Raw genomic sequence first — 105,500 nt, forward strand, 5'->3', positions numbered from 1 at the left:
CAGCTCAGCACCCACACACCGTTTTGCCTCGCTCTTGGGAGTCGTAGATGGCGGCCCAGATCGACCCCCCACCTGCCCGGTAACTGTGAATCACCATGATGTGGAGGCCTTACTGGATTCTGGTAGCCGGGCCACCCTGGTGCGTAAGGATTTGGTGGGCCCAACGTGTCTGACCCCGGGGAAAGTCCTCCCAGTTTCCTGTGTCCATGGGGACACCAGAGAATACCCCATTACTGAACTTACAATGACCAGCACACGGGGAACCATACACACGACGGCGGGGGTGGTTGATTCCCTCCCCGTCCCTGTCCTAATTGGACGAGACTGCCCAGCCTTTTACCCACTCTGGAGAGAGTCTCAGGAGAGGATAACCCGAGTACCTCGGAAACGGAGAGGCAAGACTCATGCTGGGAAGGCTCCGGTGCAATCCTCCGAATTACTCACTCCCGCCCGGGCTCTGATAGGGATGGCAGGTGCCCAGACCGACACAGAGACGGAGCTACAGAATCTGGACAAAGAACTGTCTGGTCTGAAGGGGACCGCTGAGAGGTATCGTTTGTTAAAGCAACAGTTAGACATGAAGACAGAAGAGTTAGATATCCTCCAGGCTAAACTCCAACAGAGCTCCTTCCATAAGCAACAGGAGGAGCTGGAGAGGCTGCGCAGGACCATCGAGGAGTGTGAGGAGACCCTGCGCAGTAGTAAGGAGGTCCAGAAGAAGGCAGAGGAGAAGTACAAGGTGTTGGAGAACAAGATGAAGAATGCGGAGGCAGAGAGAGAGAAGGAACTGAAAGCTGCTCAACAGAAGCTAAACTCTGCTAAAACCAAGGCTGATGCGTTCAGTAAGAAACTCAAGGAGAGACAACAGGAGGCTGAGTCCCTGGTCCTAGAGGTGGAGGAGTTGAAGAGAGAGCAGGCTGGCAAGCACCACGGCAATGCGGACGCCCTCTCCCGGCGTGATGCCTTCTTCGCTGCCTTTACCCGAACGAGGACGTCGGTCCCGAGGAGGGGGATGTGTGATGTCACGAGAGGCTGTGTCCTGGAGGGACGTTACATCCCCCTGAGGTGGCTGCAAACCCAGACAGCTATGGCTCCATCTGCTGGTATGGTCGGGGAACTCCACCCCCTCTATGGCCAATCTTCCCACGCAGCTGAAACAAATGAGGAGCTGATGAGCTGAAGGTTTGGGAAGGGAAGAGACACTGAGGGAGTGTGTGGGGGGTGAAGAGACACAGTCTCCAACGTGGGCTCTCTGGAGGACAAGAGTGCTGCACGTCCACTTCCATGAGGAATATAAGGATTTGGAGATACTTACCTTTGGGAAATACTCACCTTTGGATATATGCACCTGTGGAAATACGTGAGAGACATTTGGAAGGACTTTTTGCTGGGTTGGCCACTAGCTGCAACGTGGACTACAGTAAGGCTGGGGAAAAGTTATCTGAGCGAGTGAGAATTATGATTTTGGATGTGGAAGAGACATCCCTGAACTGTTAACCCTTAAAGAGCCACAAGAGAACAGAATTTTGTTATATTTTCAGTTAATTTCCCAAGACCTATAATAAAATCCTTGTTTTGTTTGAACCTTGTCTCCTTGCACTACTTGAGCAATCCCGCTGAAAGCTGTGTAGCCTCTCGTGACGTCACAATATATATATATATATATATATATATATATATATATATATATATATATATATATATTATTTTTACACAGTACCAGTCATATATACAGTGGGGAGAACAAGTATTTGATACACTGCCGATTTTGCAGGTTTTCCTACTTACAAAGCATGTAGAGGTCTGTAAATGTTATCATAGGTACACTTCAACTGTGAGAGACTGAATCTATAACAAAAATCCAGAAAATCACATTGTATGATTTTTAAGTAATTAATTTACATTTTATTGCATGACATAAGTATTTGATCACCTACCAACCAGTAAGAATTCCGGCTCTCACAGACCTGTTAGTTTTTCTTTAAGAAGCCCTCCTGTTTTCCACTCATTACCTGTATTAACTGCACCTGTTTGAACTTGATACCTGTATAAAACACACCTGTCCACACACTCAATCAAACAGACTCCAACCTCTCCACAATGGCCACGACCAGAGAGCTGTGTAAGGAAATCAGGGATAAAATTGTAGACCTGCACAAGGCTGGGATGGGCTACAGGACAATAGGCAAGCAGCTTGGTGAGAAGGCAACAACTGTTGATGCAATTATTAGAAAATGGAAGAAGTTCAAGATGACGGTCAATCACCCTTGGTCTGGGGCTCCATGCAAGATCTCACCTCGTGGGGCATCAATGATCATGAGGAAGGTGAGGGATCAGCCCAGAACTACACGGCAGGACCTGGTCAATAACCTGAAGAGAGCTGGGACCACAGTCTCAAAGAAAACCATTAGTAACACACTACGCCGTCATGGATTAAAATCCTGCAGCGCACGCAAGGTCCCCCTGCTCAAGCCAGCGCATGTCCTGGCCCGTCTGAAGTTTGCCAATGACCATCTGGATGATCCAGAGGAGGAATGGGAGAAGGTCATGTGGTCTGATGAGACAAAAATATAGCTTTTTGGTCTAAACTCCACTCGCCGTGCTTGGAGGAAGAAGAAGGATAAGTACAAACCCAAGAACACCATCCCAACCGTGAAGCATGGAGGTGGAAACATCATTATTTGGGGATGCTTTTCTGCAGCGGGGACAGGACGACTGCACCGTATTGAGGGGAGGATGGAATGGTCCATGTATCGCGAGATCTTGGCCAACAACCTCCTTCCCTCAGTAAGAGCATTGAAGATGGGTCGTGGCTGGGTCTTCCAGCATGACAACGACCCGAAACACACAGCCAGGGCAACTAAGGAGTGGCTCCGTAAGAAGCATCTCAAGGTCCTGGAGTGGCCTAGCCAGTCTCCAGACCTGAACCCAATAGAACATCTTTGGAGGGAGTTGAAAGTCTGTATTGCCAAGCGACAGCCCCTAAACCTGCAGGATCTGGAGAAGGTCTGTATGGAGGTGTGGGCCAAAATCCCTGCTGCAGTGTCTGCAAACCTGGTCAAGACCTACAGGAAACGTATGATCTCTGTAATTGCAAACAAAGGTTTCTGTACCAAATATTAAGTTCTGCTTTTCTAATGTATCAAATACTTATGTCATGCAATAAAATGCAAATTAATTACTTACTTAAAAATCATACAATGTGATTTTCTGGATTTTTGTTTTAGATTCCGTCTCTCACAGTTGAAGTGTACCTATGATAAAAATTACAGACCTCTACATGCTTTGTAAGTAGGAAAACCTGCAAAATCGGCAGTGTATCAAATACTTGTTCTCCCCACTGTATGTAAAGGAAGAGAAGCTTGGGCCTAACCCCAGAGCTATAGAGAGAGATAGAGATAAGCCAGTGGCAATCTACGACACCGACATGCATATCTTTATGTCAGGTGGCTACTGTGTCTGCTATACAGATATAGACGAACAGAAGGAGGCTAATTTGTTAATTTTCGATCCAAATATTTTGTATAAAGCTAAGCATTATATTGTTAGATTATAGGAGTAACTCTGGTAGGCCTGAAACGGACTTCCTCCCTCAAGTTCAACTGTCGGAGTCAGTTGGAGCACCAGGGCGCGCTGCCTTCATATCATAGGCCTGCCATAGGCCTGCAGTACCTAAAGCTTAATAATATCCACACCATACCAAACCTTCACAAACGTTTCTAAACTTTATTAGGGTAATATCAACAGTAAGTCAAGCCATTGTTTATAGGGAAAATACGAGCAGAAGAGTGAATGTAAACCAGGGGGAAAATGCACTACCCTCCCCTGTGCCCAATAAAAAACCACACAACCCACCCAAAGCAAAAAACAAAGTTTGACAACCCTCCCCTATTTTGGACCACCCCTGCCCCCCAGTAAATTTCGATCTGTCCCTTACTAACATCACTACTGCACAAGATCTACACAAAACCTACTGGTTTTACTACTTGATTGCTATAGAGATGTGTAGTAAACCAATAGTGATTTATGTAGTAATTTAAGTAGTAATGAGTGGTCAATTGGGATGTTTCACTATTGGTGAATTACTATGTAATGCCTACACATTACTACTGTATGCCTACTCTATACCTATTGAATTACTACTGCCATTTGTCTGTGTAGTGTTGTGTCACTACTGTTCACTACTAAATTGCTCCTGATCCTTAATTTCATACATAAACCCTTTTGAATTACTATTGAAAACTGACACATTTACTACAGTTTGCCTAATTAAAATCACTATTGACATCTTCTTGTTTCACTACTGTGTCACTACTACAGTAGTGCACATTTTATTTCCTCAAGATTCTTAACTGTAGTTATATCATCAAACAATATATATTTTTTTATTTTATTCATTAAATTACATATTTTCACTTTTGTTAATCCTTTTGAGACCTCAGCTTAATATTGCAGATAGATTGTAACTTCATCAATGTAATTGTCTGCATCACTTCCAATCCCCCATGTTTTATATATATATATATATACATACATACATACATACATACATACATACATATATATACACTGCTCAAAAAAATTAAGGGAACACTTAAACAATACATCCTAGATCTGAATGAATGAAATAATCTTATTAAATACTTTTTTCTTTACATAGTTGAATGTGCTGACAACAAAATCACAAAAAAAGTATCAATGGAAATCAAATTTATCAACCCATGGAGGTCTGGATTTGGAGTCACCCTCAAAATTAAAGTGGAAAACCATACTACAGGCTGATCCAACTTTGATGTAATGTCCTTAAAACAAGTCAAAATGAGGCTCAGTAGTGTGTGTGGCCTCCACGTGCCTGTATGACCTCCCTACAACGCCTGGGCATGCTCCTGATTAGGTGGCGGATGGTCTCCTGAGGGATCTCCTCCCAGACCTGGACTAAAGCATCCGCCAACTCCTGCACAGTCTGTGGTGCAACGTGGCGTTGGTGGATGGAGCGAGACATGATGTCCCAGATGTGCTCAATTGGATTCAGGTCTGGGGAACGGGCGGGCCAGTCCATAGCATCAATGCCTTCCTCTTGCAGGAACTGCTGACACACTCCAGCCACATGAGGTCTAGCATTGTCTTGCATTAGGAGGAACCCAGGGCCAACCGCACCAGCATATGGTCTCACAAGGGGTCTGAGGATCTCATCTCGGTACCTAATGGCAGTCAGGCTACCTCTGGCGAGCACATGGAGGGCTGTGCGGCCCCCCAAAGAAATGCCACCCCAAACCATGATTGACCCACCGCCAAACCGGTCATGCTGGAGGATGTTGCAGGCAGCAGAACGTTCTCCACGGCGTCTCCAGACTCTGTCACGTCTGCCACATGTGCTCAGTGTGAACCTGCTTTCATCTGTGAAGAGCACAGGGCGCCAGTGGCGAATTTGCCAATCTTGGTGTTCTCTGGCAAATGCCAAACGTCCTCATACCACCCTCATGGAGTCTGTTTCTGACCATTTGAGCAGACACATGCACATTTGTGGCCTGCTGGAGGTCATTTTGCAGGGCTCTGGCAGTGCTCCTCCTTGCACAAAGGCGGAGGTAGCGGTCCTGCTGCTGGGTTGTTGCCATCCTACGGCCTCCTCCACGTCTCCTGATGTACTGGCCTGTCTCCTGGTAGCGCCTCCATACTCTGGACACTACGCTGACAGACACAGCAAACCTTCTTGCCACAGCTCGCATTGATGTGCCATCCTGGATGAGCTGCATTACCTGAGCCACTTGTGTGGGTTGTAGACTCCGTCTCATGCTACCACTAGAGTGAAAGCACCGCCAGCATTCAAAAGTGACCAAAACATCAGCCAGGAAGCATAGGAACTGAGAAGTGGTCTGTGGTCACCACCTGCAGAACCACTTCTTTATTGGGGGTGTCTTGCTAATTGCCTATAATTTCCACCTGTTGTCTATTCCATTTGCACAACAGCATGTGAAATGTATTGTCAATCAGTGTTGCTTCCTAAGTGGACAGTTTGATTTCACAGAAGTGTGATTGACTTGGAGTTACATTGTGTTGTTTAAGTGTTCCCTTTATTTTTTTGAGCATTGTATATACATATACAGTGGGGGAAAAAAGTATTTAGTCAGCCACCAATTGTGCAAGTTCTCCCACTTAAAAAGATGAGAGAGGCCTGTAATTTTCATCATAGGTACACGTCAACTATGACAGACAAATTGAGAATTTTTTTCTCCAGAAAATCACATTGTAGGATTTTTAATGAATTTATTTGCAAATTATGGTGGAAAATAAGTATTTGGTCACCTACAAACAAGCAAGATTTCTGGCTCTCACAGACCTGTAACTTCTTCTTTAAGAGGCTCCTCTGTCCTCCACTCGTTACCTGTATTAATGGCACCTGTTTGAACTTGTTATCAGTATAAAAGACACCTGTCCACAACCTCAAACAGTCACACTCCAAACTCCACTATGGCCAAGACCAAAGAGCTGTCATAGGACACCAGAAACAAAATTGTAGACCTGCACCAGGCTGGGAAGACTGAATCTGCAATAGGTAAGCAGCTTGGTTTGAAGAAATCAACTGTGGGAGCAATTATTAGGAAATGGAAGACATACAAGACTACTGATAATCTCCCTCGATCTGGGGCTCCACGCAAGATCTCACCCCGTGGGGTCAAAATGATCACAAGAACGGTGAGCAAAAATCCCAGAACCACACGGGGGACCTAGTGAATGACCTGCAGAGAGCTGGGACCAAAGTAACAAAGCCTACCATCAGTAACACACTACGCCGCCAGGGACTCAAATCCTGCAGTGCCAGACGTGTCCCCCTGCTTAAGCCAGTACATGTCCAGGCCCGTCTGAAGTTTGCTAGAGTGCATTTGGATGATCCAGAAGAGGATTGGGAGAATGTCATATGGTCAGATGAAACCAAAATATAACTTTTTGGTAAAAACTAAACTCGTCGTGTTTGGAGGACAAAGAATGCTGAGTTGCATCCAAAGAACACCATACCTACTGTGAAGCATGGGGGTGGAAACATCATGCTTTGGGGCTGTTTTTCTGCAAAGGGACCAGGACGACTGATCCGTGTAAAGGAAAGAATGAATGGGGCCATGTATCGTGAGATTTTGAGTGAAAACCTCCTTCCATCAGCAAGGGCATTGAAGATGAAACGTGGCTGGGTCTTTCAGCATGACAATGATCCCAAACACACCGCCCGGGCAACGAAGGAGTGGCTTCGTAAGAAGCATTTCAAGGTCCTGGAGTGGCCTAGCCAGTCTCCAGATCTCAACCCCATAGAAAATCTTTAGAGGGAGTTGAAAGTCTGTGTTGCCCAGCGACAGCCCCAAAACATCACTGCTCTAGAGGAGATCTGCATGGAGGAATGGGCCAAAATACCAGCAACAGTGTGTGAAAACCTTGTGAAGACTTACAGAAAACGTTTGACCTGTGTCATTGCCAACAAAGGGTATATAACAAAGTATTGAGAAACTTTTGTTGTTGACCAAATACTTATTTTCCACCAAAATTTGCAAATAAATTCATAAAAAATCCTACAATGTGATTTTCTGGAGAAAAAAAATATATTTTTGTCTGTCATAGTTGACGTGTACCTCTGATGAAAATTACAGGCCTCTCTCATCTTTTTAAGTGGGAGAACTTGCACAATTGGTGGCTGACTAAATACTTTTTTCCCCCACTGTATATATATACATACATACAGTGGGGAGAACAAGTATTTGATACACTGCCGATTTTTTTTAGGTTTTCCTACTTACAAAGCATGTAGAGGTCTGTAATTTTTATCATAGGTACACTTCAACTGTGAGAGACGGAATCTAAAACAAAAATCCAGAAAATCACATTGTATGATTTTTAAGTAATTAATTTGCATTTTATTTATGAAGTGAGATCATTTATTTCCTTTGGGATATGTATTCCGAGTATATCCACATCACCATCAGACCATTTTATTGGTAAACTACATGGCAATGTAAAAATTGTATTTTTTATTGATCCAATACGTAATATAGTACATTTGTCATAATTTGGTTGTAATCCAGAGAGGTTAGAAAATGTATCTAGATCCTCTATGAGGCTGTGGAGTGATTCTAGTTGTGGATTTAAAAGAAAACATGAATCATCAGCGTATAATGACACCTTTGTTTTTAAGCCCTGGATTTCTAATGCCTGTTCACCCCGCTATCATCCAGAAGGCGAGGTCAGTACAGGTGCATCAAAGCTGGGACCGAGAGAATGAAAAACAGCTTCTATCTCAAGGCCATCAGACTGTTAAATAGCCATCACTAGCACGTTAGAGGCTGCTGCTGCCTAATGAAATCACTGGCCACTTTAAGAAATGGAACACTAGTCACTTTAATAATGTTTACATATCTTGCACTACTCATCTCATATGTATACTGCATTCTATTCTATAATATTCTACTGTATCTTAGTCCATGCCGCTCTGTCATTGCTTGTCCATATATGTATATTTTCTTAAATTCCATTCCTTACTAGTTTTGTGTGTATTAGGTATATGTTGTGCAATTGTTAGATATTACTTGTTAGATATTACTGCACTGTCGGAGCTAGAAGCACAAGCATTTCGCTACACCCGCTATACCATCTGCTAAACACGTGTATGTGACAAATAAAATTTGATTTGATTTGATACTCGTGTACACACACAGTATGTACTTGCACGTGTCACTGTCTGACCCTCCTATAATCCTACCAGTTAGCCTGGGTACCAGTGACATGATGGCACAAACAAATCTTGAACCAGGCTACCTACCAGTGCTTCTGTGTCCGTTTTAGTCCTTGGTTGTGTGTTTGTTTTTAGGTAAAGACCAGGTGCAGACCAGGCGTCTGTGACAGCATAGAGCATCCTCCAGGTGGCGCAGTCGCATGTCGAGAAGATCAGACATTTCTCTCTGGAGGCAGAGAAGAAAATAAAAAACAGCCAAAGGATCACGCAACCTGCTGCCATGGAGGAGGAAGAAGACATCCCAGAGGCATATCTGCGAGAGGAATAACTTTACATCTATTCTCACACCTTTGAACCATTTACACTGTTGTCCACGTCATACTGTTCATAATGTGACTGTACTAGGCCACATGGATTGATGCTGCCTGTATGGAAGCCTAGTGTGAAACAGACCTCTAATGGGGATCTGGTTTTAGAGCGGAAGGGATTTCCTTGGTATGACCATGATCAGTTATTGATATAAAAAGTTGCTACTCAAAATCATTGTAACCAAATCGTAGCACATATACTGCTAATATAAATATTGCTGTCATGCACTTGTGTGCATTTAAGCAGAGAAGTTCAAGTCTGGCAACAGCTCTGGTGTACATTACTGCAGTCAAAACTTGAGACATCTGTGGCATTGTGTTGTGTGACATAACTGCACATTTTAGAGTGACCTTTTATTGTCTCCAGCACAAGGTGCACCTGTGCAATGATCATGCTGTTTAACCCCCTAGAGTCGATTGACGCACCGGTGTGTCAATCTAAGTAACATAATAAATAAAAAAGTCAGTTTAAGCTAAAGATCTGTTTTTTTGCATTGGATGCGTCTCAATCCACCACAACCGCCGATATCGCACTTCCGCATCTGTGGTGAAAAGTGGCAGAGCTAGAGCTGTGTTTTTCAGACCAGGAGACATCCCGAAAATCGGTCTTCTCATGAAAACATCTGTAGAGTACGTACGGTTTGATCTACAAACTCTCACGAACACGATGGTGTTCTCCGTTTTTTGCTCTACGACCCCCAAAAGTGTCACGGGACTTGTCTGAAGGTAACCGGTACCGGTTTTAAAAAATGAATGGAAGAATGAAGGTAGTTTTGTAAACAAATTTGTGCACAACATTTGAGAGAAATACGCTTTTTGTGCTTATGGAACATTTCTGGGATCTTTTATTTCAGCTCATGAAACATGGGACTAACACTTTACATGTTGCGTTTCTATTTTTGTTCAGTGTAAATAAAAAAAGGATTTCTGATTGAATGATTTCTGATGATTTAGTTACTAGTATGTAACATGCCAATAGAATAGCATAGGATTTGGTCTGGTGTGAAACATTTACATTTCTTATGCACTCAGGGCCTTGAGATAAAATGGGTGAATATTTCCTTTAAGTCAATAAATGTTGACTTAAGTCCATGTTAAGTCTTGTCTCAAGTCTGAATCAGGCCTCCAATGAAGAGCAGCATCCTAGGTGTGTTACCAGTGTCACAGCCTATGTGAATTCTCTATTATGGCCAACAGATGTCGATGTAGGTTCAAACAGGATCCTCGCTGTGCAGCTCTCGACTATGAATGCTCATGCATGATGAGGTGTAATCTTGGGAGGAATAAATCAGAAATCCAGTGGAAGACTAGACCCTAGTGAATGAATGCACAACTTTATATGACTGTAAGTCGCTTTGGATAAAAGCGTCTGCTAAATGGCATATTATTATTATTATTATTATTATTATTTATGGTGGTTTTATTAACATGCACTCACGTTAGAGATTGGTCTCTCCCTCACTCAGTCAGAATAGCTCTCTTTCAAATTATGCCTATCTTTCCCATTCATTGAAGCATACAACTTAATAGTCTGGGTGGGGTGTGAACTCATCTTGATATTAGAGTGCTGTTGAGGTTTGAAAACCTCTGACCCTTTGAATCTGGGGTAAACTAAATCCATGGTATTTTCCCTGACTGTGATTCTGTGAGGATTTAGCCACATTTAAAGTCCTAATTTAACACCTGATTTACATAACAAATGGCACATCTCAATAGGTGGTCCAGGTATGACATGACATGGCACACGTGGGGTCAAGGGGGGTGTAGCAGGGGGGGAGGCCAATGACATCACATCAGACCAACTCCTTGAATGCCCTGCCCCTTGAAGTTTGCAGTTGTGTCAAAAAAACACTATTTTGCTCAAAACCTATTATTTTACCCTTTAGTGTGTTTACTGTATTTATACTTGGGATATCGCTTTTATACTTGGGATATCGGGATATCACTTTTTCACTGGAGGACGTCTTTAAATTCTCTGGTTTAGCCTTCATGGAAAAAGCAGAGTGAAATGGTATAAAACTCCAAAAGTAACTCAGTCCGAACAGAGTACTGTACAGAGTATCATTGTCACTGGGAAAACATGCATCCATCCATCCATCCACTGACCCTGGCATGGGAAACTGGACGCTTGAGAGTATAGTTCCCTCTATTTCCATCATGACTTATTATGCTCCATAGTCCCAGACCTGCCCACGGCCCAGACAGACACTTGTGTATGAGACAGGACAGGAAAGAGAGAGAGAGATTTATTGGGGTAAACAGAGAGGGGAGGAGGAGACCCACAGAATAAAAGGATAAAGAATAGAGAAAGAGGGGGACTTGCACTTATTTGATCTTCACTTCGCCAGCAGCATTCGCCAGCAGCATTCACCAGCCCCTCTCTAATCCCCCCTGGCCCTCACTGAAGAGCACTTGAGGCTTACATAACATTCCTCAGAGAGACAAAGTGCTCTGTGAAAGAGAACAATGTGAACACGGAGAGATGTTTGTTATCCATGCCACAGGACAGCACAACACATTTTTAAACAGACTCCTCAAATCCTCCATCAAACATGTTGTCATCATGGTTCTTGTTCAAAGTGAAATTTTGTTACGCAGCTCCTTTTCCTCCTCTATTGCCTTCGGCTTCAATTAAGTGTTTCATTTAATTAATTATGTTTTATAACAGTTTGTTGTGGTCCCACAGGATAATTTGTGAAAAAAATGTGCCCTCTTGTCTGACAATGGTAGTGCTAATGGTTTTACTGCTCTACCTTTCATTAATTAATTATGCTGCCTCTCTCAAAACAAACCATTCATTTCCCTGCTAAAGATATGCATATGTGTTTTAACATGGAGCAGAGTGCAAAGCATTCATCTAAGATTAACAGGACAGGACCTTAACTGTGCAGGTTCTGTTGCCATTTGTGAGTGTGTGTATGTGTGCATGTGAGTGTGTGTGCATGCTGTATGACCTATTCAGGCTGTCCAGTGTAAAGTCTGTTGAGTGCGTGTGTGTGTGGTAATTAGGGGAAGCACTTGTGAAATGGGAAGATCAGGAGAAGAGGATTGCAGTCTGGTTCCAGATTATTCACAGGCCATAGATTTCTATGTCTCTATAATGATATAGAGGGGCACATGCAAACAGAAATATGATACCCTATTGATTTTCAGTCACACATAAACAAGTTCTACAGTGAGGGAAAACAGTATTTGATCCCCTGCTGATTTTGTACGTTTGCCCACTGACAAAGACATGATCAGTCTATAATTTTAATGGTAGGTTTATTTGAACAGTGAGAGTGTCACGACTTACGCCGAAGTTGGTGCCTCTCCTTGTTCGGGCGGCGTTCGGCGGTCATCATCACCGGCTTTCTAGCTGCCACCGATCCACGTTTCATTTTCCATTTGTTTGTCTTGATTGTACACACCTGGTTCCCATTACATTATATTATTTCCCTATTAAACCCTCTGGTTCCCACATGGTTTTGTGCGTGTTTGTTCTTTGTTTTGTGTCTAAGACTTATGTGAGCTGGTGTGTTTTCCCTGCGTGGAAATTAGTGTTGTTTATTTTTCGAGTAAAGTACGTTGTTTACTCAGTTCTGTGTCCTGCGCCTGACTCCGTCCTACCGCTGCACATTGACACTTGACAGAAACACGCACCACACATGGAGTCAGCAGGTGCATCCAGTCCTCCGGTACCAGTGGAGGAGCGCATCCAGCAGCACGTGACGATGCTCCAGAATCTTGGCATAGCCATGGATCGCGTGTTGCAGACCATGGAGCAATGGGAGAGACGGGGTTTTCCCACAACCCCATCAACTTCAGATCAACCCACACCGATGTCTACCCCTCCGTCACCTGGACCCAGTGGGATTCGGCTCTCACTCCCGAGGGCATATGATGGGACGGCTGCCGGGTGCCAGGGGTTCCTGCTCCAGGTGGAGCTCTACCTGGCGACCATCCACCCGGCTCCCTTGGGATACGAGAGCGTGTCCTCCCTCATCTCCTGTCTGTCAGGGAGAGCGCTTGAGTGGGCCAACACCGAATGGGGAGGAATAGACGCAGTGTTGGTTCGCTATGAGGATTTCACCCGCTGCTTCCGGGCGGTCTTCGATCATCCACCTGACGGGAGAGCGGCAGGGGAACGCTTGTTCCACCTCAGACAGGGGAAGAAGAGCGCACAGGACTTCGCACTGGACTTCAGGACCTTGGCTGCCAGTGCGGGATGGAATGAGAGGGCCCTGATCGACCATTACCGGTGTAGTCTACGTGAGGACGTTCGTCGGGAGCTGGCATGCAGGGACACCACCCTTACCCTCGACCAGCTGGTGGATTTATCTATACGGCTGGATAACCTGTTGGCCACCCGCAGACGTCCGGGTCAGGGTCCGTCCATTCCATCCCCCAGCACCTCCGACCCTACCCCTATGGAGCTCGGAGGTGCTGCTCTTAGGGTGACCGGAGGGGGGGCCGTTTCCTGCACCAACGGGGGCCGCAGAGGGCACACTGCTGGTCGGTGCTGGGGAGGTTCCCCAGGGAGTCGAGGCAGCAGGCAGGGTACTGGTGGATCATCCCAGGTGAGTAGGCACCCGGCTCACCCAGAGCTCCCTGTTGCGCACATGTGGGTATGCATAGAATTTCAGAGTTTTCCCCGCCTTCCCAGCATAAGGCGCTAGTAGATTCAGGCGCAGCTGGGAACTTTATTGACCGTTCATTTGCACGTAGATTAGGGATCCCTATTGTTCCTGTTGATGTGCCCTTCCCTGTACATGCCTTAGATAGTCGTCCTTTAGGGTCGGGCCTGATTAGGGAGATCACAGCTCCACTATGGATGAAAACACAGGAGGGTCATGAGGAGAGAATTAGTCTCTTCCTGATCGATTCTCCTGCGTTTCCTGTGGTGTTGGGGCTTCCCTGGTTGGCCGCTCATGACCCCACTATTTCGTGGCAACAGAGGGCTCTCAAGGGATGGTCACGTCAGTGCTGTGTAGATGTTTCCATAGGTGCAACTACGGTGGAGAGTTCAAACCAGGTCTCCACTATGCACATTCCCCCGAATATGCCGATTTGTCTCTCGCCTTCTGTAAAAAGAAGGCGACTCAACTACCACCCCATTGACAGGGGGATTGTGCGATAAATCTCCAGGTAGGCGCAGCACTTCCCAGGAGTCAAGTGTATCCTCTGTCTCAGGAGGAGACGGCGGCTATGGAAACATATGTCTCCGAATCTCTGGGACAGGGATACATTCGGCCTTCCACTTCACCTGCCTCCTCAAGTTTCTTTTTTGTGAAGAAGAAGGATGGAGGTTTACGCCTGTGCATTGACTATCGAGGTCTAAATCAGATCACTGTGAAGTATAGTTACCCACTGCCTCTCATAGCCAGTGTGACAGAGTCATTGCACGGGGCACGCTTCTTCACCAAATTGGATCTCAGGAGCTCTTACAACCTGGTGCGTATCCGGGAGGGGGATGAGTGGAAGACGGCATTTAGTACCACCTCTGGGCACTATGAGTACCTCGTCATGCCGTACGGGTTGATGAATGCTCCATCAGTCTTCCAATCCTTCGTAGACGCAGATTTTCAGGGACCTGCACGGGCAGGGTGTAGTGGTGTATATAGATGACATTCTAATATACTCCGCTACACGCGCCGAGCATGTGTCCCTGGTGCGCAAGGTGCTTGGTCGACTGTTGGAGCATGACCTGTACGTCAAGGCTGAGAAATGTCTGTTCTTCCAACAGTCCGTCTCCTTCCTAGGGTACCGCCTGTCCGCGTCAGGGGTGGAGATGGTGAATGACCGCATTTCAGCCGTGCGTAATTGGCCGACTCCAACCACGGTAAAGGAGGTGCAGCGGTTCTTAGGGTTTGCCAACTACTACCAGAGGTTTATCCAGGGCTTTGGTCAGGTAGCGGCTCCCATTACCTCCTTGCTGAAGGGGGGACCGGTGCGACTGCAGTGGTCAGCTGGGGCGGACAGGGCTTTTGGTCACCTGAAGGCTCTGTTTACCTCGGCTCCTGTGCTGGCTCATCCTGATCCCTCCTTGGCATTCATAGTAGAGGTGGATGCGTCCGAGGCTGGGATAGGAGCTGTGCTGTCTCAGCACTCGGGTACGCCACCAAAGCTCCGCCCCTGTGCTTTCTTTTCGAAGAAGCTCAGCCCGGCGGAGCGAAACTATGATGTGGGGGACCGGGAGCTGTTGTCAGGGCTCTGAAGGCATGGAGGCATTGGCTTGAGGGGGCTAAATACCCTTTCCTCATTTGGACTGACCACCGCAATCTGGCGTACATATGGGCGGCAAGGAGACTGAACCCTCGCCAGGCAAGGTGGGCCATGTTTTTCACCCGTTTTGTTTTCACCCTATCCTACAGACTAGGTTCCCAGAACGCTAAGGCAGACGCACTGTCCCGGATGTATGACACAGAGGAGCGGTCCACGGATCCCACTCCCATACTTCCGGCTTCTTGCCTGGTGGCACCGGTGGTATGGGAGGTTGACGCGGACATCGAGTGGGCGTTACGTACGGAGCCCACTCCCACCCAGTGTCCAGTTGGGCGTCTGTACATTCCGTCTGATGTCCGCGATCGATTGATCTGTTGGGCCCACACGTCACCCTTCTCTGGTCATCCTGGCATCGGTTGGACAGTGCGCTGTCTTAGTGGGAAGTACTGGTGGCCCACTTTAGCTAAGGACGTGAGGGTTTATATTTCCTCCTGCTCGGTGTGCGCCCAGTGCAAGGCACCTAGACACCTGCCCAGAGGAAAATTACAACCCCTACCCGTTCCACAACGGCCGTGGTCACACCTATCGGTGGACGGATCTTCCTCCGTCACAAGGTAACACCACGATCCTGATCATTGTGGATCGGTTTTCTAAGTCCTGCCATCTCTTTCCTTTGCCCGGTCTCCCTACGGCCCTACAGACCGCGGAGGCCCTGTTTACCCACGTCTTCCGGCACTACGGGGTGCCTGAGGATATAGTGTCTGATCGGGGTCCCCAGTTCACATCGAGGGTCTGGAGGGCGTTCATGGAACGTCTGGGGGTCTCGGTCAGCCTGACCTCAGGTCCCCCCCACCCCGAGAGTAATGGGCAGGTGGAGAGAGTTAACCAGGATGTGGGTAGGTTTCTGCGGTCCTATTGCCAGGACCGGCCGGGGGAGTGGGCAGCTTTCATCCCCTGGGCAGAGATGGCTCAAAACTCCCTCCGCCACTCCTTCTTTTGTGTTTCTTCCATTTGCGAATAATCACACCAACTGTTATCACCTTCTCACCAAGCTGCTTGGTGATGGTCTTGTAGCCCATTCAAGCCTTGTGTAGGTCTACAATCTTGTCCCTGACATCCTTGGAGAGCTCTTTGGTCTTGGCCATGGTGGAGAGTTTGGAATCTGATTGATTGATTGCTTCTGTGGACAGGTGTATTTTATACAGGTAACAAGCTGAGATTAGGAGCACTCCCTTTAAGAGTGTGCTCCTAATCTCAGCTCGTTACCTGTATAAAAGACACCTGGGAGCCAGAAATCTTTCTGATTGAGAGGGGGTCAAATACTTATTTCCCTCATTCAAATGCAAATCAATTTATAACATTTTTGACATGCGTTTTTCTGGATTTTTTTGTTGTTATTCTGTCTCTCACTGTTCAAATAAACCTACCTTTAAAATTATAGACTGATCATGTCTTTGTCAGTGGGCAAACGTACAAAATCAGCAGGGGATCAAATACTTTTTTCCCTCACTGTATAGACTTATAAATTGACTTAATGTGGTAGATCATCTGAGACTGAAAGTTACTGGCAAGTCCAGCTTCTCTTTGGATATTGTCAGTTGGTGATGCAATAAGCACACTGATCTGTAAACACACAATAATGAAATGCATTTTATTTGAGATATACTTGACTGCATTATGAAATCCTAATATCACATGTCATCACTGTGTGAAGGAAGATATTGCATCAGTGGGAAGGCTATGTAGGAAAGAGTGAAGACACCTGAGGGATGACAAAGTGAAAAAAGGAGAAAGACAGGGTTTAGACAGCTAAGAGCCAATTTATGCTTGATCCGAAAATGTGGTCGGAGGCGCCATATGGATGGTGTGACGCAATTGCGAAGCCTCCAGAGGCATGCAGAGGTCAAATTGAGCTCCGTACCAAATCGCTGTGTGCCTCTCAAATGTTTTAACAATGCAGAAGGCTCCGTATAGCTCCACATTTACATGATTGGTTGACGGTAGGTGAGGGCGGGAGGTCCTGTATAAACACAAACTCACTTCCTTGACAACTTCCTTCAAAACAGTTCTGCGCTGCTCAGTGAAGCGCAAGAAGTATGAATGCCCTGACTTCTGCAGAGGCCATATCACCGTAAATGCTGCACAGCCAATGCAGACGTCGGAATGACCATGCAGCGCCTTTAAAGGAGAAATAGAGTGAAATAGAACAAAGTGTCAAGTTTCAGGTCTCAGTTGATCTAAACATTGGCAGATGAGAAGGGCTTGTCCAGAGCTGAGTGAGTTCCCCTGCTCTCAGGCACATTGAGGCGAGGTGAGGGCTCCCAGGGCTCTGCTACTGGGGCCACTGACAGACAGGATGCTCCTGTAATGACAGCCACTCACTGCCCCGTGGTGAGGGGTTGTGGGAGAGTTTTGGGAAACTTTGAAGTATTGTATTTTGATGAGGCCATGAGTGTGGTGTAACCAATGATGTATATATAAATCATTGGCTGTAACCATATATCATACAAGGATCATAAAATGAAACAAATGAAGCACGTACAGTATTTGTTCCACTCTCTCTCACCATCAAAACGGTCCAACAGACTCGCTAACAATAAGACTCTGTACCATCTGTAAGCCTGCATCTGTGCAAGGTGTAATGACTCTGGCTTTGGCTGACTGGTATATAGCCAAGTAGCCTGTTGCTAGATCATTGCTTGTTGTGAATGATCACATGCTCTCTTTTTTCACATACTAGGATATCAGTGTCTGAGCACTTCGTAACCCTGTTATTAATGTAATTTCATCACTAATCTGACGAGTTATCTCTGAGAATCTAATACCAAGACATTGTGCTTTCTTAAAAAAGTATCCATCCTTTGTTGTGGTCAGAAAAGTATTCATAGCATACTTCACAATGGCTAGGGCACTCTTTAAGATATATTTCTTCCCCATCTCATCAATCAGATGGAAAGATGTGCAGCACACATTCCAACACACACACACACCCTGGGTTGCCTCAGACTGTGCCAGGGTGTGGATGAATAGGGTGGCAGGAGAGTAATTGTGTCCCTGGTGGCTCTTGAGAAGACATAATACGAGACTCAAATTAAAACACTGACCTGGTTAGCTTCCAGCCAACAGGAGGGGTGCCCCCCATAATTGCTGTTTGCAAGGATTAGCTAGTTAATTTGTGAACGCCCCAATTAGACTTGGGGTGGAGTGGTGGGGGTGCTCTAGTTGTTGAATAGCGGCAGGGGGTCGGATACACAGATTGGGTTTTTGGAGAGAGGATATGGTGGGGGATTACCAGCGGGGTACAGGGGGTTAAGGTTGATACTGGTCCTGTGTTAACTCGCCTTCAGAGAGAGGTGAAACATGCATAGAAGACAAATTAATTCGGACATGGGGAGCAGAGATAGGCCTACAGCAATGGATGATTGTGGACACAACCACACTGGCACATGTGCCACACTCATTGTGCTGCATTCTCCATGCTGTATATAGCAATGTGTCTGATTAAAACCTCCACTTGGTGAGAATATGTGTCAAGGCCAGAGTGTTACTCAACTCATGTCAATCATATTGATCTTCAGAAAAGCTTTATTCATTCTTCAGTGAATGAATTATAATCATGTGTTGTTTTTTAATTACCAGTTATCACGGGAAAATTAAACCCCGTTAAAAAAACAAAGGCACGCAGGCTTTATTTCATACTCAGCAGCCTAAATATGTCCTTCAACTGTAGCAACACAATTTAAATCATTATTTGCAATAAGGATGACGTAATCTATATTTTAGACAATTTCTTTCTGGGGTGGTGTGGTGGAAGATTGCCTCTCATTTGACTGTATCGCTGGAATCAGGTGAGCTCCCCTATCGCTGCTCTAGTGGTACAGTCCAATCGCAGTTTGGAGTTGTTGCTGAGGAGGTTTCATAGTCCGGCGGACAGACAAACGTGTTCGATGGAAGACGGATCTACTTTCAAAATGTTCATGCCTTGCCTCAGGAATTACCCGCTTCATAAGAGACAGAATGCTGTATTTATGTTTCTTCTGTACAGCTTGACAGGTATGCTATCCATTATGCCCGCCCGCTCGGTAACATTAGCTAATGTAAAATATGTTGAGAAGTTCTGAGTGCAGCCAGCGAGAGCGAGCCAGAAAGCCGAGTGTTTCGCGCGACTCTGAGTACTTGTATGGGGCTCGTCTACAGTCTGCAAACATTTGTTTTAGTAGTTCATTTTAAATTTGGATTGTATTGTTTCTATAACAAAGGTTGACTTTACCATTAAGGACTGTGCAAGGACAAAGCAGGCGTCCTTTTTGTTGAGAAGTTTAGTGTTGGAATGGTGCGGCTGCGGATGATTGTGTGAGCAGCGGCTACCATGGAAACATTATTCATGTGAGCATTATTCACATAGGAAACCACTGAGGAGCAACAGCGAGGTGGTCTTTAGTGGTGAGACAACTTTGAAGAGCAACATGGTCGCACAGCAATTGCACTCACCTTTACTAGCTAAACTGAAGACGTCTGATCCAAACAGCCAATACTTAGTTTTTATTTATTTAATTGAAGTTATGATTACATTTGTTTACACAGCTCCAAACTAGGCCTCTTTTGGAGACTGCAGACTCGTTTTGGAGAGTGGAATGTGCTAGCTGTGCCACTAGAGATCCTGGTTCGAATCCAGGCTCTGTCGTAGCCGGCCGCGACCCATGGGGCGCACAATTGGCCCAGCGTCGTCCAGGGTAGGGGAGGGAATGGCCGGCAGGGATGTAGCTCAGTTGGAAGAGCATGGCGTTTGCAACGCCAGGGTTGTGGGTTCGACTCCCACGGGGGGTATGAAAAATAAAAAATAATAATGTATGCACTAACTGTAAGTCGCTCTGGATAAGAGCGTCTGCTAAAATGACAAAAAAAAAAAAAAGCAAGGAGACCCCTGGCTGTTCCTACCATAAATTCCATAATAGGAGGTAGTCACTCACCTGTGATGTTAGGTGCTTTTATCAACAGGGGTGTGTTTATACTGAACAAAAATATAAACGCAACAATTTCATCAATTTTACTGAGATACATTTCATATAAGAAAATCTAGTTTTTTTTTTTTCAATTGCAGGAAATTGGCTTAAAAATGCTAATATTTCTCTACAGTGCCAAGATGGGGGCTTCTAAAACTTTGTCTAAAATGTAGCCGTGACGACGTCCGACCATGCTCATTGCCCCCTGCCATGCCTACCACCTAAGTCCCTTTTTGATCCAGAAAAACCCTGAAATATAATAACTGCTGCAAGTAGTCATGTATTAATCTAACAGTACATTTAATAGGGTGCAATGTAGCTTATGTTTTTGGTACCTCCACTTTGGTTCTGAAATCACCATCAGTGTTTGAGCTAGTAATGTATCGATATTTATCGTTTACAAATTAGCCAATGAATATATAGCACAACTTTGGATATCACCTCCATCTCAAAATCGAATGGTTTTAACTGTTTGGAAGTTTTTAGTGAGCTTATTTTCTCTTCCCGCTTTGGCCATGCAGTGTGCCTTGCAAAGTGATTGCTGTCCTCTATATATCTAAAAATGAGTGTATGCACTGATTGTTTAAAGCAAAACTATCAAACCTATTGCTGATGGTGAACCTGAACTATCAAAATAAAATTAATTGTAAGCGCTGTTCAGCAGGTAGCTTGTAGCCAAATTAGTTGTCTCCGGTAGCTTACTTTTATTCCAGTAAAACACAATTTTCAACAGCGCATAGTTAACAATAACCTAGCAAAATTACATAGGTTTGTCACTCAACTAATAAAGCCTAATATCGCGCAAGCCATTTTAGCATTTGAATGCTGAAGGTGCTGTGCAGATGTGCAAGATCAGGAGGAGGCCGCCTACCTCATGTTGGTCAGCGTGCGAAGCTGGGTACAGTGCGCAGTTTGACTAGGCTACTGATATTCCCTCTGGTTGTACAGCATGGAAAATGACTTGTAGATCAATGACTGTCAACACTGTTACATGCAGTTCGACACATCAGTTGTCACAAAAGATTAGGAATATTCAGAAGGTAGAAAGAAAGTAATATGATCAACAACAAAAAATGTGAATCGGCGATTCGTACCATTTGATTCGATTTTCTGACTGATGCATGCTACATTTGGATCGGTTTGGGGTCTGCGGACCGATGCAGTTGTATCTTAAACATTTGAATCAGGACCAATACGTATTGGTGAATCGTTACATCCCTAGTTGCTTCCAAAGCTACTGTATATATTTCCCACAATTGTGTTTTGAAATGTTATACAATCAGAAGCCTTTTTACTCTCTCCCAGAGCGCACATCAAGTGGCCTGCTCATCACAGCAGCAGGCCCCAGCGAAACAGCCACAGCCAGGTCAAAGGGTCGCAAAATGCAACTAAATGGTGGCATTCTGGAGCCCTGGAATACCTAGGTATTCCTCTTACATATGTAAGAATGCTGTTCATTGACTATAGCTCAGCATTCAACACCATAGTGCCCTCCAAGCTCATCATTAAGCTCGAGGCCCTGGGTCTGAACCCCGCCCTGTGCAACTGGGTCCAGGACTTCCTGATGGCACACCCCCAGGTGGTGAAGGTAGGAAACAACATCTCCACTTCGCTGATCCTCAACACTGGGGCCCCACAAGGGTGCATGCTCAGCCCTCTCCTGTACTCCCTGTTCACCCATGACTGCGTGGCCAAGCACGCCTCCAACTCAATCATCAAGTTTGCAGACGACACAACAGTAGTAGGCTTGATTACCAACAATGACGAGACCGCCTACAGGGAGGAGGTGAGGGCTTTGGGAGTGTGGTGCCAGGAAAATAACCTCTCACTCAACGTCAACAAAACAAAGGAGATGATCGTACACTTCAGGAAACAGCAGAGGGTGCACCCCCCTATCCACATCGACGGGACCGCAGTGGAGAAGGTGGAAAGCTTCAAGTTCCTTGGCGTACAAATCACTGACAAACCTCAGGAGGCTGAAGAAATTTGTCTTGGCACCTAAAACCCTCACAAACTTTTACAGATGCACAATTGAGAGCATCCTGTCGGGCTGTATCACCGCCTGGTACGGCTACTGCACCACCCGCAACCACAGGGCTCTCCAGAGGGTGGTGCGGTCTGCCGAACGCATTACCGGGGGCAAACTACCCGCCCTTCAAGACACCTACAGCACCCAATGTCACAGGAAGGCCAGAAAGATCATCAAGGACATCAACCACCCGAGCCACTGCCTGTTCACCCCGCTATCATCCAGAAGGCGAGGTCAGTACAGGTGCATCAAAGCTGGGACCGAGAGAATGAAAAACAGCTTCTATCTCAAGGCCATCAGACTGTTAAATAGCCATCACTAGCACATTAGAGGCTGCTGCTGCCTATTGAAGTCACTGGCCACTTTAAGAAATGGAACACTAGTCACTTTAATCATGTTTACATATCTTGCACTACTCATCTCATATGTATTCTATTCTATAATATTTGACTGTATCTTAGTCCATGTCGCTCTGTCATTGCTTGTCCATATATGTATTGTGACGTCACGAGAGGCTACACAGCTTTCAGCGGGATTGCTCAAGTAGTGCAAGGAGACAAGGTTCAAACAAAACAAGGATTTTATTATAGGTCTTGGGAAATTAACGAAAATATAACAAAATTCTGTTCTCTTGTGGCTCTTTAAGGGTTAACAGTTCAGGGATGTCTCTTCCACATCCAAAATCATAATTCTCACTCGCTCAGATAACTTTTCCCCAGCCTTACTGTAGTCCACGTTGCAGCTAGTGGCCAACCCAGCAAAAGTCCTTCCAAATGTCTCTCACGTATTTCCACAGGTGCATATATCCAAAGGTGAGTATTTCCCAAAGGTAAGTATCTCCAAATCCTTATATTCCTCATGGAAGTGGACGTGCAGCACTCTTGTCCTCCAGAGAGCCCAGGTTGGAGACTGTGTCTCTTCACCCCCCACACACTCCCTCAGTGTGTCTCTTCCCTTCCCAAACCTTCAGCTCATCAGCTCCTCATTTGTTTCAGCTGCGTGGGAAGATTGGCCATAGAGGGGTGGAGTTCCCGACCATACCAGCAGATGGAGCCATAGCTGTCTGGGTTTGCAGCCACCTCAGGGGGATGTAACGTCCCTCCAGGACACAGCCTCTCGTGACATCACACATCCCCTCCTCGGGACCGACGTCCTCGTCGGGTAAAGGCAGCGAAGAAGGCATCACGCCGGGAGAGGGCGTCCGCATTGCCGTGGTGCTTGCCAGCCTGCTCTCTCTTCAACTCCTCCACCTCTAGGACCAGGGACTCAGCCTCCTGTTGTCTCTCCTTGAGTTTCTTACTGAACGCATCCGCCTTGGTTTTAGCAGAGTTTAGCTTCTGTTGAGCAGCTTTCAGTTCCTTCTCTCTCTCTGCCTCCGCATTCTTCATCTTGTTCTCCAACACCTTGTACTTCTCCTCTGCCTTCTTCTGGACCTCCTTACTACTGCGCAGGGTCTCCTCACACTCCTCGATGGTCCTGCGCAGCCTCTCCAGCTCCTCCTGTTGCTTAGGAAGGAGCTCTGTTGGAGTTTAGCCTGGAGGATATCTAACTCTTCTGTCTTCATGTCTAACTGTTGCTTTAACAAACGATACCTCTCAGCGGTCCCCTTCAGACCAGACAGTTCTTTGTCCAGATTCTGTAGCTCCGTCTCTGTGTCGGTCTGGGCACCTGCCATCCCTATCAGAGCCCGGGGCGGGAGTGAGTAATTCGGAGGATTGCACCGGAGCCTTCCCAGGATGAGTCTTGCCTCTCCGTTTCCGAGGTACTCGGGTTATCCTCTCCTGAGACTCTCTCCAGAGTGGGTAAAAGGCTGGGCAGTCTCGTCCAATTAGGACAGGGACGGGGAGGGAATCAACCACCCCCGCCGTCGTGTGTATGGTTCCCCGTGTGCTGGTCATTGTAAGTTCAGTAATGGGGTATTCTCTGGTGTCCCCATGGACACAGGAAACTGGGAGGACTTTCCCGGGGGTCAGACACGTTGGGCCCACCAAATCCTTACGCACCAGGGTGGCCCGGCTACCAGAATCCAGTAAGGCCTCCACATCATGGTGATTCACAGTTACCGGGCAGGTGGGGGGTCGATCTGGGCCGCCATCTACGACTCCCAAGAGCGAGGCAAAACGGTGTGTGGGTGCTGAGCTGGAGGACTCCGCAGTGGGCATAGGTTCCTCGGCTGGTTTCCCACACTGCCAGGAGATATGTCCCATCTCCCCACACCGGTAACACTGTCGAGTTTCCCCCCTCCTGGTGTACTCTTCTTGGACCCGCCTGGTTTCTGGCTCCCCCTGGAGCCGGGATAAGTCCTGACGTGGCTGGGTTCGAGACCTTGGGGTCCTTTGGACGGGTTCTTCCCATTTGTGGTGGGGCCGCACTCCTGGGGTCTTTTTCGGGAAGCATTCAGCATCTCCGCTGTGGCCTGGTACTTTTCCACAGCTTCCACGGTCAGATCAGCCGTGGTCAAGGCCTGTTGACTGATGAACCGTTTTGCCTCATAAGGCAGGGCGCGTAGGTAACGATCCACCACAACGGCCTCCACCACCGCCGCTGCTGTATTCCTCTGCGGATCCAGCCATTTCCTTGCGATTCGGACAAGTTCATGCATCTGCGCCCGAGGAGGTTGGTCTGGTTGGAAGGTCCAGCTGTGAAAGCGCTGGGCCATACCAAACTTTGTGAGTCCATATCTGCTGAGGATCTCAGACTTCAGGGCATCATAGTCAGTAACCTGGTCAGGGCCCAGGTCCCGGACAGCATTCAGCGATTCCCCGGTTAGAAAGGGGGGCTAACAGACCAACCCACTGTTGCTTGGGCCAGGCTTCCCTAGTGGCCGTGGCGTCAAATGCATGCAGGTATGCCTCAATGTCATCGGTAGCTCCCATCTTAGATATAAAGTCACTTGCCTTTATTGGGCGGGTATTTTGGACCACCCTCTGTCTCTGCAACTGCAATTCCTCTGCCTTCAGAAGGTTGGCTTTCTTTTGCTCCTCCAAGAGAGCCACGTTTGCTTGCATCTGGGCTTGCTGGCCAGCAACAAGGGCTTTCAATATGTCCTCCATTTCAGTCGGCGGGGAGCCTACGGCCAACTTGGAAAACTGGGTGATCAAACCTTCGGTATCCTCCTCTGACATGCACTATTAACGCTTGAGCGTGCCCGTATTCTCCACCATCTGTGACGTCACGAGAGGCTACACAGCTTTCAGCGGGATTGCTCAAGTAGTGCAAGGAGACAAGGTTCAAACAAAACAAGGATTTTATTATAGGTCTTGGGAAATTAACGAAAATATAACAAAATTCTGTTCTCTTGTGGCTCTTTAAGGGTTAACAGTTCAGGGATGTCTCTTCCACATCCAAAATCATAATTCTCACTCGCTCAGATAACTTTTCCCCAGCCTTACTGTAGTCCACGTTGCAGCTAGTGGCCAACCCAGCAAAAGTCCTTCCAAATGTCTCTCACGTATTTCCACAGGTGCATATATCCAAAGGTGAGTATTTCCCAAAGGTAAGTATCTCCAAATCCTTATATTCCTCATGGAAGTGGACGTGCAGCACTCTTGTCCTCCAGAGAGCCCAGGTTGGAGACTGTGTCTCTTCACCCCCCACACACTCCCTCAGTGTGTCTCTTCCCTTCCCAAACCTTCAGCTCATCAGCTCCTCATTTGTTTCAGCTGCGTGGGAAGATTGGCCATAGAGGGGTGGAGTTCCCGACCATACCAGCAGATGGAGCCATAGCTGTCTGGGTTTGCAGCCACCTCAGGGGGATGTAACGTCCCTCCAGGACACAGCCTCTCGTGACATCACAGTATATATTCTTAAATTCCATTCCTTTTTAGATTTGTGTGTATTGGGTATACAGTGGGGGAAAAAAGTATTTAGTCAGCCACCAATTGTGCAAGTTCTCCCACTTAAAAAGATGAGAGAGGCCTGTAATTTTCATCATAGGTACACGTCAACTATGACAGACAAAATGAGATTTTTTCTCTCCAGAAAATCACATTGTAGGATTTTTAATGAATTTATTTGCAAATTATAGTGGAAAATAAGTATTTGGTCAATAACAAAAGTTTCTCAATACTTTGTTATATACCCTTTGTTGGCAATGACACAGGTCAAACGTTTTCTGTAAGTCTTCACAAGGTTTTCACACACTGTTGCTGGTATTTTGGCCCATTCCTCCATGCAGATCTCCTCTAGAGCAGTGATGTTTTGGGGCTGTCGCTGGGCAACACGGACTTTCAACTCCCTCCAAAGATTTTCTATGGGGTTGAGATCTGGAGACTGGCTAGGCCACTCCAGGACCTTGAAATGCTTCTTACGAAGCCACTCCTTCGTTGCCCGGCGGTGTGTTTGGGATCATTGTCATGCTGAAAGACCCAGCCACGTTTCATCTTCAATGCCCTTGCTGATGGAAGGAGGTTTTCACTCAAAATCTCACGATACATGGCCCCATTCATTCTTTCCTTTACACGGATCAGTCGTCCTGGTCCCTTTGCAGAAAAACAGCCCCAAAGCATGATGTTTCCACCCCCATGCTTCACAGTAGGTATGGTGTTCTTTGGATGCAACTCGGCATTCTTTGTCCTCCAAACACGACGAGTTGAGTTTTTACCAAAATGTTCTATTTTGGTTTCATCTGACCATATGACATTCTCCCAATCCTCTTCTGGATCATCCAAATGCACTCTAGCAAACTTCAGACGGGCCTGGACATGTACTGGCTTAAGCAGGGGGACACGTCTGGCACTGCAGGATTTGAGTCCCTGGCGGCGTAGTGTGTTACTGATGGTAGGCTTTGTTACTTTGGTCCCAGCTCTCTGCAGGTCATTCACTAGGTCCCCCCGTGTGGTTTTGGGATTTTTGCTCACCGTTCTTGTGAACATTTTGACCCCACGGGGTGAGATCTTGTGTGGAGCCCCAGATCGAGGGAGATTATCAGTGGTCTTGTATGTCTTCCATTTCCTAATAATTGCTCCCACAGTTGATTTCTTCAAACCAAGCTGCTTACCTATTGCAGATTCAGTCTTCCCAGCCTGGTGCAGGTCTACAATTTTGTTTCTGGTGTCCTTTGACAGCTCTTTGGTCTTGGCCATAGTTGAGTTTGGAGTGTGACTGTTTGAGGTTGTGGACAGGTGTCTTTTATACTGATATCAAGTTCAAACAGGTGCCATTAATACAGGTAACGAGTGGAGGACAGAGAAGCCTCTTAAAGAAGAAGTTACAGGTCTGTGAGAGCCAGAAATCTTGCTTGTTTGTAGGTGACCAAATACTTATTTTCCACAATAATTTGCAAATAAATTCATTAAAAATCCTACAATGTGATTTTCTGGATTTTCTTTTCTCAATTTGTCTGTCATAGTTGACGTGTACCTATGATGAAAATTACAGGCCTCTCATCTTTTTAAGTGGGAGAACTTGCACAATTGGTGGCTGACTAAATACTTTTTTTCCCCACTGTATATATATTGTGGTCCTCTGTAGCTCAACTGGTAGAGCACAGCGCTTGTAACGCCAGGGTAGTGGGTTCGATCCCCGGGACTACCCATACACAAAAATGTATGCACGCATGACTGTAAGTCGCTTTGGATAAAAGCGTCTGCTAAATGGCATATTATTATATTATATTATTATATGTTGTGAAATTGTTAGATATTTCTTGTTAGATATTACTGCATTGTCGGAGCTAGATGCACAAGCATTTCGCTACACCCGCAATAACATCTGCTAAACGTGTTTTTGACAAATAAAATGTGATTTGATTTGCCCCTTGACATACTGTAGCTACAGTTGAAGTCGGAAGTTTACATACCCCTTAGCCAAATACATTTAAACTCAGTTTTTCACAATTCCCGACATTTAATCCTAGTAAAAATTCCCTTTCTTAGGTCAGTTAGGATCACCACTTTATTTTAAGAATGTGAAATGTCAGAATAATAGTAGAGAGAATGATTTATTTCATCTTTTATTTCTTTCATCACATTCCCAGTGGGTCAGAAGTTTACATACACTCAATTAGTATTTGGTAGCATTGCCTTTAAATTGTTTAACTTGGGTCAAACGTTTCGGGTAGCCTTCCACAAGCTTCCCACAATAAGTTGGGTGAATATTGGCCCATTCCTCCTGACAGAGCTGTTGTAACTGAGTCAGGTTTGTAGGCCTCCTTGCTCGCACACGCCTTTTCAGTTCTGCCCACACATTTTCTATAGGATTGAGGTCAGGGCTTTGTGATGGCCACTCAAATACCTTGACTTTGTTGTCCTTAAGCCATTTTGCGACCAAGCTTTAACTTCCTGACTGATGTCTTGAGATGTTGCTTCAATATATCCACATAATTTTCCTTCCTCATGATGCCATCTATTTTGTGAAGTGCACCAGTCCCTCCTGCAGCATAGCACCCCCACAGCATGATGCTGCCACCCCCGTGCTTCACGGTTGGGATGGTGTTCTTCGGCTTGCAAGCATCCCCCTTTTTCCTCCAAACATAACGATGGTCATTATGGCCAAACAGTTCTATTCTTGTTTCATCAGACCAGAGGACATTTCTCCAAAAAGTACGATCTTTGTCCCCATGTGCAGTTGCAAACCATAGTCTGGCTTTTTTATGGCGGTTTTGGAGCAGTGGCTTCTTCCTTGCTGAGCGGCCTTTCAGGTTATGTCGATATAGGACTCGTTTTACTGTGGATATAGATACTTTTGTACCTGTTTCCTCCAGCATCTTCACAAGGTCCTTTGCTGTTGTTCTGGGATTGATTTGCACTTTTCGCACCAAAGTACGTTAATCTCTAGGAGACAGAACGTGTCTCCTTCCTGAGCGGTATGACAGCTGCGTGGTCCCATGGTGTTTATACTTGCGTACTATTGTTTGTACAGATGAACGTGGTACCTTCAGGCGTTTGGAAATTGCTCCCAAGGATGAACCAGACTTGTGGAGGTATACAATTTTCTTTCTGTGGTCTTGGCTGATTTCTTTTGATTTTCCCATGATGTCAAGCAAAGAGGCACTGAGTTTGAAAGTAGGCCTTGAAATACATCCACAGGTACACCTCCAATTGACTCAAATGATGTCAATTATCCTATCAGAAGCTTCTAAAGCCATGACATCATTTTCTGGAATTTTCCAAGCTGTTTAAAGGCACATGTAAACTTCTGACCCACTGGAATTGTGATACAGTGAATTATAAGTGAAATAATCTGTCTGTAAACAATTGTTGGAAAAATTACTTGTGTCATGCACAAAGTAGATGTCCTAACCGACTTGCCAAAACTATAGTTTGTTAACAAGGAATTTGTGGAGTGGTTGAAAAACAAGTTTTAATGACTCCAACCTAAGTGTATGTAAACTTCCGACTTCAACTGTATATTGTACTCAACGTTCTGTCATCCAATAACAGCATTGCAACATTGCAAAGAGAAAGCCTTACAATTCTGTTAATGTCATGCATGCTTTTGATTGGACTAAACAAATAATACTGAAAAGCTCTCAATCTCTCAAAACTCTTGTCCAGTCCACTTACTAGTCAGATTTGAGTCACGGAGATCATTTAGTTTCATCTCGGTTATCGTCAACCGAAGTGAAAAATCATTTTCGTTTAGTTATAGTTTTTTCTGGGTCTATTTAGTCAGTTATCGTCTCGTCAATTGCCACAGAAAAATTGGTGTTTGACAAATATTTTCGTTGACTGGGAATTATTTGATATATGTAGTAGGAGGTGGTAGAATTTGAAGACCAGTCCAGAAGCATCAACATGATGGTTACAGTCAATTGTGGGAAATACAGTGCTTGATATTGAGTTTGTTTGTGGACATCTGTCTCCATTTACTAGACTGACGACGATCAAACGATGGTCTAAAGGTGGTCTCGCTAGCCATGACAGAAGATGAAATAAACATATGGCCAATTGGTCCAATTGGTATGCCATAGGCAGCACCTGTCGCTGGCGTTGAAACGGTTGCTGTCAGGCAAGTGGACATTAGTTGATTGATTTGGGGTAGGTGTGTCTGTGCAGTTTAATCTGTTTCTCTTGTCCTGTTATGATTGAGATGCACTTTCTGTTGTGTCAGTTCTTTATTTTGGGGCATATTATTATGCTGTACAGCAAGTGCTATAAAGATGGCCGTCGACTTCCCAGTCTCTTTAGGGAGATCAACGATGCTCCAATATAGACACGATTGTCAGTAGGCTAGTTAAATTTTTTACATTTTAGTAATTTAGCAGACGCTCTTATCCAGAGCGACTTACAGTTAGTGAGTGCATACATTTTTCATACTGTGGTAATTTATCACACCTCTCATACATTAGAAATGGTGGGACATGTTGTTATAGTTGCCTGGTTTAGCAGGAGTTTTCATGAGCTAGAGACTAACTATTTCTGTTGTCTGTCTGCTTAATAGTAAATTATTTATTTAGTGATTATTTAAAAAATGCAGGCGATCCTGTTGTTTAGCGATCAATATTGCCTCTTTCTTTCTCACACACACACACACACACACACACACACACACAGAGCGTCTCCACCCAGTGTGTGACCTTGGGTCCGGTAAGGTGGAACACAGCCCCCCAGGTGGCCCATGCATGGCCATTAGCTGCTGTGTTCTAACTGTAAGTCGCTCTGGATAAGAGCGTCTGCTAAATGACTAAAATGTAAACGTAAAATGTGTTCTGACTGACTGATGGCAACAGGGGAAGAGGAGGAACAGTTAAAATACCACAGGGGAACGGGGGATTACTGCTGGTATTCCTCCTCTAACATCACTGGTGAATGCTGTGTCTCTGTTCCCTCTTCTACACTTTGAGAAAAAAGGAGCTATCCAGAACCTAACAAAAAATCCCACTGTCCCCATAGGATAACCCTTTGAAGAACCATTTTTGGTTCCAGGTAGAACCCTTTTTGGTTCCATGTAGGACCCTTTCCACAGAGGGTTCTGCATGGAACCCAAAAGGGTTCAATGTGGAACCAAAAAGGGTTATTTCTAAGAGTGTAGGAGGATCCTCTCCTCCTAATTTCCTCCTCTACCCTTCATTCTATAGTCAGCTTCTGTCTATGTCCTGTCTCCTTCGTCTTCTGTCAGTATGTCTTCCTGCTTGTTGCCTTGGATCGATGAAGGCACTGATGTGACTTGGGAATTGAAAGTAGCTCAATCCTTTTACTGAACCCACACACACCCTCTCATTGCATCACTGTTGTCTCTGTAAAGTATTTATGTCTTTGATAGCACTGTTGGTAAGCATTATAAGACAACAGACACAATGTTAGATTAAATTGTATTGTTTGACCTGTAAGGCTGTGACGATTATGGAATTTTGGGAAATGATTAATTGTCATGCAAATGGCCACGGTTATTGACATAATTGTCATTTTTGTTGGAAAATGTTTTGAGCTTGTAATGCATCTTTGAAATTAGCTACGACATAGGCCTAACTAATGAATACAAAACAGCTTTAGTGACACCCCTGTCTCAAAAACAAATGTTTTTTGACCGCTTGGAACTTTTGGAAATTTAGCTTTTCCTCCCGACCATGCCATTCTGCTCTTAAAATGATTATGTATTAAGACGATTTTGCAGATTACTCATTTTAGTTCACAGTTATTTTACATAATTGTCAGTTACATGATTATACGATTATTGTGCCAGCCCTATTGACCTGTAATAACGCAATGAGAGCATTGTGTTGATGTTGGGCTGTGCAGGGCAGGGCAGGCCAGGGGCTACCAGGGAGAAAGAAGGGATGCTGAATAAATCATGTTCTCTTCACATGGAGCCTGTCATCTTCTTACATGTCAACGTTCCCACAAGCATGCCGCCCACACACAACACACCACACACACTACACACACACTTTGCTTGCATGCACACACTTATAGTGTGATTGATTGTATTGTATTTTGGAACAGTCACATTAGTGTAGTTTGGTGTTGTTCTTTCAGCTGTCACTATCCCTGTTGTTGCTGGTTGGATTGTAATAGGAAGGTTGGTCCCACTCTGAGCCACATGCTGGCGTTGCTCCTTGACAGTGCTCTAATGGTTGGGCCATGGGATCAGGGTGGTCCTCATGAAGAGGGTGGGATTGTATCAATCCAAAACCCAGAGCCTCACTTTGATGTTCAGTTAAAGCCCCCCCACACACCCACTCTCCCACCACACTCCTCCAGTCTCCTAGTGCAGCTCTACTCCTGCTGCCTCTCTACATCAAAGCCATCAAACATGGGACTGTGGTCGACTCTGACTGAGAGAGAGAGAGGGAGACGCAGAGGCAGGCCTGCCTGTGTTAAACTCATTATACTCCACTTCTTACCTGTGTTAAACCTATCCAACTCCCACTGTTGTGCTGCTGCTGCTGCCTCCGCTGTGGTAAATCTGAACCTGACCAAGCTCAAATGGGACGATGCCAAATTCCCTCATTCAATAATGAGAAACTAGCAAGACATTCTGAGAGATTTCTGATTTGCGTCAGGCCTCACTTGTGCATTTGTTAGAATCTGCTGCTTTTGTGTTACCTGTTTGACACGCTATGTGTAGGCCTACTGTATGTGTCTGTGATTTCCTGCCTAATGTCAGATGTGTGTTCAGAAACAGCTCTTCTCGGGGGTTTATGTAAAGCACGTACACAAACACACACGGACACCTGGCTAACACATTTGTATTCTCTGGTGATCCCCAGGTCTTCGCTCAATGCCACTACAATGTCGTGTCAAGATTGACTAAAGTGTAAACTCAGCAAGCTCAGCAAGCCTGCTTCTCCTCATCCTCCTCTTCAGCCTCCCTCCCACACCTCTGCTTTTTACTCTGCGCTGTTGCATCTGACCCAACCTTCACTCTGACAGAGAGGGGGAGAGGGGCAGTGGGAGGGAGGGAGGGAGGGAGGGAGGGAGGGAGGGAGGCAGCTTAAGCATGCTCCTTCTCTCTCTGGGGAGGGCCGACTGTCATGACAGTTAAACACACACACACTCAACCTGGCTCAGTATAATAATATCTCTGGAGTGTGTGCGTGCGCTAAGCATTTTTAGCTGGTATATGAGTTTCCATTGTAGAAACATTCATGCAATGTTTCTAGTAGGCTATATTCCCAGAATCGGGAACATGAGGTACTTTCAGTATATTGATTGATAGTATTTGATTCAAAACATGTTGTTCTTAATAATCTGAAGGGACTCTTTGTGTTATGCTGAATAATTGTTGAATATGCTGAAAAGGTGTGTGTCAATGACTGAGTGTGGTTACATGCACACAATTAATGTGATTATTGCGGATAGTCTGATTAATATAATAGTTTGATTAAAACGTTTACATGCTTTGCAAGAAGAACGATTTCCCTAATAATCCTGTTTACATGGACACATCTGAAATTAGGCTACCTGAATCGCCTGTCAAAATAAACATCCTACCACAGCGAACATGTTCATTGTGGGAAGCATATTTGATTCTGAGTTCGGACATATAACGTTTGTATGTGAATTACTTCTAAGACGCATACATTCAGTCGTTACGAACTCACTTCACTCACACTAAAGAGTAGTGCTAGCACATGCGCACATCAAATACACTGCTGCTTTTTTTTCTCACCTTTATTTAACCAGGTAAGCCAGTTGAGAACAAGTTCTCATTTACAACTGCGACCTGGCCAAGATAAAGCAAAGCAGTGCAATAAAAACAACAACACAGAGTTACATATGGGGTAAAAAATACATAAAGTCAAAAAATACAACAGAAAATATATATACAGTGTGTGCAAATGTAGCAAGTTATGGAGATAAGGCAATAAATAGGCTATAGTGCAAAATAATTACAATTAGTATTAACACTGGAATGCTAGATGTGCAAGAGATTATGTGCAAATAGAGATACTGGGGTGCAAAAGAGCAAAATAAATAACAATATAGGGATGAGGTAGTTGGGTGGGCTAATTTCAGATGGGCTGTGTACAGGTGCAGTGATCGGTAAGGTGCTCTGACAACTGATGCTTAAAGTTAGTGAGGGAGATAAGAGTCTCCAGCTTCAGAGATTTTTGCAATTCGTTCCAGTCATTGGCAGCAGAGAACTGGAAGGAATGGCGGCCAAAGGAGGTGTTGGCTTTGGGAATGACCAGTGAGATATACCTGCTGGAGCGCAGACTACGGGTGGGTGCTGCTATGGTGACCAATGAGCTAAGATAAGGCGGGGATTTGCCTAGCAATGATTTATAGATGGCCTGGAGCCAGTGGGTTTGACGACGAACATGTAGTGAGGACCAGCCAACAAGAGCGTACAGGTCACAGTGGTGGGTAGTGTATGGGGCTTTGGAGGCAAAACGGATGGCACTGTGATAGACTACATCCAATTTGCTGAGTAGAGTGTTGGAGGCTATTTTGTAAATGACATCGCCGAAGTCAAGGATCGGTAGGATAGTCAGTTTTACGAGGGCATGTTTGGCAGCATGAGTGAAGGAGGCTTTGTTGCGAAATAGGAAGCCGATTCTAGATTTAACTTTGGATTGGAGATTCTTAATGTGAGTCTGGAGGAGAGTTTACAGTCTAACCAGACACCTAGGTATTTGTAGTTGTCCACATACTCTAGCTCAGACCCGCCGAGAGTAGTGATTCTAGTCGGGTGGGCGGGTGCAAGCAGCGTTCGATTGAAGAGCATGCATTTAGTTTTACTAGTGTTTAAGAGCAGTTGGAGGCTACTGAAGGAGTGTTGTATGGCATTGAAGCTCGTTTGGAGGTTTGTTAACACAGTGTCCAATGAAGGGCCAGATGTATACAAAATGGTGTCGTCTGCGTAGAGGTGGATCTGAGATTCACCAGCAGCAAGAGCGACATCATTGATAAACACGGAGAAAAGAGTCGGCCCGAGAATTGAACCCTGTGGCACCCCCATAGAGACTGCCATAGGTCCAGACAACAGGCCGTCCGATTTGACACATTGAACTCTATCTGAGAAGTAGTTGGTGAACCAGGCGAGGCAGTCATTTGAGAAACCAAGGCTATTTAGTCTGCCAATAAGAATGCGGTGGTTGACAGAGTCGAAAGCCTTGGCCAGGTCGATGAAGACGGCTGCACAGTACTGTCTATTATCGATCGCGGTTATAATATTGTTTAGGACCTTGAGCGTGGCTGAAGTGCACCCATGACCAGCTCGAAACCGGATTGCATAGCGGAGAAGGTACGGTGGGATTCGAAATGGTCGGTGATCTGTTTGTTAACTTGGCTTTCAAATACTTTCGAAAGGCAGGGCAGGATGGATATAGGTCTGTAACAGTTTGGATCTAGAGTGTCACCCCCTTTGAAGAGGGGGATGACCGCGGCAGCTTTCCAATCTCTGGGGATCTCAGACGTTACGAAAGAGAGGTTGAACAGGCTAGTAAGAGGGGTTGCGACAATTTCGGCGGCTAGTTTTAGAAAGAAAGGGTCCAGATTGTCTAGCCCAGCTGATTTGTAGGGGTCCAGATTTTGCAGCTCTTTCAGAACATCAGCTGTCTGAATTTGTGTGAGGGAGAAGCCGGGCGGGGGGGGCATGGGCAAGTTGCAGCGGAGGGTGCAGAGTTGGTGGCCGGGGTAGTGGTAGCCAGGTGGAAAGCATGGCCAGCCGTAGCAAAATGCTTGTTGAAATTCTCGATTATTGTAGATTTATCGGTGGTGATAGTGTTTCCTAGCCTCAGTGCGGTGGGCAGCTGGGAGGAAGTGCTCTTATTCTCCATGGACTTTAGTGTCCCAAAACTTTTTGGAGTTAGTGCTACAGGATGCACATTTCTGTTTGAAAAAGTTAGCCTTTGCTTTCCTGACTGCTTGTGTATATTGGTTCCTAACTTCCCTGAAAAGTTGCATATCTCGTGGGCTATTTGATGCTAATGCAGTACGCCATGCAGTAAGGTGTTTACATGTCCTAATAATAATTTGATGCTTACTTCGATTTTGACCTTACGCTGATTTAAGATAAGCAGAGTAAAGTGTTTACATGACTATTGCGTAATCTGCCTACTGTCATAATCATTTTAATATCCCATTATTATCATTGTATATGAATGCACAAAGCCATCGATCGAGTGATACCTTTCATTGCTATGTGAAGATTCAGGGCTCTATTTAATCTGCAGTGTGGAAGTTCATCTTTAGAGCGTGATTTACATTTAAAGGTGATGTTCCCGCTTCAGTGGAGACTGCATTCACGGTAAACGCTGCATATGTCGGCTCATTTGGAAATTACCTGTAAACGTATATTGCGGAATGTAATGCTTTACAGATTGAATAGAGAGCCCTATATAGCGCATTTGAAGCCAAGGAAGTCGGTTAAGATGGCTTCTTATGGAGACATAACATGCGCAGTTTGAGTTACTCCAGGAAGTGATACTCCAGGAAGTGATGTTGCAGGCTACCTCAGTGCTGCCCCCTCTCATTGAGTATCTCAAATTGAATTCCAACTGGGAAACTGCAGGCTGCCATTAGCAACTAAATTATCCTTATAACTTATTCTGTTTGCGATTGATAAAATAATCGGTTCAAGAGCATACATCTGGTGTTATAAAAGCAATTATTGGTACCATGATTGTCTTCTATTTTTATTTTTTTTGAGTTTTCTGAGAACAATGCCTGGGGTACTGCCGTGGTCGGCCTTGAACTTCTGTGGCTTCAATGAGAGGGGGCAGTCGTTCTTCCGTGGTGTGTGTGTGTCTGCGTGCGTGCGTACATTAGGGAGGGGGTGTGGGGGTTCACTGGGCAGGCTGTCTAATGCAGTGACCCGGAACAAGCTTTGGAGGATCTGTCTTTTGTTAGCTCTTTAGAGGATTAGATTCAAGCAATAACCGAAGGGCTAGGTTTAAATGCTTGTGTGTTGTAAGTGTTGTCCTCTGTGTTTGTAAGTGTTGTGACTCAATGAAGAGAATATGACAGAGGCCATGTTGATATCTGTTTTTGTTTGTGTAGATTTGATATCAGCCTATCTTTTTCTAATGTGTCTCCTCCCTCTCTTGAAAGGAGTTTAGTATAAGAGACAGACTACAGAGTACTACCAGATGCAGTTGTTTTTAACTGTTGTTTTAAACTCAAAAGGAAGAGACAAACTGAGAAATGTACCCCTCCCACTCTGTATTTGACCTTGATTGAATTAATTTGTTGCAGACTTTGTCTTTATGAGTTCCTATCTATGATACCCTTGTAATATCCTCCCTTCCCTTTCTGTTATACTCAGAACAGTCCACCTTTGCTGGTGTTAAAGTTGAGAGCAGGCTGGTTAAACATGTCTACAATGCATTATACAGTGCATTCAGAAAGTATTCAGACCACTTTACTTTTTCCACATTTTGTTGTTACAGCCTGAATTTAAAATGGGATTAAATTGAGATTTTGTGTCACTGTCCTAGATACAGTACCCCATAATGTGAAAGTGTAATTATGTTTTTAGACATTTTTACACATTTAATTAAAAATAAAATGTCTTGAGTCAGTAAATATTCAACCCCTTTGTTATGGCAAGCCTAAATAAGGTCTGGAGAAAAATGTGCTTAACATGTCACATAATAAGTTGCATGGACTCACTCTGTGCAATAATAGTGTTTAACATGATTTTTGAATGACTACCTCATCTCTGTACCCCACACATACAATTATCTGTAAGGTCCCTCAGTCGAGCAGTGAATTTCAAACACAGATTCAACCACAAAGACCAGGGAGGTTTTTCCAATGCCTCGCAAAGAAGGGCACCTATTGGTAGAAAAAAAGAAAAAAGATGAATATCCCTTTTGAGCATGGTGAAGTTATTAATTACACTTTGGATGGTGTATCAATACACCCAGACACTATAAAGATATAGTTGTCCATCCTCACTCAGTTTCCGTAGAGGAAGGACCAATGGTGACTTTAAAACAGCTACAGAGTTTAATGGCTGTGATAGGAGAAAACTGAGGATGGATCAACATTGTAGTTACTCCACAATACTAAACTAAATGACAGTGAAAAAAAGGAAGCCTGTACAGAATAAAATATTCCAAAACATGCATCCTGTTTGCAATAAGGCACTAAAGTAAAACTGCTAAAAATGAGGCAAAGTAATGAACTTTATGACCTGAATACAAAGCATTATATTTGGGGCAAATACAACACAACACATCACTGAGTACCGCTCTTCATATTTTCAAGCATGGTGGTGGCTGCATCATGTTATGGGTATGCTTGTCATCAGTAAATACTAGGGAGTTTTGTAGGATACAAATACATGGACTAGAGCTAAGCACAGGCAAAATCCTAGACGAAAACCTGATTCAGTCTGCTTTTCAACAGACACTGGGATACAAATTCACCTTTCAGCAGGACAATAACCTACAACACAAATATACGCTGGAGTTGCTTTCCAAGATGGCATTGAATGTTCCTGAGTGGCCTAGAAAATCGTCTTGAATCTATGGCAAGACTTGAAAATGGCTGTCTAGCAATGATCAACAACGAACTTGAAGAATTTGCAAATATTGTACAATCCAGGTATGCAAAGCTCTTAGAGACTTACCCAGAAAGACTCACAGCTGTAATCGCTGCCAAAGGTGCTTCTACAAATTATTGACTCGGGGTGTGAATACTTATGTAAATGAGATAGATATTTCTGTATTTTTGTTTTCAATACATTTGCAAAAACTTTTAAAAACTGGGGTATTGTGTGTAGATGGGTGAGAAAAAAATCAATATAATCTATTTAGAATTCAGGCTGTAACAACAAAATGTGGAATAAGTCAAGGGGTATGAATACTTTCTGAAGGCTCTTTATATGCTCTCATTTCCGCTCTTATGCTATTTTGTAGTTATGAAAACTGAGATTTGCCGTTGTGCTTTAAGAGGAAGAGCGAGAGAAAAGGCAGCATTTAAGTGGGCCTAGACTATTCTCATTGTTGATCACATCAACCCGCAAGGGCATTTTAATAGGAAAAGCAGCCTTGGAAAATGACATCGTTAACCTCAGCCAAAAAATGTGCAGCCAGTTGAGGAAATCTAGGACTGGGAGATGTTTTAATGCAAATGTAATTATACCATAAAACCAGTCCTGAGCGAAAGAGCTCACCCTTAGTCTCCTACCCCCTCATATTAGGCTCCTCTACTGACTCTTCTTCTGTCCATCTCTAATCCGTTCCCCTCCTCTCTTCCTCCCTCCTTTTCTTGTACATGACCTGCAATGCCGAAGGCAGATAGCAGCACTTGTCATCTGTTATTCATCATTTGTGGTTGGTTAAGTCTGATGATGCAGAGCTGGAGGTAGTGACTTCTTCACCCTGGTCTCCAGCCGCAGTCCTGCTGAGGAGGAGAGTTTACACTGAATGGTCTCTCCTCTTTATGCAACAATCTCATAGTCAGCACAGCAGGCCAGGAAGGAGGGTGGAAAAACCTGACATCTAACTTCATCTTCTTCTCCTTTTATTCCACCCACCTACTCTCTGTCGTTTCCTGAGAACTTATTTCATCCAGCTCACTGTAGACCTACATTAAATGATACTTTTTAGTTTAATTATTTATATTTCTGGAAACAGGAAAGGCATCTCTGGGGGTTAAAATACCACCAGCGTTTTCAGGTAGAGCTGGAGTAGACACTACTGTACTGTTCGTGGGTTTGTGGGCAGACTTGTGAATGACGTCTCCACATAATTCTCTAACTGGTGCTTCACTCTGGCTTGAGGTACAACAGGTTACTTTTTCAGATCCCCCTTGTCTATGTGTGGGCATGGATTGACGCTGCTAAGGAAATGTGTGGGGAAGGCAGGGAACTGGTAACCAGATGGTTGTGGAGTCCCTCTGGGGGATGTTGTAGGCCTATCCATTCTGCCCCAGAGCTGAAGCACTTAATCTCAGCCAGTGAGACTGTTTTAAAGTTGCTCTTACTAGAACTCCCACCCACACGCAGTGCAGAAAAGAGAGGGGCGCTATGAAAAAGTAGGGCACTGCTCGTTAATGTGTCCAAAGGGATGGGTGGGTTCATGCACAGCCTGTGTGCCTGTGGAGCCGTGTTTCCTCTTCCTCCCTGCAGTATGAACCTGTGAAGGTGTGTTTTATAAGATAGCCTATTTTTCAGTGCAACTAGAAGGCTAGAAGACATGTCGGATGACTAGTGTATTGCTGATGGGCTGAGCAGAGTGTGCTGATGTGTGTAGCCTAGCTTGTGCAGAGTGGTGAACACACTGTTCCATAACAGCAGCCCAGCAATTATGAATGCACAGCACTTGGTAACATGTGTTACCCTTTTACAGAGTGTTTTAATGCCATTACGACCCAGTGTATTCTCCCACTGCTCGGCTATTGTTTCCTGTTGGGGGACTCTAATTGGGTCTGCATGGGGCTCCTCTGTGATGCCATATCCTGCCCAGTGATAGTGGAGGTTGTTCCCTTCCAGTGTGGTTTCTCTGCAGTCAGTCAATGACTGAGTCTCTGACAGCGACCAACCACCAGGCCACTGTGTGGTGGGTCTATGGGGTTCACTGTCAGCCCTCACCCTGTCTTTGTTTCTGCCCATGGCTCTGGAAGGCTTTAATTAACTCTTGGTACCGGAGGACCAGCCGAAAGCCCAACGTTTATCTGTGTACACAGCATGTTTGTGTGTTTTACCACTTAGCCTGAACAGAGTTATAGACGGGTAGTCTGTCTCAAGTTAGTTAGTCTTTCTTTGCTAGAGGATTTGCAACCTCTACTTTGAGATGGCTGAGCGAGGGCATTCCAGGCCATATGAGTGTGAGCACCTTAGCCTACATTGAGGGCTTATTGCAGATCATGGGGTACGTTCTATGAGTTCCATATACACTTTAACACAAGGCCTGTTGGTTGCCAGAGAAGGAAGGCTTCTGGAGATACTGTATGACTCACAACAACCGGAGTAAACAACACTTTTATAACAACTCAGTCTGTAGGCTGCAAGAACAGGAACAGTCATACTGTGTTTGAGCCCTCTGTTTTGAAACTTCTCAAACAATAACTTTGTTCAGAGACCAAACTGAAACTTAGAATGAGGAGGGAAGATTTTCTTATTGGGTGGTATGTCTGAGGACTAACCACAGTTCAAAACAACTCATTTTCACAAAACCGAGATGCGCATCAGAGACAGTTAGGCTATTATTACTATTTCAAGTTTTTTGCTTTGCCAACATTGAATCACTCTTGTCTTGTCACTTTGTGGCATTGCCAACAAAGCTTGTTTTAGTTAGGGTTTGCTGTTAAGTAAAGGAGCCAGAAGAGCCAGAACGAGAGAGGGAGGATTGTGGAAGGGATAACCTCTCAATGACTCAGAATGCTGCCTGGTGTTGTGCCACATCCCGCCAAAATACATTTAGCTTTGGGACAGGATTCACTCTCTCCCTCTTCTGCTCTCTCTCTTTCTTTCAGACACACACACACACTTTCTCACACTCGTAATTACTGTGGCTCTCCTGGCGACAGGCGTCTGTCAGCTTCTCTAAAAACAAGATCGAACCACAGCCAATCAGACCAGCTCATTCACCCCCAGACCCACCAATCAACCACTCTCAAGGCCTAAGGGTCATACAACATTTTAGCAAACTATATTCCCTCATGCCTTGCTGTTGCAAAAACAAAACTTAAGAACAGGAAGCATAGAAATAGCGCACATAGAATATATCTACCGCTTCTTAGACTTGTTTTCAATGAGAATGAAAGATCTATAACTTACATTTCTATGTGAATTTGGTCAGGTCGCCCAAAAAGTTACATATTGCAGCTTTAAAATGCTACTCCTCTGGCACCGAATGACTGATCTGCATGAAACATGATATGTGGTATCTATAAACAAAGGTCTATCAACGCAATATTTTCCAAACTAGTACCTAAAACAACCGCTATTGACCAATAAAAATGTGCGTGGTCTGGCACATAAGTATATTTTTATTTTTATTTAACCTTTATTTATACAGGTTTTTCTCATTGAGATAAAATCTATTTTTCAAGAATGACCTGGTCGAACAGCAGCAGGGAGAACAAAGTTTCAGACAAATCAACTTACATACACTAACACAACATTGAACAAAACTATAAACACACATACAGTACAACAATGACATATTACGTAAAGAAACACAAATGTAATAACTAAAAAACAGCTGTCCTAAAGACAATTACACTCTTCTATGATATTTACATAGACCAAGTGTTTAAACTCCACCAACATGACTAGATCATCACATTTTGTAATGTTCAGGAGAGAATTCCAGGACCACGGAGCTGAGTAACTAACACCATTTCTACCATGACCTGTTCTAGTTCTTGGTACTGTTAAAAGCAAATGAGAATGGGACCGTAATTTATGTAAATCAGTCACAGATATTTGTATTGTAACAAAATTTGGCACACATGTTGCAAACATTGTCAAGACTCAACATATTCAAGAACATTCATATCAACCACACGGTCTAGTTTGAATTGTTGACACTAATTGACACTGCATAATTCGTGTGAGATAACATGTTTACTGTTGCCATGTTAAAATTTAGAGCGGCTTTGGATGGCATGAAATAGGTGTGAATCATTGTAAGTAATGCGTGTTTGTGTGTGTGTGTGGTATGTTTGTGTGAGCAGGGTGTGTTGGATGAAACATCTGAAAATCTAGAAGCGGAAGTGAATGGAAAGATGTAATTATCCACAAGGGGTGTCCAACCCCCCAGTGCCTACACCATACAGTCATTGGCCTACACACACACACACACACACACACGCAAAGCCTAGGCATTATGCAGCCCCTACTGCTGTTTGATGCAGGAATGAGATGCAGAAAAATATGTGAAATAGCCTTCTTCATTAGTGGAGCCCTTTGCCTGGGATTGAGTCATCATCAAGCCTCTGTTTTCTTCCCCTACGGATAGACAGAGCCTCAGCATCCCTCTGCTTTCTCACTCTTTAAACCAGGGCTGTTCAATTCCAGTCCTAGAGGGCCGAAACACTTCTGGTTTTTATTTCCACCTGGTAGTTAATTGCACTCACCTGGTGTCCCAGGCCTGAATTAGTCCATTATTAGAAGGAGTGGATTAAAACCCCAAAGTGTTTCGGCCCTCCAGGACCGACATTGAACAGCCCTGCTTTAAACTCTTTACTGAGCAAGCATATGTCTCTTATCTGAATATAATTTGGCGCTAGATCTTTCCACAGATAAGTTCAATGTTTGTGTCTTTGAGGGAGTTTATGGGAACTGGGAATGGTGTTTTGAAGGGGATTTCCCTCCATGCTAGACAGTTTTGTGTCCTTGGAGTCCATTGTCTAATATGAGCTTAGCATTGTGTGTTTTTAGGCATGCAGGCCGTGTTGGCTTGGCGTGGTCCTGACATTCCCTCAGTGAGAGGACTGTGTGAATTTATCACTGCTTCACACACACAGGGTGTGTTCCCTACCTCATTCGCATGGGACTGTTTATGTAGGCCTTTACACTATCCACAACTGCTTTCCTGGCTGTCCTAGTGCTCCAACCCACAGTCATTGGCTCCAACCCAGTAGTAGTGCCGGTCTGTCTCTGTAGCTATCCTGCTGATGCTCTATCAACACGGATCCGTCCTCCTGTCTGCCCTGTGGTTTAGGACCCTTGTATTCTCTCTCACTCCCCTGTCTGACGTCGAAGAGACACGGAATGTGATCAACATTAGGCCTATACTGAGTGACAGGAAACAACCTAATAGCAACAGCCTGCTCTTCAAGGTCCATTCAGGCTCTACCACATGTTTTTCATTCAATACAGAATAAGGGTCTGTGAATGCCATGGTGGTATGCTTATGTGAATGATGGAGGGAGTGAATTGAAAGGGAGGAAAGAGAGCGATACATACTCTTCTTTAGAGGGGTTGATTAGGCCACACTTCGATCTGTGGTTTATTGTGATGATGATAACTCCATGAGTCATTCTCCTGAAGCCACTCTCCCTCCGTATGACCAACCTTTATATAAACATTATGGAATGGTTTTCCCAGTGTTACCTCAACGTTATTACGGCATTAGAAAGGCATTATGACTCCATTAGCAGAGTGCTGGTTACCACAGCCTGAGCCTTAAGTTATCATGGCCATGGCATAACCTCAGCATTAGCAGGTCTGGTTTCTCCATCACCCAGCAGAGAGACAGACATACTCCATCTTTCATCGAATCAGATGGCTTATTCATCACAAAACCATTTGATGTTGCCAATTATTTTAATGATTACTTAATTGGCAAAGTGGGCAAACTTAGGCAGGAACTGCCAACAACGAACAGTGAGCCATCATGCATAAAAAAACAAATAATGAAAGAAAAGAATTGCAAGTTTTAATTTTGTAAAAGTTTAGTGTAGGAGAAGTGGGGAAATTATTGTTATCGATCAATAATGACAAACCTCCTGGCATTGACAACTTAGATGGAAAGCTACCGAGGATGGTAACTGACTCTATAGCCACTCCTATCTGTCATATATTTAATCTAAGCCTAGAGGAAAGTCTTTGTCCTCAGGCCTGGAGGGAAACCAAAGTCATTCCTCTAACCAAGAGTGGTAAAGCTGGTTCTAACAGCAGACTATAAGCTTGCTGCCAGCTCTTAGCAAACTGTTGGAAAAAATTGTTTGACCAAATACAATGTTGTTAATCTGTTTACAGAGAAATAGCAGACTTTCAGCATGCTTATAGAGAAGGGCACTCAACATGTACTGCACTGACACTGATGATTGGTTGAAAGCAATTGATAAGAAGATTGTGGGAGCTGTACTGTTAGATTTCAGTGCAGCCTTTGATATTATTGACCATAACCTGTTGTTGAAAAAAACGTATGTGTTATGGCTTTTCAACCTCCGCCATATCATGGATTCAGAGCTATCTATCTAATAGAACTCAGAGGGTTGTCTTTAATGGAAGCTTCTCTAATGTCAAATATGTGTGTTGTACTGCAGGGCAGCTCTCTAGGCCCTCTACTCTTTTCTATTTTTACCAATGACCTACCACTGGCATTAAACAAAGCATGTGTGTCCATGTATGCTGATGATTCAACCATATATCTATCAGCAGCCACTGCTTTTGCAGTCACTGAAACCCTTAACAAAGAGGGGTGGCCAGTAATAAACCAGCCCTGAACATCTCTAAAACTAAGAGCATTGTATTTGGTACAAATCATTCCTTAAGTTCTAGACCTCAGCTGAATCTGGTAATGAATGAGAAAAAGAAAAAAAGTGTATGCACTCACTAACTGTAAGTCGCTCTGGATAAGAGCGTCTGCTAAATGACAAATGTAAATGTAAAATGATACTCCCCTGTCTGGTACTGGAGGCCTGTGGGGGATGACCCCTTATCCTCCCCCTTGTCCTCAACCTCCCCCTCGCCCAGACACTGTTAACCACCTCTGGAGAGTTAAGGGTTCTGCATACTAGGTTCAGTTTGCTCCTAACATAACTCAGCTAGACGAAGTGAAAGTATGTGCCTCGCATACTCCCTTAAAAGACCTTTACTTGATAAACGGAGAAAAAAAAGTGTCAATAGTACTGTTTGTCCCTCTTGAGACGCCATAGCCAGTATACACTTCCTCAAAATAGTCTGAATTCATCTAAGACAACTGTAATTAATTTTGAGTTTTTTTCCGATGAGGTGTCAGTCACACAATTCTACATCTAACTAAGATGCTTGGTGCAGTATTTCTCAAGTGAAAAATGTGCATTAACATTTAGTCGTCAACAAACACTTCATTGAAGAATCCCTACTGTTGACCAATCATTGACGAAGGATGTAGACTTCGGCTACTGAACTTAAATTGCCTCAAGAAAAAAAACTATTGTGCATGAACAGCCCAAAAAAAATAAAATGCAGGAGACCAAAACATACAAAAACGTCACAAAATGTCGTCATAATATATGCACAAACTGTTTCAAACTGGAAAGCATGCGGACGCCTTAAGAGATCTCTGAAGCTGGGGCATTACATTTTTATTTTAAGTCCCCTGTGCATTCCAGTGCTCAGAATTCAGGCAGCTGAGAGGTGTGTGTGTGTGTGTGTGTGTGTGTGAATAGGGGAATTTGTGAAACCTGATGCCTCTGGAGCTGCTACTGTGCACAAAGTAATGAGCTAACCTCTGACCTTGTGTGTTTATTGTTTGTAGAAGTACACGTGCACACAAACTCCCGTACACAAACACAGTAATGACAAAACATTCTGTCCCTGTGTTCAATGCTCGTGTGTGTGTGTGTGTTTGACATGCACAGATGCAGTCAGTGTTAAAGCCCCAGTCTTTTCACTCTGTCTAGAACACCTGCTCTCTGCGCTAGCTGAAGTGGCTCTCCAACCATGTCACCCTTTAACTTCTAACTATACACCATGTGCATCACACACCACACAACATAGTAGTTATTTTTTGTTTTTTAAACAACATCGATTCAATTATTTGAATCCCATTTCGTTCATTTTTTTCTGTGAGGGCAACGCACAGTTTCTCTAGAGATAAATCAGATCAAGCCCGAACTGTGCGATGTAGTAGGGAGTTGTAGTTTCCAACAAGCAATATTCTACATAGTTTAGCGCAAAATACTTGGTAATTAACTACAATGACCATAATCCATTGTGCGCCTACTTGGCCGGTCTGTGTGGTGCAGACATGGAGACGGAGAGAAGAGACAGAAAAACGCACGATCGAGCGCGATAGAGAGCAGCAGTTTCGTGAGGTATCTCAACCTGAAAATACATAGTTGGTATTCAGCAGTCGTAAAAGTATTTACTTTGAAGAACTACTAAAATAGTGATTTTGTCAGACAGCATAGGCAGAGCCGTTGCCTATAGAGCTGCAAATAGGCCTTAAACAAATGTAATATTCACAACAACTGAAATATTTTATTAAAGTAAAGTAATGTGAATAAATGATGGCTAATAAGTGATAAGCAGTAATGGGCAGTCACTACCATCATGGGACTTGTATTAATTGTTTTTTTCTGTGTTACAGCATTCAACCCACATAATGCATAGTGCATTTAATGTCTAAAAAATAATAGAAATAGAAAACAGTGATTGTTTTTTAAATAATTTAACTGAAACCAAACCGACCTCAAAAAGCACTAATCGCTCAGCATTAACACAGACAGCCACTCTGCTCACTCGCCCAATTTATCCACGATGGAGTGGGAGTTGAGTTAAATGATAACACTTATTAACATTCATTTTATACCTGTACTAATGATTCTGTGCTTATGTTCATCAATATTCAAATAATATTTATTCGTCACATGCTTCGTAAACAACAGGTGTAGACTAAGAGTGAAATGCTTACTTATGGGCCCTTCCAAACAATGCAGAGAGAAAGAAAATAAAGAATATTGCATATTACAGTATTCTTAATCAAATGTGCCGAGTAGATGCCTGGCTCATGTATTCTCCTCCAAGAGACCTCTAGTGATGACTGAGTTCACCCAGGGTTTGTTGTAGTAACTCTGAGTCTCACCTCCTGTGCTGACACACATCGGACATCACAACCTAGAAGGACACCTAACAGTGAGTTGATGTCCTTAATATAATTGAAGTGAGAGGTAGGCATTGGTCAGAAGCCGAAAAAGAAAGGAAATTCACATGAGCACCACAATGCCTACCAATGTTTTCCAGCAACTACATTAGCAATGTTGGTCTATTGTACTTCAAACAATGTGTATGCAGGTTGCTTAACATTCAAACCTTCTCAAACAGCCTAATTCATACTCTTAGAGGAGGTTCTCCCACAATAATGTGATGTGTACTTTATACAAGTTAAAGTATTGGATTCTTCACACAGCACACTAATCCCATTCCACTACCATTCAAGCTTTTTTGTAAAATGCTTATAAGTCCCGTGCCATTATTTTATTTTATCTGATTTTATAGTAAGAAAATAATTTACCTTGGCTGAATGAAATAGAAAGGATATTTTTACCTTTACAGAGCGAGTGTGCATATGAAGTGGCTATGTTGAGCATAAAAGTTATCATTTGAAACAGGTCCTATATGCTAGATTTAGAGTTATTTGCCAACTTTAGTTGTGAATGATACAAACCTTAGAATGTCTTAAAACTCAAAACATATATGGGAAGCATGGTGTGACTATAGGCTGTTGATGATTTGAGAAAGTAGCAAAAAAAGCTTGCGCTCTGTTCCTTGCCTTAGGCTGCACAGCTGTTCTCTCATTAAGTGATCATTATTTCACCTGTCAGATTATTCTCAATTGAATCTTGTCTTTACTAATATGTAAAGTTAGTTTCGATTTAGAATGGCCCATTATCAAATGGGCAGGGGAAAATACATGTAATCTGTATGCACTCAAATAGCAAATGGAGGCCGCACGCTTTCCCACCGGTCTGTTTTGTAGGCTACTTCGGTTTTATAGCAGAGCATGTGCTTAATATGAGCAGCTGAGAAATAAATACAACAGTTAATTCACTCAACACATCAACCACCGTTTGAGGAGCATTCTCTCACTGACAGCTGATATTCTGCCCAAACTCTGTATGCCATGGGCTCTCAAACCTTGTTCCTGCAGCTACCCAGTGCTTAATTTGAGAAGTCTGTTTGAAATCTGTTCGAGAACATCAATAGTGACATGTTTCGCAACGAAATATTTCACTAAACTGTTGACAGCCCGTCTGCGCGCTCAAGAAAGGAATAAAGGAAAGAGAGGAGGAGATGGAAATGCATGGTGGTGAGATATTATGTATAGCTTAAAAATCACTAAATTAATTAAAAATCCCTATTACTGAGTGATATGACGTCTTTTCACAGTGTTGTATGGACAAAGTGAAATCTGTTAGATACAGTGAGGGGAAAAAAGTATTTAATCCCCTGCTGATTTTGTACGTTTGCCCACTGACAAATAAATGATCAGTCTATAATTTTAATGGTAGGTTTATTTGAACAGTGAGAGACAGGATAACAACAAAAAAATCCAGAAAAACACATGTCAAAAATGTTATAAATTGATTTGCATTTTAATGAGGGAAATAAGTATTTGACCCCTCTGCAAAACATGACTTAGTACTTGGTGACAATCACAGAGGTCAGACGTTTCTTGTAGTTGGCCACCAGGTTTGCACACATCTCAGGAGGGATTTTGTCCCACTCCTCTTTGCAGATCTTCTCCAAGTCATTAAGGTTTCGAGGCTGACGTTTGGCAACTCGAACCTTCAGCTCCCTTCACAGATTTTCTATGGGATTAAGGTCTGGAGACTGGCTAGGCCACTCCAGGACCTTAATGTGCTTCTTCTTGAGCCACTCCTTTGTTGCCTTGGCCGTGTGTTTTGGGTCATTGTCATGCTGGAATACCCATCCACGATCCATTTTCAATGCCCTGGCTGAGGGAAGGAGGTTCTCACCCAAGATTTGACGGTACATGGCCCCGTCCATCGTCCCTTTGATGCGGTGAAGTTGTCCTGTCCCCTTAGCAGAAAAACACCCACAAAGCATAATGTTTCCACCTCCATGTTTGACGGTGGGGATGGTGTTCTTGGGGTCATAGGCAGCATTCCTCCTCCTCCAAACACGGCGAGTTGAGTTGATGCCAAAGAGCTCCATTTTGGTCTCATCTGACCACAACACTTTCACCCAGTTCTCCTCTGAATCATTCAGATGTTCATTGGCAAACTTCAGACGGGCATGTATATGTGCTTTCTTGAGCAGGGGGACCTTGCGGGCGCTGCAGGATTTCTGTCCTTCACGGCGTAGTGTGTTACCAATTGTTTTCTTGGTGACTATGGTCCCAGCTGCTTTGAGATCATTGACAAGATCCTCCCGTGTAGTTCTGGGCTGATTCCTCACCGTTCTCATGATCATTGCAACTCCAAGAGGTGAGATCTTGCATGGAGCCCCAGGCCGAGGGAGATTGACAGTTCTTTTGTGTTTCTTCCATTTGCGAATAATCGCACCAACTGTTGTCACCTTCTCACCAAGCTGCTTGGCGATGGTCTTGTAGCCCATTCCAGCCTTGTGTAGGTCTACAATCTTGTCCCTGACATCCTTGGAGAGCTCTTTGGTCTTGGTCATGGTGGAGAGTTTGGAATCTGATTCATTGATTGCTTCTGTGGACAGGTGTCTTTTATACAGGTAACAAGCTGAGATTAGGAGCACTCCCTTTAAGAGTGTGCTCCTAATCTCAGCTCGTTACCTGTATAAAAGACACCTGGGAGCCAGAAATCTTTCTGATTGAGAGGGGGTCAAATACTTATTTCCCTCATTAAAATGCAAATCAATTTATAACATTTTTGACATGTGTTTTTCTGGATTTTTGTTGTTGTTATTCTGTCTCGCACTGTTCAAATAAACCTACCATTAAAATGATAGACTGATAATTTATTTGTCAGTGGGCAAACGTACAAAATCAGCAGGGGATCAAATACCTTTTCCCTCACTGTAGGTAACTCTTGGTGCCACAGATTCTGAATGCTAAGGATTCCAGTATGTCGAGGGAGCTTACTGGTGTTTATCTTAGAATGATTGATAGATGGAATATACAAATTCACCAATTTTAGGCTAACTGTAAGCCACTCTGCACAATCAATGAACCAACAGCATCGCCTAGGGCTATTCGTTCTCTCCCAGACTCATGGATATACATTTTGGAGCATAAGGTAACCAGTCCATCCAGTATAATACAGCCCACACTCAAAGGCGATTTACTCTAATTTATTTAATTTTGGAGTATAGGCTAGACCAATTATGTACCAAAGACATCTTAAATCAGTTTTGTTTTGTGTTTTCCTGCCATTCATAATATGAGGTAGGCTATGTATTGTATAACCGCACAATCGTAATTTGAATTCAGGTTTTTCTTTCGGGCTTGGGCTCATAAGTCTATGCATACGCTCTAATATGCATATGGGTGTTTTGAATTAGTCATCACCGTAGAAAGTGTTGTCTGTTTCATTGTTAGGCTTTGCCACAACAACCATGTGTTAGACTGTTTCAACCTGCTGTTGAAGTTCTTTCTTCAAATTGATCATCACAGTGAGGTGAGTTTAAAAAATATGATAGGCCTACTGTTTTGATGATAAGTGTTTGTGATTTTCGATTGCATTTGCATTGATGTCAGAGTGGTTAGAGGGACAATCGAGCCCGGAGTACCAGGCCATTAGGACCTGATGGTAGTTAGCAAGTTGGGTACTACCAAAGCATGTCCAGAGTGCATAAAAGGAGATTACCGTGACTCAACGGTCACGTGGAATTTCACTGCGTTCATGACTCATGACTGCCGGTGTGGCGGTAATAGGGTCACCGCAACAGCCCTAGGCGCAACTCAATATTAGGAAGGTATTCCTAATGTTTGGTATACTCCGTGTAGAGCTGTAACTACTGTAAGTACTGTAATTGCATTTTTTTGAGTAGCCTGCCCTACAATGTTTCAGAATTCGCGGGCAATCCATCATATTTAGGTTGGGGGAAAAGTCAATATAAAACATTGTTGAATTCAAACGTTCTGCTGACAGGTCCACGACAATTTGCCATTGTTTTCTCCTTCAGAAACGGACACAGTCCTTTTCCAGATATAGCATCAATTACTGTTAAAGATTAAAACATTCTGCCAACACAGTAAACAGACCAGTAGCTTCTCCATGCTTCACGGTTGGGATGGTGTTCTTGGGGTTGTACTCATCCTTCTTCTTCCTCCAAACACGGCAAGTGGAGTTTAGACCAAAAAGCTATATTTTTGTCTCATCAGACCACATGACCTTCTCCCATTCCTCCTCTGGATCATCCAGATGGTCATTGGCAAACTTCAGACGGGCCTGGACATGCGCTGGCTTGAGCAGGGGGACATTGCGTGCGCTGCAGGATTTTAATCCATGACGGCGTAGTGTGTTACTAATGGTTTTCTTTGAGACTGTGGTCCCAGCTCTCTTCAGGTCATTGACCAGGTCCTGCCGTGTAGTTCTGGGCTGATCCCTCACCTTCCTCATGATCATTGATGCCCTACAAGGTGAGATCTTGCATGTAGTCCCAGACCGAGGGTGATTGACCGTCATCTTGAACTTCTTCCATTTTCTAATAATTGCGCCAACAGTTGTTGCCTTCTCACCAAGCTGCTTGCCTATTGTCCTGTAGCCCATTCCAGCCTTGTGCAGGTCTACAATTTTATCCCTGATGTCCTTACACATCTCTCTGGTATTGGCCATTGTGGTGAGGTTTGAGTGTGTGGACAGGTGTCTTTTTATACAGGTAACGAGTTCAAACAGGTGCAGTTAATACAGGTAATGAGTGGAGAACAGGGGGGCTTCTTACAGAAAAACAAACAGGTCTGTGAGAGCTGGAATTCTTACTGGTTGGTAGGTGATCAAATACTTATGTCATGCAATAAAGTGCAGATTAATTACTTAAAAATCACACAGTGATTTTCTGGATTTTTGTTTTGGATTCCGTCTCTCACAGTTGAAGTGTACCTATGATGAAAATTGCAGACCTCTGCATGCTTTGTAAGTAGGAAAACCTGCAAAGTCGGCAGTGTATCAAATACTTGTTCTCCCCACTGTACACACACACACATGTGTGTGTGTGTGTATGTGTATATATATATACACACTGCTCAAAAAAATTAGGGGAACACTTAAACAACACAATGTAACTCCAAGTCAATCACACTTCTGTGAAATCAAACTGTCCACTTAGGACGCAACACTGATTGACAATAAATGTCACATGCTGTTGTGCAAATGGAATAGACAACAGGTGGAAATTATAGGCAATTAGCAAGACACCCCCAATAAAGGAGTGGTTCTGCAGGTGGTGACCACAGACCACTTCTCAGTTCCTATGCTTCCTGGCTGATGTGTTGGTCACTTTTGAATGCTGGCGGTGCTTTCACTCTAGTGGTAGCATGAGATGGAGTCTACAACCCACACAAGTGGCTCAGGTAGTGCAGCTCATCCAGGATGGCACATCAATGCGAGCTGTGGCAAGAAGGTTTGCTGTGTCTGTCAGCATAGTGTCCAGAGCATGGAGGCGCTACCAGGAGACAGGCCAGTACATCAGGAGACGTGGAGGAGGCCGTAGGAGGGCAACAACCCAGCAGCAGGACTGCTACCTCCGCCTTTGTGCAAGGAGGAGCAGGAGGAGCACTGCCAGAGCCCTGCAAAATGACCTCCAGCAGGCCACAAATGTGCATGTGTCTGCTCAAACGGTCAGAAACAGACTCCATGAGGGTGGTATGAGGGCCCGACGTCCACAGGTGGGGGTTGTGCTTACAGCCCAACACCGTGCAGGACGTTTGGCATTTGCCAGAGAACACCAAGATTGGCAAATTCGCCACTGGCGCCCTGTGCTCTTCACAGATGAAAGCAGGTTCACACTGAGCACATGTGACAGACGTGACAGAGTCTGGAGACGCCGTGGAGAATGTTCTGCTGCCTGCAACATCCTCCAGCATGACCGGTTTGGCGGTGGGTCAGTCATGGTGTGGGGTGGCATTTCTTTGGGGGGCCGCACAGCCCTCCATGTGCTCGCCAGAGGTAGCCTGACTGTCATTAGGTACCGAGATGAGATCCTCAGACCCCTTGTGAGACCATATGCTGGTGCGGTTGGCCCTGGGTTCCTCCTAATGCAAGACAATGCTAGACCTCATGTGGCTGGAGTGTGTCAGCAGTTCCTGCAAGAGGAAGGCATTGATGCTATGGACTGGCCCGCCCGTTCTCCCAGACCTGAATCCAATTGAGCACATCTGGGACATCATGTCTCGCTCCATCCACCAACGCCACGTTGCACCACAGACTGTCCAGGAGTTGGCGGATGCTTTAGTCCAGGTCTGGGAGGAGATCACTCAGGAGACCATCCGCCACCTCATCAGGAGCATGCCCGGGCGTTGTAGGGAGGTCATACAGGCACGTGGAGGCCACACACACTACTGAGCCTCATTTTGACTTGTTTTAAGGACATTACATCAAAGTTGGATCAGCCTGTAGTGTGGTTTTCCACTTTAATTTTGAGGGTGACTCCAAATCCAGACCTCCATGGGTTGATACATTTGATTTCCATTGATAATTTTTGTGTGATTTTGTTGTCAGCACATTCAACTATGTAAAGAAAAAAGTATTTAATAAGATTATTTCATTCATTCAGATCTAGGATGTGTTGTTTTGGTGTTCCCTTGATTTTTTTGAGCAGTGTATATTACATTTATATTTAAGAGAAAAACATATGGGGGATTGGAAGTAATGCAGACAATTACATTGATGGAAGTTGCAATCTATCTGCAATATTAAAGCTGATCTACCCCCTAAAAAAATACATTTAAAAAATGGAATTTTTACTAGGATTAAATGTCAGGAATTGTGAAAAACTGAGTTTAAATGTATTTGGCTAAGGTGTATGTAAACTTCCGACTTCAACTGTATATAGGCCTAAATAGTATCATTGACTATATATGACTTCTAAAGTATGGTTACATTTCATTTGCTCTGTTAAACCTACCCTTTGGACTTCGACACACACAATCCATAGCTCAATTGTCTCAGGCTTAAAAATCCTTCTTTAACCTATCTCCTCCCCTTCATCTACACTGATTTGAAGTGGATTTAACAAGTGACCATAGCTTTCACCTGGTCAGTCTGTCATGGAAAGAGCAGGTATTCTTAATGTTTTGTACACTCGGTGTATAATATTGAAGATCTGTTGTTTCAAAGGTACAAATTCAACATTTTATACAAGGTTTGTCTGTAGAAAATTGGTTACAATTTTGACTTAATCCTGTGGCTGAAATTTCACCCTCAAAACAAGTGAACTTTAGATTTAAAAAAATATATATTTTACACAAAGATTCCACGTCATACGTTGACAAATTACATTGAAACAGCGTTGATTCAACCAGTTTGTGCCCAGTGGGTTTGTTCTGCTTTTCTTTCTTTAGCTGTTGAGTTTAAATCCTACACAGTCTTGTGCATTGTCAGTAACGTGCTGAATTAAAATTCAGATTTTATGTAGCTCAGTTGATAGAGCATGGCGTTTGCAACGCCAGGGTTGTGGGTTTGATTCCCACGGGGGGCCAGTATTAAAAAAAATATGTATTCACTAACTGTAAGTCGCTCTGGATAAGAGCGTCTGCTAAATGACTAAAATGTAAATGTAAATGTTATGTAAAATATTTGACAGTATGGGTAGGCCACAGTATTGCTGTGTGATAAGAGTGTGACTTCATTGCCTACTTAATCTCAGAGCCTATACCAAGGCAGGACATATAAACCCAATAATCTATTGATAAACGAAATATTGAACAGCATTTTTACATTTTACATTTTTTGTCATTTAGCAGACGCTCTTATCCAGAGCGACTTACAGTTAGTGAGTGCATACATTTTTCATACTTGGCACCCCGTGGGAATCGAACCCACAACCCTGGCGTTGCAAGCGCCATGCTCTACCAACTGAGCTACAGGAGGGCCCAACAATTTGTATTTTTCATGCCTTGGCCTAATGCCAAGAGTTCTAAATTATACAGCAAATAAAAGGTGTTATTGTCACCATAAAAGGTGAATGGAGGCATTTTCCAGGCGGCGTTTTAATGCTTGTTCACGCGTGCACAGTTTGACGACAGGTCTGATTTATAACAGAAAACATGCGTATGTATAGCATGCGCCAAGTTTATAAATCTCAATATTTTTGTACGTGTGCAAACTTTTCAGAAATGGTGCACGCAGAAATGTAGTGAGAAATGTATGCAACGGTTATAAATGAGGCCCCTGGGCCTTCATGGCACAGGTGGTGTGCTTGCTTAACTGCAAGGGTTGCTGGTTTGAATGCTGGTCTGCTGGCATTTGCCCTCTAATAACTACAATCAGTTTTTAACTATTAGAATTTGTTTAGAATTTACCATGGATAGTCAAAAGTAGTTGTTTGCAGTTTTCAGAAGGTGAATAGCTCAACTGATTGCGACTGTCTTACATTGTAAAATATGACTCAATTCCCATTGAAAGCAAAGTAAAGGAAACGGTTTAAAGTCATTGACTTTTGAAGGTCGTATAACTCAGCCATAGAGACTAAATAAAGATATCCCCATGTACACTAGAGCCGCATCTTTTTCTTGTGCCTTTTACAGTTTTGTTTCAAGCCTAAAGCGTTGCAGAGTTATGCATCCTATACATTTATATAATCTGGGTTTGAGGGGGCAGTTGTTGTTGACAAATATCCAACACATGGGCTAGTCCAGCATCCAGATCGGAGCTGTAAATACAGTCAAGACAGTGGCGGAGTGCAGCACAGATTTGGATTCAAATGTCACGAAGACAGGAGAAGGAGCGTACTGGAATCTATTCTGGATGTTCGAAACTGGTGTTTTTCTGATGCTAGCAAGCATGCATTTGCACACTGCAGTGCACACCGCGCTGTTTACGTACATTTGTTTTCTCAGCTAAAGTTTTGAGTTGTGTCCTGACTGACAGTGAAATATGGCTAGCTCTTACCGTAGGTAGGACTTTGGCATAGATAGTGTTGCAAAATCCCATTGCATTGCATGCATTGTAAGGTAGGAGTGTGACAATTTGCCCAAAGTTTGGTGTTGGTTTTGAACTGATGTGGCTAGCAAGCCTTGTTTTGTGGAAAAATGTAGGATTGGCATTTGGATGTGAGCTAGCTATCTGTAGCTAACTTCTGTGTCGAGGTCTGCAGTTATTGTCTAGCTCGCTAATGGCTGAAGTTATTTGTGTAACAAACCTTCCATAAACAAATATAGCTAGCTACCTTTGCCTGTTCGTTAGCTAGCTATCTTTCAGCTGACTGGTGTTAGCTAGCTAGCTACAGAGGCTAGCTTCTGGACTTTGGACACGCAAGCTAACGTTAGCTAGCTTCAGTGTCGATGTCAACTGTTGTCTGGCTCTAGCTAGCTAGTAAATAATACATGTGTATCCCCCTTCACAAGCTTGATGTTGGGTGAGACCCCTTTCCTATGCAAAAAAACACAACTAGAGTTTTAATGCACTAGCATGCAATGCAATGCAATGAGATATACACTACCAGTCAAAAGTTTGGACACACCTACTCATTCAAGGGTTTTTTCTTTATTTTTACTATTTTTTATATTGTAGAATAATAGTGAAGACATCAAAACTATGAAATAACACATGGAATCATGTAGTAACAAAGTGTTAAACAAATCTAAATATTTTATATTTGAGATTCTTCAAATAGCCACCCTTTGCCTTGATGACAGCTTTGCACACTCTTGGCATTTTCTCAACCAGCTTCATGAGGTAGTCACCTGGAATGCATTTCAATTAAAAGGTGTGCCTTGTTAAAAGTTAATTTGTGGAATTTCTTTCTTTCCTTAATGCGTTTGAGCCAATCAGTTGTGTTGTGACAAGGTAGGGGGGGTATACAGAAGATAGCCCTATTTGGTAAAAGACCAAGTCCATATTATGGCAAGAACAGCTCAAATAAGCAAAGAGAAACGACAGTCCATCATTACTTTAAGACATGAAGGTCAGTCAATATTGAAAATGTCAAGAACTTTGAAAGTTTCCTCAAGTGCAGTTGCAAAAACCATCAAGCGCTATGATGAAACGGGCTCTCATGAGGACCTCCACAGGAATGGAAGACCCAGATTTACCTCTGCTGCAGAGGATAAGTTAATTAGAGTTACCAGCCTCAGAAATGGCAGCCCAAATAAATGCTTCACAGAGTTCAAGTCACAGACACATCTCAACATCAACTGTTCAGAGGGGACTGTGTGAATCAGTCATTCATGGTCAAATTGCTGCAAAGAAACCACTACTAAAGGACACCAATAAGAAGAAGAGACCTGCTTGGGCCAAGAAACACGAGCAATGGACATTAGACCGGTGGAAAGTTGTCCTTTGGTCTGGAGTCCAAATTGGAGATTTTTGGTTCCAACCGCTGTGTCTTTGTGAGACGTGGTGTGGGTGAACGGATGATCTCTGCATGTGTAGTTCCCACCGTAAAGCATGGAGGAGGAAGTGTTATGGTGTGGGGGTGCTTTGCTGGTGACACTATCTGTTATTTATTTAGAACTCGAGGCACACTTAACCAGCATGGCTACCACAGCATTCTGCAGCGATACGCCATCCCATCTGGTTTGGGCTTAGTCCCACTATCATTTGTTTTTCAACAGGACAATGACCCAACACACCTCCAGGCTGTGTAAGGGCTATTTTACCAAGAAGGAGAGTGATGGAGTGCTGCATCAGATGACCTGGCCTCCACAATCCTCCGACATCAACCCAAATTGAGATGGTTTGGGTTGAGTCGGACCGCAGAGTGAAGGAAAAGCAGCCAACAAGTGCTCAGCATATGTGGGAACTCCTTCAAGACTGTTGGAAAAGCATTCAAGGTGAAGCTGATTGAGAGAATGCCAAGAGTGTGCAAATCTGTCATCAAGGCAAAGGGTGGCTATTTGAAGAATCTCAAATATAAAATATATTTTGATTTGTTAAACACTTTTTTGGTTACTACATGATTCCATGTGTTATTTCATGGTTCTGAAGTCTTCACTATTATTCTACAATGTAGAAAATAGTACAAATAAAGAAAAACCCTTGAATGAGTAGGTGTGTCCAAATATTTGACTGGTACTGTACATTCAAGTTGATTTTGCGAGTTTTCATCTATATTCGTGTCGTATTGGCTTAAATATGTGATTTGAATTTAACATTGAGCTTCAACCAATCCCTTACTATAGTCGTGCCAACTGGCGCTGACGGAGGGAAAATGATCACCGGAGTCTCCTCTGGGAACGATGTGTCCTTGCTGCCAGGACAGCCAGACTTGGTGTGTGTGTGTGTGTGTGTGTGTGACAGAGGCGCTACAGTAGCTTCTTCTCTGTGATGGGTATGTATGCTTGTAGCTACTCTTCAAGGCTGATTCATTTTGATACAATAGAAGTAGTAGCTTTCACAACCATTTAAGCATTTGTTTGCCTTCCTCTTTCTCCTGGTGGTTAGGTGATTACATTGAAGATCATGGTGAAATAGGCCCTCTCTTTTCTTTCTGTATCCCTCTCTCTGCTTTTGAGGGGAGCCAAAAATAACAACAGATCTCTAGTAGTCTGGTTATTAATATCTACCAATCTATGGCAATTAAAAACCCTGCTTCCCATTTAAAAAAATCTCCACCTTAAAGTTCCAGTTCCAGTAGTGAGCACCCATACAGCCACTCTCTTGTCCTGGACAATAGGCTCATCAGAACCCACGTGCTGTAGATTGTTCTCTGTGGATTCAGCTCTGTATCTGCTGGGTTGCACTGTGGTCTTTCAAACATCACCTGTTTGGAGTGAGTGAATGCCCTATTGTGGAATTCCTGGCTGGGAATGCAGTCGCTGTGTGTAACTAGCGAACTACCTCCATCACTGTCAGCTCACTAACTAGCCTTATTGAGCCACCAGGTAGTGACACAGCTGCCACTGATATTTGACATGCCTAACGAGTCAACAGCTGTCTAACAGTAAACGCAATGCTGTGTTTCCACCCTGTAGACCTAGGAGCCAAGGTTGCAAAGTCAACTGTGGTCAATGCAGGGCACTTCAGCAATGGGAAAATTCACATACTTAGTCGTTGCGTTGCGTGCTAGTCAAACATCAGAGAATTCAGGGAGGGATTGCAAAGAGTTTCTGAGTGTTTCCCGTCCTCTATTTGTTTGAGATCCCACCCCTATAAAATGGCACAACTCAACTGTTAATCTCTAGGGCACGACAGGGCGGTCAGAACATGTATTTTTCAATAAAACCCTGTAGGGCTGTCTCAGACCCAAAAAAAAAAAAATTTGTCGATTGAGAGTCAGTTGTCTGTTCTTTCGACCAATTGATTGTTCGACATTTTCAAACGTATATTTTTCCATATAGACACACCCTATGTTTGAATAAAATCAACTATATGTAGGCTACTGAGCTTGTCTGATGCTTTAACCACTGCGATTAAAAATGAAGACACACAAATTTAAAAACAGACTTTGTTGATTTGCTGTTTGAGAAGCTCCACAGTGATGGTGAGTTAAGACAATCAGAAATAGTATCAGATCCCCAAATGGGCACACTTACTGTACAGTATAGGCCTACATTTGCACTCAGGCCAGGTAGACTAGTCCTACTTCTATATATGTAATTAGGTGTGTGTCCTTACTCAAGATTGACAGGAGCGCTCCAAATAAAAGACAATTAATAAATTGACATCTCATAAATGGAATGAAATAAACCAAAACTTGTGTAGCCTAGGTTGTGTGCTCTGCAAACAACGTGTCCAGTCTTACAATGACAATGGTAAGACTGTAATAATAATAATAATAATAATAATAATAATAATAATAATATATTGAATGCATTAACAGAAATTACCGTCACCAAACAAGCATTGTAGATTAGAAATGATGGGAATTAACAGTAAATGTAATACTGGTGTGTCTCCGCAATGGATTAGTCCACTCAGACAGGCGTGAATCAGACAGGTGTCTCGTGTGGCATAATAAAAAAATATATATATATTTGCCACTGCTCGACCAAAAAAATCTTTATCGACCAAACAATCGACAATTCGACTAAATGGGGTCAGCCCTAAAACCCTGTCCTTTAATGAATGGTCCACTTAATGATTTCCCCTCCTCCTCTCCCCCCCCTCTCCTCTCTCTGGCATTCTGTCATTTTCACCCTCTCTGTGCTCAGGTCTCAGGCCCCCAGGTTAGGAGGTTGGAGGGGTTGCTCTGGCACCCCAATGGTGGAACAAGCTCCCTCACGACGCCAGGACAGCGGAGTCACTCACCACCTTCCGGAGACATTTGAAACCCCACCTCTTTAAAGAATACCTGGGATAGGATAAAGTAATCCTTCCACCCCCCCTAAAAATAAATAAATAAATAAATAAAAAAAAGTGTCAAGTGGTTATCCCACTGGCTATAGGGTGAATGCACCAATTTGTAAGTCGCTCTGGATAAGAGCGTCTGTTAAATGACGTAAATGTGCCCTTGAGCAAGGCACTTAACCCTAATTGCTCCTGTAAGTCGCTCTGGATAAGAGCGTCTGCTAAATGACTAAAATGTAAAATGTTGTTGGGGGGACACTCAGAAAAACACTTCTGTTTTCTGTTGGTGGAGCTGAGAGATTGGGCTGGGTTTGTTGTTGGCACGACAACAACCGGCGGAATGTTTGGAGTCAGTTGCCAAGCAATGCGGCGGGTTTTGATTTACGATGACGTCTTCCCACTGGCAGCGTTTTGCAATTAGTGATGTCGTTGAGTGGGGTGGGGAGTGCAGCATGGTGGTATTATTATGACGTTTCGCATTTATTTATCTTTCTGGGACTCGTTCCTTCCACAGTTTCTCTCTCTCTGGACACCAGAATCTCTTAGTGATACATTTGTTTCCTCTCATCTGTTTCATTTGACCCTTTCCTTATTTTGTCTGTTTCTTCTCCCACTAGCACTTTCATCATATTGCCATATCTTCTCCTTGTCTTTCTTTCTCTTCCTCCCACCTTTCACTCTCCCTCTCCCCTTTCTCCCTCGCCCTTTCCCGTCCCTCTGTCTGTGTCTGTGGAGCACTGCAGTTTCTGTCTCTGTCTGCCTCTGTCTCCATCTCGCTCTCTCCCCCCTTTCTCTCTCTCTCTCCTCCTCTGTCTGTGTCTCTGGAGTACTGCTGATCTTAATGCCGTGAGTGTGGACAGGCCATGTTAATGACTAGAGGGGATGACAGAGCTTTAGGGAGTAGTTCTGATTGGATACAGGGACAGAATGAGTGGTTTGTTTCACAAAGGGCTGCTTTTAATTCCTGGATTCAGGTCAGGAGTAGGGCAGGCAGGCAGCTATTGTACAAGAATACACTGATCTTTGGAACAAACACACGCAAACACTGGCCTGTGTATTACGTTGATGGAAAACCAAATGCCGGTTGCTGTGGATTCATGATCAGATCAGTACAGATGTCTGTGAATGCTTAGTTTGATGGCACCGACTAAGCTTGTGTTTGGTTTGGGAATGTCTTAGCGGAGCTGACGTCAGTGCTCTTTCAAGTAAATTATGTTCACAAAACCGTCTCGCTCTCCCGACCACACACACACACACTATTACACCCGACATGATGAATGTTTATTGATAGTGCCTCACGAGAGGAGACTATGATCATCTTCAGATGACACACGCATGAAACGAAGAGATCTAGTTGATGAGGTCACCCTTGAACACTGGTTTGTGTCACAGGTTTATATATGGTTTGAGGACTTTATAAAAGGGAGTCCAACTGTCATGAATGGTGCTTGAGTTTCATCCATGATTATATGACTAGGTGTATGTGTGTCGGGTGTCGTGTGTCGTGTGTCGTGTGTGTGTGTGTGTGTGTGTGTGTGTAAGAGATACCGCAGCTGTTGTTGTTGTAATACTAGCAGGTTGTCCTCACATGTCCTCCTTACCTATTCACATACTTTTACATACACATGTTCACAAGCTCTGCATGTGTTTCATGGTTTTATGGTTATTACGGTAAATTATGTGAAACTGAGAGACCGATGGAGGGTGTAGTGTGGAGAGGGGGAGTCAGTAGGCTATTGCCACAGTCCTTTATTGCCATCATCAGTGGGCATATTGTACAGCCAAACACATTACACAAACCCACTTACTGGCTTATTTTTCACTGCCCAAGTACTTGACACATTCCCCAGTGCTTTTCTCTCAATGTTAATACTAACAGTAGTTCTTTAGAAATAATTTGAATTAACTGATAGTTCTTTGTTTCTCTCCCTTCCTCCAGGTGTGGGGGGCAGTCAGGTTCTGGTGCCCCAGAAAGTGAGTGCTGTATTGGGGAAGAACGTGACATTGGGCTGTAGCGTGAAGGTGGAGGCCAACCTGAGTCTTACCCAGAGTTCCTGGGAGCGCCGGCTGCCCACAGGCTCGGTGACGGTGGCGGTGTACAACCCTGTGTTCGGTATCTCCATCCCCCCGGACTACGTTCGCCGCCTGTCCTTCCGCTCCCCCTCCTCCCATGACGCCACCATCGTGTTGGAGGACGTGGGCTTCGCAGACATTGGAGTGTACACCTGCAAGGTGGCCACCTTCCCCCTGGGCAACACACAGGCTTCCACCACCGTCAGTGTGCTCGGTAAGAATGTACGTGTGCGTGTCTATGTCTCTGTGTACAACACACCTCTTGTAAGTGTAATGTGTGTGTTTGTCTGGCTAATAGTGTGCTTGTAAGATTCTGAAATGTAATTCTGTATCTTAGTAAAGTGCTTCTTGTAAATTGAATTAATAATGCATACCAATATTCTGGGGGAGAGACATCCTACTCACGTCACTGAGCTGGAAGGAGAGTGGTAAGACAAACTGGAAGAGGAAAAAAGAGGAGGAGGAGAGAGAGGAGGGAAGGAAGGTGGTGAGAACAAGAGATTGGAATAAGGGTTGGTCGATGAAGTGGCATTGCAGTGAGAAGAGTCATGGAGATTTGCTGTGGGGTAAACAGTATGACAGTTGGGTACAGTTGAGAGAGTGAGAGGAGGGGTGAAGGAATGGGAACGAGGGAGGGGTGTAGAGGAACAGGGTGCTATAATTAGAGCTAGATAAATGCGGTGGGCAATAAGGCATGCGGTGTGTGTGTGTGTGTGTATGTGTGTGTGTTGCACAGTTGAAACATCCCTCTATTTTAAGGGATCTCCTGGGAGGGGCTGGGGTTAGATAGATGGATAGATTTATCATTCCAGGCAAAGCCATGGCTTACACACACATACATATATACACACACACACACTTTTGGAAAGGTTACAGGAAGTCCCTGAGCTGCTACTGCATAGTAGGAAAGGGAGAAACTAGAGAGATGGAGAGAGTGGCAGAGGTGGAAAGAAAGAGTGGTAGAAAGAAAGAAACAAGAGCTTGGTGAATGACTGAAAGAGGGTGTGTGTTTGGAACCTCTCCCAGACTCAGGAACTCAACTCTACTTCCCTAGAGGGTATTGGAACTCTGACTAAACAGTACAGCTCTCTCTCTCTCTCTCTCTCTCTCTCCTCTCTCTCTCTCCTCTCTCTCTCCTCTCTCTCTCTCTCTCTCTCTCTCTCTTCTCTCTCTCCCTTCTCTCTCTCTCTTCTCTCTCTCTCTTTCTCTCCTCCTCTCTCTCTCTCTCTCTCTCTCTCTCTCTCTCTCTCTCTCTCTCTCTCTCTCTCTCTCTCTCTCTCTCTCTCTCTCTCTCTCTCTCTCTCTCTCTCAGTGGAGCCCAAGGTGTATGTGTCGGCTGGCTCGGTGGCTCTGATTGATGAGGGCAATGAGACGGTGGTGGCTACCTGCATCGCTGAGCGGGCCCGCCCCCCCGCCGAAGTATCCTGGGAGACGGACCTGTTTGGCCAATCAGAGGTGACGCTGCAGGACGAGGCCAACGGCACCACCAGCACCCAGGTGCACTACCTGTGGCATCCCACCCGCCACATCCAGGGTCAAGCCCTCACCTGTGTGGTGCGCCACCCCGCCCTGCACACAGACTTCAGGATCCCCTACCAGCTCAACGTGCAGTGTGAGTGTGTGTGTGTGCGTGATTACCCACAAGACGGCCTTTTTTGTTCACAATCATTCACAGATTAGTCATGTCTATGATGATGGAATTTCGACAGATTTGATTGAAAGATTCATGGAATTTCACACCGTTTGTTGGGGGGGTGGGTGAGTTTTATGCTTTTCCAGATGCTATACATGTTAATCCTTCTGTGTCGTGTCTCTGCAGACGCCCCAGACATTGTGGTGGTAGGTTATGATGGTGACTGGCACGTGGGCCGCGAAAGCGTCCAGCTGACCTGCAAAGCCAAGGCAAACCCACCAGCCCACTACTTCAGATGGATCAGGTTTGTGAGCGTGTGTGCTCATGTTTTTATGTGTGCACACATCTGTTCCCACTGCAGATTGAACATTGAACCAGTGTTTGTGTATAATTGTGTCCGTCTTTCATTTTGTGTTATTGTATGTGTGTGTGTGCATCCCAGACTGGACGGGGACATGCCAGAGGGCGTGGAGATGGTGAACAACACATTGCTGTTTCTGAGGCCCCTCCAAAGGAATGACTCTGGAGTCTACAGGTGTGAGGTTGCCAATGACATCAACCTACGCAGCAGGGACCTGCGGATACGCATACAAGGTGAGAGGGGAAACACTGCTGAATATGCACACAGCTTGCTATTGCACACATTCTCCCTGTCTTTCTTAGGGAGAACTTGAAACATATTCTGGCCTTGAAGCTTTCAGCATAGAGATAATACCATAGAGATGAGTCGTGATTTATCTCTATGGATAATACTGTCTCTGTGTCTTCATGGCTCTCACTACTAAACACTTGACTTATAACTTTTTTATGGTTTTGAAACAATGCTATACTTTTCCAAGGATGAGTCACATTTAAACACACACACAGAAACACACATGGTGCATCCAGCATTTCGTCATTCTAAACCCCAATCCGTCTAAGCTTGAGGGTGTGTCAGTGTTTGAATTGAAGCTAGCTGCCACGCTGTATTAGTGCAGATTATTTCCGGTCCTCAGATGCAAGAGTCTTAATTGGGGCCTGATTAGTCTTTTATTAGGTCTCCAGATGTTCAACAGGAGAGGAGAGCTCCCTGGTTCTCTGGCCAAACCCATCTGCTCATCCCTTAGACATCACCCTCTCAGATCACTAACTCACTCCTCCTCTGCTTTGTCGCCTTCTCCTCTGTTGTTCCCCTGGCCTGGCATGTGTCTCGGTCTGTCTCTTCTGTGCAATATGAGCATGATGTCCCTCAGGTTTTGTTAACTCCCTCGGCCCATAAACCTTTCCTCTCTTCCTGAATGAAGCTTTCAGTATGACTACCGTACATCTCTCTCTCCCTCTCTCCATCCCTCTTTTTTGTTACTCTTTTTCTCTTTCTCTCTCCCTCTTTCTCTCACTTGCTCTGTACTCTCTCCCTCTGTACTCTCTCTCTCGCTCTGTGTGTGTCACGCAGTGAAAGGCAGAAGCGTGCAGTCTTGACTGAGAGATGATGATGATGATGTCCCAGATTCATAAAATATTCACCAACTCTTTTCAACTCTTATTCATTATTTATTATTTATACTTTTCCGTTTGAGAGGAGCTCTGTGGTTTTGTGCGTGGTGTGTGTTCTGTGTGCGCGCCTCTGGGTAATGTGTTTCACTCTTGTGTGTGTGCACACCCACACGTTCGTGCAGTTTCTCCGCATGGTGTCAGGATGACGTCATCCTGTTGGATCTGAGAGTCTATCTCTACAGACATCTGACCTGGAACTAGGACTTGAGTGTTATTTTATGATGCTGTTTTAACAACTTCACAACATCATTGAACACTTTTAGGGGAAACCTTTCATACATGTGCAGTCCTAACCCAATAATAACCACAACTAGGGTTGCAAAGGGAGGGTATATTACTGGAAACTTTCTGAGTTTACCAGTAACTACTAGAATTTTGGTATCTTTCATGGATTTTATGTAATCCATCACAAGACATCTAGTGGCCCTTTTGGGTACTTCAGATTATCTCAGGTGTCTAATTATCTCTGGCCCTCTGTGTGGCCTTATCAAATGGAATAAGATTTAAAAAATAAAATAATTTCATGACAAAGCTGTAAAATATTATCCTAAATAAAAACCATAAACTTAGTGAATACATTTGGTGTTTAATATGAGGGTTTCAGCATTAAATATGTTTTTGTTTTACTCTGTAAGTATGTATTTGGTGGCAGTTGTGAAAAAGTAAATAGTTGAAAGTAATGCCATTGTTGATTAGATGCTTTTTTTCATTAATTAGGCTATTTTCTCTTGAACCATATGGTCTATCTACTTGAATCACACAGACAATATATAATTTTAAAAAATTCAATAAAGTTATTCAAGGATAAAATACCAAAGTTATGATAGATTGTCATATATTTTCTGTTAATTGCCAAAATTACTGAAGATTCCGGTAACTTTGGTAAATTACCGGTATCTTTGCAACCCGAACCACAACAATTAAATACAGGACTCAGCAAGTCCTGACAGAAATACTAGCAGATGGAATAAGGAGAGCAGCATGTCCCATCTGTGATACTAAGCTGTTGATGAAAGGTGCTTGATCATGGTTAATCTGGCCTAAAGAACATTATAGGGAGCATGTGAAGATCTGGATCAAGTCATTCACAGGGAGTGTCCAAAACACTTTTTCAAACTGACTGAATTGTAAAGGAGTGATTTGCCGTTTTGCCCATCTCTTTTCACTGAACCACTCCCTGACATCTTAGTAGTCCTTCCCATCTCTCCAAGTCCCTAACATTTTAGTAGTCCTTCCCATCTCTCCAAGTCCCTAACATTTTACTAGTCCTTCCCATCTCTCCAATCCCTGACATCTTAGTAGTCCTTCCCATCTCTCCAATCCCTGACGTTTTAGTAGTCCTTCCCATCTCTCCAATCCCTGACGTTTTAGTAGTCCTTCCCATCTCTCCAATCCCTGACGTTTTAGTAGTCCTTCCCATCTCTCCAAGTCTCTAACATCTTAGTAGTCCTTCCCATCTCTCCAAGTCCCTTCCATTTTAGTAGTCCTTCCCATCTCTCCAAGTCTCTAACATCTTAGTAGTCCTTCCCATCTCTCCAAGTCCCTTCCATTTTAAAGTTTAGTAGTCCTTCCCATCTCTCCAAGTCTCTAACATCTTAGTAGTCCTTCCCATCTCTCCAAGTCCCTTCCATTTTAGTAGTCCTTCCCATCTCTCCAAGTCTCTAACATCTTAGTAGTCCTTCCCATCTCTCCAAGTCCCTTCCATTTTAGTAGTCCTTCCCATCTCTCCAAGTCCCTAAAATCTTAGTAGTCCTTCCCATCTCTCCAAGTCCCTAAAATCTTAGTAGTCCTTCCCATCTCTCCAAGTCCCTAAAATCTTAGTAGTCCTTCCCATCTCTCCAAGTCTCTAACATCTTAGTAGTCCTTCCCATCTCTCCAAGTCCCTAAAATCTTAGTAGTCCTTCCCATCTCTCCAAGTCCCTTCCATTTTAGTAGTCCTTCCCATCTCTCCAAGTCTCTAACATCTTAGTAGTCCTTCCCATCTCTCCAAGTCCCTTCCATTTTAGTAGTCCTTCCCATCTCTCCAAGTCCCTAAAATCTTAGTAGTCCTTCCCATCTCTCCAAGTCCCTACAATCTTAGTAGTCCTTCCCATCTCTCCAAGTCCCTTACATCTTAGTAGTCATTCCCATCTCTCCAAGTCCCTAAAATCTTAGGTTTCCTTCCCATCTCTCCAAGTCCCTAACATCTTAGTAGTCCTTCCTATCTCTCCAAGTCCCTAACATTGTATTAGTCCTCCCCATCTCTCCAATCCCTAATGTCTTAGTAGTCTTTCCCATCTCTCCAAGTCCTTAACATTAGTGCTGACTCTATTCTAGACAACCCTTTCCTCCTACGTATCAGTGCCTCATGACATTCTCAATGACAATTACATGTTTCTCTTTATTTTAAATGCTCAACATAAGCTCTCCATAAAGCCTTCATAAGCACGCATAACAGGCACATAATAATAATTAAAGTGTTCATCAGTTCATTCGACCTGATTTTAATGGCGGTAGCTACAGTACGTCATGTGATTGTCCCTCTAAAACAGTAGATCTGTGCAATCCGGGACAAATCTTCTCTTCCTTCTTGCAAAGATTTACGGGGCAAGGAAAATAGTGTTGAGTATCCATGACTAACAGTTGCCAGTGTGTATGTCATGCAGTGCCTCTAGTTGTCAGCCAGCATTATGTGGGCATTATGAACAGCTTATACCACACCAAATAAGGTTTTACAGACACTAACAAAAGCCAGTCAGCATTGAGTTCAATTCATGATTGTTTTAAGAATTTGTTTTTGCTTTGTAGAGGACTTAGTTCCAAATCACTCATCTCTGGTTCCTAAACTAGTAACATCTACATCCCTCTGCCTTACATTGCCTTTCCATTGTTTTGTGATTAGTGTAATGCTCAGTCTCACGGTCTCTGGTTTGCTACAGATCAGCCTACCACCCATTTGGCTGTTATAGGCTGCATGTTTTTTAGGCTTTATTGTCATTTTGGATACATTACCTCAATCCCAAGACACCAAAACTTAATTTACCAGAACTATACGTTTTAAAGGTAACTTCAAACCTCAAGTGGTCTGTCGAGATCTAACAACAACAACATACTTTGGTCAGATAACATGTCAATGCAAACCTGAGGCTGTTATGAGCATGTTGTTTTAAATGAGGATTGTTTGTAGTTTTCTCATGTCTACAGTGGGGAAAAAAAGTATTTAGTCAGCCACCAATTGTGCAAGTTCTCCCACTTAAAAAGATGAGAGAGGCCTGTAATTTTCATCATAGGTACACGTCAACTATGACAGACAAAATGAGAAAAAAAATTCCAGAAAATCACATTGTAGGATTTTTTATGAATTTATTTGCAAATTATGGTGGAAAATAAGTATTTGGTCAATAACAAAAGTTTCTCAATACTTTGTTATATACCCTTTGTTGGCAATGACACAGGTCAAACGTTTTCTGTAAGTCTTCACAAGGTTTTCACACACTGTTGCTGGTATTTTGGCCCATTCCTCCATGCAGATCTCCTCTAGAGCAATGATGTTTTGGGGCTGTCGCTGGGCAACACAGACTTTCAACTCCCTCCAAAGATTTTCTATGGGGTTGAGATCTGGAGACTGGCTAGGCCACTCCAGGACCTTGAAATGCTTCTTTACGAAGCCACTCCTTCGTTGCCCGGGCGGTGTGTTTGGGATCATTGTCATGCTGAAAGACCCAGCCACGTTTCATCTTCAATGACCTTGCTGATGGAAGGAGGTTTTCACTCAAAATCTCACGATACATGGCCCCATTCATTCTTTCCTTTACACGGATCAGTTGTCCTGGTCCCTTTGCAGAAAAACAGCCCCAAAGCATGATGTTTCCACCCCCATGCTTCACAGTAGGTATGGTGTTCTTTGGAATCAACTCAGCATTCTTTGTCCTCCAAACACGACGAGTTGAGTTTTTACCAAAAAGTTATATTTTGGTTTCATCTGACCATATGACATTCTCCCAATCCTCTTCTGGATCATCCAAATGCACTCTAGCAAACTTCAGACGGGCCTGGACATGTACTGGCTTAAGCAGGGGGACACGTCTCGCACTGCAGGATTTGAGTCCCTGGCGGCGTAGTGTGTTACTGATGGTAGGCTTTGTTACTTTGGTCCCAGCTCTCTGCAGGTCATTCACTAGGTCCCCCCCGTGTGGTTCTGGGATTTTTGCTCACCGTTCTTGTGATCATTTTGACCCCACGGGGTGAGATCTTGCGTGGAGCCCCAGATCGAGGGAGATTATCAGTGGTCTTGTATGTCTTCCATTTCCTAATAATTGCTCCCACAGTTGATTTCTTCAAACCAAGCTGCTTACCTATTGCAGATTCAGTCTTCCCAGCCTGGTGCAGGTCTACAATTTTGTTTCTGGTGTCCTTTGACAGCTCTTTGGTCTTGGCCATAGTGGAGTTTGGAGTGTGACTGTTTGAGGTTGTGGACAGGTGTCTTTATACTGATAACAAGTTCAAACAGGTGCCATTAATACAGGTAACGAGTGGAGGACAGAGGAGCCTCTTAAATAAGAAGTTACAGGTCTGTGAGAGCCAGAAATATTGCTTGTTTGTAGGTGACCAAATACTTATTTTCCACCATAATTTGCAAATAAATTCATAAAAAATCCTACAATGTGATTTTCTGGAATTTTTTTTCTCATTTTGTCTGTCATAGTTGACGTGTACCTATGATGAAAATTACAGGCCTCTCTCATCTTTTTAAGTGGGAGAACTTGCACAATTGGTGGCTGACTAAATACTTTTTTCCCCCACTGTACCTATCCCCTTTCAGTAATATGATGATGTAGTTGGCATTGACACTCTCTACTTTTCTGTCTGGCCATCCCTCCCTGACCCTCTCCTTCCCCCCTATCTCCTCCTCCCTGCCTCCCTCCATTAGATCCTCCCACCACCTCCATGCCCTCCACCACCCCTGCGCCTGTCCTTACTGGCTCTGCCTCCTCCTCCTACTCCACCTCTGTGGGAGACAAGCGACGGGTCCTCTTCACTTCCCCCACCCTGGCAGCCCTGCCCCCAGCCAACCAACTGGGCACCATCGTGAGCGGAGCTGTGGGCGGAGCCTTGTTCCTCCTGCTGCTGCTAGTGCTGGGCGGGGTCTGTTACCTCCGACAACGACAGACCTTCCGCGGGGACTACTACACCAAGCAGTACCTAGGGCCTTCAGACATGCAGAAGGCTCCTCCACAGCACGAGCTCCACCCCACCAAGCCTGCCAATAACGTTTACTTTGACAAGGACCGCGAGGAGTGGGGCGACTGCGAACGCATCCACGAGCGGGACCGCGAGCGCCTCCACCTGCATCCAACATCAACAACCATCATGAACAACCACAACCACAGAGAGCCAGAGCGCCAGGCCAATGGCCGCACTAGGGTGATGAGGAATGGAGAACACCATGACCACGACCACCTGCGTAGCTACCCCAGCCCCCACCAGACAGGCCATGCCAGATACGCTGCCCCGCCACACCCGCTGAGCAACGGCTCCCCCTACCTATCGGATGACTGCTGTGACAGCGGGGCCGAGGGGGACTATGTCTCCCATACGGATGGCTCAGTGATCTCACGCAGGGAGTGGTACGTCTGACCCCACCACCACCACCAGGCACGCTACCCTGCCAACAGACTCTGACACCAGAGAGAAGAGGGACAACGCTGCAGAAATCACAGGACGATTTCATACATTATTCTACAAAAGAGAATATGCACACGTTCTGCCTCTCTCTCTCTGCCTCTCTCATTTTTGCATAATCTCCTTACTGTAGTTCCCTCTCTCTTTTTCAACATGGTTTGTCTTTTCTCAAACGAGTTATTTCCCCCTGATTTTGATCCTCATCATGGAAGGTGTGTGGATTGCCTAGCCACACTGTGTGGACATGCCTTCATTCTGCACTAGAGGGCAAATCTGTGTTAACTAGTTAATGTGGGGTTAGGGCTCACTGTTCACTACACATGCACGACTACTGTGTCTGCATTGTGGTATTGTTTTGATTGCAAGCCTGCAGCAATTTTCCTTTTAAGATGAATTACTTTTTAAGCAAGCAAAGGCAGCACCCCTGTACCATTTCAGTTAATGTCATTGCATTTTTTGGGGGGGAGAATCTGATGATTTAATGGACTATTCTTGAGTTTGCCATTTATACTTACTTTGCGTTGAAGGCCTTGTCTAGTATCAGCTTTCTGTTGAACGTTTTGACAGGGATGGTTGTGTGGGGGGGTGGGGACTGTCCCCAAAGAAAGATTAAGGAGGAAGGGAAGAGAGCAATCAAAGTGGAAAGTATTTACACATCATTCCAGATTTCATTTATTTTTGGTCTGTGGTTTGGTACCCACAGAGAGGGGATAGAATATTCCGATTTCTGGCACATACAATATTATTTGTTGCAGTAAGTGGATAGCATCGCTACAAATCACACAACATTATACACATTATGTGCTGTTCCACACGTGTGTGTGAGAGTGTATTATGACTACCAGTGCCAACTTCGTCAGTATTGTCAGATAGCATTAGATGCTGTCATTGCAGCAGGATGTCATAGGCTAGAACTAAGTCTGCAATGTTATGTATCAGTGTAGTGGTCTGTCTCACTGTCTCAGATAGCAGTACAGTAATGATAACTAATGAGTTAGAACTGGGTTTTAGTTAACCTGTATATCACATTTTCATACAGAGATTTTCAGCCCTACATAGATTATTTAAAAAAAATATTAAACTAAAGGTCCCTGTGACAGTGAGGGGATGGCTGTATGTTGTAAGAGGAGTTGCATGCATTCTGTAAGCACCTTCTCCATCTCTTTATTTATTTGTGCTTTAGTATACGTTAATATATAATCTGAAATGCCCATAGTAATAGAGTACGATTAGTAGACTGCAGGGTCCCGTGTGGCTCAGTTGGTAGAGCATGGCGCTTGCAATGCCAGGGTTGTGGGTTCTATTCCCACAATGGACTAGTACGTAAATGTATGCACTGACTACGGTAAGTCGCTCTGGATAAGAGCATCTGCTAAATGACAAAAATGTCAAATGTAGACTCTTTATATTTAGGGCCGTCTAGAAAACAGTGAATGGGGCATAATACTTTTTACTTCAGTTTTGTTATTTAATCTGTAATATAGTGAAGTAAATAGAGATTATTCATGGTTCTCTGTCGTCTAGTGAAATTTCCTCTGTTACTCACTGCTCTGGGTTCAGTTATGTGACCGGTGCCTTATCCCAGAAGAGCAGTGAAGTCAGTAGTAAAGTGATACAAAAAACTCTATATAATAATGTTGTTATTTTTACAGACAGAAGTGCAAGTTCTGTTTGGTCCTCTGAGTGAGAGATTTGTTTGTTGCCTTTCTTTGTTTTCTACTTCACTGTGTTTTGATTGAGGGATTCTCTTTTTGTGCCATATTCTCTTTTCTGTCTTCTGTCTCTAAGCCATGAAGTTTGACGATAGCATTATTTTTGCTCACACAATTAATGACATTTGCAACGTCTTCGAGTTGCAAAACACCTAAACAAAGCTGAACTAAGCTAAAAGGGCGATAATTATATTATTGCACAGTTCCTATATGTCCGTTTTCTGTTAGGGAAGCAGAGTTAAGTGTGCATGGTATATAAGAAAATGACGGTGGGGATTTCCAGATTCCAGAAGGTTTTGGTTAGTTCTTGTACAAAGTGAGGGAATGGAGAGTGAAGCGCACTAGAGCACCTCACCAGGGTCGATCTCAACCGTATTTCACATTCTCCTTGCAAGCACCTTCCCGTTATTCATGTTTGTTTTGTATATAAGAGAAGCTCTAATGTAAGAGAAAAAAAGTAAAAAAAAGAATGCTAGAAAATAATAATCACATGCTGTATCATCTATGACAACAAGCATTATTTTGTACATCTTTTTTGAGATACTTTTGTTTTCAATAAAGCACCTTTTTTCTGTGAGTTGCATTTCCTGATTTGATCTGATCTCCTAGACAAGCTTCCTCAGGCAGCTACTGCACTCTCAAACTGAACATTCTCCCTGTGCTCTTCAAAGTGACGTCATCTCTAGCTCGCTCACTCATTTTACAGCCTGAGCTCCTGTGAGTCACTGGCCGCGTTCGTCATTGCAGCCGACTTTAAAGGCTAGTAGAGACTGACGGATCTATAAATCACCTTGCATTATAAATAAATACTCAATATTATTTCTAGATCAGTCAGTCAGTAACAATTCAGCTATGATACAGCACGGTTTTGATGCGCTCAAACAGTTATTGTGCACACACACTCCATATCAAGTCACAGCCGCTATCACAAGCCAGCGTTTCAATATGAGATTTCATTAGATTTTGTTTTTGCTCTATTTGACTGCTGCCCATCTCTTTCTCTCCTCTCCTCTCTTCCTCAGCCTCTCCACCTGTATTTTGTAGAAGTTAGCAGAGATCAATAAGCCCTCTCTTGTCTTTAGTCTCTTTCCCCTCTCCTCTCTGGTTCTCTTGACCTCTCTCGTCTGACTTTGTGACAGAACAGAAATTGCCCCCTGCTTCCCTCTACAGCTTGTCTCCTTTGTGAATTCCCCCCATGCATCTCTCCCAGTGTTTCACAGCTGGTGAAATCAAACGGTTAGTGTTTGTCTGCCCCCGAGTCTCCCCTCTCTGGGCCATTGACTCTGTCCCCATGGCAACAGTCTTATCTGGAGCTGGTGACAGAGGCGGGCTCTCTCAGGGCTCCACCGCCTGTACCTGCAGACTGAGGGAAAAGGAGAGGGAGGGAGTGAGGGGAGAGCAAGGTTAAAGGGGTTGTTGAAGGACGGGAAAATTAGACAATTGGCCATCAGACATGAAATTGCCAATTATGATAAGCTGCCTGTTGTACAGAGGGGGCTCCGCAGGGTGGAGAAATCACATGATGTCATTGTGACCTTGGCATTGTGTTTTAAAGTGTACAGTGCCTTCAGAAAGTATTCATACGCCTTGACTTATTCCACATTTTGTGTTACAGCCTGAATTCTAAATGGATTAAATAAAATACATTCTCACCAATCTACACACAATATCCCATAATGACAAAGTGAAAACATGTTTTTAGAAACTTTTGCAAATGTATTGAAAATGAAATACAGAAATACCTCATTTACATAAGTATTCACACCCTTCAGTCAATACATGTTGTAATCGCTGCCATAGGTGATTCTATCTGTGAGTCTTTCTGGGTAAGTCTCTAAGGGACAGATCGATATTTACTGGGGGGGATGGGCTGATCCAACTCAAGGTGTCCTAAAAGAAGAATGCACCCCCCTCCCCAAAGTTACAAATAATTTCACATGACCCTTCACTTGTACTGTTCAATAAATTGAACACCCTCCCCCTCATAGAATTAACTAAAAATAATGTTTACGACCACAAATAACAATAACTGTAGTGACCCTGTGTTTATAAACGTGGATATCGACTTTGCCACTTCAGCATGCTTTTGTGACACAGTCGATGCCACGCAGGACTATGGGCCAGAAGGTTGAGGGTTCGCCGACCACTCTCCATGCCTGTTTCATTACACTACAATCAGAGCTGGTTGCAGACAATGATCAGCTAAGGGGAAATCAGATTTTCAACATTTTGATACCATATTTATAATTATATATATAATATATGCAACACATTTTCCACCAACGTGTTTCTGTGCCAGTGCACCACACAACCAATAAACAAAGCATACCGACTTCGGGCACTTCAATATCATGGTTTGCGTTTTCAACACCACAATATGTAAATCTCGAGAAACAGAAAATACATCCCTCCCTTCCTTGTAGGCTTATCTAGTATCGAAGGCTTGCCAATCTCCGAATGTCATTAAACGTTTTAGTGTTTTGTAACAGATGTCTATTTCCATTCATCAATTGGGGGCTGCACAGTTTGGATTGATTGATTGATTCTATTTGTCAGTAAAAAAATAATGCATATATACATAAAGATTTGTTTAAGTGACAAAGATTGCACAATAAAGTCGGGGACTTATTTCCATTGTGGTCCCTATTTTGTTTGACAAAAATACATATACAATTACGGAGATACAGACACATTACAGAGATACAGACACATTACATAGATACAGACATATTACGGAGATACAGACACATTACATAGATACAGACACATTACGGAGATACAGACACATTACATAGATACAGACACATTACATAGATACAGACACATTACATACAGTGGGGGAAAAAAAGTATTTAGTCAGCCACCAATTGTGCAAGTTCTCCCACTTAAAAAGATGAGAGAGGCCTGTAATTTTCATCATAGGTACACGTCAACTATGACAGACAAAATGAGAATTTTTTTTTCCAGAAAATCACATTGTAGGATTTTTAATGAATTTATTTGCAAATTATGGTGGAAAATAAGTATTTGGTCACCTACAAACAAGCAAGATTTCTGGCTCTCACAGACCTGTAACTTCTTCTTTAAGAGGCTCCTCTGTCCTCCACTGGTACCTGTATTAATGGCACCTGTTTGAACTTGTTATCAGTATAAAAGACACCTGTCCACAACCTCAAACAGTCATACTCCAAACTCCACTATGGCCAAGACCAAAGAGCTGTCAAAGGACACCAGAAACAAAATTGTAGACCTGCACCAGGCTGGGAAGACTGAATCTGCAATAGGTAAGCAGCTTGGTTTGAAGAAATCAACTGTGGGAGCAATTATTAGGAAATGGAAGACATACAAGACCACTGATAATCTCCCTCGATCTGGGGCTCCACGCAAGATCTCACCCCGTGGGGTCAAAATGATCACAAGAACGGTGAGCAAAAATCCCAGAACCACACGGGGGACCTAGTGAATGACCTGCAGAGAGCTGGGACCAAAGTAACAAAGCCTACCATCAGTAACACACTATGCCGCCAGGGACTCAAATCCTGCAGTGCCAGACGTGTCCCCCTGCTTAAGCCAGTACATGTCCAGGCCCGTCTGAAGTTTGCTAGAGTGCATTTGGATGATCCAGAAGAGGATTGGGAGAATGTCATATGGTCAGATGAAACCAAAATATAACTTTTTGGTAAAAACTCAACTCGTCGTGTTTGGAGGACAAAGAATGCTGAGTTGCATCCAAAGAACACCATACCTACTGTGAAGCATGGGGGTGGAAACATCATGCTTTGGGGCTGTTTTTCTGGACGACTGATCCGTGTAAAGGAAAGAATGAATGGGGCCATGTATCGTGAGATTTTGAGTGAAAACCTCCTTCCATCAGCAAGGGCATTGAAGATGAAACGTGGCTGGGTCTTTCAGCATGACAATGATCCCAAACACACCGCCCAGGCAATGAAGGAGTGGCTTCGTAAGAAGCATTTCAAGGTCCTGGAGTGGCCTAGCCAGTCTCCAGATCTCAACCCCATAGAAAATCTTTGGAGGGAGTTGAAAGTCTGTGTTGCCCAGCGACAGCCCCAAAACATCACTGCTCTAGAGGAGATCTGCATGGAGGAATGGGCCAAAATACCAGCAACAGTGTGTGAAAACCTTGTGAAGACTTACAGAAAACGTTTGACCTGTGTCATTGCCAACAAAGCGTATATAACAAAGTATTGAGAAACTTTAGTTATTGACCAAATACTTATTTTCCACCATAATTTGCAAATAAATTCATTAAAAATCCTACAATGTGATTTTCTGGAAATAAAATTCTCATTTTGTCTGTCATAGTTGACGTGTACCTATGATGAAAATTACAGGCCTCTCTCATCTTTTTAAGTGGGAGAACTTGCACAATTGGTGGCTGACTAAATACTTTTTTCCCCCATTGTAGATACAGACACATTACGGAGATACAGACACATTACATAGATACAGACACATTACATAGATACAGACACATTACATAGATACAGACACATTACGGAGATAGAGACGAAAAAATGCTCAATCTCCAGATGAGTATGAGGGGTGAGTTTAAGTACAATTCTTACAAGCTTGTTTGTCTGGTAGCTTATTCTTTAGATGTTTGGGGCTGCTGGTGAACCGTGATGTGCAGGCATAATCAAAGTGACACTGGACTAGCGCACTTGCCAGAGTCTTTAGGGTGTCTATAGCAAGGTTTTCATCCAATTGGCAATATATTTTCATGTGAATATGTTTTAGGTTATTGTCCTGCTGAAAGGTGAATTTGTCTCTCAGTGTCTGTTGGAAAGCTGACTGAACCAGGTTTTCCTCTAGGATTTTGCCTGTGCTTAGCTCTATTCTGTTTATTTTTATCCCCCCAAAAACTCCCTAGTCCTTTCCGATAACAAGCATACCCATAACATGATGCAGCTACCACCATGCTTGAAAATATGAAGATTGGTACTCAGTGATGTGTTGGATTTGCCACAAACATAACGCTTTGTATTCAGAACATATAGTGGCTTGCGAAAGTATTCAACCCCCTTGGCATTTTTCATATTTTGCTGCCTTACAACCTGGAATTAAAATGAATTTTTTTGGGGTTTGTATCATTTGATTTGCACAACATGCCTACCACTTTGAAGATGCAACATATTTTTTCTTGTGAAACAAACAAGAAATAAGACAAAAAAAACAGAACTTGAGCGTGCATAAATATTCACCCCCCCACAGTCAATACTTTGTAGACCCACCTTTTACAGCAATTACAGCTGCAAGTCTCTTTGGGTATGTCTCTATAAGCTTGGCACATCTAGCCACTGGGATTTTTGCCCATTCTTCAAGGCAAAACTGCTACAGCTCCTTCAAGTTGCATGGGTTCCGCTGGTGTACAGCAATCTTTAAGTCATACCACAGATTCTCAATTGGATTGAGGTCTGGGGTTTGACTAGGCCATTCAAAGACATTTAAATGTTTCCCCTTAAACCACTCGAGTGTTGCTTTAGCAGTATGCTTAGGGTCATTGTCCTGCTGGAAGGTGAACCTCCGTCCCAGTCTCAAATATCTGGAAGACTGAAACAGGTTTCCCACAAGAATTTCCCTGTAGTTAGCGCCATCCATCATTCTTTCAATTCTGACCAGTTTCCCAGTCCCTGCTGATGAAAAACATCCCCACAGCATGATGCTGCCACCACCATGCTTCACTGGGATGGTGTTCTCGGGGTGATGAGAGGTGTTGGGTTTGCACCAGACATAGCGTTTTGGACTATTTTGTGTATGTCCATTACATGAAATAAAAAAAATTTTTAAATTTAAATTACAGTTTGTAATGCAACAAAATAGGAAAAACGCCAAGGGGGATGAATACTTTTGCAAGGCACTGTAAAGTTAATTACTTTGCCACATTTGTTGCAGTTTTACATTAGTGCCTTATTGCAAACATGATGCATGTTTTGGAATATTTTGTATTCTGTGCAGGCTTCCTTCTTTTCACTCTGTCATTTAGTTTAGTATTGTGGAGTAACTTCAATGTTGTTGATCAACCCTCAGTTTTCTCCTATCACAGCCATTAAACTCTGTAACTGTTTTAAAGTCCCCATTGCCTCATGGTGAAATCCCTTAGTGGTTTCCTTCCTCTCCGGCAACTGAGTTAAGAAGGACGCCTTTTTCTTTGTAGTGACTGGGTGTATTCATACAGAATCCAAAGTGTAATTAATAACTTCACCATGCTCAAAGGGATATTCATTGTCTTTAATAGGTGCCCTTCTTTGCGAGGCGTTGGAAAAACTCCCTGGTCTTTGGGGTTGAATCTGTGTTTGAAATTCACTGCTCGACTGAGGGACCTTACAGCTCAGTTGGTAGAGCATGGCGCTTGCAACGCCAATTCAATTCCCACGGGGGGCCAGTATGAAAATGTATGCCCTCACTAACTGTAAATCGCTCTGGATAAGCGCTTCTGCTAAATGACTAAAATGTAAAAAAATTATTGTATGTGTGGGGTACAGAGATGAGAGAGTCATTCAAAAATCCTGCTAACCACTATTATTGCACACGGAGTCCATGCAGCTTATTATGTGACTTGTTAAGCACATGTATACTTCTGAACTTAGTTAGGCTTGCCATAACAAAGGGGTTGAATACTTACTTATTTACTCAAGACATTTCAGCTTTTCATTTTAATTAATTAGTAAAAAATTCTACAAACATAATTCCACTTTGTCATTATGGGTATTGTGTATAGGCCAGTGACACAAAATCTCAATTTAATACATTTGAAATTCAAGCTGTAACCCAACTAAATGTGGAAAAATTCAAGGGGTGTGAATACTTTCTGAAGGCACTGTATGTCATCACGACATGACTTTTCCAGAAACTGTTATTCTTTTTGCTCTGCTCTTCTTTCAGTAGATAGTCTATGAAAGTTGTTCAAGGTCTCATTCACGGTGGCCTAATACTATAGTACTGAGCGGACTGTTAATTTAACACCAGCTCTCCAACAGTAATGATTTTCAGTCTGTTATGCTTAAATTGCGTTTAAACCCCCAATGAAAAAATCTATTCATTGATTTGTCTTATCTATCACCTTCAGCAGATACAGTGAGGGAAACAAGTATTTGATCCCCTGCTGATTTTGTACATTTGCCCACTGACAAAGAAATGATCAGTCTATAATTTTAATGGTAGGTTTATTTGAACAGTGAGAGACAGAATAACAAAAAAATCAAGAAAAACGCATGTAAAAAATGTTATAAATTGATTTGCATTTTAATGAGGGAAATAAGTATTTGACCCCCTCTCAATCAGAAAGATTTCTGGCTCCCAGGTGTCTTTTATACAGGTAACGAGCTGAGATTAGGAGCACACTCTTAAAGGGAGTGCTCCTAATCTCAGCTTGTTACCTGTATAAAAGACACCTGTCCACAGAAGCAATCAATGAATCAGATTCCAAACTCTCCACCATGACCAAGACCAAAGAGCTCTCCGAGGATGTCAGGGACAAGATTGTAGACCTACACAAGGCTGGAATGGGCTACAAGACCATCGCCAAGCAACTTGGTGAGAAGGTGACAACAGTTGGTGCGATTATTTGCAAATGGAAGAAACACAAAATAACTGTCAATCTCCCACGGCCCGGGGCTCCATGCAAGATCTCACCTTGTGGAGTTGCAATGATCATGAGAACGGTGAGGAATCAGCCCAGAACTACACAGGAGGATCTTGTCAATGATCTCAAGGCAACTGCGACCATAGTCACCAAGAAAACAATTGGTAACACACTACGCCGTGAAGGACTGAAATCCTGCAGCGCCCGCAAGGTCCCCCTGCTCAAGAAAGCATATATACAGGGCCGTCTGAAGTTTGCCAATGAACATCTGAATGATTCAGAGGAGAACTGGGTGAGTGTTGTGGTCAGATGAGACCAAAATCGAGCTCTTTGGCATCAACTCAACTCGCCGTGTTTGGAGGAGGAGGAATGCTGCCTATGACCCCAAGAACACCATCCCCACCGTCAAACATGGAGGTGGAAACTTTGGGGGTGTTTTTCTGCTAAGGGGACAGGACAACTTCACCGCATCAAAGGGACGATGGACGGGGCCATGTACCATCAAATCTTGGGTGAGAACCTCCTTCCCTCAGCCAGGTCATTGAAAATGGGTCGTGGATGGGTATTCCAGCATGACAATGACCCAAAACACACGGCCAAGGCAACAAAGGAGTGGCTCAAGAAGAATCACATTAAGGTCCTGGAGTGGCCTAGCCAGTCTCCAGACCTTAATCCCATAGAAAATATGTGGAGGGAGCTGAACGTTCGAGTTGCCAAACGTCAGCCTCAAAACTTTAATGACTTGGAGAAGATCTGCAAAGAGGAGTGGAACAAAATCCCTCCTGAGATGTGTGCAAACCTGGTGGCCAACTACAAGAAACGTCTGACCTCTGTGATTGCCAACATGGGTTTTGCCACAAAGTACTAAGTCATGTTTTGCAGAGGGGTCAAATACTTATTTCCCTCATTAAAATGCAAATCAATTTATAATTGTGTTTATAATGTGTTTTTCTGGATTTTTTTGTTGTTATTCTGTCTCTCACTGTTCAAATAAACCTACCATTAAAATTATAGACTGATCATGTCTTTGTCAGTGGGCAAACGTACAAAATCAGCAGGTGATCAAATACTTATTTCCCTCACTGTATGAAGAAATTCTAGGGATACTTTACGAACCAGATTCGACAACCCACAGTGCAGACAGCAGGGTAGTGCACAATCTAAATTAATGTGAAAATATTTAATTTAGCAATCAGTTCGTTCTTAAATAAAGATTGAGCTCGACTGTAACAAACAGAGTAGTGGGGACCACCAGGACTGTTCCCCACTGTGCTGCTAGCTGGTGTCTGATAGGGACAGATGCTTGAGAGGGTGACAGACCACGACCACCCACACTTCCTGTCCCGCCTCCTCGTTCCATCTGATCCGCCCACTACATTAGCATCTGCTCCCTCAGGGCTAGCTGTTGTCCCAGTAACCACGTGACCCTTGACCTTGCTTGTGGTGATTTTAGGGTGGGCAACTGTCTCAGGGGCATCCGCTGGCCCCTCTCACCCTAAGTTTGACCTATATAGGTCAGTGAGGTGTGTTCAATCACCTCTGGGGTTTAGGATCGCCCTGACCTAACCTGGGTTAGGAGCGGGGTTCGGTCATAAACTTCTGCTTCCCTCTGGCTTTTCAGGGGGATTTGGGATTGGCTCTGTCTGTCAGCACTTAGCACTGTTCTGAAACCAGTGGATTAGGAGATTGAGTGAAACATTGAGACCCTGAGAGAATTAACCCTCTACCTGGGTCAGTTTGTAGTTTTGGAATGCATTGCCACGATGGAGTGTTATAACCTTGGTGGTTTTTGTCTCTATCACTGTCTGATCCTCTTAAAGGTGTTGGTCATGGAAATGTTAAGCATGGACTAGGCCAGGAGGACACAGGATCCTTATGATCACCCCTGACATCCACACACCCTACAACACACTCCTCTTACCTACAGACCTCACACCTGTCTCCGGCACCACCACCCCTCTCAGCTCATAGGAGCAGTATCTACGCTCTGGCCGTGTCTCTGATCAGACGTACGTTGGCTAAGGTGGGCAGAGATAAAGAGAGTCTTAAGGTCATTATGCTTGACTCATCATCTGTTGTCATGTTTATCAAAGGGAGAAGTTACTATGGCCCTTAGAGGACTGTCTGACTAATACCTCCTCTCGTTTTCACTCCCTCGTCTCATTGGAGCCTGTGTTCTTCACTGCTCTGTAGTGAAGTGTGATCTTCCTTTGCGCTCCTGCTAAAACCAAAACCCCTATTGTCGGCCATGTGAGGTGTGTGTATAGAGGAAGATGGAGGGAGGAGGGGTGTACATGGGTCGACCCAAGGTCCCAGGCTGTTTGTTCTGCATCATAATTTAGATGTTATTTTTGATTCTCGTCTCTTGGCTGTCACATTCTCTTTACCCTCGCTCTCCCTCCTCTCAGCCCTCTTTCATGCCACTAACTGATAAGAGTTGTGTGTATGCCACTTGGTTGTATTAGTGCCCTCCCCACTTCACTGGCCACAGGCTAGGGTTCTGTGAATGTAATTAATCATAATTAATCATAATCATTGCTAATCCCCTCTCTGGACCCCCGACATGGATAACGAGCATGAAATCTAACAGAGTCAACAGAGAGAGGTTGCCAAACCACCTTACGTGCACAGGAGCAGGGAGAAAGAGGGATGGAGGGAGGGAGGCTGTGGTGAAAAGTGAAGTATTGGAGACCTGCAGGGGAGAGCCTTCAGCAGGAGCAGCATGGAGCCCCTAATTACACTCTTACTGTAGTTAGTACTGCTGGGAGACAGAGCAAGTAACCTGCCTGCAGCACACAACAAACTCTCTCTCTCTCTCTCTCTCTCTCTCTCACACACACACACATCACACAGCCTCTTAAACCTACATTTACACTCCTAGAATGTTCCTGGATTTGTATATTCTCACTTTTTTTCTGCATGATATCCACACTGCTCTTTTACGTGGTGTTGTCTGTGCTGTTTCCTATCATCCGTCTGTTCCTTTCCAGACCAGTCTCAGGAACAGAGGTATAACTCCATTGCCGTGGCGGGGGCAGTGATGGGGGTGGTCCTCGCCCTCTTCCTCATTGCCGTCTTCACCATCATCATCCTCACCGCACGGAAGACCTCGCCCCCAGCGTACACAGACAAAGTGTGAGTTAAAGTGATGTCACTGTATAAAGTGATGTCACCGTATACTACGGCAGTAGCTGATCAATTAAGCCATGAGTTAATATCATCAACTGATATATTTTGTGACTGTATCATATCAGCATAGAGTTACGGTCTAACTTAAATCCAATGGGCTTTCCTACACATACTGCGTTTTCAGTCATTCCACTACGGCGTACCATAAAATGGCGTCTGGTGCAGGGAAGTAGAGAGGTGGTGGTACAAGATTGAGGGGTGACAGGTAATTACAGTCTTGGCAGGAGTTCTTTGTCTTGCTGAGTAGGTTTCTATTGCTGGACCTGCACTCATGTTAACATTGGGGCAAGGAGAAAGAAGGAACTTTTAGATTCAATTATTTACAGTACATGAGAGTTGGGTCACTCCCTGCCCAAGAGTTCTGTGACTGGCATCTGACCGTGTGTGTAGGTGGATTTTAGTGATTAGATAGATTCTAGTGATTTGGATTCCACAAAGGAAGTGGCTAGTATAATATTTTTCTACTCATATCTGTCCTCCTTGTAGGATTAGGTTTTATGTCAGACACACACACATACACACAAATACACACATATGCACCCAATGAAAACTAGCTTTAACCAGAGAGTGCTTTAACCAGTCTACCCTCCAGTTGAAACTGCATTTCCCAATACAGGATGTGAATCAAAACAATAGCATGTTTCTCTCATTGGTTTATCCTCCTATTACACCATAGATATGGAGATCCATCCGGCATCTCTATCCCCACAGGGATTACATCATCTCTGTTTCCCTTTTGTTCTTGAAAGGCCTCCTCAATTTCACACCTCCCCTGTCTGTCTGCATTTCCTCACCCTCCATTCACAGATTCAGTTTCTGACACCCGGGATGAGCTGGCCAGTCAGCCGCTCCCGTTCCATAGAAGTGGGCGGCCCCTAGCGGAGCATCACTCCCAGATTATGTTCTTCTTGAGGGAGACAGAGAGACACAGTGAGCTGAGGAGGATGTGTCATGTGGGAACAGTCAGTCTTTGGTGCTACAGTCTTTATTACTGTACATTGCACACTGTTAAACACTGCATGCAGGGGAGGGTTCAATTACATTACAGATTAATGTAATGTACATTAATTAATAAATGAATATACAATACAGTACATTCATGTACATTACAGAGAATGCAAGTTGTTGGGCTGCAGGCAGTTCTGCTGAAAGGCTCTCGTTCATCTGTCATGGTAGCAGTTTAGGATAAGGCCTACGGAGACTCTCTCAGCTAGCGGGAGGTGGGGTTGTTTGGATGTATCAGGTTGAAAGCATTTAAGTGTGTGTGTGCACGTGCGTGTGTGTGCATGTTTGATTATATGTATGCAGACGCTCTTATCCAGAGCGACTTACAGTTAGTGAGTGCATACATTTTCATACTGGCCCCCCGTGGGAAACGAACCCACAACCCTGGCGTTGCAAGCGCCATGCTCTACCAACTGAGCTACAGGGGACTAATGCTGATAATAAGCCTAGATTGTTTCATTAGTTTTGCCATTGATCCAAGGTGTTATTTAACTGTTATGGTAGTAGTCTGATCGCTTTGTTAAATCTCGACTCTCTGGTTCTTTCACTGGAGTTTGGATTCTACAGCTGTTTGTCCCCACGGCCTTGGAGCTGGCGAGTGTGAGAGCAGATTCTCAGTCTGACTGTTGGAGAGGACTCTAATACATCCAGTCTGGCCAAAAGAAACACGACCCTGATCTGAAACCCAGTATTGAACAGCTGTGTGCGAATGGGAAAAAATGCTTTTCGTGTCTGCATGCGTGTGCCACATAGCTCTACTACTCAAACACACACACACACACACACACACAGACTCAGGTCCAGACGGGTGTGTCTACTCTACTCTGGGCCTTCCTGGTGTGTGTCTGATGCCAAATAAAAGGCGGTCGTCCTGAGTGTGACCCTGCCTGTGTGTCCCTGAGGGTGTCTTTGTAGACCCTGTGGGCCCAGCTGAATGGTTCCAGGCCTCATCCCTCTCTGTCATCACACACACATTAAAGCCCAGGTCTTCTCCTAATGGATCCGGTGCACTCTACTGTCACACAGCCTACTGTGGGAAACACACGAAAGGTCATTAACTATACATCAACCATGTCTTCTCTCCAGGTCTCATCCAAGTCAGAGAGAAGGAGAAGGAGACCTAGGAGCTCCTATGCCTTGCTATGCTGAGGAGCAAGGCAGTTATAAATCAAATCAAATCAAATTGTATTTGCCACATGCGCCGGATACAACAGGTGTAGACATTACAGTGAAATGCTTACTTACAAGTCCTTAACCAACAATGCAGTTTTTAAGAAAATAAAAAAAAGTGTTAAGTAAAAAATAGATAAGTACAAAATAAAAAATAGCAAATAATTAAAGAGCAGCAGTAAAATAAAATAACAGTAGGGAGGCTATATACAGGGGGTACCGGTACAGAGTCGATGTGCGGGGGCACCGGTTAGTCGAGGTAATTGAGGTAATATGTACATGTGGGTAGAGTTAAAGTGACTATGCATAAATAATAAACAGAGTAGCAGCAGCGTAAAAGAGGGCAATGCAAATAGTCCGGGTAGCCATGATTAGCTGTTCAGGAGTCTTATGGCTTGGGGGTAGAAGCTGTTAAGAAGCCTTTTGGACCTAGACTTGGCGCTCCGGTACCGCTTGCCGTGCGGTAGCAGAGAGAACAGTCTATGACTAGGGTGGCTGGAGTCTTTGACAATTTTGAGGGCCTTCCTCTGACACTGCCTGGTATAGAGGTCCTGGATGGCAGGAAGCTTGGTCCCAGTGATGTACTGGGCCGTACGCACTACCCGCTGGAGTGCCTTGCGGTCGGAGGCCGAGCAGTTGCCATACCAGGCGGTGATGCAACCAGTCAGGATGCTCTCGATGGTGCAGCTGTATAACTTTTTGAGGATCTGAGGACCCATGCCAAAAACTTTTTGAGGATCTGAGGACCCATGCCAAATCTTTTCAGTCTCCTGAGGGGGAATAGGCTTTAGGGTGATCAATCTTTTTAGAAATCAATGATTATGATGAGAGGTAATAAATGAACACAGGTCCAAGTGTATATCAATCAATCAATCAATATTATTTTATATAGCCCTTCGTACATCAGCTAATATCTCGAAGTGCTGTACAGAAACCCAGCCTAAAACCCCAAACAGCTAGTAATGCAGGTGTAGAAGCACGGTGGCTAGGAAAAACTCCCTAGAAAGGCCAAAACCTAGGAAGAAACCTAGAGAGGAACCAGGCTATGAGGGGTGGCCAGTCCTCTTCTGGCTGTGCCGGGTGGAGATTATAACAGAACCATGCCAAGATGTTCAAAAATGTTCATAAGTGACAAGCATGGTCAAATAATAATCAGGAATAAATCTCAGTTGGCTTTTCATAGCCGATCATTAAGAGTTGAAAACAGCAGGTCTGGGACAGGTAGGGGTTCCATAACCGCAGGCAGAACAGTTGAAACTGGAATAGCAGCAAGGCCAGGCGGACTGGGGACAGCAAGGAGTCACCACGGCCGGTAGTCCCGACGTATGGTCCTAGGGCTCAGGTCTCTCAGTTGGCTTTTCATAGCCGATCATTAAGAGTTGAAAACAGCAGGTCTGGGACAGGTAGGGGTTTCGTAACCGCAGGCAGAACAGTTGAAACTGGAATAGCAGCAAGGCCAGGCGGACTGGGGACAGCAAGGTGTCAGCATGCCCGGTAGTCCTGACGTATGGTCCTAGGGCTCAGGTTCTCAGAGAGAAAGAGAGAACGAGAGAATTAGAGAGAGCATACTTAAATTCACACAGGACACTGGATAAGACAGGAGAAGTACTCCAGGTATAACCAACTAACCCCAGCCCCCCGACACATAAACTACTGCAGCATAAATACTGGAGGCTGAGACAGGAGCGGTCCGGAGACACTGTGGCCCCATCCGAAGAAACCCCCGGACAGGGCCAAACAGGAAGGATATAACCCCACCCACTCTGCCAAAGCACAGCCCCCGCACCACTAGAGGGATATCCTCAACCACCAACTTACAATCCTGAGACAAGGCCGAGTATAGCCCACAGAGGTCTCCACCACAGCACAAACCAAGGGGGGCGCCAACCCAGACAGGAAGATCACGTCAGTAACTCAACCCACTCAAGTGACGCACCCCTCCTAGGGACGGCATGAAAGAGCACCAGCAAGCCAGTGACTCAGCCCCTGTAACAGGGTTAGAGGCAGAGAACCCCAGTGGAGAGAGGGGAACCGGCCTGGCAGAGACAGCAAGGGCTGTTCGTTGCTCCAGAGCCTTTCCGTTCACCTTCACACTCCTGGGCCAGACTACACTCAATCATATGACCTACTGAAGAGATAAGTCTTCAGTAAAGACTTAAAGGTTGAGACCGAGTCTGCGTCTCTCACATGGGTAGGCAGACTGTTCCATAAAAATGGAGATCTATAGGAGAAAGCCCTGCCTCCCGCTGTTTGCTTAGAAATTCTAGGGACAATTAGGAGGCCTGCGTCTTGTGACCGTAGCGTACGTATTGGTATGTACGGCAGGACCAACTCGGAAAGATAGGTAGGAGCAAGCCCATGTAACGCTTTATAGGTTAACAGTAAAACCTTGAAATCAGCCCTTGCCTTAACAGGAAGCCAGTGTAGGGAAGCTAGCACTGGAGTAATATGATCAAATTTCTTGGTTCTAGTCAGGATTCTAGCAGCCGTATTTAGCACTAACTGAAGTTTATTTAGTGCTTTATCCGGGTAGCCGGAAAGTAGAGCATTGCAGTAGTCTAACCTAGAAGTAACAAATGCATGGATTAATTTTTCTGCATCATTTTTGGACAGAAAATTTCTGATTTTTGCAATGTTACGTAGATGGAAAAAAGCTGTCCTTGAAACAGTCTTGATATGTTCGTCAAAAGAGAGATCAGGGTCAAGAGTAACGCCGAGGTCCTTCACAGTTTTATTTGAGACGACTTTACAACCATCAAGATGAATTGTCAGATTTAACAGAAGATCTCTTTGTTTCTTGGGACCTAGAACAAGCATCTCTGTTTTGTCCGAGTTTAAAAGTAGAAAGTTTTCAGCCATCCACTTCCTTATGTCTGAAACACAGGCTTCTAGCGAGGGCAATTTTGGGGCTTCACCATGTTTCATTGAAATGTACAGCTGTGTGTATGTATGTTTTTGATCAGTGGGGGAAGGTTGCAAGAATGAACTATGACATCAAGCTGCTTTCCAATTCTCTGGAGTGTGAGAGTCATCACTACAATTATAGGAAGTACATCCACAGCCTAATATTATACATGTCACTGTGTGTATGACCTGGGTGAAGGACAAAGATTTGGAGTTAGAGAAAGAGCAAGAGAGATGATAATACAGCTCTCCGAAACAGGAGTAAAGTGTAGAGGAAAGAGCTGACAGTGTAGTGGAGGGAAGATGCTGTGGTGGTTGTGTGGGGCAAAGTAGGAGCTGTCTGTATCATGAGGATGGTTTTGACAACTAGTGTTTAGAATAGGATTCGTTGGAGGGGAGTTGGTCAGTGTTTTGCTGGTGGAGGGGGATTGATGTTGAGGGGAACTTGAGGGGGGTTTGAAGGATGTGGAAGGAGATTAGGTTGATTGGCAAGCCAAGCGTGAGGTGAGCCTTGATTAAGGGATGGATGTTAACCTAATCACTCTATTTAACCCAGCTTAGCACCTGTCGATTCTAGCCTGTAATTGATTTCATTCACAGTGGAAACCGTTCTTAACAATTTAATTAATCTGGCTCATCCACTTTGCAATTACCTGGTTTGCCATCTCACAATAATATGTCTTAAGGTGTGAGTTATAGTCACTGTCTGCTTACATTTTAAGAGCGACAACCAATGTTTTTTATTTTCTCCCGTCTCCCTGCAGGATTGATCTACCTCCGACACACAAGCCTCCTCCTCCCTACACAGAGAGACCCCCAGCCATCCCTCTGGCTGTCCATGCACCACAGGTGGCCTCCCTGTCACAGGTAAACACTGCACTGTACTATTATTGAACACCTCCCTCTGCAACTGGATCCTGGATTTCCTGAAGGGCCGACCCCAGGTGGTGAGGGTAGGCAACATCACCTCCGCCACGCTGACCCTCAACACGTGGGCCCCACAGGGGTGTATGCTTAGTCCCCTCCTGTCCTCCCTGTTCACCCACAACTGCGTGGCCACTCACGACTCCAACACCATCATCAAGTTTGCTGATGACACGACGGTATTAGACCTGATCACTGGTGACGACGAGACAGCTTACAGGGAGGAGGTCAGTGGCCTGGCAGTGTGGTGCCGAGACAACAACCTCTCCCTCAACGTCAGTAAGACCAAGGAGCTGATCGTGGACGACAGGGCTGCAATGAAGCGTGTCGAGAGCTTCATGCTCCTCGGGGTCCAAATCACTAAGGACTTGAAATGGTCCACTCACGCGCACAGTCGTGAAGAAGGCGCGACAGCGCCTCTTCCCCCTCAGGAAGTGTAAAGGTTTGGCATGGGCCCTCAAATACTTAAAAAGTTATGCAGCTGCACCATTAAGAGCATCTTGACTGGCTGCATCACTGCTTGGAATGGCAACAGCACCGCCCTCCATCGCATGGCGCTACAGAGGGTGGTGCGGACAGCCCAGTACATCACTGGGGCCGAGCTCCCTGCCATCCAGGACCTCTATATTAGGCGGTGTGAAAGGAAGGCCCGGACAATCGTTAAAGACTCCAGCCACCCAAGCCATAGACTGTTCTCTCTGCTTCTGCACGGCAAGCGGTACTGGTGCATCAAGTATGACACTAACAGGCTCCTGGACAACTTCTATCCCCAAACCATAAGACTGCTAAATAGCTAACATAATGGCTACACTGACTATCTGAGTTGACCCTTGTATTGTATTTATTTTTTTTGCACTGTCTCCATGCACACTCACAGGACTCTACACACTCACGCACACTGACGCTCCAACACACTTATAACATGCACACACATTTATACTGACTCTACACACATGCACACACACTCACATACAATCATAATTTACGCTGCTGCTACTCTGTTTATCACATATCCTGATGCCTAGTCACCTTAACCTATCCATACAGTATCTACCTCTATCACTCCAGTATCCCTGCACATTGTAAATATGGTATTAGAACTGACCCTGTATATAGCTTGTTACTTAATTTTTACGTCTTGTGTGTTTTTGTTCTCTTATGTAATTGTTAGTGCTTCATTGAGCTTGCAAGAAAGACATTTCACTGTACTTGTGCCCGTGACATGAAAACTATAAACTTTATTATGTGTAGGGTTGCAGGTGGAGCTAGGGTTAGGGTTACATCTGGGGTTAGGTTTGTGGTTAAGGGTTAGGGTTGAACAGTGATGTGGATATGAAGCTAGGGTTAGGTTAGGGTTGTTGCACTACACCACACTGCTCCTAACAGCCCACATGAAAAAATACTACAGTTTACTATAGAATATTATAGTACTTACTATAGAATTCTGTAGTAAACTGTAGTGAAATGTAGTATACTGGAGAATGCTATACTCCACACTGTAGTATCCCTCGATCATGTGTAGTACTTACTATAGAATTTTGTAATATACTGTAGAATACTATACTACACGTAAGGGATAATCAACGAGGGGCTATGTGTTCTATGGAAAATAATGAACAATGTGGAAGGTGTTCCACGACGCGCTAGCGGAGTAGAACTGACCTTCCACGGAGTTGCATTATTTTCCAGACAACGCATAGAGCCCCAAGTTGATTATCCCTTTAATATCATGGCTATAATTTAACACATTTGCTACTAGAAATGTGTTCATTTGCCAGTTGAAATGTGTTCAACATCCACTGAAGTAGCTAGAAAATTGACTAGATAGCTACAGTAGTTGCCGTGGTAACCAAACAAACAGGCTTGCTAGTTTAGCTAACCAAACCATCAGTCCTAGCTTGCTATTATGAAAATCGAATTCAACAATACCAATACTGTTTTCAATTCGACTTTTGCTTTCAAAAGCCGCTCAAACAAAACTTGTAAAAATGATCTATAGCCATTGAATTCTACCGTGCAAATACACTGTGCGTTATAGGGAAATAATGCACACTCTAGAATGCCCTTCAAGCCAATCAGAAAGGAGTATTCAACAATGCCATGGTATAAACTGTATTATAAACTGGGTGGTTCGAGCCCTGAATACTGATTGGCTGACAGCCGTGATATGACAAACCATTTCTTTTGACTGTTCTAATTACGTTGGTAACCAGTTTATAATAGCAATAAGGCACCTCAGGGGTTTGTTGTATATGGCCAATATACCACGGCTATGGGCTGTATCCAGGCACTTCGTGTAGCGTCATGCATAAGAACAGCCCTTAGCCGTGGATTTATTGGCCATATACCACACCCCCTCGGGCCTTATTGCTTAAGTATCCCCCTCAATCGTGTAGTGCTTACTATAGAATGTTGTAGTATACTGTAGAATACTATTGTAAATACTACAGTAATGTCCACAAAAACACTACATTGTCCGCAAAAACACTACAGTTGTTTTACTATAGTAATACTACATTATTTAATTTGCATATACCCCACCCATTCCCATCCCCCATATCCCAATTTGTGCCACCCATGACTGAGAAGTATAGACCATATACTGTATTTTGTTCCATACATGTTACAGAAAAGAGCAGTAGCTCTGAACTATCCAGACTCCAGTCCTACCTACCTATAGGTTATGGAAAATGTGTTCTTTCAGTATTTGTAGTGTAGGTTTCCTCAAGTCCCCACTTCTTTGTCAAAAATAATTTGATAAGTAATTACTACAATATACACTGCTCAAAAAAATAAAGGGAACACTTAAACAACACAATGTAACTCCAAGTCAATCACACTTCTGTGAAATCAAACTGTCCACTTAGGAAGCAACACTGATTGACAATACATTTCACATGCTGTTGTGCAAATGGAATAGACAACAGGTGGAAATTATAGGCAATTAGCAAGACACCCCCAATAAAGGACTGGTTTGCAGGTGGTGACCACAGACCACTTCTCAGTTCCTATGCTTCCTGGCTGATGTTTTGGTCACTTTTGAATGCTGGCGGTGCTTAACTCTAGTGGTAGCATGAGACTGAGTCTACAACCCACACAAGTGGCTCAGGTAGTGCAGCTCATCCAGGATGGCACATCAATGTGAGCTGTGGCAAGAAGGTTTGCTGTGTCTGTCAGCGTAGTGTCCAGAGCATGGAGGCGCTACCAGGAGACGTGGAGGAGGCCGTAGGAGGGCAACAACCCAGCAGCAGGACTGCTACCTCCGCCTTTGTGCAAGGAGGAGCAGGAGGAGCACTGCCAGAGCCCTGCAAAATGACCTCCAGCTGGCCACAAATGTGCATGTGTCTGCTCAAATGGTCAGAAACAGACTCCATGAGGGTGGTATGAGGGCCCGACGTCCACAGGTGGGGGTTGTGCTTACAGCCCAACACCGTGCAGGACGTTTGGCATTTGCCAGAGAACACCAAGATTGGCAAATTCGCCACTGGTGCCCTGTGCTCTTCACAGATGAAAGCAGGTTCACACTGAGCACATGTGGCAGACGTGACAGAGTCTGGAGACGCCGTGGAGAACGTTCTGCTGCCTGCAACATCCTCCAGCATGACCGGTTTGGCGGTGGGTCAATCATGGTTTGGGGTGGCATTTCTTTGGGGGGCCGCACAGCCCTCCATGTGCTCGCCAGAGGTAGCCTGACTGCCATTAGGTACCGAGATGAGATCCTCAGACCCCTTGTGAGACCATATGCTGGTGCGGTTGGCCCTGGGTTCCTCCTAATGCAAGACAATGCTAGACCTCATGTGGCTGGAGTGTGTCAGCAGTTCCTGCAAGAGGAAGGCATTGATGCTATGGACTGGCCCGCCCATTCCCCAGACCTGAATCCAATTGAGCACATCTGGGACATCATGTCTCGCTCCATCCACCAACGCCACGTTGCACCACAGACTGTCCAGGAGTTGGCGGATGCTTTAGTCCAGGTCTGGGAGGAGATCCCTCAGGAGACCATCCGCCACCTCATCAGGAGCATGCCCAGGTCATACAGGCACGTGGAGGCCACACACACTACTGAGCCTCATTTTGACTTGTTTTAAGGACATTACATCAAAGTTGGATCAGCCTGTAGTGTGGTTTTCCACTTTAATTTTGAGGGTGTCTCCAAATCCAGACCTCCATGGGTTGATACATTTGATTTCCATTGATAATTTTTGTGTGATTTTGTTGTCAGCACATTCAACTATGTAAAGAAAAAAGTATTTAATAAGATTATTTCATTCATTCAGATCTAGGATGTGTTATTTTAGTGTTCCCTTAATTTTTTTGAGCAGTGTACTACTATCATGTCTGCAAAAATACTACAGTAAATACTACAGTATACTACAGTTACTGTATGTCTGCAAAAACACTACAAGAATATTAAAATAGGTTTATTTTCTCCCTGTTTTTTAATGAATATCTGTGTATGTAGAGCTTGGGTCTAGTATTTCCAACAATGGCTGCTGTCTGTCTGGACTACTGGGAGAACAGTCATTTCCATCCAATTAGCATCTCTCCTCTGAGACCCTCTCTACTGATTCAGTGCCAACCTAAACCACATCCTTTTCAACTCACACATCTTTGATATTCTTATTTAGCTGCATATATTTAGGATTGAAATGGAACGTTTTTTTTGTAGAAAGTTGATATGTTTATTGTGTATCAACAGCGACCCAGTGTGTCATCCCATCCTCTTTGTTGTGTGTTGCAGGCTCGCAGGGCTGATCGATGGTTTGAGATGGCAGAGAGAACACCCACCAGGCTCACGCACCAGGAACCCCGAAGCCCCTCCCACCAGCCACTGTCCTATCAGGAATGGGTGTGTCACCAGAATGGGACGGACCGCATCTACATCAACCACCGGGAAAACTACGTGTGACGGACACATCCTGAGCCCTTCTATGGACCTGTCAATCAATCACTCACCCCATCCCCACCCAACGCCATGAGGCCAAAGTATACAGTGAGGGAAAAAAGTATTTGATCCCCTGCTGATTTTGGATGTTTGCCCACTGACAAAGACATGATCAGTCTATAATTTTAATGGTAGGTTTATTTGAACAGTGAGAGACAACAACAAAAAAAGCCAGAAAAACGCATGTCAAAAATGTTATAAATTGATTTGCATTTTAATGAGGGAAATAAGTATTTGACCCCTCTGCAAAACATGACTTAGTACTTGGTGGCAAAACCCTTGTTGGCAATCACAGAGGTCAGACGTTTATTGTAGTTGGCCACCAGGTTTGCACACATCTCAGGAGGGATTTTGTTCCACTGCTCTTTGCAGATCTTCTGCAAAGAAGATCTGGTCCTCTGTAGGGTGTGGGTATGGGTGGTCCTCTGTAGCTCAATTGGTAGAGCATGGCACTTGTAACGCCAGGGTAGTGGGTTCGATCCCCGGGACCACCCATACGTAAAAATGTATGCGCACAAGACTGTAAGTCGCTTTGGATAAAAGCGTCTGCTAAATGGCTTATTATTATTCTCCAAGTCATTATGGTTTCGAGGCTGACGTTTGGCAACTCGAACCTTCAGCTCCCTCCACAGATTTTCTATGGGATTAAGGTCTGGAGACTGGCTAGGCCACTCCAGGACCTTAATGTGATTCTTCTTGAGCCACTCCTTTGTTGCCTTGACCGTGTGTTTTGGGTCATTGTCATGCTGGAATACCCATCCATGACCCATTTTCAATGCCCTGGCTGAGGGAAGGAGGTTCTCACCCAAGATTTGACGGTACATGGCCCCGTCCTGTCCCCTTAGCAGAAAAACACCCCCAAAGCATAATGTTTCCACCTCCATGTTTGACGGTGGGGATGGTGTTCTTGGGGTCATAGGCAGCATTCCTCCTCCTCCAAACACGGCGAGTTGAGTTGATGCCAAAGAGCTCCATTTTGGTCTCATCTGACCACAACACTTTCACCCAGTTCTCCTCTGAATCATTCAGATGTTAATTGGCAAACTTCAGACGGCCCTGTATATGTGCTTTCTTGAGCAGGGGGACCTTGCGGGCGCTGCAGGATTTCAGTCCTTCACGGCGTAGTGTGTTACCAATTGTTTTCTTGGTGACTATGGTCCCAGCTGCCTTGAGATCATTGACAAGATCCTCCCGTGTAGTTCTGGGCTGATTCCTCACCGTTCTCATGATCATTGCAACTCCACGAGGTGAGATCTTGTATGGTGTCCCAGGCCGAGGGAGATTGACAGTTATTTTGTGTTTCTTCCATTTGCGAATAATCGCACCAACTGTTGTCACCTTCTCACCAAGCTGCTTGGCGATGGTCTTGTAGCCCATTCCAGCCTTGTGTAGGTCTACAATCTTGTCTCTGACATCCTTGGAGAGCTCTTTGGTCTTGGCCATGGTGGAGAGTTTGGAATCTGATTGATTGATTGCTTCTGTGGACAGGTGTCTTTTATACAGGTAACAAACTGAGATTAGGAGCACTCCCTTTAAGAGTGTGCTCCTAATCTCAGCTCGTTACCTGTATAAAAGACACCTGGGAGCCAGAAATCTTTCTGATTGAGAGGGGGTCAAATACTTATTTCCCTCATTAAAATGCAAATAAATTTATAACATCTTTGACATGCGTTTTTCTGGATGTATTTGTTGTTATTCTATCTCTCACTGTTCAAATAAACCTACCATTAAAATTATAAACCGATCATTTCTTTGTCAGTGGGCAAACGTACAAAATCAGCAGGGGCTCAAATACTTTTTTCCCTCACTGTAAACTGCTGAGTTTCTCTAAGGAACACACCCATACACCTCCTCCACTCCACACCATAAACGACCACACACCTTTTCTGTTCCCAACCACATTAATGAACAGAGGATAACAGTAGGGGGAAGAGGAGGAAAACGATTTGGTACAGTACGACAAAATAACTATTTAAAACAACACACTAAACTCTGTTGTGTACTGTATAGGAGTGGAATAATATGAAAACACCATACTAATCTTTAATATGTATAGGAGTTAAATAAGCCCTACCTCTTCAAAGAGTATCTTAAATAATCCCACAGCACCCCCCCAATAGCACTGCCTTTGCTGATAGGTACTTTATTGAGGAAAATTGTACTTACTATGACTGAGATATGTGGTAGCTATCTTAAGATGAATGCACTAACTGTAAGTCGCTCTTGATTGAGCGTCTGCTAAATTACTAAAATAAATGTAATAATGATTTATATAATGGTGGTATTAAACATCAGACATATCGCTATATGGTTCTGGTAAACTCACAGCCAATTTAGTAGGATTCTAACTTCCTGTTATAAGAACAAAGATGGCAACATTGTCTGAAGCAGGGTTTCCCAAATTCGGTCCTGGGAACCCCCAGCTGTATAGTGCTATGGGAAAAAAACTAAACGTGCACCCAGGGCGGGCCCATTACCGAGTGCACCCAGGGCGGGTCCATTACCGAGTGCACCCAGGGCAGGCCCCATTACCGAGTTTGGAAAACCCTGGTCTGAAGGACCAGGCACCAGTGTTACATCAGGAATCAAGCATTTCATTGAGTATATCAGATAGTAACATATAATGTACATTCGCTGTATTCAAATGTTCAGAATTCAAATGTTCAGAAAAGATAAATGTAGTGTAGTTCAGGTGCTTCGAGAAGTCAACTGAATCATAGAAAATTTAAACATGAATCGTTCTTTCGTCAGTGAGAAAATCATATTTTGGTTATTTCATGGCAAGTTTGTAGAGTTTTTTATATGTTCTTGTGCCATGTTAATATTTGAAGGGGGATGATCTGTTTTTTATTGTAAATCTTCCATTGTGAGTAGTTAAATATATGTTTTCTTATTTGTTTTTTATATTAAACATTATGTTTATTACACATAGTTTTTTTGTTTTTTTTACCATCATATTTATACAGTGTAGGTAGTCTGTTTGTATTACATCGTCATAGGGTCAAATGATAGGAAGGGCAGTATCAGCCCTAGACAGGATTCTGCTAAGTACCTGAGCCCCACATAACAGAGTGTTGATGAGCTAGGCCTCTGTGCTTCTCCTCTCCTGGCCAGGCTGGTAGGGACCAAGGCTCTAGCTGAGCTCCAACCCACAATAAGGCCATTGTTTGTTTCCCTGTCACTGGTGAATAAGCTCTCAGGAATGCATGAACTATTGAAATATAAAAATTTGTCAATTCCCGGGCAAACCTCGCTCTGTTTCCATTAGCTAACAAACTGCCTTGCTGGTGCACGAGTAGAACAGCATGAGTATGTTAGGGGTTCGTTTTACCAGACCATCCTGAGGGGCTAAAGATTAGAGACTGTCTGGACCAATGATTTATATATACACTAGATGACTGATAGGGTGTGCTGTTTTGAAGCCACCGCGCCTCCATCTTGGCACTCCCCCACCATAGTAAAAATAATATTTGGAAGCTATAGAAATGCATTTATTAATGTCCACATTTGTTTTTGCCACGTTTATTCTAGTACTGACACAATAATGCATAATTTTTAATTATATTATGTTAGCTAAACATAAAAAGAAAACAAATAAAAAATATAAAAACATTTCCCTTAAAGTATAACTTTGAGAAAGTTTTAATGTTACTGTCTACAACAAAAAATACTTAAATACATGTAATTTGGTCCTTGAGATATTTAATTGAAATATTCTAGAATTACATTCATTCTTATGGAGGACTGCTCCTTCTGGCCGCTGAGGAATGCTAATATCGCCGACTGGTGGCTGCAAAGCCTCTCATTGGCCAATACATAGCATCAGCAACTGTGATGTCATATAACCTAATGGTGGGTGGTTTGGGATTGGACTGCAAAGATAAATAAAGGGATTAGAGGTGTTCACTTTTGTAGTTCTCCTGTACAACTTAAGTATCGTTATGATAGTAAGTGATGGTATGTGTAGGGTAGCATTGGTGGTTTGGGAACTGATCTCAGCACATTCCTAAAGATGCTACCTCATCCTGCACAAGGCTGTCAGCTCATTAATAGTTAAATGTAATGTTTAATTTAGACTGGTCTTAAAGGGCAACAAGACATTTTAGAAATGAAATATGAGTTTATGAATTGATTTTCAGTTTGTTCACAGAGGGATTTCTTCTTCTGGACAGTAACTGTCCTGCGTCCTGGCCTCTTCCAGACATGCATCCTCCCTGTTAGTTTTATGAGTAGGGCTCCCCTGTTCATGTTTTGATGTACAGACTAGATAGAGGGTTAAGTAACATCTCACATGCAGATACAGCCAGGAAATATATCTATAATAACCGTATGCCTGCAGAGACACCTGAGGGAGTTGTGTGTGAAGAACACAGCCAACTCCCTGTCCAATTGACAGAGAACAGCTCTGCTTCAGGTCAGTGAGGGCCCATCATCATCATCATCATCATTTCTATCCAGGAAATGTTCTGGCCATGGAGGGAAGAGGGACTCCAACTCGTCTGTCAGAGACACAGCAGTAAAACGGTGACTGTGAGAGTGATTATATGTGACCCATAACAGTGGTTAAAACCCTTTGAGGTGTTGTAAAACTAACGCTGTCAACATGTTTGTGTGCCAATGGCTGGACTGGAGGCATAATGTTGGGCAGTGACGGCATCAGGTCATGAGGATTCGGTCATACAGCAGTTTTCACAACCTGGGAAAAGTTATCCATAAAGGAAATGGCTGGCTGGCTGACTGGCTGGCTGTACTTTTTTCCCTCACTGTACCTCATTGTTGGGTAATATACACTATATATACAAAAGTATGTGGACACCCCTTCAAATGAGTGGATTCGGCTATTTCAGCCACACCTGTTGCTGACGGGTGTATAAAATCGAGCACACAGCCATGCAATCTCCATAGACAAACATTGACAGTAGAATGGCCTTACTGAAGAGCTCAGTGACTTTCAACGTGGCACCATCACCTTTCCAACAAGTCAGTTCGTCAAATTTCTGCCCTGCTAGAGCTGCCCCAGTCACCTGTAAGTGCTGTTATTGTGAAGTGGAAACGTCTAGGATCAACAATGGCTCAGCCGTGAAGTGGTAGGCCACACAAGCACACAGAATGGGACAGCCGAGTGCTGAAGCGCGTAGAGCATAAAAATCGTCTGTCCTCAGTTGCAACACTCACTACCGAGTTCCAAACTGCCTCTGGAAGTAACGTCAGCATGAAATGGGTTTCCTTGGCTGAGCAGCCGCACACAAGCCTAAGATCACCATGCGCAATGCCAAGTGTTGGCCTGAGTGGTGTAAAGCTCGCCGCCATTGGACTCTGGAGCAGTGAAAACAGGTTCTCTTGTGTGATGAATCACGCTTCACCATCTGGCAGTCCGATGGATGAATCTGGGTTTGGCGGATGCTAGGAGAACTCTACCTGCCCGAATGCATAGTGCCAACTGTAAAGTTTAGTGGAGGAGGAATAATGGTCTGAGGCTGTTTTTCATGGTTCGGGCTAGCCCCTTAGTTCCAGTGAAGGGTAATCTTAACGCTACAGCATACAATGACATTCTAGACAATTCTGTGCATCCAACTTTGTGGCAAAAGTTTTGGGAAGGCCCTTTCCTGTTTCAGCATGACAATGCCCCCATGCACAAAGCGAGGTCCATACAAAATGGTTTGTCGAGATCGGTGTGGAAGAACTTGACTGGCCTGCAAAGAGCCCTGAGCTCAACCCCATCGAACACCTTTTGGACGAATTGGAATGCTGACTGCGAGCCAGGCCTGATCGCCCAACATCAGTTCCCGACCTCACTAATGCTCTTGTGGCTGAATGGAAGCAAGTCCCCGCAGCAATGTTGTAGCTGTTATAGCAGCAAAGGAGGGACCAACTCCATAATAATGCCCATGATTTTGGAATGAGATGTTCCAAAATACTCAGGTAGTTATTGAAGGTTATTGTAGGTAATTATTGTAGGTAAGGACTGTATTCGGCGGACCCCGGCGAAGCACGAGGCTAGCTTACCCACTACTTGGACCAACAAAGCTAGCTAGCTAGCTAGCGGGTAGCTACTGGTAACTTTTTGCAACTGTGGTTAATTGTTTCCAATGTTATTTCATGCTTAAGAGTACCTGTGATTGAGCCAGCTAGCTGCTACCATTCAGCTGTTTTTCTAACCTCATCCGAGGCATTAACGTTAGGTGGTTGGTAGCTGCTGTACTTAATTACAGCTACTGATAACAGTCTGCTGTAGTTTACAACAATTCTAATTTCTAAAGTGGAAGTTGGGAGAGTTTTACTCGGGTGGTTCAGTGAAACAATTATAGTTTCTGAGGTGGAAGTTGGGAGAGTTATATATATATATTTTTTTTGGTGAGGGAGGCCTGCTCTCTCCTTTCCCTGATGTTTAGTTCATTTCATTCCGATCTCCTCTGCATTATTGTAGCCATCTGCTGCAGCCTGTCAACTATGCCTCTGCCTATCCCTGTTCTCTCCTCTCCGCACAGGCTACACAAACGCCTCACACCGCGTGGCTGCTGCCTCTCTAACCTGGTGGTCCCTGCACGCACCACACACCTGGAGTTCCAGGTCTCAGGCAGCCTCTGGAACTGCCGTTCTGCCGCCAACAAGGCTGACTTCATCCCAGCCTATGCTACCCTCCAGTCCCTCGACTTCCTGGCGCTGACGGAAACATGGATTACCACTGAAAACACTGCTACTCCTACTGCTCTCTCCTCGTCTGACCATGTGTTCTCGCATACCCCGAGAGCATCTGGTCAGAGGGGTGGTGGCACAGGAATCCTCATCTCTCCCAAGTGGTCATTCTCAATTTTTCCCCTAACCCATCTGTCTATCTCCTCATTTGAATTCCACGCTGTCACAGTCACTAGCCCATTTAAGCTTAATATCCTTGTCATCTATCGCCCTCCAGGTTCCCTTGGAGAGTTCATCAATGAGCTTGACGCCTTGATAAGTTCCTTTCCTGAGGATGGCTCACCCTTCACAGTTTTGGGGGATTTCAACCTCCCCAAGTCTACATTTGACTCATTTCTCTCTGCCTCCTTCTTTCCACTCCTCTCCTCTTTTGACCTCACCCTCTCACCATCCCCCCCCACTCACAAGGCAGGCAATACGCTTGACTTCATCTTTACTAGATGTTGCTCTTCTACTAATCTCACTGCAACTCCCCTCCATGTCTCCGACCACTACTTTGTATCCTTTCTCTCTCTCGCTCTCCTCCAACACTACTCACTCTGCCCCTACACAGATGGTAACGCGCCGCCGCAACCTTCGCTCTCTCTCTCCCACTACTCTCTCCTCTTCCATCCTATCATCTCTTCCCTCTGCTCAATCCTTCTCCCTCCAATCTCCTGATTCTGCCTCCTCAACCCTCCTCTCCTCCCTTTCTGCATCCTTTGACTCCCTGTGTCCCCTATCCTCCCGGCCGGCTCGGTCCTCCCCTCCAGCTCTGTGGCTTGATGACTCATTGCGAGCTCACAGAACAGAGCTCCGGGCAGCTGAGCGGAAATGGAAGAAAACTAAACTCCCTGCCGACCTGGCATCTTTTCACTCCCTCCTCTCTACATTTTCTTCATCTGTTTCTGCTGCTAAGGCCACTTTCTACCACTCTAAATTCCAAGCATCCGCCTCTAACCCTAGGAAGCTCTTTGCCACATTCTCCTCCCTGCTGAATCCCCCCTCCCTCTCTGTGGATGACTTTGTCAACCACTTTGAAAAAGAAGGTTGACGACATCCGATCCTCGTTTGTTAAGTCTAATGACACTGCTGGTCCTGCTCACACTGCCCTACCCTATGCTTTGACTTCTTTCTCCCCTCTCTCTCCAGATAAAATCTTGCGACTAGTGACTGCAGGCCGCCCAACAACCTGCCCGCTTGACCCCATCCCCTCCTCTCTTCTCCAGACCATCTCCGGTGACCTTCTCCCCTACCTCACCTCGCTGATCAACTCATCCTTGACCGCTGGCCATGTCCCTTCCGTCTTCAAGAGAGCGAGAGTTGCACCCCTTCTCAAAAAACCAACACTCGATCCCACTGATGTCAACAACTACAGACCAGTATCCCTTCTTTCTTTTCATTCCAAAACTATTGAGCGTGCCGTCTTTAGCCAACTCTCTTGCTATCTCTCTCAGAATGACCTTCTTGATCCAAACCAGTCAGGTTTCAGGACTGGTCATTCAACTGAGACTGCTCTTCTCTGTGTCACGGAGGCTCTCCGCACTGCTAAAGCTAACTCTCTCTCCTCTGCTCTTGTCCTTCTAGACCTGTCTGCTGCCTTTGATACAGTGAACCATCAGATCCTCCTCTCCACCCTCTCCGAGCTGGGCATCTCCGGCGCGGCTCACTCCTGGATTGCGTCCTACCTGACCGGTCGCTCCTACCAAGTGGCGTGGCGAGAAGCTGTCTCCGCACCACGTGCTCTCACCACTGGTGTCCCCCAGGGCTCAGTTCTAGGCCCTCTCCTTTTCTCCCTATACACCAAGTCACTTGGCTCTGTCATATCCTCACATGGCCTCTCCTATCATTGCTACGCTGACGATACACAACTAATCTTCTCCTTTCCCCCTTCTGATAACCAGGTGGCGAATCGCATCTCTGCATGTCTGGCCGACATATCAGTATGGATGACGGATCACCACCTCAAGCTGAACCCTGGCAAGACGGAGCTGCTCTTCCTCCCGGGAAGGACTGCCCGTTCCATGATCTCGCCATCACGGTTGACAACTCCGTTGTGTCCTCCTCCCAGAGTGCGAAGAGCCTTGGCGTGACCCTGGACAACACCCTGTCGTTCTCCGCTAACATCAAGGCGGTGACCCGATCCTGCAGGTTCATGCTCTACAACATTCGGAGAGTACGACCCTGCCTTACACAGGAAGCGGCACAGGTCCTAATCCAGGCACTTGTCATCTCCCGTCTGGATTACTGCAACTCGCTGTTGGCTGGGCTCCCTGCCTGTGCCATTAAACCCCTACAACTCATCCAGAATGCCGCAGCCCGTCTGGTGTTCAACCTTCCCAAGTTCTCTCACGTCACCCCCCTCCTCCGCACACTCCACTGGCTTCCAGTTGAAGCTCGCATCCGTTACAAGACCATGGTGCTTGCCTATGGAGCAGTGAGGGGAACGGCACCTCCGTACCTTCAGGCTCTGATCAGTCCCTACACCCAGGCGAGGGCATTGCGTTCATCCACCTCTGGCCTGCTGGCTCCCCTTCCTCTGCGGAAGCATAGTTCCCGCTCAGCCCAGTCAAAGCTGTTCGCTGCTCTGGCACCCCAATGGTGGAACAAGCTCCCTCACGACGCCAGGACAGCGGAGTCACTCACCACCTTCCGGAGACATTTGAAACCCCACCTCTTTAAGGAACACCTGGGATAGGATAAAGTAATCCTTCTACCCCCCCCAAAAAAAAAAAAAAAAAAAAGTATAATTGTAAAGTGGTTATCCCACTGGCTATAGGGTGAATGCACCAATTTGTAGTCGCTCTGGATAAGAGCGTCTGCTAAATGACGTAAATGTGCCCTTGAGCAAGGCACTTAACCCTAATTGCTCCTGTAAGTCGCTCTGGATAAGAGCGTCTGCTAAATGACTAAAATGTAAAATGTAAATGTAAAATGGTATGTTTTTGTGTGTGATATTCCACCTGTAAACTTATGAAACGTCATGCTGGTTGTTTAAGGCCATAAAGCCTTTCTCCCTCTAGAATGCTTCCAGTAGGAGTATGAATGCACAGAGACATGTTTCAGACCCTCCCTATATTGGAATTAAACGTTTTGCCCAGCCTTTCCACCTAATCATTATTTATGAGTTTCAGCCCAGTCTCATTCTGTACAGTGAGAAAAAAGTGGCTTTTCGCAGGAGTACAAAAATAGCAGCCATTATTCTTTGTTAGTGTGCGTCTAGACATTTGCACACTCTAAGCTACACCCTTTTGAGGCCCTGTGATTGTGTGTGTTTGTGTGCAAGCTTGCATGCGTGTGTGCTTGCGTGTGTCAGGGTGTGTTGTTGTGACGAGATGGCCTCTATATACTGTAGGATTGATCCTGTCCACTTCCCCTCCCATCGATCACCCTCCTCTAATCTCTATCTTTGTCTCCCTTTAACCCCTTTCTCTTCCCCTTCTGTCTCTTTCACATACTGCCCTATTCCCCAGTTCTCCTGCTCTAACCCACACAC

At 44.3% G+C, this 105,500-nt stretch overlaps 1 protein-coding gene across 2 annotated transcripts; it reads left to right on the top strand.

Annotated features, from left to right (window-relative positions):
* Window positions 1-19,204: 19,204 nt before the first annotated feature.
* LOC121573697 (nectin-3-like protein) lies at window positions 19,205-95,416 on the top strand. Of its 2 annotated transcripts, XM_045222486.1 has the most exons (8): window positions 19,205-19,338; window positions 62,917-63,264; window positions 64,363-64,662; window positions 64,870-64,987; window positions 65,126-65,277; window positions 84,183-84,327; window positions 90,225-90,327; window positions 95,126-95,416. In XM_045222486.1, exons 1-8 carry the CDS (start codon window positions 19,233-19,235, stop codon window positions 95,291-95,293), a joined length of 1,440 nt encoding a protein of 479 aa, XP_045078421.1. In that variant the 5' UTR covers window positions 19,205-19,232; the 3' UTR covers window positions 95,294-95,416. The 2 variants fall into 2 exon arrangements, with proteins under 2 accessions (XP_045078421.1, XP_041741798.2); XM_041885864.2 differs by lacking the exons at window positions 84,183-84,327; window positions 90,225-90,327; window positions 95,126-95,416 and adding an exon at window positions 71,126-74,166.
* The last annotated feature ends 10,084 nt before the right edge of the window (window positions 95,417-105,500 follow it).

The sequence above is a fragment of the Coregonus clupeaformis genome, chromosome 9 (assembly GCF_020615455.1).
Source record: "Coregonus clupeaformis isolate EN_2021a chromosome 9, ASM2061545v1, whole genome shotgun sequence".
NCBI lineage: Eukaryota > Metazoa > Chordata > Actinopteri > Salmoniformes > Salmonidae > Coregonus > Coregonus clupeaformis.

Excerpts from the sequence above, each read along its gene's own strand:
- LOC121573697 (XM_041885864.2), top strand. The coding sequence starts at position 19,233 with ATGGAAGACGGATCTACTTTCAAAATGTTCATGCCTTGCCTCAGGAAT. Across the intron at positions 19,339-62,916 it reads TCTTCTGTACAGCTTGACAG|GTGTGGGGGGCAGTCAGGTT; the intron begins GTATGCTATCCA and ends CCCTTCCTCCAG. Across the intron at positions 63,265-64,362 it reads CACCACCGTCAGTGTGCTCG|TGGAGCCCAAGGTGTATGTG; the intron begins GTAAGAATGTAC and ends TCTCTCTCTCAG.